The sequence below is a fragment of the Monodon monoceros genome, unplaced genomic scaffold (genome assembly GCF_005190385.1).
Source record: "Monodon monoceros isolate NGI ecotype Baffin Bay Population unplaced genomic scaffold, NGI_Narwhal_1 Super_Scaffold_19, whole genome shotgun sequence".
Lineage (NCBI taxonomy): Eukaryota > Metazoa > Chordata > Mammalia > Artiodactyla > Monodontidae > Monodon > Monodon monoceros.
In genome coordinates, this window is record NW_021703775.1 from 65,762,816 (window position 1) to 65,889,013 (window position 126,198).

At 44.8% G+C, this 126,198-nt stretch overlaps 2 protein-coding genes and 3 non-coding genes across 5 annotated transcripts; all 5 read right to left on the minus strand.

Moving 5' to 3' along the window:
* Positions 1–11,292: 11,292 nt before the first annotated feature.
* TOGARAM2 (TOG array regulator of axonemal microtubules 2) lies at positions 11,293–54,608 on the minus strand. Its single transcript, XM_029231625.1, is given in 24 exon segments — positions 11,293–11,630; positions 15,595–15,681; positions 23,046–23,262; positions 24,317–24,466; positions 24,468–24,516; positions 26,407–26,443; positions 26,446–26,500; positions 26,881–26,998; positions 31,614–31,772; positions 33,757–33,992; positions 34,774–34,879; positions 35,546–35,696; positions 37,850–37,885; positions 37,888–38,013; positions 38,240–38,417; positions 40,872–41,038; positions 44,022–44,068; positions 47,187–47,377; positions 48,104–48,315; positions 48,933–49,214; positions 49,644–49,752; positions 50,200–50,313; positions 50,630–50,769; positions 54,581–54,608. Coding segments are annotated over 24 exon segments (3,333 nt in total).
* Positions 54,609–65,922: 11,314 nt separating this feature from the next.
* Positions 65,923–114,022, minus strand: WDR43 (WD repeat domain 43). The gene is made up of 18 exons (XM_029231943.1): positions 113,772–114,022; positions 106,847–106,984; positions 102,773–102,894; positions 92,570–92,690; positions 91,666–91,805; positions 87,604–87,706; positions 87,022–87,086; positions 84,940–85,111; positions 83,339–83,425; positions 81,990–82,121; positions 80,552–80,683; positions 74,276–74,362; positions 73,642–73,673; positions 72,602–72,665; positions 70,443–70,556; positions 69,866–69,935; positions 67,629–67,678; positions 65,923–67,527 (listed from the first exon to the last, which is right to left on the minus strand). Exons 1-18 carry the CDS (start codon positions 113,994–113,996, stop codon positions 67,345–67,347), a joined length of 2,037 nt encoding a protein of 678 aa, XP_029087776.1. The 5' UTR covers positions 113,997–114,022; the 3' UTR covers positions 65,923–67,344.
* LOC114901202 lies at positions 81,718–81,793 on the minus strand. Its single transcript, XR_003795079.1, has one exon. It is a non-coding gene; the product is annotated as a small nucleolar RNA SNORD53/SNORD92 (small nucleolar RNA).
* On the minus strand, positions 82,749–82,826 carry LOC114901201. Its single transcript, XR_003795078.1, has one exon. It is a non-coding gene; the product is annotated as a small nucleolar RNA SNORD53/SNORD92 (small nucleolar RNA).
* Positions 92,092–92,176, minus strand: LOC114901203. Its single transcript, XR_003795080.1, has one exon. It is a non-coding gene; the product is annotated as a small nucleolar RNA SNORD53/SNORD92 (small nucleolar RNA).
* Positions 114,023–126,198: the final 12,176 nt, after the last annotated feature.

The following is a 126,198-nucleotide window of genomic DNA, read 5'->3' on the forward strand; positions in this document are numbered from 1 at the left end:
TCAAAGCTGAATTTTTAAGTTTGGAAAAATTATAGACCTCAAGCCCTTTCTTGTTGAAGTAGATCATGACTCAAGAACATGTTAAACTGGGTCCTGAGGACTAAGCTCCCTCCCCCAGGGATAGGCTGTGGCTCCATGACTTGTCCAGTTATTCAGACAGGGGTGACAGGGACAATCTCTTCCAAGGCACTCAAGGAACAGTTGATTAAACTACCAAGAGGGACCACAACCCACCGCTCTATTGGGAAATGTCTGTACACACCCAGTGAGCGTAACCTCAGAGCAGAGCTCAGGCCACGGGGGGGGGGGGGGGGGGGCAGAGCCACACCCAGGGGCTGGAGGCTGGGCCCTGGGAACTGCCTGGGCTGCAGGACACAGGAGGAAGTTCAGCCACCCAGGCCCAGGTGAGTGTGTGAGAACAGCCAGCTTCAGGAAACTTGCTTGAGAGAGAGCTGGACTGTCCCCCTGCATGGTTAGGCCGGCAGCGTGGGTAACGAGGGCTGGGCCCCGTAGGCTGGCTTTCAGGAAGCAAGCAGTGTGGAGCAATCCAGCTCAGAGGTAAGAGAATTGGTCAGAAAGGGGACCTGCCCCGTGCTAGGGTTTCGAGGCCGGCTTCCTGGAGGTCTGAAGAAACAAAGCAGAACCCCAGCTGCCGGGAGACCGGACAGGGACCCAGGTGATGAAACCGGGATGCAACGTGGGGATGTAACCCCAGGGATGATCAAAAGTCGAAGTGACTGGATAAGAAGTGGGGGCCAGATCCACGAGAACGGGAAGTTCTGGGTCTCCAGCACAGGTCCCCCCCTTACAGGGTCTTAGAGGTTTGGGGCTGGTTTGAGTGTGTGGGTGTGGCTGAGGGTACCCAGCTGTGGTGACATGAGGTAGAAGTGGGCAGCTGGGAGCCAGACAGCATATTACGTCACGGAGGGGGTCGGCATCAGAGCAAATGCCCTGGAAGGATCTGGAATGAACCACTGCTGCCTTCATGAGGGTGCCTGGCAGGAGGTTCTCTGAGAGGAGAGGCTCCCCCGACCACCAGCCCAAGGTAGGCTGGTAAAGAGAAGCCAGCACCCACCCCTCCTGTCCTGCAGGCAGCCGCGGAGGGATCCAGGGTGCACCGGATTCCTGTCACTGAGCACCTACTTGTGCCAGGACAGGGCCAGGCTGCTGCCATATATCCTCATATGTGATGTAATGAGAGACCCAGAACCTCTAGGCCCAGGCAGCAGGGACGATGAGCTGCTGTAGCCATCGCGATGCCCAAGGACCCAGAGGCTTCAAGAATCCCAAGTCATCTTCCCAGAGGGGAAAGGGGAGGGGTTGCTAAGGCCAAGGGGCTGGAAGGCAGCAAAGGTCTAAGACGAAGCAGTGCCAAGCTGACCCTGGAACAGATGAGTCAAAGATATGTTTTTGGGGCTACAATCCCAACTGCCACACTCAGCCCATATTACATGTGAATTAGACTTTGTATAAAATAAATTAAATCCACCCCAATAGACCACTTGTGTGGCATCCACGGTCTCACCCCTCCTGAGATCAGGCCTTTCCTCAAATCTGTGTCTTTGTCTCTGCCTGGGAGAGCACACTCCCGGTGGCCATGAGGGGCAAGCCCCACTCCACAGCTTCTCAGATGGGTCACTCTTACCCACCCTCCCCCTCCACCCAAGAACCTCGTGCTTGCCGGGCCCAATCCACTTCCACTTCCGGTGCTCAAGGGAGAAGGGAGAGCAGGGTGTTTTTGTTTTGTTTTGTCTTGTTTAATTAAGCCAATGGCCCCAACCCATTAAAGACTCATGTGTCTGTTCTTTTTCTTCACAGTTAGAAACCAAGAAGGAATGTTGGGTATAAAGACAAAAGGGAGTTCACACAGGAGATTCATTTAAGAAGTCCATATGATACCCATATTCTTATCGGGGCCGACTCCTTTCTGGGGGTTTACAGCCATCCTCCATGCACACGGGGACCCCAGAGCCGTGGAGAGGGAGGTGTCCAGCCCCCTCTTTATCCAACACATTAGTGACATAGCAAAGAGTGCTGCCCCAGGGGAAAAACACAATTTTCTAGTTCCATCAAAAGGATTCATGGAGTAAAAAAGCAAATATAATATTCTAGTGGAACAGTGATAGCTTTTTGCAAATATAAATATAATCTTCAAGATGAAATATATCTTCCTTCCGCAGCTTGGTTTTGTGCGGTCGTTTACTCTAAGCAGTATCTATTTTCCTTCCTCACGTCATATACCCAGTTCAGAACCTAAAATAATCCACGTTGATGGAAAATGAAGGGCAGACAAACCAGAGAGACTTTTCCTTCATTGTGAAGTGCTTACGTTTGGCAAGACTTGCCTCATAAACCCTGCAACATGAATGAAAGGGATTTTGAGAAATATATTCTATTTTTCTGAAATAAACCAGTGTTTTGCATGTATCAGAGGAGCTGGTGCCATGAATTATTGTGTCAACATGTTTGTCAATTGATCGTCTGGTTGACTGCGTACAGGCTGCCAACACCCACTCTATCTGCCAAAGCAAAGCTTTTCAAAGGTAATATATTTTTAAGTAGCCCCACATCAAAGTCTGTTGAACTGCCATAAAGTAAATGTGTTCTGAGCCTATATTAACAGAGCATGTTATACTGCACTATGGTTTCCTCCCTGTACCTCCCTGAAGTTTAAATAAAGTTCCATCAATCCATCCAGGTGGTTTTATGAAATGTAATTAAAGATGCATTGCACAAGCAGGGGAGCAAACGGTTAATTCACTCAGGACTCTAATTCAGTTTTACGGAGGACCCTGGATGCTGCTGGCTTGATTACACTCACGGACTTCAGAAAGTAACTTTATGATAGTCTGAAGGCCCTGCATCAGGTGACTATAGAATTCAGCCGACCTGGTAGCCTGGGTTCCGAATGCTGTAATTTCAGACACCCTTGAAGTCAAGCACCCAAGGCAACAATCTGGCTGGAATGGTGGCACTGAGGACTGAGCTAATGCCCCTAGGCAAACCTGATAGGCCTGAACTGAAGGAAGAATGAAACAGAAGCAGAAGGAGGAAGAAGGAATGGTGTGGTACATGTGATCGTCACGCTGCGAGCCAGACTTTCTCCCACTCCTGATGGCTGGGCCGGAGGCCTGACACTTCCATCAACCCGCCCTGTGACCTGGCTTATATGGGCTTGTTTCTTCATCTACCCGGCAGTGACAGCAATGCCAATCTACTTATCCTACCCTCTGTAAGACATGAGCAAACCTGCCTTTTCTAAACCATCTTATGGAGCCATTTGGGGGGACTGAATTCATAATCCCTCTGCCATCTTTGCTTTTAATGTTCATCTCTGCCATCTCTGCACGCTAAGTTTCTGATTAAGGAAAGAACTCAGGACCATTTCCCCCTTCTTCTAGATCTGAGCTTTGATCCTTGGAGAAAGTTAAAAACAGCTGTCAAACTCCGCTAGAATTGACTTCCTTCTTTGAAGGATTCCATGTCTTTCGAAGTGAAAAGACTAAAACATTTAGCTGGCAATCACAACTACATATGCCAACCATACCAAACCGGAAAAAAAGCAGATTAAGTTTCTGAATCTCCTAGTTATTCCCACGTTGAGTCGTAAGTGATCTGTCAGTCAGCTGGTAGGAATGACTGGCATGCCTTCAGAATAGCAGGTTTTACTGGGATAAGACTGGAGTTAATCGTAATTATATTTTTTCTCTGTGTTTAACACTCTTACTTTTTCAAAATAGAATTATCTACATTGTTTCATTAGATCTTTGGGGGAAAAAATCCTAGGAGATGAGGAAAGCAAGTATTTTTTCAGTGCCTTTTACAGATGAAAAAAAAAAGGGAGGCTGAGAGATGTCAGATGCTTTCCTCCAAAGACACATTGCCAGCTAGTGGCAGAACAAGTCGCCTAGCCCCTGGCCAGCCTTGGTTCTAACACCTACTGCAACAATATTTAGATTATTCCAGGGGGAAGCCTAGAAAAAGATACAACAAACTTCTCTGGAAGACATTCTCAGTTTTCTCCCGTTTTTACAAAAAGGAAATTTTTCATATCCAGCCAAAGTCTAGCTATAGTTTTAGCCATTCCTCTTAAACTAGCTTGGATGGAAGCTCAAAATTTCCAAAAGAATTAAAAAAAATAATAATCCCCTCAACGCACCTTAACCACTCCTCATCCACCGCCCCCCACACACACACAGATAAAACTGCCCCTGGCATTAAGAAAAAGTCTTGTCAAAAAACTATTTGTCCCTCATTGCCATGACCCCCCCGAAGTGGGCTTCCAGGTGAAACCTTCTGGCAGGAGCAGACAAAGCCTCATTCTGGAGACACCTCTTAGGCTTTATTGTCAGTGTCCCAAAGTGGTAAAAACCAGTGGATGAGACAGAAAGGAAATACAGACCCTGGGAAACAGATTGCCTTCGTGAAAATTACTTATCTAGCTTTTCTTTCTCCTTTGGAAGGGGACAGGATTGGCTGTGTTTACAAAACCTGGTGACATTCTAAAGCTTTTGTTTAGATAACAGCTTCTGACATCAGCCACAGAGGTGCTGGATCACTTTCTGGATGTAAAAATTCTCAAGGAGAACCCAAAGTGATGCTAATTAACAGCTGTCAACCCACAGAGAGGTAATTATAAAGCTGTGATTAAAACAAAACAAAACCTTCAAATGTTAGAGCCTTCTTCACTGAAACACCAGGTAGTAGGATACAGAGACGCCATAATGCCTCCCTGAGTAAGCCCCAGTAAGTTTTGTCCAGATAGGGACAAAACTGGACCCCCTGAATGGTCCCTGACTCAGAAACACCCACTTGGTGAGCAACCTGTACGCACAGTGACGCTGCCCTGCCTGCCTGCCCAGGCGACTCCTGAAGCCCAGCTGGGAACAGGCAGTTAGGACACTGCTTCTGCAACCGGCCTGATCTCCAGCAGATCAGATTCCCAGGCCCCAAGGACCCCCTTGCCTGTCTCCCTCCCTCCTCCAGTCTCCATCCCTCCTCCCCAAGCAAATGTTTCCATCAAACACGTTTGGGAAATACCGGCTTAGGGATGCTGACTCTCAAGTGTGGGCTAGCCTGGAACCCTAACAGCCACTAAGAGCACTGGGACGATGCCCCAGGCTCTTGACCTTGAGGGTGTATAAGGATGGCTGAGGGTTCTCATTCAGTAGGTCTGGAGTACCACCTAGGGGTCTGCACTTTAACAAGCACCACAGGTGCTGCTGTTGCCAGCAGGCCACGCTCCACACTGCGCCTACACCTTTCTCCAGGCCAACAGCTCCACTAATCATGGCATACCTGAAACCTCCCCCTTTTTCTGTTCCTCTACCTGCCCTTGAGTCTCTGCCAGAGCACGAGTGATTGTGGCTGACTCCCTGGCTATAGCAAGCTCTATAAAGAATAGAGAGTCTTTGCATTTCTCATTTGGTTGGTCTTCATTTATTTGCACAAATCCTATCCCACCAAAGGCCACGGTTGGATGGCCAGGTGTCTGCAGCAAGCCCTGGTGATAAGAGCAGATGCAGCAGACCCTCTCTGCCCCGAAGGTTTTAGGGCAGAACTCTGGGGCCAGACTAACTCCAAGAGACCATGGGATTTTAACTGGTCTTCTCAAGGGGCTCAGACTGACCCAAGGGGAGGTCAGTATCTGGGAGCCATAGAGTACCCTGGAGCATGCCAGGCGCTTTGGAGTCAAACAGCCCTGAGTGCAGACCCATGCTCAGCCACTCCTTAGCTGTGTCCCAAGGCCTGGCCCCCAAATTGTGGTCCCTGCCAGACCAGTGGCATGGACATCCCCTGGGGGCTTATTGGAAACAAAGGATCTTGGGCCCCACCCAGACCATCTGAATCAGAGTCTGCACTTGAACAAGAGTCCCAGAGATTCCCAGGCGTTGCTGAGGTAGCTTATTAAGCATCTCTGAGGCTCAGTTTCCTCACCAGGAAATGGGAGAAATAATATCTTTCTTACGAGATGTTGAGAAGAATGACGGACCAGGAACACGGCAGACACTCCGTTGAGAGGCTGACCCCTCCTCCGGTCTTCCCTCCTCGGGGTGCCTTTTCCTCCCTCTATTACCAGGAGAAGGAAGACGATCCCCCTTTCCATCAGTATTTCTCCTTTCTTTTCCTATTGGCAGGATCAAATTATAATATAAGGAAAATGCTTTCAACAAGAAAGTGCTGGGAGATCCTCCCAGCCATTCTGCCCCCAGCTGAGAGCCAGAAGAGGCTTGGAGGGGAGGGAACAAGCCTGCAGGGAGAAGAGCTTCTAGATTTCTCCTGGGGTAGGGGGTGGGGATGCTGAGGGTAGCTGTGAGGGACGTGTCAAGTAAGGAGAAGGGGGAAGGCAACTGGAGAGGTGACAGGCTCCAGTGGCAAGAGCAGCCCTAGCTTCCCAGCAGAGAGGGCAGACCATGCTCCATCCTCTGAAGCAAGCCCAGCACAAGTTAACGGTGGGTCTCAGCCTCCGCAGATCTCCAAGGTAACATCCACTCCTCCAACTCCAAGGGCTGCAGAGCCCGCAAGACCCTGGTCCTAGCGGATCCTAGACCCGGATCCTAAAGCAATGTCTCCAGAAACATAATGGCCAATATTCGTCAAGCGTTTCCTGTGCTCATGGCCTCATGTTAAGTATTTACAAGAATTATCTCATTAATCATCACAATAGCCCAGTTAAGGTGGGCAATATTGTCATCCTCCTCCCACCCACTTACCACATATACAACACACACACACACACACACACACACACACACTGGATCGATAAGGGAAGATCAGAGAGGTTGACAAGTGTCTCCAAGGCCACACACCAGCAGCAACAGTGCCTGGACTCGAGTCCAGCCTCTCTGACTCCAGTGCCTGGCCTCAGTCAGCCTCTGTCCCCAACCCAGGACACCCCAGGGCTGCCAGCTGGGAAGAGCTGGCAGGCCAGTCACCCACAGGGCCAAAGCCACTGCCACTTTCTACACCTTTGATTTACTGTGGTATCAGAATTTGGCCACCCATTAGAATCACTTGTAGAGAAAAGAAAAAAGAGAAGAGAGAAAAGAAATGGATCAAGAAGATGTGAGATACACACACACACACACACATACCCCAGAATACTATTTAGTCATAAGAAAGAAGGAAACCCTGCCACTTGTAACAACTTGGATGAAACGAGGTCATTTTGCAAAGTGAAATAAGTCAGACAGAGAGAGACAAATACTGTATGATTTCACTTATATGTGGAATCTAAAAAAGCTGAATTCGGAGAAACAGACAGCAGAGTGGTGGTTACCAGGGGTTGGGGAGGTGGGGGCCAGGGGTGGGGACTATGGGGGGACATGGATCAAAGCGTACAAACTTCCAGTCAAAAGGCTGATAAATTCTGGGAATCTACTGTACAGCAGGGTGATTATAGCTAACAGTTTTGTATTATACACGTGAATGTGGCCAAGAGAGTAAATCTGAGATATTCTCAACACAGAAAAGAAATCGCAATTACGTGACCGGATGGAGGCTTGAGCTAAGGCTGTGGTGGCCATCGTTTTGCAATATGTAAGTGTATCAAACAATAGATTGTGAAGCCGAGGCTAGTCATCAGTTAGATCCATTAAACGATAACTTGCGTAATAAATAATAACTATAAAGCTGCCTACACTGATCAAGCTTTAATTGTTTTCACAAAAACTTGCACGTCCTCCCAGCATTACGTAGCCTAAACAATAACATGTTTGCCCAAATTGTTTTCCAGGAGCCTGGAGTCAGCTGTTGCCCAGCTCAAGCCAGTTAAGACTGGTTGGGACAACTGACCCTCCAACTGTGCATGCGTTAAGTGTCATGACCTTTTGAAGTCAGAGGGCCAAAAACTTCACCCTCAGAACATGCTAAGGCCACCATTTTCTGAACATGTGTCCCACGAAGAAGCATGTAGCTTAGTTGCACCTGCACAGAACGCAACCTTTTTCTTACCTCACCTTTTTTCTTATCTCCAATCACCTTTCCCCACACTCCCCACGCCTCAGAACGCCCCTGCTTCTTTTTTTTTTTTTTTTTTTTCCCCCTGCTTCTTTATCCTACAAATATCCCAGCCCCTCACCTTCTGGGGAAGCAGATCTGAAACGTTCTTCCAGCTCCTCGCTTGGCTGCCTTATAAACCCTTTCACTGCTGCAGACCTCAGCATCTCAGCGTTTAGCTTGCTGTGCGTCAAGCAAATGAATCTGGTTTGGTAACAACTGCACACCTTAAACTTACACAGTGTTATATGTCACTTATACCTCAATAAAGCCTGAAGGAAAAAAAGAAAAGGAAAGGAAAGAAAGAAAAGAGAAGAAGAAAAGAAAGAAAAGAAAAGAAGAAAAGACAGCCGTCTGGGCCCTACCCCATACCCATGGAACAAAAATCCCCGGGGATGGGCCCAGGTGTCAGCATTTTTTTAAATCTCATTGGACGATTCCGAAGTACAATGAGAATGGAGAGACATTTCTCCACTCAGGAGGCAAGAAATGAAGCAGGGAAGAGAGAATAAGATAAGAAGTGGGGCCTGTAAAACAATTTGCCTAAAATCTCAAAAATTCCCAAGCAAGGAATTCCTGAGCAGTTACATGTTCTCAGACAAGACTTTGGTTCTTGATTCTCACAATGGAGAGAGAGAAAGAGAGAGAGAGAGAGAAAAAAGCTCTTCCACAGCTCGATGCTATATTCTCACCCCAAGAGCACCTTGAGTAAGTAGAGCTCCTGGCTACACGCACAGCCAGCCAAGCGAAGAATGAGGTGGGCTTTGCTCAAACCCGCCGCGGCTCTCAGGACAATCTTCGTTTCCCATCAGGTCTCAGTCCTGCATGCACTCCCAACAGGCCCAGGTTACTAATAAGCTGTCTTCCCTTTGTTTTAAAAGTAATGATGTGGGAAACTTTTGAGACAAAATTTCCACCCAGCCTCCCCACTGAGATTGTGCCAGGGGTGTCACCCTCAGAGTGCCAGCTGCCCAGAGACTAGATTAAAACCTGAAATAGTGAAGGGAAAAGAACCATGCAAAGATTTATTCTTTGCTTTTCAGCTGTTTTCAGTTATTTTAAACACCCACCTGTGAGGATGGGTACAGAGCACAGGAGATGGGAAGCTTCCGGTTTGAAGACAGAAGGCAGGACCCGAATGCAGGAAGACAGGGCAACGTCTTTGAGCTTAATTTCTGCCTTCAAAATCCTTGGGATCCTACAGTTCTAAAAAATCCTGAAATATTCTGATAGGCTCTAGGATCTTGACCAGCAGAAAATGTCGGTCTCAAACTGAAGAAGTCTGCTCAGACTCCAAGCAAACTCAATTAATTAAATTGTGTAAAAGTTTAAATTCAGCCTCTTGGGCATCTTTGACGTTTGCCCGGTCAGTCAGAATCAACAAAGGGCATGGTGGTGCTGGGGAAGTCCCTGCTAAGGTCACAAAGAGGTGAGAAGCCGCTAAGGCTGTGGCTGAAATTACCCAGCACACTTAAGCTGCCTATTAAAAGCCCAAGTCCCAGGATGACTGTGCCAGGCCCAGGCTCACCCCAGGGCATTCGTGGCAAGGGGGGCGAGGGGGGGCAGCCTAGTTACACCTGGCAACATTGCATGAGCTGATCAGAAGATTCCCAGCCTGCTCTGCCCCACACTCTCAGGAGGGGCTCAGAACAGAGAAGTGGACTGATGTTGTACCTCGGGGTGGGTGACAGTGGAGAGGGGTCCACTGGTGGGCCTGGCAGAAAACTTGCTGGCATGAAGCTGGGCCTCAGGGCCTGGCCATCTGGATCTGCCCCAGACTGCTGCTGTGGGTCTGGATCCTGAGTTGGGACTGGGATGCTGCCCCTTCAGCCTTCACCTTACCCATGTGTTTGAGGTCACGATCTGAGCTCTAGTTCTTTCTGGTCACACTGTTGTCAGCCGGCCACTGCCCCCAGGCAAGGCAGAGACACTCCTACTGTGTCTAGAGCCCCAGCCCTTGGCATCCATCCCCCTCTCACTGCCAGGACCCCATTTCCCATTCCTCTCGTTGCTCCATCAGTGGCTCCACCTTCTTCGTGTTCTGGTCCAGCCTGCGTCCAACACACCTCTCCAGGTCCACGATCGCATCCGGCCCAGCTGGAGTAACCTGTGTGGTTTCAGAGTTCCCACATGAAATCTGCACACCATGGTGCTTTGTGCTTCACCCAGTCCTTTTGTTTACGGTATTTCAAATGTGAATCATCATCCAGTCCTCTTCAGAACTAGCCAGGAAGCCACCTTCCAGAGAAGGCTGTCCGTAATGCCAATGTCAAACTCTCCTTGCCTTTAGATCCTGTTAGAATGTTCCCATAGGACATAGGACATAGGATGCTGCACTGAAGATTTTGTAAAGCAGAAGCAGGGTGTCCCCCAGAGATGCTTATGTTCACCCCAAATCAGGCTTATGACAAATGGGCTGGATTTGAAAGGCCAACTCAGGGTCTCTGGGTTCAGGAGGGCTTTTCCAGCTGCGCACAGATAGGAGCTATGCCCCAAAATGGTCTGCAACATGGGGATCTGTGCTATACTTTTCTCCCTCATTCTTCGTCTCAGTAGCATCAGCAGCTGGTTTTGCTGTTGTCGTGTTTTGTTTTCTTTTTTAATTTTTTTTATGTGTACAATATTATATTTTGACTTCTGTATACATTGCAGTGAGCTTACCACCAAAGGTTTAGTTTCTATTCATCACCATACAGTTAATTCCCTTTACCCTATTTGCTTTCCCCCCACCATGCCCCTTCCTCTATGGTAGCTGCTACTCTGTTCTCTGTATTTGTTTGCATCTGTTTGGTTTGTTCTTTTTCTTTGTTTTTTGCTTTTGTTCTTTTATATTCCACATATGAGTGAAATCTTATGGTATTTGTCTTTCTCCATTTGATTTATTTCACTTAGCATAATACCCTCAAGTTTCATCCGTGTTGTCACAAGATTTCATCTTTTTTATGGCTTATCGTATTCCTGTGTGTGTGTGTGTGTGTGTGTGTGTGTGTGTGCGTGCACGCGCATGCATGCGTGCACTGCATCATCTTTATCCATTCATCCAAAAATGGGCACATAGGTTGTTGTTTCCATATCATGTTTTGTTTTCTTTGTCGCAAACCTAGCTACTAGAAAATTCTGTGGGCTTAAAAAAGTACAAGATAATAAAACCTTAGAAAAATAAGTAATTATTTTATTTCTACCTCAAAATATACTATGTACATCTGGAACTCTATGGGAAAGTAGACCAGGAGATTATTCCATCATAAAAATAAAATAAGATAAAAATAACGATTGCTCATTCTAGATCTGTCTTTAATCCAGATGAAAGGGGCGTGAGCTGCCAGTTGTCTTGCTGTCAGGTGCCCTCCGCCCGTCAGTGACCTTGGGGCTGTCTCACAGGGATTCCGGGTCTAAGAGCTCCTGGAGCGTTTTGAGGACTTGCTTTGTCTGGCTGGCGACCAAGTCCTGCAGCCGGGAGCCCATCTGCCCCTGGAGGCTCCTGCACAGCCGGCAGACGGCCGTGCGGATGTTCCCGCCGCGCCCGGGCAGGATGCCGTTCCCGATCATGTTGTTCAGGAAGTACCAGAGGACCGGAAGTACGTGGCACTCCACGGCCTGGGGCTTTCGGGGGTAAACTGAGGCCACCAACACTGTCAGGCAGAAAAGAGGGAGAGTTACTTGAGTCAAGCACTCTCTCTCTCTCCCACTGCCTTCTCTGGGGACACCAACTCTGTCCCCCAAAAGGCAGGCAACCCAGCAGGGCCCACTAATCCATTAGACGCACTACCTAGGGCTCATAACACACTTAGGGGCCCATGGAAATGTTTTAAATTCTTTCAAAATCAGAAGAAAAAAGTCTGAAGCTCTCCAGCCTGATTTCTATTTGTGTTCCTACCAACCAGTCATAAAGTACACTTTTAAACATTTTTTTTACAGAGGAAGGGGTATGCGAAGGTGAGAGGGCTCAGGGCATATGACAGTATAACTGGTCCCTGAGGCCCAGGGCGAAGGAAAGAGGCAGACGCATCTGGATTGCTATCCTGCCTCTGTTATTTACTAGCTGTGTGAGCTAGAGAAAGCCACCTAACCTTTCTGAGCCTGTTGCCTGATCTGTAAAGTAAGGGTAATAATTCTGAACCAAACTCTTAAGACTGTTAGAGGTTAGATAATACATGTAGGCGAAGTGCCTATGCAAGTAGGCATGTGACAAAGAGTAGCTTGGTCCTAGTAGCACTTTAATCTGCATTACCACCTAGGAGAGTTCACACAGCGAAAACTTGTACTAGGAAGAAAGGTCGAGACTCTCAAATGAAGCATTCTGGAAGATAGAATAGCCAGTGGGAGATAAAACCAGCACGGCCTCCCCAGTTTCGATGCCACACCTCACGATAAGCCCAGCAGTGATGCAGGAGGCATGAACGTGCTTTGGAAACCATCAGGCTCTGCACAGACCCTTCATTCCAGTGAAGAACGCCCCAAATCTGGTTACCCCAGGCCCCCTGCCTTCTCTAGACCCCAGAAAACCCAGAGACAGGCTAAAACCTGCCAGCAGGCTCTCCATCACACAGTAATTGCAGGGCTCCCTCCAACGTCAAGGCCTCATCAAGGGGTACCCCAAGCCGCTTCGGAGGGGCTGCTCTGGCCCGCAGCCTTGGCCGCGTCACCCTACGTGCATTCGTGCAAATACTTGCTCGACAATCAGCACACTGCCTGTCATCCTGCCAAAGGATAAGTCCTGGTGAAGGCAAACAACGCTTAGAGAAGCACTTGATTTATTTACGGAACAAAGAAATTGGAAAGTTCCCTGAGCTGAGACACACCCGGGAAACTAACACTGCTGGAGCCTGAGTCCAGGGCTCAGAGCTATGCATCTGTGACGCCATTTCACTCTCACCCAAGAGGCAGGACACTCGTCTGTTTCACAGCGGAGGAAACCAACACTCAGGGGTCGAGGAGCTGGCCCCAGATCCCACAGCTAACAAGAGCAGAGGACAGAGGCCAAGCCTTCCTTGACTCTAAAGCCCACGCTCTTCCCACCTCTTGCTACCCCAAACCTCTTGGAGTTCCACGTTTTAGAGGCTGGTCTGGAGTTTTGTTTTATTTTTAGAGAAACCCCCAATTTGTTCTTCCTTCATCAACTTGACTTCATCCAACCCGCCAGGATATTTTGCAGCGGGAGCTCTGTAGGGTCCCTCTGATTTCAGACCCAGCCTGGGACAGTGGAGAACCGGAGAGGATGGCCCGGGACCCCCTCAGCTCAGCCTGACTCTCTCACTGTGCCATCTCCCATGAAATGTGTACCTTGACTCTCTGGCCATACCCTCAAGATTCCTGTACCCCACACTGGGGGCCTCCCCGGGGGCTCCCGGTGACACAGAGCCCTCCAAAGTCAAGGTGGTCCTCATTCCTGGGAAGACGGGACTGCACCCAGTGAGCCACGCCAGCTGCGCCAACTTCATAAAATGGGGCCAAGAGGTGAGAGTTATGTTACCTGTGCTGGAAAAAGGCTAAGAAAGGAGGGCCCAGTTAACCCTAAAGCCACCTGGTCAGCCCCAAGGGTGGTGGGAGGGTGGGAGGGGCAAGGGGACAAGGGGAGGTGGAAGGGGGGCAGCCAGAGGGAACAGAAAGAAAACGAATCATCCGATTAGCCACCTGTACCGAACAACTCTGAATCAAAGGTTTCCTAAACCTCCACTGAATCTCTGCTGCAACTGGAGGTGAAAACTATCGCAGGAGCCAGGCCCAGGCAGGGCTCCCCTGACCCCACCAAATGGTGAGGGGTCCACCTGCCCCTAACCTGCCACACCTCCCCCACTCCTCCTTCCTGGCGCCTCACCCCTGGACTCTCTCCTCCTGCAGTGAGGCATCTACACCTCGGCCCCAGGAAGCTCACGTCCACCCTTAGACCACATTCACCTGCCTGCGGGGAGCGGGTGGCCCAGGACCTGGTAGGGGGGCATCACGAGGAAAAACCCATTAAAATCGAGCTTAAAAGGCAGCTGAAGTAATTAGCAAAAGATTTACTCCTGCGTTAAGCTGTGCTATTATGAGTCCATGCCTTGCGTCAATTGAAGTTTTCTTCCCTGCTCCTGGCTGACACAGAGTTAATAGAACTATGCAGAAACTCTTGTTTTTGAGGTCTCTTGGAAATAGAAGGGTAATATTTAGAATAAATGGATACCCACTCGCCTCTGGGGCCCATAAATTACCTGTACGAGGACAGGTAATCAAAGAATGCTGATTTTGAGTCACAGAAAAGAGTTCCTTGTCTGCTACCCACGGTGGTCTCAGTTACGTGACCCCGTTCTCACCCCAAGGCACCCACAGCCTGGCACTGCAGCTGCATCGTAGCCCCCATCCTGGCCTCACTCGCGCCATCTGCTTGGAGCAGATCTGGCACCTGGACCGGAAGTAAGGGGCCACTCCAGGGACACGGGGAGGACTGAACCAGGGCGCAGAGGCAAGGCCAGGAGCAAGAGATGGGGCGGCGGAGGAGCGGGAATGACGCCCTTGGGTAGGCGACACGCACCGAGCACCCCCAGAGAGCTCAATGCTGGGAGGCCCTGACTGGGCCAGCGACTGAGGCTGGCACGCGAAACTCAGGCCGGAGGGCCAGGGAGAAGGGAGACAGAGGAGGCGATGCCAGACCAAGTGGGCACCGCCCCGGTGGAGGAAGGAGAGTGAGAAGGGCTTTGCCCGTGGGCAGGCAACGGGGAGAGGATGGGAGGTCTGCCCCTGCAACGTGCTGATGCCCAGGAGGCCAAGGCAGGGGCCACCCAAGGAACAGCAGCACTGTACAGAGGTTGAGGGCTTGGCTCTGCAGCCCAGATCCCGGAGACAAATCCTGGATTACTAGTCAAGGGACCTTAGGCACTTAACCTTCCTTAGCTCCGTGTTTCTTATTTCTACAAAAGGGACAACCATGGAACCCACACCCTCCTTGTGGGGTTGTTATGAGGAGTAAATGACCCAGTGCCTATCATCGGGGGTGAATAAAAGGGGCAGAGCCTAGAAGGCCAGGCAGTGACCTGTGGGCCACTCCGGGGACCCTGGACACCATCCTGGAGACTGCTTGGGAGCCATGCAAGGATGTAAGCTGGGGGTGGCATGATCCATGTGGATCTTAGGGGGGCCCTTGGGAGTCTAGAGAACAGATTGGGTCCTCCTGCCTCCTTCCTAGGTGGGACCCTCCTAGTATGGGGGAGGAGGCTTTTGGTAAGTTCAGTAACCTGTTAAGTAACCTGCCCAAGGTCAGGGCGACAGAGCTGCTGCTGACCCAGCCAGGCACCCATGAGGTGGTGTTGACCCAGGGAGGTGGATTTTTCTGATTCACACAAAGGTACCCTGTGGGGCTAGTGGAAGCCCCATCTGCAAAGAGGAAGAAACGCATAATAGTTTCTTTAAAACTATTTTGGCTATGTACAGACCTGCCTCATTTTGACCAAAAACAAAGATTGTCTCTGGCAATGTGGGAATTATTTTTTAAAGCAGATTATCAAAAGTTTTAAATGGTCTGTGGGGATCATTTGATGACTTTTGGTCTAAGATAAGTAGGTGGTTCAACTACATGCCAGGAGAGAAGAACAGAGATGGGCTGGGAGGCTGGATGCTCACCGGACAGGCGTTCTGTGACATCAAGCACTGTGCGGCCACTCAGGAAGCGCACCCGCCCAGCAAACGCTTGTACGAGGCCAAGGTTGTCTGGAAGAGACGGAGAATGTCAGTGGCCATGATGCTGTGGCCCGAGCGAAGGCACCAACTGTTCAGGGCTAGGTACACGCAGCACCTACATAGGGAAGAGCCGCTTTGGGAAGCTGAATTAATTTTTCCAGGTTATAATGGGGCCACTTTAAAAAGTGAATGTACATGGGGTGTTTGGGGATATAGTTACACTATCACAGGCCCCATTTACTCCCATAGATCCATAGATATTGTCTGTGCTTCCTCAAAACTGCTGTGAGCTTTGGGGCAAAGGAGGTAGGTAGATCGATAGACCGATCAATAGGTAGAGATAGATGATTGATGACAGGTGCACGATTGATAGATGAGATAGAAATAGCTAAATAATCGAGAGGTAGGTAGACAGACAAGTAGGTGATAGATATAGATAATAGGTAGATGATAGACGAGGCATTATATACGAAAGCTGTAGATGACAGATAACAGGTGAATGATATATAGAGATAGATGGATGAATAGATGTAGATGTGGATATAGAGATACAGTTTTAGGGGAAACTGAGGCACTGAGACACGATTATACCAAAGGTCAGTAAAGGGCTAGGATCAGAATTCAGAAATCACGGCTCTCCTCAAAGCCCGAACTTGGGCTCTAACCAATAGAATGTACCCACTACCAGATGGTCGGTTATTTCCACGTTGAACATTTACTGATACCCTCTAAATAATAAGCATGGAGCTGAGAACTAAATAAGGCCTGGTCTTTCTGCTCCTCGTCCCCCTCAAGAGACTCCTTGGCGGAGGAGACAGACACTTGAATGTGAACTCTAACACGGTGGGAGGCTCCATGCTCATGTAAGCAAGGGCCTGGGGTTCTGACGCTAGGGTGACCAACATATCTCAGTCTGCCCAGGACCTTCCCCATTTTAGCACCGAAAGCCCCACAACCCTGGTAAACCCGGATGGCTGGTCACCCTGTCAGGAGCAGAAGTCCCTGGCTGGCTCTGGTAGGGTCAGAGGAGGGAATGTGCAGGTTAGGGGTGGGGGGAGCGCATATGATCTCTCAATAGTTTATTTATAACCTCCCAGCACCCCTACAGCGAGCACTCCAGCCACACTGCCCCAGGAGCCCAGCTCTCCTGCTACCCAGCCACACCCATGGGTGAAGGCTGTGGCCCCGAGCTCTTCTCCACTGGGATCTTAAAGGAGTGTTTATTAGAGATGAACCACTAATGGTGAAACCCCAGCAAATGGGCTGGGGGGTGTGTGGGGATAAAGAGGCTCTCTGACGTTCTTTGATTGTTATTTCTAAAGTCAACTCCAGCCGGATCCCATAGCTACCGAATTTAGAAGCTGCTCCTTCTTCCCCATTCCAGCTGACGTCTCCTGGTTTCCCAAACTATTAAGCTTGAAGTCCTGCATCCCTCACAAAAGATGGACGAGCAAGGTGAGGAAAGTGACTCTTCACCTAAGAAAGGGATGCTAACCTAGAAAATCAACAAGGCAGGACCCATCTCCTTTTACTCCTGGATTTCCTCTCCATGACCCCTGGAGGCACCCAGCATCCCCAGCTCCCAACACCTGCAACCACAGCAGGCGCAGCAGCATTCCATGGGAGGTGGGCAAACAGCAAAATGCATTCCTCAGGGATGCGGCTGTGGGCCTTCCTGCGCCTGTCTGGGAGGCGAGGCGCGTTACCACAGCAGCCCCAGCAAGTGTGTCCTGGACTTCCAGCCGCTGACCATCTCAAGGCCAGATTTCTCTTTGCAGCGGACAGAGATTAGCAACCTGCCTAAGGAAGTCTTTCCAGGCAGGTTCCACCTTCTCTGAGCTCCTTCCATACCTCAGCACAGAGCCCTAGCATCCCCAGAGATGTACAAGCAAAGCTTTGTTTTTCCCATCAGGAAACCATTCTAGTTAAGAGCTAACTCCTACTTCCCTTGCTCTCCTGCTGAGACCCGTCAGAAGTATAGAGCAGAAAATGTACACATGTACATCTCTGCAGCTTGCAAAAGCTCCATCCATAAGTCCAGAGTCTTTAAAATAATTTGTTCTGGGAGATAAAAGAGAGGCCAGACTCTAGAATATTTCAGTTAGCGAGAAGTGGTCTCAGGGTGTCCTGGTAAACCTGTAAATGCGTAAGAAGAGATTTCTATATCAGCATCACCTGCATTATTGTTTCCCGGTGCTTCTGATTGTCCCACCCCCATCATCAGCCATGAGCTCACCTCTGAGAACAAGGACTTCTCCCTCCTTGCTCTCCCCCATCAACACTCAGTCCAGGACACTCTCTGGGCGCCGCTAGACCTCCCCTCTCCTGGCCACTGGCATGGCCTCCCAGAGCCTGAGAGAAGTGAAGAACCTGGGGGATACTTGAAAATGCACATCCAGCAGACATCTGTGCCAGCCCATGCTCCCAGGCACACAACAGGTGCCCAATAAATGCTTATGGCGAACAAGGCAATGTTGAAGCAGAGACACTAAGTTGGCCCAAACTGATCTATAAACCCCAGACACCACCCCGAGGAGCTGCCTCTCTGCCTCTGACTACTTCCATAGTGATGGCTCACCTTTCAGGTCACACCCACGTTTAATGAGACAGCAGCTAAGGGGGTGGACTCTGGGTCCAGATCGCCTGGATCTTCCGTGTTTTACTGTGTGACGTTGGACAAGTCACTTACCCTCTCTAAACCACAGTCTACCCGTCTGTAAAACGGGGATAATACTAGTACCTTCCTCATAGAACTGCTTAGGATAGCGCCTTGAGCAGACAATTACTATGCAAGTATCAGTTATTGTGGCTACTGTTACTATTATTACCTAAAATACTCTGAAAGCCCAGCAACCTTCACGGTAGGGCGTCCAATTAAGAGGCTGGAATCTAACTTTCAAAGACTTAAAAATCCTGCTCTGTTAGCCTAGCCCAGGGTTTTCATAGGCTTCTCTTCCACACCACAAGGAAGCCACACTGGCTTTGGTGCTGCCCACGCAAAGGGGCAAGCAAAGCCCTTCAATATAGAGAAAATAGCCACGGGCTGGCAAGCCAGACACCTTGGCCTCCCTGGACCTAGCCTCCCCTCCCCACAGTGGGGCTGAGGTCTAGCGGGCCTCTCACCTGTCCTATTCAGCCAAACCCCAAGGTCACTGAGCCACGTCATCCCCAGGCTACCGGGAAGCCAGAGAAGAGCTTTTAAGAAAACATAAGAAGCATGCTACACGGACAGTGGCAGCAAAGACACTGCAGTCAAACCGGGCCCCCAACAATAAGCACAAGACTCAGTGAGTTATAATATGTCACACAGCCACATTCTCCGTGGCCAGGAAAACTAGGTCTGTTCGTTGCAGGAAAACTGGGAAAGATCCACTGAAACAGAAAAATACAGGCTATGCCATAGCACATGATGGAACTGTTAAAAGTGACTCAAGTGTGTAATTATATATAATGCTCACACCCTGCTTTTTCTAAAGAAGGATGCAAATTTAAATGTGTAATATTATCATGACACTATACACAAAGATGCACAGAAAAAAATACCTAACATAAAAAAATGCTAAATGTTAATAATGGTTTCTTTGAGGAGTTGGGACTGTAAGTTTTTTTCCTTCCGAAGGCTTCCTATTTTTCACTTTCTCAATAATTAATAAGTACGACTTTTACAGTGGAGGAAAATAAAGTTTATATTAATATATTTAAGTTAACTAGAAAGACTACGTAACAGCATGGGAAACTGGGTGGTATTAAATGAAAGGAGCAAAGTCAAAATTGTATTGACAGGGGCTTCCCTGGTGGCGCAGTGGTTAAGAATCCACCTGCCAATGCAGGGGACACGGGTTCGAGCCCTGGTCCAGGAAGATCCCACATGCTGCAGAGCAACTAAGCCCGTGCGCCGCAACTACTGAGCCTGCGCTCTAGAGCCCATGAGCCACAACTACTGAGCCCACATGCCACAACTACTGAAGCCCACACACCTAGAGCCCATGCTCCGCAACAAGAGAAGCCACCGCAATGAGAAACCCGCTCACCGCAACGAAGGGTAGCCCCCTCCTCACAGCAACTAGAGGAAGCCCACGCGCAGCAACAAAGACCCAACGCAGCCAAAAATAAATAAATAAGTAAATTTATTTTTAAAAAATAATAATAATAAACTAAATAAAGTCAGAGCAAAAGAGCAGAAGTATTGTAGATCTGAAGCTGCCCATTTCTGAGTTTATCTGCTCCCTCCAGCACCAGCCAGGGGCTGCACCCCATTGAGAGAACTCTTTCCAGCGTTCAGTCTAACCAGGAGTGCGGTGAGCTGTCAGCAGCCTGATGCTTTAATTAGTGAAGTTTCTTCTGTAACTAACCAGGTAACAGAGCCCAAAGACAGAACCAGCCAATCTGCTGAGGAACTGCCTTGACCCCTGGAACAACTCCCCTGAAATCAGAGGGTCTCGGTGAGGAGTAGAAAGGGTGCCACTCCAGACTCAGCCCCAGAGAGGCCTTAAGGCAGGCAGTGACAGAGGGCAGAGGTCAGGGAACAAGGCTCCCAACGTCTCCTTTTTTACTGTCCCCCAAAAGGGGACATGGGCAGAAATCCCACCTGTTCTGTCAACCAGCACATCACCGCCCCACTCACCCTAGGGAAAAGGAAGGGACTGGGAGAGATGTGGTGGCTGATGCGTGGATTTTGTCACCCAATTCCAGAATCAAGAGGTCACCTAAGAAGACCAACCTCCCAGTTTGGCTGTGCGATCTGGACTTTGTGCCAGAAAACGGCCTGCCTCACCTGTGTTCTTGACCTCCTTGGCCCCCGTTGAGCAGGAAACAAACAGTAACAAGCTGTGACTTTCCACACATTTATTTCACAGCACTTCACAGCTCCTCTCCAGCCTGGAGCCCAGAATCCCTCCTGGGGCACGAAGAATCCGGCTTAGGAGAAAGCTCCCGCTGCTCGAAGGGCTCCACGCCACTTCCAGGAGGGGCCTCTGGGTGCTAAATGTTGACTAGAGCTGCCCGGGCTCAGCCTGGGTGATATGGGAAGGAAGATGTACACCCTTCTCTCCTGTCACACCCGCCCCAGCCTCTGTGTCCACCACCTAGTCCCCTGGGACAGTGGGAAATTTCATTACTTGCATCCGTTTTTCCCTCTGCAGGCCAGGCCTAGACCATTCCAGGCAGAAGAGAACCATTTCCTGGGAGAGCCTGATTCCACCCCTGGTACTCCCTGACAGTGATGAATTCTCATTGGCAACCTAATCCCTCAGTTCTGACCTTCACGGATTTAGAAGCTGGCTCATTACGTCACAGTTAAGAACACTTCCAAAAGCAACGTTGCTGATTGGGTTGAGAGAGTATGGCTCACAGCCAAGCCCTTGACCACGCCTGCTCAAATTACTTGGAGCCAACACCCTGGACGTGACACTCTGGAGCCTTGTGCCAGGGGGTTAGTGGGCTCCATCCATCCCTTTGACCCCATTCCATTCCAGCCTAGCACTGACCTAAGGATTAGAGAGAAGGGCAGTGCCCCTCTCACTTGCCTCCATTCTCCCCGCACCAAATCCTCCAGCTGATGGGCCAGAAGGAGCATCGTCAGCCATCCCCAAGGAGACCCTGTCCCAGGAGGAAAGGAGAGGTATAGGCATCTTCCTGGTTGCTGCAACCTGCCTCGAGGTGTGGCCAAATCACAGAAGCAGGCCATCCCCAGGCCCCCTTTCCAGGGTGTCCAGCCCAAACGGAAACAGCAGGGCCCCACGTAGAGGGGATCCGAGTCTTGCGACAGTGTGAGAAACCAGATTCTGCAGCCCAAAGTTCCAAGGCTCCAGCGTGCAGAAGGAGGCCGACTCAAAGGCAAAAAGGGGAAACTAAAACACCTGGAGGGGGAAGAGTTAAAAGCTCCTCTCGCCAGACAAGGGTGCTTAGCTTCTTCAAATAGCTAAAGCCTATATTGTTTGATGCAGGTTTTCCCAATAAATATAGGGCCCGCGGTGATTTACCAAGAGCCTTGGTTGTTGGCAACAGCAATCTCACTTACCCAGAGCAGCGCCAAGAACAAGCCGTAATTTAGAGCTGGATTTATTTTGTTTGTCCTACAGCAACACACTCAGCAAATCATAAATTCCCTCTGAGATGAAGAGAGGAAATTGACAATATTTATGATCTCGAGAGGCGAGAAGGGCCTGACCAGACCTTTGATTTGTAACTGAAACGTCTCCTGGAGGCTCCAGCCAAGGACACAGCTGCTGGCCCAGCCCCAGGGAGCTGCACTCAGGCCAGGGTGCAGTATGGGGAGGAGGGGTGGGTGCGCCAGGCAGTGTTTCCAGCCGCACCACGGGGATGCTCGGTGCGTCCTAGAGGCAGGACATTGCTCTGTGTTCATCGGGACATATGGCAACAAGGCCAACAGCGGTTCTCAGATCATACATTTCCTCACAGCAAGGCAAGATTAGGTTGTGAAAACTCGTGGTTCTACTGGTCTGGACATACGTCTATCATGTACTACATTCTCACACACTGGAGGTTTCAAACTTGCACTTCAGTCTGTGTACTAGATACACCAAATATTACCATCTAATCATCTACGAAAGGAATGGATAACAGAAGTATCAATAGATGCACCAAGATTTCCACCTAACGTTCAAGAACCAAGATGTGCTACTGCAAAGCACATAAGGAACAGAGGAGCTCCTGCCTTTCCTGATGTCTCTCCCATAGCTCCCGCCTTTTTGTTCTTTTCATTCCTCCCCCAAGCCTCCACTCCACCCTCACTCTCCACCCCTCACCCCAAATCCCTCCCACCCCAAGCCCTGGCCCCAGTCTTCCTAAAAGGCAACCCTCATTCATTCCATGCTCAAAAAGCCAATGGGTCCCAGCTTGACTCCCATGTCAGACAACCAGGGTGGCCACCTTTGTCCTCTCCAACAGGCTTACTCTACTGTCTCACCAGCATCCTGCCTGGTCCCCATACAAGCCACATCCCCTGCTACCATCTCTACAACTGAAAAAATTTGACAACTCCTCCTAGCTCCTTCTTGGCAATCGTGATCTGTTTTCCCATAAGTGCCCTGTTGGCTCACTCACTGTGGTGCTGTGTGACCTGGGGTGAGTCATTTCCATCACCTGTACAACGAGGAGGCAAGACTAGATATTCTCCACATCTCCTCCACTTCTAACAGGTGGACGTCCCATGGAAAAGCCTGCCAATCAAGAACCTGGGAGGCCCTGGGCTGCCCACCCCTGCCCTAAACAACCTCTGGGGAAATATTTGGCCTGAGAGCCAATCAATGCCTTTCACTGCTCTGCTGATTCCCAAGCAGGGAAGGTGGGAATGTCCAACCCTAACCCTACGGAGGGACAAGGGAGGGAGCCAGCTGCCTACCAGAGCCAAGCAGGGGCTGTGGGCAGCTCACCCAGACTCTCAATCATTCCATCCAGCGCCGTCGCCGCAGCAGTGTAAATTCCTGCGTTCTTGGAGTTGAGGTTGTCTGCTACAGCAATGATGATGGAGAGCAGCACGGGCTGTAAGCTCTCTCTCAGGAGGGGCATCATCCTGGAGAGGGACTCCAGCACCCACTGGTTCACTTTCTTGTTGGAATCCTGAAGCCTTGGGGTGAAAGCATCAAAGACCTGTTGAGGGAACAGAAACCAAGAGCCCATGGGAACCCAGTCTGGGCAGGAGTCCCACAGCCCAACTAACTGCCCTTGGAGGGTACTCCTCCTGCATCCCTGACAGGGGCCATCCAGCCTGTGCCAGAACATTCCCAGTGACGAAGAAGAGCTCACCTCTGAAAGGGGAGGAGGACAAGAGGGGAAATGACTGTACACTGAGTACTCAAGTGCAAAGGGTGTAGGGTGTAGAGCATCTTGTAAGGTACTCTGCACTCGCTCATGGAGTGATCTTAACGACCCATGAGGCACGTGTTCTTGTCCTCAGTTTACCATTTAAAAAAAAACGGGTTTCCCTGGTGACTCAGTGGTTGGGAGTCCGCCTGCCGATGCAGGGGACACGGGTTCATGCCCCGGTCCGGGAGGATCCCACATGCCACGGAGCGGCTGGGCCTGTGAGCCATGGCCGTTGGGCCTGCGCGTCCGGAGCCTGTGCTCTGCAACGGGAGAGGCCGCAACAGTGAGAGGCCCGCGTACCGCAAAAAAAAAACCCACCAAAACAAAAACTGAGTCTGACAAAGGTTAAATGACTTGCCCAGATCACACAGCTAGTAAGAAACTTGAAGCCTGTGTCTTAACTACTCTTCTATGTAGAGTCAGCAGCCTCACTTCCGGAAGTAGCAGGCATCTGCCCTCATTTCCAGCCTGTGAAAGCCTGTGCTTACTCCGAGCCACATGTTCTGCCCCCAAAACCTCACGTGCGTAGCTGGATCAGGAGTCGCCCTTAGCTGCAGCATCCTGCACCTCTGCCCTCCTCCCTGTAAAACTGCTGGGAAGATGAAAGACACCCAGGACATCTCTGAGTGGTCCCAGCGCACCCAGCAGGAGGCGATGCCCTTGCCCAATTGGCCACTTCCAGATAGTCTTATGGCATTACCGTGGCAATTGGATAGCAAGTGCTTGTCAGGCTCCCTTTACCCTGAAGCGATGTCTGGCGCAATGTCCAACCCTGTCCCGAGTTTTCCAAAGTTGCACCCACCAGGGAAAGACAGGGCAGAGACGGGGCAGCACTCACCCGGACCAGGTTGGCGGTGATGAGCTCTGGCTTGGCCTTGCAGTGCTCAAGGAGCCGCCCCACGCCTTCCATCCGAGACTGGTACTCCTCGGCCTCCAGCAGCCGTGTCAGCTCCCGCGGCTGCTCCGCCATCTCCAAGCCACCCCGCGTGGGTGGAGGGCAGGCACAGCCCTGCCAGCCGCGGGCCACTGGAGCTGAGCCTACGTGGAAGGAGCGTCTGATCTGGGCAGCCCCAGGGGATGGACACATCTCCTGTCCCATGAACAAGCCCCAAAGACAGGTGGGGCTGAAACAAGAGTTTCACTTGCAACGTAGTCCACCCCAGCTTCCCCTCTACCTGCCGCTTGGGGACTCTGGAAATGCTTTCTCCTCAGGGGGCAACAGTTCGGTTGCCTAGAGCTCTATCCCCTTATCAGGCGGCAGGGCTCTCTCTTCCTGCCTTTTTTTCCTCTTTTCAGAAGCTATGTTAAGAATGGGGTGAGGGGGACTTCCCTGGTGGCACAGTGGTTAAGAATCCACCTGCCAATGCAGAGGACACGGGTTCGAGCCCTGGTCCGGGAAGATCCCACATGCCGTGGAGCAACCAAGCCCGTGCACCACAACTACTGAGCCTGCGCTCTAGAGCCCGTGAGCCACAACTACTGAAGCCTGTGCGCCTAGAGCCTATGCTCTGAAACAAGAGGAGCCACCACAATGAGAAGCCTGCGCCCCGCAATGAAGAGTAGCCCCCGCTCACTGCAACTAGAGAAAGCCCGCGTGCAGCAGCGAAGACCCAATGCAGCAAAAATTAAATAAATGAATAAATAAATAAATTTTTTAAAAAAAGAAAAAAAGAATGGGGTGAGGGAGCTTGGACTGAGGGGGTGGAAGTCCATGGAAGGATGACTGGCACAATTTAACCTAAGAGTGGGGGAAGGTCTTACCAGGAGCCTGTATCCTGAGCCCTGGCTGCCTAGGCTCTGCTTACACTCCTCCAGAACTAGGGAAATGTTAAGAAGCTCTGTTGTCTTACATTGGGATCACATGCCCATCATTTCCCCTGGCCTGTTTCAGCCAGCATGGGAGCTGCTTCCCACAGAACTCCAACCGCCCACTGCCAACTCAGACCTGGGTCTCTGAGCTCATGCCCTACACCCGGGTCCCACCCAATAGAGCCCCACATCATTCTGACATTCATCCCTACATTCCACACTCTTTGCCTACTGAGTTCCAAGAGAAGTGCCAGACACTGAGAATAATGAGATGAGAGATGTGGACTTTGCCCTCAGGAGCTCACAGACCAATGGGAGACAGAGGACTGAAGGAGGGGGGCAACCGGCCCAACCGGAGGACATGAGGGCAGAGAGTCAGAGAGAGCTTCTGGGAGAAGGTGACAGGTGAGCCACATCTCGTAGGATAAATAGCCATGTTCCGGTACAGATGGCACAGCATAGGGAAAGGCACAGGTGTGAGAGAGAACGCAGGGAACATGAGCTGAGAGAGCATGCGTGGGAGAGAGAGCAGGAAGCTACCCTAGAAGAGGTGGGCAGGGGGCTTCCCTGGGGGCCCAGCTTAGGAGTCTCTACACATGTTCCTCCTGGGACATCGCAGAAGGGTCTTAAGTTTTGGGCACAGGAGTGACTGTCAGATTCCTGTTGGATTTCTAACCCCTCCTAATGCCCGCCCTCTAGCCCCTTGGCCCATTCCTTCTCATCTGCCTTGATTCTACCTCTGCCTCTAAATTAGTCCCAGGCCGGCCACTCTGATGGGGAAAGGCCCTGCTGCTCTAAGTGAATGGAGAAACTCTGAGCTCACACAAAAAGGCTGACCAACAATCCATCCCACTTAAACTGCACCTACACGGCCAAGACTGCAGGAGCCCATCTCTACCAGCAGATGCTCCTGAGCCCAGCATTTGCTCTCCCCAAGATCTGGGTGAGGGAACCCTTCCCATAAATTTACCCATGAGTCCTGCTGACCCAACTAGGTCTCAGTCACAGCCCAGATGCACACCCCTCCCCCCAGGGCCACCACGGCGGGCCCGGGCCAAGCAGAACATCTCCATCAGCAGTCTTGGATGGGGAGCCCCAGGGAGACAAGAGCTACTGTACCCATACTCGCCGGGCAGCCCATTCTCACACACCACAGACTCCTCGACACCTTGCGGCCTTTGGCAGATGGAAGTTCATCACCATCTTCTATTCCCTTGAAAAATACACACAGAACATGAACCAAAAGGGGTGGCCCTATGGGGAACGGCCAGACACTCCAGTCTAGACCGAAACAAGAGGAATAACCTGTTCCACCTGGGAGGGCACAGGGGAGTCTTCCAGAGCACTGGTAATCGGGTCATGGATCAAGATCCCCACTTAAAAGATGGAGGCAAAGAGGCCCAGGGAGGCTCAAGAGACACAGGCAGTGAGAGGCAGAAGCAGGTCTGAGCACCAGGAAGGAAATTCCACCCGTCAGGAGTCGTGGATGAAATCAAAGCCTCTGGAGCTGACCAGCGTGAGGGCTGCGAGCTGCCGGGCTCAGCTCTGATTCCCACCCCAGACCAGCTCACACCTCGCTGACTGCTGACTCACCCACTGTTTAATAGCTGTCATGACCTTCTGCAAGTCGTGGGATGGGAGGGACTGCTTCAGAAATGCATCAAACCTTGTGTTTGACATTAAGATATTCACCATCTTCCGGCCATAAAACCTGCCGTTGGAGAAAGAGCAGGATGGAAAACAACCACAGAAATGCAATATAAATTTGCTTTACATAATTCCCTAATTGCAGTAAGAGAATTTTTAATACTTTTTCTCATTATGACAGTAATCCCCACCCAGTTAAGAACTAGATTCATGAAAGAATAAACAACCATAATCTCATTACCAAGAGAAAACCACTTAAATTTGTACATATTTTCTTATAGTCTTTTTTCCAAGCATATATACAGTTTCATTGATATCAGAATATATAAGCAATATTTACCCAGCTTTTTTCACTTTACCATTAATCACCTTCCCATGTCATCCTCTTCAATGGCTAAACAATATTCTGTGAGATGACTATACCAAAGTGAATTAACATTTTTCTAGCATGAGACATTTAGAAGTCTGAGGAAGTGTGCAGTGGGGCAGTATGGGGGGGAGTGGTCAACTCTATCTGATAAACAGTGGTGGGCAAGGGGGGGGCATCAAGGAGGGCTTCACTGAAGAGGTGACCTTGGGTTGGGACTCAAAAGATGAGTAGGAGTTCACAAGTGGGATGGGATTAAGGAGTAAGTGGAGGAGGGAGACATCCCAGCGTCCAAAAGACAGTCTGATAGGTCTACAGGTGTGTGGTTGGAGAACAGTCGGCAGGGACTGGTCTCAGGGAGAGAATAGGCTAGAGAAGAAGATAGGACTCAATTTAGGGAGATGTGAAGGAGTTGGGCTTTAGGCTGCAGGCAATGGGAAGCTGAGAAATGATCAGATTTGCACTGAAGTCAAAATGTCTCAGGCAGCACTGTGGAGGATGGATCTTTGGGGACAAGGGTCGGGGCCGGGAGACCCGTTAGGAGGCCATTATAATAGTCCAGGCAAACGATGATGAAGGCCTGACATAGGCAGGAGGGTGGGGGTAAGTAGGGACGATCAGATTCAAGAGCTGCTAAAGAAGATGAAATTGTAGGACTTGGTAGGTGATTGGAGGGGAAGCCCAAAGCATCTAGAATTATCATACTTCACTCAACCTAAAACTCCACTGATTGTAAAATGCACCATTAATTTATTTTCCACTAAGGAAAAACAGAAAAAGAAGACACTGGTGATTTCCACTGCCTTCAGTGACACAGCCCCGTGTGTGAAGGCCATCCTTTTACATGCTATCTCAGAAACAGAAGTGACACTTTTGTGGGAAGTGTCCTTCCTTCCTTAGGTTGGATAAAGTACTTGTTGGTTGCTTTGTAAGAAACTGTGGAATTTGGGTCATTCTTTCAGTGATGAATATTTGTGTTAATATCGAATGTATGCCCCATCGCTCTATTTCCATGCCTTTTCTCATATACGATAACGCTTCATTTCAATGCCAAATAATAATGTAATATTTCTAAGACATTTTAAACGCGATTAAACCCAACAATTCTCCACAGTGACTCCTTAAATAAATATAAAAGGCTAAGCAGCAAAGAAAGGCTCATAATGTAGTTCCTACAATGCAAACTGTAATTCAAACATTTATACAATGAGCGACAACGATCAAGTTTGCAACTGTATAGATAGTAAAGCCCAAGTCATAACTGCTGCCTGGCCACCAGCAGCTGTGAGATGCCTCGGATTCTAAGATATTAAAATGTGGAGGGGGAAAATGAAGTATGAAATTCCCCATTCTGCATCTAGATGACTTGGTAAATAATAGTGACTTTCATAAGAGAGGGAACATAGCCAGAGAAGCAGGCTTCAAGAGAAGGCAATGAGCGCATTTAGGGACAGTTTGCACTGACGATGACAGTGGGACATCCCGGTGATGGGTCCTGTGGGGGCATCAGAGAAATGGGACAGATGCTCAGAGAAGGGCTGGCCTGGAGGGAGACACGGGGAAGCATCAGAATTTGCTGTGGCTGGAGCCACTGGAAGTGATGGCACCACTCAGAGAAGGCTGCAAGAGGGGGGCGAGGATGAAGACACTCCTGCAGCCACGGGCATCAGGGTGCGGGCAGGCGGAGGAGAAAGGCGCAGAGGAACCAGGAAAACCAGGGAATGTGGTACCATGCAAGCCGGAAGCATAGGGTTCCAAGAAGGAAAATGAAGTGCCGTCAACGCCATCCAGTGTGAGAGAGAGGGTCGGAACGGAGAGGGGTTTAGATCTGGAGAGATGTTGGAGCTTAACGCCCATCCCCCCACCAACAATGAAGAACCAGCCAACCAAAACCTTCTACTTCCCTGACAATAGTCTTCCTGTCAGTAAATGGCACTATCATTCACCCAGTTGTTCAGTTTAAAAACCAAAGCATCATCTTTGATTCCTCTTTGAAATCCTCAGCACCCAACTGCTCTCAGCTATGCCTTCAAAATATACCCCACTCCACCCCTCCTCCCCCTGCTGCAGCCTCCAGCACCTCTTGCCGGGACTCCGGGGTAGCCATCTGCCTGGCATCCCTTCTCCATCCTGGCCCCCTCCCCCACCGTCAATCCTCCAGTAAGTAGTCAGAGATGTTTTTTGTTTGTTGTTTTTTTTATAAATAATTTTTGTTTATGAGGTAACCAAAGGGAATATTTTCTAAAAAATGAGAAAGGTGCCGAAATTGTTAATCGCTCTTTCCCAGATCAGATCACCCATCAGCTTGAAAACCAGGAGGAAAGCTTGGGGATCATTAAATCTGGTGCGTAGGGCAATATTTTCATGATTAGTCTCCCCTGAAATGTCCAATTTTTTTTTTTAACTTTAGTCATCCAGCCCCTTCACTGGTCAGTGAGTCAAGGAAGGGATTTAACAATAGATACTAGGGTTGAGGGGTTGTCTCTTCCTGACCTGGTTTTCAAAAGCCTGGATCCTTAATGATATAGGAAGGGTTTGAGGCATATACAAATTATTTTGGAGAATACTGTGGTAAGACCAAAATTGTCTTGCTGCCCCCTCTAAGAAAGAGGACAGATAGAGGATAGTTCAACAGTAGTGGGTCCGATAAAGAGAATCTCTGTGCTATCTTCATGGGCTGATTCCTGGAGAGGTAGAATGGAGAGGCAGAAAATCCCCAAACAGGGTCCTACAGAGACAGCAAGTTCCAAGTATAAAAAAGTTCTGTTTTGTCTAGGCCTTCTTCCTCTCCATCGAATTTCCCAAAGCCTAACATTATGTTGTAGGAGGAACAGAATAAAGAGATGTTTTTTTGAATCAAAAGGCTAGCAAACATATAAAGAAGCACTCAAACTTGTTAGTAATCAGGGAGGGGAAAAAAAGTATTCGGAAACAGCCATGAGCTAGAACTTTTCCCCATCAGATGGATAAAAATGTGAAATCCAGAAACTGCAACGTTGTAAGGATGTATTCGCCTCGGCACTCAGGAGGGAGGCGGAGGGGCCCCGCGTGCGTGAGGGCTCCCGGCGATGCCTGGGCGGCCTGAGTGAACACGGCCCTGACCTCACTCGCGCTCTGGGCAAATTCCCAAAGAGATCCTCCTGGGCTCTGTCAGGGGCCACTTACAAGGACTGAGGTACAGCACCGTGGGAGTGCACTGGGCAGGGTGGGAGGCATCCCGTGCATCGCATCCCTCCAGGGCTGCACTGCACGGACACACCACACGAAGGCACTGCCTCAGACACAACACAGAACGCAGTGTGGACGTGCCCTCTGGAGCTGTACCGAGCGTGCTGGGGGCCCTAGACATGGTGATAACACGCCATGAACCGGGGAGTGTGATTAACTGCACCCCAACACCAGGTTTTAAAGACAGTTAATCAGATCCTATCACTCTCCTGCTTAAAACCATCTAACACTGCCTCACACTCCTACTGAAAACATCCTCCAGTGCTTCCGGTCACACCCAAACCGGAATCCCAGCTCCTGACCAGGGCCTGTGAGGCCCCCACCCCGGGCCTGGCCTTGCCGTCTCCGTCTCATCGCCTGCCGCTCCCCTCACTCACGGTGCTCCACAAAGGCTCGCCTTTCTCTTCATTAAACAGCAAGCTTATCCCACCCAGGAGCCTCTGTACTATCTTCCTTGGCTGTGACTCTTGTACCCCAGACCCTCAAAGAGCTGGGTCCTACTAGCCAATCAGTTCTCCACTCAAATGTCACTCCTTAGAAAGATTTCCCCTGACTCTCAATCTAAAGTAGCCCTGACCCAGTTCTCTACTACATCTTGTTCTACCCCTTATCTGTGTCTAAAATTGTCGTAATTATTTACTTGCTTATTACCCAACTAGGAGGTAATCTCCAAGACAGCAGGGGCCTAATTTTTCTTATTCACAGTCATATTCATAATAATGAAAAGAATGCTTATCAAATAGCTCTCGGAAAATTGAATGAATGGATGGCCTCATAGAGAATGGAGCTGGGCTGGGACAGGAACTAGAGCAAGATTGCAATGGCTAGAGAGGGAGTGGAAGGTGAGAAAGGGGAGCCAGGGGCGGGGGGTAGTGGCCATTCCCTGAGCGGGCCCGGCTGTGGCGGTGTGGAGAGGTGGGACGACAGCTGCAGGGAGAGGACACAGCTTCGTCCACCGACTGTCCTTCTGAGTGGCCCCGGGGAAGCTGAGCTACTTGGGCCTGAGCCCTCGAGGCTGGCTGGTTGCCTTCTCTGCCCTGGGCTGGCCAGGTCAGCCATCCCCAGGACCCTGGCCCTGCATTACCTGGTGTCCTGGTTGGAGTCCTGGGCCAGCCTCACCAGGTTGTGCACCAGCATGTCTGTGCTCTCTCTGGTGCCTGAGAGAAGCCTCTCGGCGCCTATCTGCTCCAGGACAACCGAGAGGTGCTCGGCAGTGCACTTCCAGACTAAGGGGTTTCGGTGGCTGAAAGGGAACACAATCACGGACAAGGGCTCAGCCAAGGAATGCGGTGTGTGGGTCCCCAGCCTGGCACACATGGACCTACAGGTGTGCATCCATGTTTCATGCCTCAGTGGGCTCCAAATTTGGTCCCGAGCAGACTAAAGGGAATCTTCAAGGAAAGAGCAGACCTTCCTGACACTGGAACTAAGGACGATGACAGGGTGGACTGAGCACGTGAAGACACGTGACGTCACCAGACGCACTGTGTGCCTGGCATCCCCGTTCCTCCCTGAGCTCCTGTCCTGCCTTTGCCTAAATGATGCACTTCCCCACATTTTCTCCACTTAGAATAACCTACTTCTGTCTTCTGAGGCCTCCAGGCAGAAGTAGTGCTCCCTGGGGGTGGCAGTGTCCTTGTTCCCTGGGAAGTACAGGGGTACCCGCATGGCTTCCAGGGGGCACCAAGTCTTCCTCTCAGTCGAATCCCCCATGCCCCACTGGTGCCAGGCACATGCCGACCCTTCAGCACTTCGTGGGAGCTTCCTGCACATTCACTGAGCTGAATTGAGACGGGGCCGGGGGGGATAGGAGATTGATGGATGATTTCAGGGAGAACCTGAAATCTTACAGGAGGAGCCCATCAGGATGTCACCTCTTTATTTCTCACCCTATTCAATGTGGATTCAATGTGCCCACAGTCCATGAGGTGACACTGGCCCTGGGGTCCGTACCAGTGGAACACAAAGGGAGGCTTCTGGGCTCTTCCTACTCAGTCTGGTCCAGGGACCAGCACCGTTAGCACCTGAATCAGAATCAGCAGTTTAGCCAGACCCCCGGGAATTCAAACGCACAGCCCTGTACCGGGCTCCCCTGGTCCTTGCGGACAACCGTCAACTGTCTCAGTTTGCTGCGAGCACAGCCTCCCTGCCAGGCACCATACTGAGCACCTTCAAACCAGCGTCACCTCAACTCTGTAAGCTACTCCTGTCATCATCTTGCAGGGGAGGAAGCGGCGGCATGGGGAGGAATCCAGAGATAAGTACAATTCATTTCTCCTGAGTTAACAGTAGCCACGGAGGGCATTCAATAAATGTGAGGTGGAGGCAGCCGCTGCTCTAAGTGCTCTTTCCTGAATCAATTCCTTTACTCCTCACAACAGTATTAGCAGTGGGTTGGCCAAAAAGTTCGTTCGGGTTTCGTCTACGATGTTACAGCAACACCCGAACGAACTTTTTGGCCAACCCAATATTATCCCCCTTTTACAGATGAGGAAACCAAGGCATGGGGAAGTTTAGTAACAATCCAGGATGTGAACCCAGGCAACATGGCTCGGGGGCCTGTAGGCAAAGGCCTCTTGGCTGCTCCAACACGCCCTGGGTTCTACCCGATAGGCCACCCTGCGTAAGGGTCGGTGTCGTAACTGGCTTGCTGGGGTTGAGAGCTGTTTCACCCTGTGGGAGAAAGGGCTTGGGAAATGCTTCTGGTTTTGCTGCTGTGTTTGGTTTTTACATAAAGAGAAAGCAGATCTGGCTGGTGAAAGGCTCCAATGGCTGCCAGCCCCCTCCTCCACCCCAGAAGGCCAAGTGGCACCAGCTGGAGGAGGTCTTGTGCCTTGTTCTCCTCGTGGCCCAGATTTCATCAGAAGGAAGCACTCCTCCCCTGAGACAGTGGCAGGGGCTCCTCAGGCACAGGCCAAAGGCTGTCTCTGCCACCCCGTCTCTGGGGACATTACCACAGCCACTATGGGCTCCCCAGTGTTGAGCAGAAAATAGCACCTGTCCCTTCCCAGCTGGGACCCGGGGCTGCACTGAGCTCCCCTCGTTACCCACAGGCTGGTCCAGGAGAGGTGGGAGAGAAGCCCACTAAGGAACAGGGGTCTTCCTCACCCAGGAAAATACATGAGGTGCCTGTGCCATCTCCCTGCTCCTCCCCCACCCCAGCGCCTCTCCCCTTTGCGTCACCTTCCCAGGCCACCGCCCCCCCCAGACAACAGGCCCCCGCATACTAGATGCCCGCCAAGGTGAGGGCCACCAGGGAGCGGGTGGGGGTCACGTGCTGCACCATGGCCCCCAGGGACCGGCTGGCCGCCCTCTGGATGAACTTGCTGGTGTTCCCCATCTTCTGGAGCAGGCAGCGGGCAATCTCTTCAGCCTCCTGGTCCATATTCTTCTTCAAGGCCCGGAAGAGTTCTCCCAGGGTGCTGATGGCCAGGTGGGACACCTTGGAGCGGAGGTTGGTGAGCTTGGAGAGAGATGGGAGGGGGACCCTGCCAGGTTGCTGGGCCCTGCCAAGGGCTCCAGCACATAAGAAGAAGGAACCCTGCACCACCCTCCCGCAGACTTCACCCTCACCCCGGCCTAGACCTCACCAGGCTAGAAATGGAAACCCTGCAGCTGTTCTGGGCAAAACAGTCCCGTTTTAAAGAAACACTGTTACTGTTGCTATCATCACAATTATCAATTCTATTATTATCATTACCATCTGAAATTTGTGCAACACTTAGTCTTGAAAACACAATTATTTAATTGGAACTTCACAGGCCCCCCACTGGAACAGTCTATTCCCAAGGGCATGGGTCATGGCCTCCACTTGTGATACGATACATCTTACTGCCCCTCTGAGCCCAGCCTAGGCCAAGCTCTAGCCCCACAGGAGAAAGAATTTGGGAAATGTTACAACTGCCCAGAAGTTAGAGATCTGGCCCAGAACACTCCATCCCTCCTGAGGCATCCTAACTACAGAGGACAACGCGGGGCTGTGACAAACGGGCACATAAGATTCTGACTGTTCCAATGCCCAGAGATTAGAAATAAGGGAACCCCAGGCCTCAGCTTTCCAATCTGAGAAATGGGTGGCTAGCTCCTGCTTCAGTGGCTGAGGGCTGAGAAATAGGCAGGGACGCCCATGTTGCAGGGAGCCGTGGGCCCCTCCGTGGCTGCTGTGTGACCCACACTGAGCAACACCACCAGGGAAGGGGGACTGGCTGGGAGTCAAGCGGAGGACAGGACACAGGAGGCCTCACCTCTCCAGTCACGGCCAAGGACACGTCGTGCAGCCTCCCAGCGAGGACCTCCGAGTGACAGGCCGCCAGGCGCTGGATGCTCACTAGGCCCTTCTCCTTCATCTGCCTAAGAAGCAAGTCCAGGCCCTGTCACAGGCAGTGGGCATGGGAGGAGCCCCCTCCCTCTGCAGACCAGGGCATGCCCATCACCAGCACCTCCACCGCAGCGCGGAGGGATTCAATGGCCTCGGCGGCAGGGTGTCCTGGTGTAACACCCAGGCTGAAATCCTAACCGTCCCGTGCAAGCCATTCTACGGGGCCTGTGGCCCATCCCCACCCAGGATGGAAGCCCACCCCAGAGCCCGGGCCTACGCCAGACACAAAGCCAGCACCTTCAAGAGAAGGCACTTGCACGTGAGGACTGAAGACGAGGAGGCCTTCCTGCAAAGGTTCTGGACCCCAAGTCATCGCTCTGCTCGCAACTAAGACTGTGTGTGGGAGGAACACGGGAGCAGAATGAACTTGACTTAGAAAAATGAAGGGCTGTGACCTTCCTCAGGCCCCCACGAAAGCGCCACGGAGTCAGATCGTACTTTCTAGGGCTGGCTCTGGTGAGCCATAGAGCAGTGCACGGGGCAGGCGCAGGCGGCCAGACCCACAGGCACTCCCCCTCACGCCTCCTCCTGGGGACAATGCTTCCTTCTGATGAAATCTGGCCACGAGGAGAGCCACGAGGGCCTGCAGTGGGGGAGGCGGGGGGGCGGCGGCCGGAGCACAGGGAGTGTTTCCTCACCAGTCGCTGCATTCCGGGCACTGCAGGGCATCCACCAGCCCCAGCTCCGTGTTCGAGAAAGGCCTTAGCTCCTTAAAAGCCCGAAGGTCCGTCTCCTCCTCTTCTTCCCACGCAGGAGACCCCAAAGTAAGCACCGCAGGTAAGGAGTGAGCTGCACACACAGAGAAGGAAAGGAGCAGGCGGGTGTTACCCAGAGGACCCGCGACCCGCACAGCGCCAAGCCCACCTTAGGGGGGCACGCAGGGTGAAGGGAGCCGCAAGGGTGAGAAGCCAGGGCCTGGGCTGCACTCCCTGGGGAGCCACAGAGACCACCGAACTCCTACCCCTGGTTGACAGTTTCTACCCCTACCATCGCCCATCTGATTATTATAAACAAGCTGGCCTGTGATAGGCTCTTGATGTCATGTGACCAAGCCCACCGCGCTGGTGACGCACCCAGAATCCCGCCCTGTCTGTGGCTCGAGGTGAGGCCAGCAAGTCTGTCAAGGAATGACTCCCCTGCTCTCACCTCATCCCCACCCAGGAGCCCATGTTACGGCTTCTCCTCCTCCTTCCCTCCGACTCTCCATCCTTTTGTGAAGCCACCCAAGACAGGGAAGCGGCCCAAAGGCAGCCAGCGGGAGGAAGCAGGAGACAGTGAAGGCACTGACGAGACGATTAACTGACACTTGAGTGGTCAAGATGTGGCCACACTTGCAGGGACTGACAATAAGCAGGGATGTTGTTTAAAAATCAGATCACGTTTTCTAGGCTGTCCTTCCTTGGGGACAGGTGCCAGAATCATAAAATTCTAGAACAGGAAGGACGTTTGGAGGTTTCCGTCTGGTCCAATGCTCCAATCACAGAGCTGAGGCACCAGAAGCCCACAGAGGCTAGGGATGCCCACAGTGCCTCAGTTCCTCCATCAACAGAGCCTGAACTGGAATCCAGAGCTCTTACTTCCTGCCTAGTTTTCTTCAGAGGTTCATCTTTACATGACTTTCACTATGGCCTATCTAGGAGGTCCTGGGTAAATCTGAATTGGGGCAGTCCTTTATTTAAAACCAAGAAAAAAAAGAACTCATTCCTGGATTCTCCTCTCAGCTTTGCCATTGGATCAAGATTCATTAGCCAAAGATTCATTAGCCATAGTCCCTATGGGCCACCATCACCTTGAGAGACCTTGGGTAACCTTGAGTCTCTGTTGTCTATAAAATGAGTGGCTTAGGTTAGATAGCTCAATATTTCCCAAGTGTCAACCATTCAGTTACCAGTTTCATGATTTTTTTTGCTATATCTCTAAATTACTTTTACTTTATTTATATGGTACTTTTCTTCAAATCAACCCACTTTTCAAATCCTAAATAAGTTTATTTTAAAGGGAAATTTATGTCACTACCATAATTGGTAAATGATTAGTTGTCATGGTATACGATAAATAGGTACAGTAAAAGAACATTATAAACTCAAGCTATAAAAGGACAGTCAGCTTCTAATGTCTCAAGCTGGGAGAAGGATCTCTTTGTTTAAAAAGGAGATTCACAAGTCTTAGAGAGGTGCTAAAAACTAGCACCAGATTAAGACTTTCTACTTGATGGAATCAAAAGGATAGAAAGAGAATAGAAAAGGGAGGTCAGTCAATATTATTTCTAGCACAAAACTGATGCTCTATTCTACCAACAATGTCCACATTTAAAGAAACTCTGAACCAGGTTGGTTGTTTTCAAATGTTCTTTACTAGCAAAATCTTTTCAAATGAAATCCCACGTGGAGCCCCAGTATTCAAAAAGGGGAGACAAAATAGACACTCCTCTGGTAGAATGGGGACAGGGCCTCCCCTTGTCCCTTGGCACCTTCCTGAGTGTCCCATAGAACCTTCAGGTCCTCAGATCCCAGTCTGTCACCAGCCCTGTCCAGCCCTGACATTTTATGAGGCAACAAGCAAGAACCCAGGGTCTTCCCAGAACCCTTTTTTCCTCTTCCTGGCGTTTCCAGCTACTCCCATGGAGGCTGCTTCCAGCATCTGTGGTCCTGGTGCACTGGTGAGTCCTCTAGGACATGTCACGCAGGCTGGGCACACCTGTCCAGCCATCCACAATTCCCGTTACAATGCCCTGGGTCCCCAGCCTGGCCCCCAGGTACTTCTGACTTCCAGACACTGTTCCTGTCTCTGGCAAGGTGACCACCCCAGGTTGCCCCCTCCTCCGACATGGGCAACTGGCAGAAGCAGAGCAGCAGAAGTCACCCTTGCCACACCCCAAAGCACCCCAAGACAGCATAGCGAGGGGGACACGTGCCCCCACAGCCAGTTGGTCTAGGTCCCACCTGAAGCACGGCGGGCAAAGCTGAGTTCCTGCTTCTGACAGGGATGCTGGGCCGTGAGGCCCTGTCGGCCCGCTTCTTCAGGATGACGTCAGTGTTGTTTCTGCAGGGGCTGCTCAGCTCAGTGGGCACAGAGAGGGTCCCACTGCCCCGGAGGGTAAGGAGGCCTGTGGAGGCAGAGAAAGCCCGAGGACAGAGCTGGTCCTGCCTGTCTCCCGGCCCCAGAGTTCCCCTTTGGAAATGCGCCCGTCAGTGAGCTACAAGACAGCAGACGTGGCTCCCTGTCCAGTCTCAGGACGGAGAGGGTGGGAGGCGTGGACAGCCTCTCTTTTGGCCCAGGTGTTGGCCAAGAAGTCTCCCCAACCTGAGGAGGCCTTCCCAAGCACCCAGTACCTTCCTTCATCAAGGTCCTCCAGGAGCCCAGGCTCTGGGAAGCGAGCTCCCTCCCCCTCTCCCTCTCCGGCTCCTTCACTCTCCGGACCAACTCCATCTCCTTAATCTGCTTCAGCCACATCTTCTCCTGGGCAGACCTGGCTACGGTGACCTGGATCCGGTACAAGATCAAGGCAAACTCCATCACCTTGGGGACCCAAGTGTGCTTTCTATACCTTCTTCATTCCATCATCAAGAATGTGAGTGGCTCCTGTGTGCTGATTGCTGTTCCGAGAATGAACAAAAGGTCAAAGGCCTTGCTCCCCATGAGCCACATGGAGTGGGGAGATGACGGCAAACAGACAGCCTCTAGTATCAGGCAACATGCACCGGAAGGCAAGTAAGGGACACAGGGTGACGGGGCTTCTGTTTCGGGTAGGGAGACCCAGGGGGACTCCCAGAGGCGGTGAAATTGAAGCAGAGACATAAATGAAATGAAGCGGGGAGCAGGCCCTGAGGCTGAGGTGTGCTGGGCGTGGCTGGGAGTCCTGAGGAGGACACAGGCAGGAGCACCCTGAGTCAGAGGAGAGGCAGGACACAGGTCGCAGGTGGCAGGGATGGGGCCAGAGCCACAGCGCACTGAGCCCTGTGGTCCATGGTGGGGGCTTGGGCTTTTCCTCCGGAGGACACAGCAAGCCACTGGAGGTTTTGAGCAGAAGAGTGACGTGATCTGATTCTTTTTTTTTCTTTTTTTTTTGACTGGATGGGGGATATTCTCTAAGTGTTGTTTTTAATAACTTTTTATTTTGAAATAATTTAAGACTCACGAGAAGTTGCAAAAATAGAACAAGGGGTTCCCATGAGGTGGGACTTGGACTAGGATAGCAGGAATGAAGATGGTAGAATGGCTAGACTCTGGACATGTTTCAAAAGCAGAGCCCACAGCTTTGGCTGATATATGAGGTGTGGGATGAGAGAGAAAGACAGGAGGCAGGGATGGGCCCGAGATTTGGGGCCGGTGCAGCTGGAAGGCTGGAGTTGCCTTTTACTGCCATTCATGGAAAGGGGACGTGGGGAAAAGGAGGTTTTGTGGGGGTAAGAGTTCAACAGTTAAGCCTTGGATGAGGTAAGTTTGAGATATAATTAGAGACCTAAATGGAGACGTTGAGTATCAGTTCTATATAAACATAGTCATATAAATTAACAGCTACTGGAGATTGGGGAAAGTCTGGGCTGGAGAGGGAGATTTGGGAGTCCTCAGCATAGAGGTGGTACCTAATGCCGTGGGCTGGATCGAATCACAGGGGTCTGTATAAATAGATAAGACGCTAGAGGTCTGAGCCCTGGGGGCTCCAGTACGTAGAGGTCAGGAAGACAAGAAGGCACCACCAAAGAAGGACCAGGAAGGAGCTAATTTTGATGTAGTCAGACAAGCAAGAAAGAAGTCATCCCTCGTCTCTGTCCCTCAGTGGGGAATTCAAGAAGGATGAGCCACAAAAGCTGGCGATGGGTCAAGCTGGAAGAGCACTGAGATGTGTTGCACGTGGGAAGGTGGCCTCACTGATATCTCAATGGGGGCAGTTTCAACGGGGCTGGCGGGGACTAAGCCCCACTGGCCTGCACTCAGAAGAGGACGAGTAGAGACACAAGGCAATATTTTTCTTTGGTTTGGTTTGGTTTTAAGATGAGAGAGGAAACAGAGAGCTATGATGCTGGTGGGAATGATCCCGTTTCAAGGAGAACATTGTTGATGCAGGAGAAGGACAAGTGCTAGAGCTGGAATATTAGATGGATTGAGCTAGAACAGTAGGAGAAGGTGGTGAGTGAATGGGGTGTTTGAGGTTGAGAAGTGACGGTGGTGACGTTGTTTGCAGTGCCAACGTCTACAGTATGACCATGGGAGTGAGTGGCTAAGGTGTGGTGGAGGATGAGATCATTTCATGGCCCTGAATTTTTCTTCCTTTGTCTCATGGTCCGTCACCCTCGCTGGAGTGGGAGGATGTGGTGCCTGGACCTTATTAGCATCACTGGATCCCATAGTATATGCATATAGCAGGCTTTGAAGATATGTTTATTGCACTCTTATATCTCTGTTTCAAATAATGACCATAACAGTGACTCTCCACGTTTCACTAAATTCATCCAGACGAGAATCTGGATGAATCATCTGGATCAAGGTCACCTTAGAAGTCCAAGGTATTTGTCAGCCTGTCAGGCACAGGCCTTTGGCTGATCTGCCTCTGAGTCAGCTGCGTCTGGGTTGCTATCTTGGGTGTTGGCGTCAAATTACTAGGCTTGGTTCACCTAAGCCCCTCTGCACTCTCCCCCACATCCTACTTGCTTCTGAACCATGTGTGACCTCCTTCTGCCCTCCCTTCTTCCCTCATCCCCACCCCTCAGTTCCTCACTGTACTCTTCCCTTCACCTAGTCTCCCTCACCCCCATCCTTCTCCTCTCTTCTTTCTCTTCTTTTCTCCAGCCTTCACCCCAAACCCATCTATAGGTTCTGGCCTCAAGTACTAGGGGCAGCTGCCTCGGGGCTCTTCCTTGCTTTCCTCAAGCTGGTTCCACACTTACATATTTCAGAAACGTGTGTGTTCAGCCAGTGGTCCACTCTGACCCCAGCTTCCTCTTTCCCTCGCTTTCCAGGTACCTTGGTGCCACTCTCCTTCTGGTCCTCTTCTTCTAGCAAGGGCTGGGTTTCTTTGGCGTGGCTGAAGGAGAAGGCTGTCAGAATAGGAGCAGACTGAGAGGAAGGCAGGGCAGGTTTCTCAGGGGCAGCAGACCTGTCTCTGACGGGCAGGACCAAAGGTTTTGGCTCTGAGGAGTAGAGAACAAGAATGGAGCTGAGGACGCCCAGCACCCAGGAGCAGCAGCCATCCCTTTGGGGCTGAGGCTCTATGACCCTGTGGTTGGTGTGACATTTTCCTGCCTAAGCCCCTCACCCTCAGTTCTTCTGCCCAATGCTTCCTTGCTGGAGAAAGACACAGGTTAAATTTACTCTACAGGGCGGCACTGGCACGTATAGAACAGGCTGCCCAAGGACCAACACCCTCCTCCTTTCATCCCTCTATCCATTCATTCAACTAGTATTGCACACCTTATTCTAAGACTGGGGGTGGGGGGATGCGGAGAGGGAGGAGGGAGGAGGCTGGGCAGGAAATAGGGGCAGATCGGTTATCTAAGAGTTTTAAGATATTTCCTGAGAATGTAAGTCTGTTTTAACTGGGAGGTGTGTACTTCAGAAAAAGGAAAAATAAAATGAGCCCACTGACTGTTATAACCACCATGCTCCTATGTGAGACTATGACACAGCATGAAGGGCCCAGAGAACTAATGCCAGCCCAGGGCTCTCATTTTACAGACAGGAAAGATGAGACCCAGTAACCTTCAGGTGCTCTTACGATTGATAAAATACAAATTCATTTCCAAAGGACATCAAATCCATAGTATCTCTTTGTCATTCTATATTTTCCCAATTAATGGCTTCAAAGGGCACATTTCTGGTAATAGAGGCAGTGTGCGGGTAGGTTCATTCGTTTTCTCTTTTTTTTTTTAAAATTAATTAATTAATTTATTTATTTTTGGCTGTGTTGGGTCTTCGTTTCTGTGCGAGGGCTTTCTCCAGTTGCGGCGGGCAAGCGGGGGCCACGCTTCATCGCGGTGCGCAGGCCTCTCACTGTCGCGGCCTCTCCCACTGTGGAGCACAGGCTCCAGACACGCAGGGTCAGTAGTTGTGGCTCACGGGCTCTAGAGCACAGGCTCAGTAGTCATGGCACACGGGCTTAGTTGCTCCGCGGCATGTGGTATCTTCCCGGCCCAGGACTTGAACCCGTGTCCCCTGCACTGGCAGGTGGACTCTCAACCACTGTGCCACCAGGGAAGCCCCCATTCGTTTTCTTTTAATGAAAGAAATGTTAACCAGGTTCTCCTGCTCACAAAGTTTGGAGTTCACTGTCCTTGAGTGAACTTGCAAATCAGGGGTCCTCTGGAATGGGGGTCACCATCTGGGGCTGCCTGAGGCTGAAAAGGGTATGTTTTGTTTTGTTTTTATCTTTTCTTTTTTTAATATTTATTTATTTATTTGGCCCCATCTGGTCTTAGTTGCGGCAGGCAGGATCTTCCTTGTGGCACGCAGGCTTCTCTCTAGTTGTGGTGCGCGGGCTCAGTAGTTGCGACACAAGGGCTCTCTAGTTGTGGCACGTGGGCTCCAGAGCACATGGGCTCAGTAGTTGTGGCACGTGGGCTTAGTTGCCCCGTGACATGTGGGATCTTAGTTCCCTGACCAGGGATCAAGCCCGTGTCCCCTGCATTGGAAGGCGGATTCTTAACCACTGGACCACCAGGGAAGTCCCAGAAAGGGTGTGTTGAGTCTGGGGGTCCGGCAGGGCTCCTGGGTCACCCCAGATCTCTGCCCGGCCCACACCTTCTGCCAAAGATCCCTCCTGGGAGAAGGATCCAGGGCCGAGGGGGAGGAGGGGCGAAGCCTCCATCTGCCCAGAAGTAAGGTAGGACCGAGGGTCCAGGTGTCCAGGTGCCAGCTGACCAGGGCAGGGACTGCGAAAAAGCCACAAGATTGGGGGAAGCCCTCAGCTTCAGACAATACCACGTGAGCCCCTACTACGTGCCAGACGTGGTCCCCAAATCGGGCAATGTTGTTCCCAGCCGACAGCTGGAGGGTCAGAGAGCCCCTTAAGGACTTTGCCACTTTGTAGCCCCTTCTCACCTATGCCTCCAAGAGGCACCCTAGAAAGCCTTGTCCAAGCAGCCTGGCCCCTGCCCCCAGGGGACCTGGTTCTCAAGCAGCAAGCTGGTGAGGCAGACAAGGGAGAAGCTACAGGCTCGTGTCCCCTGGCCCAAAGCCCCATTCCAGTGCTCTCAGGGTAGCTCTTAAGGGACACTGGGTGCCAGTGTGCGCCACACCAGACTGCCCCAGCTACCCCGCAGCAGCCCAGCCAGGGAGAGGGGGAGATGCAGCCACCACAGAGGTTTCTGTGCCAGGCCTGCCTCTCGGGCCCAGCTGAGCATCTTAACCCTGGGGCCTCTTGGGCAGCAGCCTCCCCCTGGGCAACTGACCCACCTGCTGAGCTGATTACAGAGTAAGCTGCTGGGAAGCTACATAAGAGTCCACTCCCTCCTGCCTGTCAGCAGAGCAGCCGCCTCTAGCCCCCCATCGCCTGCGGCCCAGGCTCAGGGTGCTCCGCCCAGGTCCCCTCCCCCAACCTTCCATCCTCTCCACAAACTAGGTCATCAAGCTGGAGAGCATCCCTGGGCCTCGGCCACCTGCCTCACTGCCAGCCCGGGTTCGCTCTATTCCCCTGATGCTGAAACCTTCCGGGATGGGCTGACTAAGGCATTGTGGGATGTGGTTTAATTTCTCACTCTGTCTGGAGAGGAATCCTCTATTCACTTAGAACCGCGCAGGGGCAGCAGACACACGATGGGTCAGAAGCGCCAGCTTTGGAGCCGTGAGGACCTGCGTGCAAATGCATCAAGGCTGCTTTCTGTGTCCTGAGGCCAGGGAGAAGGTCCAGCTTCAGTTCAACCCCTTCCTCTGTCAAATGGGGACAGCGCCGTCTCTCTCAGCTGGGTGTTCATGAAGCGACTTGCGCTGGTGGAGGGCGGCACAGAGCAGGGGCCACCGTCCGTGGCACCAGGGTGGCTTCTGCTTTCCCGTCTGTGAAATGAGGGGCTTGAGTCTGACAGCACCCCGGTCTCCTCTGGCCCTAATTCTGATCCCATGATCCAGCCCAGGAACCAGAGAGTCAAAAAACACATGGGGGTGTGCACGGCGAGTACATACCCAGTGATCTGGGGGTCTTCTCCCAAGGCCCACTCTCCCGAACCAATCTTAAAAGAATGGGGGAGAAAAAAACACCCATGAGAGATGGCAAGCAAGAGCTCCTGCTGTGAGGAACCCAGGCTAGCTCCAGGAGGGGGCAAGGGCCGAGGGAGCCATGGGTGGCCCTGTAAAGAGGCTCCTGGCCAGGGCTTCAAAGCCGCAGGTGATGCAGTCCCTTCTGCAAACTTGAGGGCAGGCTGACCGGCAGCCCAGGCCAGGCCAGCCTCAGTGTCCAGACACAGCTCTGAGCCCTATTTTCCAGAGGCACAGCCCATCCATTCCCCAGGAAGCCAGCCTCGACATAAAACTGCTCAGTCCAAAAGGGAGCCCCGTGCCCTGCTCTGTCCACAGGAGAGCGGCTGCCGCAGTTGAGGATAAATCTCCTTCCAGCTCAGAGCAGACTGAGTTCAAGTCCTCCAAACAGCCTCCACTCCATGGGAGCTCGGTGATCCCCCCACCCTTGCCCCTCAGGGTCTCGAGGGATTGACCCCCTTTGCTGCTGATGGGAAATCACCACTGTTTTGTAACAGAGGTTCAGTCCCAAACTAAGCACAGGAAAGGAAGATGGGGCATTCCCGGCACTGGTTTTAGCGGGAATACAGCATCACTAAGACAGATGGCAATCCCTGCCTTCATGGGGCTTACATTCCCGTGAAGACCAGCTATACATCATCCAACATGGATTTGTCTCTTCTCACGGGGAAATGCATAGACAGCAGAACCCCCTGGGGGGCTGACAGGGTCACAAGCCACAACGCAAGGACTGGAACACAACATCCTGTGCTCTGGCCTCAGAGGATTCACTCAGCGGAATGACCCAGGCCGGGGTGGCTAGAAGACAGGCAGTAGGAGAGCCCATTTCAGTACCTGCCCAGATCCAGGGGCCCCTATCCGAGGGGTCTGTGGAGGTCAGGGGACCCGAGGTCTACAGGAGGGGCAGAGCTTCAGGGTGGGCCTGGGCCAGTCAAGACTCAGAGTTGCGCCCTGGAACTCGCACAGCCTCTTGGGTCAGGACCTACATGGAGGGGTTGTGTGTTTTGCAGCCAGTAGGCAAACACCCCAGGGCACCCAGCCTAGGGAGCCCCTCCGCTGCATCTTCACCACGGAACCCACCACTGCCCAGGAGCACTAATAGGTTTGGGGGGCACAGGTGGAGCTGGGAAATCCCCGTCGTTGCCCCTGGCTGTCTTGTTGGGCTTTGCTTTCACCTGGCACAATGCCTGACAAAGAGTGGTGCTCCACAGCTTTTAAGTGAGTACATGGATGCATGAATGCATGGCTGGATGGGAGGATGGATGAAATGGAAATGGAGGCTCCCTCCCAGCCATTTGTTAGCCTCACAGAGGCAATGGAGAGAAATCCATGTCACAACCAGACAGCAAATGGGCAGATACTTATTATGTGACTCATCCATGGCCAGGACCAAGCTTGACACCATGGGAGCCACAGAGATTTCTAGATATGGCCCCTGCCTTGTAGTGCTCCAAGTTAAAGAATAGAAATGAGGTTTAAATAAACGTGGAGCAAATCAGTGGGCGAGAGGTAGTCAGGCAGTGCACAGGCTGGATGCCTGTGGACAGTGCTGAGAAGGCACTCCCCTGAGGAGGCCAGGGAAGACCTGAGAGCGGGGGCAGATGTGGAGCTGGGGCTTGAAAAACGTAGGGACTGATCGGCGGGCCAAGGGGGAAAGGCTCATGTTGGGGCTGTAGAGAGGTGCCATCCAGGGCTCAGCACAGGCATTGGGAAAGGTGGGTCAGAGCCTGTAGAGCAGCACAGGAGCAAGTGTGGAGTGGTGGGCTGGGACACGCTGAATGTCTGGCCAGGGAGACTCATCTTTAAGCTGCTGGCACCAGGAAGTCCATAAAGGTGAGATGCATGGAAGAGGTGTATTCAGGGGGTGGATGAAAACACGAGATTAGGATGGAGAGCCCAGGGCTGCAAGGAGACCGGGGGGGAGCTATGGGGGGGAGGTCAAAAGGGAGCCAGTAAGTGCAAACTGAGAGGAAAGGCAGGGGCAAGACGGGGGTGGTAGCTTTTGTATTTTCTCTTACTGTTCAAGAAAGATCTAATGGGATGTGGAAATCTGTTGGGAACAGGAGGCAATAGGAGCAAAAGTCAAAGATGATGCTGAAATTGGAAGATCAAAGGGAACACCTGCACCTTGGTGGAAATCGGGAGGTTGTAGGAGGGAGGCAGTTTGGGGAAACATGAGGTGCTCTGTGCGTGATGCCATGACGGTGGCACATCCTCCCTCGCTGCCTCTGATGCTGGATCTGCATCAGCCACGAGGACCCTGAGGGTGCTCAGCAGGAGGATGGAAGCACAGAGCCTGACTCTGGGGAGACCTCAGGGTAAGAGCAGGGGACACGGAAGTCACCCATCCCCCATGATCTTGGAAGCCACTGCACAGATAAGATCCCAGGGGAGAACAAGGAGGTGGGGGGCAAAGGGCTCTGGAACAAATTTAAGAAATGATGAAAGAAGGCGCACAGGAGGCTGCCTGGAAGGCGCACGCTCTCGCCCCCTCTCTCTCTCTCACATACACACACAGTCACTCCAGCAGTCTGGCCTGACCACAGGGATGTTTTTGGCCATGTGGAGAGCACCCTCTGTCCCACTTACCAGCCATAAGTCCAGATTCATTACAACACAGAGATCCTCTACCCGCTGATTCCCGGCCTTTTGGGGGTATGAAGACCCCTTTTTACAACCAAAAGTTTTGTGGACTCCCCCCCATATACACAGACACGATAATATTTGTATTTTTAGTGTCCATTAATTAAGAAAATATCAATACGTTGTCACAAAGAGCTACCATGAATTCAATAGAGCGTTAAAATAATTTGTATTTTATTCATCACTGCAGCAACCACACACATCAGCACACTGGCAGAAGACAGAGGCCGAGACATTGTTAATTAAGCCCATACACCCCTCCTGCTGGAGTCAAGGGTCAGAGCTGTGACCACCCCAGGTCTGAGGCTCACAGTGGAGGACCTTGCCCCTCACACGCCCAGCCCCTAGAGTTCTGCCCTGGCGTGGAGGCTTAGCCATAGGGAGCCCAAGCGGATCTTGGGGGGTAGAGGAGAGAGGACTGCAAGGTACTTTTGACTTAGCACTGCTTACCGTGTGGTGGCAGGCCTCAGGCCCATGAGGATGTCCTGGCCTGGAGGCAAGAGGCTGGGAAGGGAGCCAGGCGTGCAGGAGGAGGTCCCGGCGGGCACCCTGTCCTTTGGGATGGGCAGGATCACAATGCCCCCCAGGGACTTGTGCATCTTCTCGTCACTGCGGTGCAGGTACTGCTGGGACACCTGCGCCTGGGAGCGGAGGTGGAGGAGGGGTCTGGTCCATGAAACATTCCACTCTGGATGCTCACCTCGCAGGCACCTCACACAAAGCGGTCCCTTCTAACAGCAGCCACCTGGGCAGAAGTGCTGGCAACTATCCTCTGTTTCTCTTTCCAGCCACACAACCCTGGGACCCCCAGGTTCATTGTTTCCTTACCATTTTAGGCAAGAAGGGAACCCCCTCATTCCTACTCCAACCCCTTTTGTTATTATTATTATTTGTTTTTCTGTTCTCATTTCAGAAAATCCTAGAACGTCAGGGCTGAAAGGGATCCTCAAAAACATCTGGTCCAATTCCCTCTTTTTAGTGCAAACTGGGGCCCAGGGAGGGGAGTGACTTGCCCAAGGTCACACAACCAGTGAGGGGCAGAGTGAAAACCAGAACCTAGATCCCCGGAGTCCCAGCCCAGCATTCTTTCCCCTCTGCCACATTTCCTTACCAAAAATGGGGAGGGCCAGAAGCATGAGGAATTCTGGAATATTTAGATCAGAGATGGCTTGGGAACCACCAAGTGTAAGACAGGTGCTCACACAGCCTCTGCTCAGGAGGACTGGGCTCAGTACCTCTGGGGCAACTCCCAAGCCAGAGAAGACACCTCCAGAGAAGCTCAGGGCTTGGGAACAGGGGTTGGTAAAGGATAGAAAGAAAAACAGAAGGGCAGGGAAGCAAGACTCAGAGCAGTCCAACCGCCTTACCTCCTGGGCACCAGGTCTCAGTTCCTGGGGTCCCTGATGGCTCCTGGGTGGGTCCAGGCCTTTGTCCTTGGTTCCGCTGGCCTCCCGGGTGGTGGGGAGGCTCTGGATGGGAGGCATCGGCCTGGGCACCCTCAGCAGCCTCTGAGAGGCAGCCCGGGGGATGGCGGTCCTCAGGGGAACTCCTTTGGGGGCTCCCCCAGGATCCAGAGAGGCTGTATGGGGTGGGCACGGGGAGTAGGTTAGTCCCAGGAGTGCGGGGAATGGGGTTAATTGAGATGCTGGCAACAGGGCTTTATGTCCTGGGGCAGCTGAGACGGAGAGATGAGGGCGCAGATCCGCCCCCAGCTCTACCCGCACCACTAGACTCTGCTGAGTGTCCTTTCCCACGCCTGTAAAATTTGGTAGAAAGTGTCAATCAAAGTTACCTATTTAAAATTCAGAGGCAGGTTGGGTAGAAAGGGAAACAAAATCAGTACTGAATTAGGAGTGAGGACAACAGGTTCTAGTCCTTGCGTCCATCTGAAAACCACCGGGTGGTGTTAAGCATAGCCGATGGGAGTGGGAAGAAGAATATAGTCAGATTTGTGTTCAAAAAGAATTCCTCTGTAGCAAAGGCTAGAAGACTAGAATTCCTCTGCAGCGAGGGTGAGAATGGGGAGGCAGGTTGGGAGCTACTGCAGAGGCCTCGGTGGGAGACGGCGTTCCAGGGAGGAGGTGGAGGGTGTAGAGAGAGGGTGCTTGGCGGGTGCCCCCTGACTAGCCCGGCTGCCAGCTGGACACCTGCTGGTCCTCACAGCCCAGGTGGCAGGTGGACAGGCCCAGGGCTCACCTCGGGGAGATGCTGTCAAGTCCTCCAAGAGTCTCCTTGTCTTGAGCTTGTCCTTAATCTGAGTGGTGTCCCGGGCCACACAGTTGGCCTCCAACTCCAGCGAAGGAAGTGGCACCAGGGGCTGGGGGCCCAGCAACAGGGCCCCGAGCTTCCTGGGATGGCCATTCCTGTCCTGCCAGCCCTTCAGGGAAGCATCCAGCTTGAGGCTGTCAGGGTCCCCACATCCACTCAAGAGCTGCGATGGCTTCTCTAACAGGACGCTCAGCACTGGCCAGAGGGAGGCTGAGGGAAGCAGAGACCAGAGCTGCGGTGCTAGAGGAGCCCAGGTCCTGAAGCCAGGGACCACAGCCCTGCCTTCCCGGGGTTCCTAGAAGAGCCCCACTTCCCTGTTCCTGCGGGTCCCCTCCGTACAACTCCATCCCCCGAGGCACAGGATTGAAAGGACCCACCTAAAACCAAAGGGCATTTTCAGTAGGGACCAAAGTAAAAATAATACCTGCCGGGAGCTTGAGGACACAGCCAGGCATCTAAACACACCCATCTCCTCCCTCCAGGACGAGGCCTAAGCCCTGCTCCGTGGTCACTGGCCCTGACTGGGCAGCTGTCAGGTGGAATCCCCCATCTCTGCCCAAAGGCCCCAGAGAGGCTGCCCTGGGCACTCGAAGGCCGTTTGATGTGACCAAGTCACTAGGCCCAGTCCCCCAGTCTCACCTTTTCCAAAAGTCTTTGGGCTGGAGTCACTGCTTCCCCCCAGAAGTGTACGGGGCCCAGCACTGGTCCAAGGGATGCTCCCACAGTACACGGCCACCGGAGCCAGAACCTTGCCGGGGGACAGAATCACAGGGAGAGCGGCATCTTAGAGTCCACTGAGGCCAGGACTGAGGACAGACTGCCCCGGGCTCTCTGCAGCCCGTCCCCCAAAGCAGAGCCTGGCCCTCAGGTGGGGGCTTGCAATCCCAATTCCAGCCAGCCAGGGCACCATGATCCCCACCAGAGCCCAGTCTTCCCTGCCCTCTCGGCCTGACTTCTACCCCCAGCTTGGCTCCAAACCCCTCCCCCAATTACACCTTCTCAGCCTCCTTCACGGGCTCCCCAGGTGCTCTGCCCTGAGCACCACGGCCTGTTTCCTGAACTGCTCAGGCATTCCCGATTCTCCACACTCCTCCCAAGGGGTCGCCAGGCCCCTGCTCCAAGCCCTCCAGGGAGAAGTGGCCCTCCACCTCACAAGCACCCATTCTCTCCAGGGCAGGACCTCTGATCCCCTCACTCTGCAGAGGAGACTGAGGCCCACACAGCTGGCTCCCAGTGGCAGCGCCAGGCCTGGGACCCAGTCTCCCGCCACAGAGCTGGCCACGCTGTTCCCACTCTCCTGCCCTATCAGCTGAGGAAACGGGGCCAGCCGGTGCTCCTGGAGGCCCCACTCCTGTATCCTCTGCCCATCTCCATCTTCCCACCACAGAAGACCACGCTCAGCCCCTCGGCCAGCCCCCCAGCTCGAGAGTGGAGGCAAAGCTCAGGCTGAGGCGGCCATAGTCAGGCCAGGGAGCCCCCTGACGGACGGCTGAGCAGGGAGGGCCCACAGACAGCCTGGCCCGGATGGAAAAGCCCGGCAGCCCAGCTACATCCCCCAGGCGGAGCCCCTGGGAGTACCCGAGGAAGATCCCCACCCCCTCATGACTTCCCTAGGTGCCCCTTACCTGGGGGGACAGCGTCACGGGTGCCCGTGCCCTGGGTGGAGAAGGCACCTGGGAGGTGGTCTGCAGGGAGCAGCTACTTTCTGGGCCGTGAGTACGATCCTCAGGTATCCAGAGGGCCCCAACCTGTAGCATCCAGGGACCTATGATGGGGAGAGGCAGAAAGGAGTCAGTACAAACTACAAACGCTTTCTATACCACTTTGCGGGAAGCCCGCCAGGAGTTAAAGCATTCTTACAGTGAAGAAATCTGCCACTAAACCAAAGGACGCTTCTTTTTTAGCATTTGGACTCTCTTGGATGCTTCAAAATTACCAAGTCCCCAGGCTGCATGACTGTAGGCCGAGTTCGTCGTGAAGAGTGTCCGTGAAACCCATGAACCCGCCTTTGCTCGTGGACAACTCAGGGTCTTGGGGAAGGTGGAGTTTCTCAAGGGGGAGTCTGACACTTTGTTTCCCCATCAGTTGCTACTTTCCTCATCACTCTGCCAGCTGCCCTGGAAGCTCACGCGGAGCGTCAAGCTTTGTGAGCCCTCTTATCACGCAGGTACGCGGCAGGGCCTCCCCGGAGGCCAGCTCTCCAGTTTTCTCTCAGGCGCGCCAGTCTCCATCTGTACCAAGCTCCTGGCCCTTGTTCTCGCTTTGCTGACCAAGCCAACCTCAGAGCCTCTCAGCCATTTCAGTGTCCTGTGCCAGCCGCTTGAGCACGCCAAGCCCTTCCCAGCCTCCCTTAACCCTCTGGGGTCAGTCATCTGCTCCCGCCCTTGACCTGAGTTCATTCTTTTTCCACGTGATAAGGGTCTCCCCACAGATGCTGTGACTTCACACAATTTTCTGAATTCTCTGCTGAGATAACAGTGACCCATTTTCACCCTGACAGGCAGGGAGGTGAACGGCCAGAGCTGATCAGTGATAAAATCAAAGGCAAAGGCCACATCTCCCAAATCTCCCAATTTCTACTCGAGAGTAGGTCCCTCGAGATATCATCTGGGGACAGGGCAGGATGCAGTGCCAACTTCCTTTTGCTGAGCAACAAATCCCAACCCAGGGACTGAGAAAACCTGCCTTCCGTCTGGAAGCCAGCCCGCCGCGTCCCCACCCAGGCCTCAGAAGGCCGAGCGGCTCCTAGCAACCCTCCTGGCCAAACAGTGGCTCCAGCCCAGCCCAGCCAGCATGGCCCCAGCCCAGCCTTTGCCTGGTCTCTTTGATTACAGCCTCAAGCCACTCGGGTTCTCTGTCTGAGGAGAATTTTCCTCACGATCAGAGGAGAAGGCAACCCCCTGTCTGCTGACAGCTGGGATAGGGCTTTGGCCACATGGTAGTGACAAGCTGCCAGGAATAGCCGAGGGACATGGCACTTCTCTCGAGCAACGTGGAGGGAGATTCTGCTCCACGGCTCCCAACACCCCACTCCTCGCCCCACTGAGCGAGAGACTCAAGACACTGGCAAGGTGGCTGCTTTGGGCAAAGCCCAGAAGGAACATTCCTGGGGGGACAGACCTTCCACAGCTGAATTAAAGCAAACGAGCTAGAGTCCAGGCTTTGGGGGCAGTGAGGGTTGCAGGCCACACAGACACCTGCTACCCATTCCTAACCAGAGCGCAGACTTTCTGCGTGGATTCCATGTGGAAAAGCGATATCGAGCTACAGCCCTTGTTCTCAACCTCAGCCGCAGATCAGAGTCTCCTGGAACTGATTAAAATGACAGATTCCAAGGCCTCACCCCAGGCCCCAAGTGAGGTAGAGTTTTCTAGGGAGCAGCCACAGGGATCTGTTAGGGGTTTTTTGTTTTGTGTTTTTCTTAACTTCTGAGTGACTCTGATGTTCAAACAGGATTGAGAACCACTGGGCTATAGTTCAGATTCCCTTTATATTAAGAGACCAGCCCTGTTTCTGACCTTAGGCTGCCAAAGTGGATATGGCTACTCAGTCTGCCCAGAGCATCACATCTAGGAGGCTAAAGAGAAGATCTGAAGCTGCCTTAGAGTACAGATACGTGAGGTCCAGCGGCACCTTCTGAGCAAGGCTGTCCTCCACCCGACTCGCCACAAACTCCCTGGCGGACAAAGACAGCCCAGGTTCCCCCGTTCCCTGCGGGACACCTGGGCCCACTCCATAGCTTGCCCAGGCAACCCAGTAGGCAGAGTCCCTTTTCGGCCTGCCCACCGCTTGCATCCACACCTTTGAGCCCTCGGGCCCTCAGGGTCTACATGCAGGGCCTCCTCAGTGCCTGCCCACGGGGAGGTGCCCACAGCTGTGGACTGACAACCATGTCTTATGTGAGAGCAGTGGGTGCCACCTCCCCAGGACCTGGTGGGAACTTAAAGATCTATGTCCAAACTATAAAAACCAGGATCAGAAATTCCATTCCAAATGTGGACAAAGCTTTCGGGTTTGGCATGGACAGTACTTAGTGCTGACCCCTGAGGCACAATTCACTGAACCCCCATTTGACCTGGCACTGTCCTGGGCACCAAGGAGTGTGTCCCCTGTTGGAAGAGCCAACCCCTGACCTAAAGGGCTAACAGCCAGGGGGTTCTGGGGACCAGGGCTCCGTCCTCACCCCTGAAGTTCTGGATCGCCCAAGATGGCTGGCTCTTCCACCCTCGGCCTCGGTGTCCGCACTCAGGGAGAGGGGTGGCCCGAGGTAACTGACATTGTCTACTCCTTCCACTAAAGCAATGGCTAAAGAGGTTCCATGGCGACCAACACCACAGGAATGAAGAAAGGCGACAGAAGGGACTCAGGTTTCAGGTGGAAAGGAAACAAACATGGAGTCTCCCAGGAAAGAATGTCGGCCCCAAAGACAAAATCCCAACCACCCTGTGCCTTGCACAGCCCACAGGGAGCCAGTGCCCCACTCCGGGTCCACCTTGCTCCCAAGGGAGCTGGGCAGAGTCTGGTCCTCACATGAACAGCCCTCGGCAGGAGGGCCAGCATCTGAGTAGGGAGGAGAGACCAGAGCAGGGGGACTGGGGAGGGGGTCGGCTCCCAATCCTGGAATGTGGGTTCCATTAAGTCAGAGAGCTCATCTGCTCAGATGTGTTTGGTGGGAACAATAGTGCCGTGTCCAGGCGAGGAGAGAGAGAGAGGAAGGCAAAATGGCCGAGTTACCACACTTAGTGTTTGAACCCAAAATATGTGCCCCCCTTAAATACTCTCTGAAGAGGGGCCCCGGGTGTAGGCAGCCCTCCCACCCCACAGCCTTGCCCCAGCCTGCCCCTGAACGCCCACTCGGGACACCTGGAACTCTGCTTTGAGGTTGACACAGCTAGGTTGGAACCCTGCCCTGCCCCTCTTTTTTTTTTTTTTTTTTTAATAGTTATTTATTTATTTATCTGGTGGTACTGGGTCTTAGTTGCGGCAGGCGGGCTCCTTAGTTGTGGCATGTGAACTCTTAGTTGCGGCATGCAGGTGGGATCTAGTTCCCTGCATTGGGAGCACGGAGTCTTAATGACTGCACCACCAGGGTAGTCCCCTGCCCTGCCCCTCTTGAATTAACTTGGGAAGTTTATTTAATTCCTCTGAGCTTTGGTTTCTTAATCTGAAAAAGCGTCCTAACAAAGGGCTTTGTTAGGATTAAATGAAGTCATGTACAAAAATAATTCAGTACCATTGCTGGTAGATAATCAATCATGAATGTCAGGTCTGAGTTCTTCCCCCTCCTCCCCCACCCTACATGAACACACACGCGCACACATTCACACACATGTACAAACGTGCAAACCCACACTACCTTTAAAGTTACCAGGGGCCAGCCCTCCAGTCCTACAAGACAGACCCAGGTGACGCAGGCACCCCTCACGAGGAGGAGACAGATGTGTCTATAGAGTTAAGAGGCTCAGGCTAGATGGGTCTCCAGCTGTCCTCATGGCAATTCTATGCCATGCAGGGAATGCTCGCTGCAATGCGCAGAGAACACGGTCTGTGTTCTGCAGCGCTGTCTCACTAGGTACCTGGAGACCCTCCGTGGAAAAGCTGCATCCTCGCGGGGCCGGGGAGGAAACAGGATCAAGATGGGCAAGGAAGGGCTTCCCTGGTGGCGCAGTGGTTGAGAGTCCGCCTGCCGATGCGGGGGACACGGGTTCGTGTCCCGGTCCGGGAAGATCCCACATGCCGCGGAGCGGCTGGGCCCGTGAGCCATGGCCGCTGAGCCTGCGCGTCCGGAGCCTGTGCTCCGCGGCGGGAGAGACCACAACAGTGAGAGGCCCACGTACCACAAAAAAAAAAATGATGGGCAAGGAAGGGGGAAAGGCATGCTCTGAGCAAAGGCACAGAGGATCGAATGGGCCTGCGAGTTTAGGATTTGGCAGGAGGGCCCAAGTCTAGGCAGGCGGACCAGGGCCAGTACCTGCAGTGCTCTGTCAGGTCTGGGCTTGTTCTGCAGGCGAGGGGAGCTCTAACGATTTCGAGCAGAGGAATGACATCATCTGACCTGCGTTTTCGTGCAGACCCCTCAAGAGGGACCCGGGACAGACTTTCCTAGAGAAGGAAGTTTTTGACAAAATTTTAGGACCGAAACAGAGACACTAGCCCAGCCTCTGGACCAAGCACAGAAAATATATGTGAATTAACCAAGATTTGCCACTAGTTATTGCCAGAGTTTAGACTGGGCAGAACACCCCTTCCTGTACCCCAGGTGTCTCCTTGAAAATAGTCACCCATCCACACCTCCATTCCTCACACACACCTGTTCCACTCCCCACACAGGAGGTAGCCCACCCCATAGACCTCCAGGGAAAACTCTGGGTGTTCTCAGGTGAACCTATTGGATTTGACCTCCTGGGTTCAGTCTATCACTGAAAGTCTGAGATCCACTCACTCATTCAGTCATATGTGAGGAACTAAGATACAAAGGTAAATGAGACTAAATTCTGACACCGGAGAGCTGTGTGACCACAGACATGTTACCAAACTTCTCTGAGCCCCAGTTTCTTTAATTGCAAAAATGGAGATATTGCCTACCCTACTTCAATAATATATTCAATAAAATACAAAAATCACTCAGTACTGAGTCTGGCCCCTAGCAAGCAATCAATACCCCATGGCGTTAGTGTTACTGCAATGAACGAGGCTCACAGCAGCTGCAGGTGGAGAACATGTTTGGGTGGACAGGGCAGGAGGTTGTGAAACTAATCCTGGAGAGAGAGGAGAAGAGTGTGATATACACTACCAAACATAAGGCAGATAGCTAGTGGGAAGCAGCCGCATAGCACAGGGAGATGAGCTCGGTGCTTTCTGACCACCTGGAGGGGTGGGATAGGGAGGGTGGGAGGGAGGGAGACGCAAGAGGGAAGAGATATGGGAACATATGTATATGTATAACTGATTCACTTTGTTATAAAGCAGAAACTAACACACCATTGTAAAGCAATTATACCCCAATAAAGATGTTAAAAATATATATATATATAATATATATAAGTTAATGAATGAAAATTAAATAAAATGTAAAATTCAGTTACTCAGACACACTGGCTACATTTCAAGTGCTCAGTGACCACATGTGGCTAATGACTACCATACTGGACATTACAGTCCATCATCACAGAAAGTTCTATTGGATAATACTGAGATTTAACATCCAGATTATAGAAAATACAGGGAGAAAGAAATGAGTTAAACCCACAATAGGGAAACAATCAGATCCAACATGTGGCTCATTCTACAAGACAACTAGCCTGGTCTCTTCAATGTCAATGCCATAGAAAAAACTAAGGGTGGGGGAGGGGAAGAGGGGGTCTTAGAGCAAGAATAACTAAAGAAGACTCAACAACAAAATCCAATGGGTGCACCTTGACTGTATCCTGGTTTGAGAAAAGCCAACTATAAAATACATTTGGGGAGAGACTTCTCTGGTGGCGCAGTGGTTAAGAATCCGCCTGCCAATGCAGGGGACACAGGTTCAATACCTGGTCCGGGAAGATCTCACATGCTGTGGAGCAACTAAGCCCGTGCACCACAACTACTGAGCCTGCGCTCTAGAGCCTGTGAGCCACAACTACTGAGCCCGCATGCCACAACTACTGAAGCCCATGCACCTAGAGCTCGTGCTCCGCAACAAGAGAAGCCACCGCAATGAGAAGCCCGTGCACCGCAGTGAAGAGTAGCCCCTGTTCACCGCAAGTAGAGAAAGCCCACGAGCAGCAACGAAGACCCAATGCAGCCCAAAATTAATTAATTTTTAAAATAAGATATTTGGGGAAAATTGAATATGAACTAGATATTAGATGATATTAGGGAATTACTGTTTGAATTTTTTGGTGTAATATGGTATTGTGATTGTGTTAGAGGTCATAATTTTTAGAAAATTCACACTGAAGTATTTAGAAGTAAAGTTGTCATGACATCTCCAATTTACTCTCTAAAGGATCAGCAAAAAAAAGATGCACACAAAAGTAGATGAAGCAAAATATTAACAACGGCTTAACCTAAGTGGTATGCATAGAGAGAATCATACTACTTTTAACTTCTGTGTATATTGGAAATCTTCATAAGGTGGGAAAAGAAGTGAAAAAAAAATTCTGCCTCCACACAGTCATTGACATAATGTAAAACCATGGTTTTCAGGGACAAACTCTACTGGGAAAATTAATGTAGTTGGTGAACAGTATTGTGATTTTTCTCTGATTCTGGCCTTATTGTTATTTACTTCACTTTTGAAATGCAGGGAAATGTGGGTTCTAGCTTCCTATGCTCAGGGACTCTTAAGAGACTAAGAGCTGCTGCTGCTTCCCTGTCGGCCAGGCATTTGGTCAGACTGGTGTTTGTAGTCCACTGCAGGGTGTGGTGGGTCCAGGAGGGATGGAGGTAGACCAGTTGCCTGCTCCATGGGTACTGCCCAAACCAGTGTATCTGGAGGTGCCAGCCCACAGCCTAGAGACCTGATCTCCTCTAAACTGGGATTCATTTTCAGTCCCTCTCATGATGCATGTTGCTGGGCTAGAGACATTCAAGGTTCTCTTTTGGGACCTGGTCACCAGAAAAGAAAGAGAGCTGGAAGCATCTCAAGGTTTCTCTGGGCCGAGCCCAGGGGTGGGGTTCAGAAAACAAACTCCCCCACCCATCATGGGAGTTTACACAGGAAGAGGTCACAACTAGCAGCTTTTCCTCAAAACGCCTCGTCAGCGATAAGAAAAAATTTGCACAAAGCAAGGCTGACATCTAATGGTCGTTTTTTACATTGACGTCGTCCTTCTAACCTGAGAAAGTAACCAAGGCAATCTGGTGAGGATAGCAGAAAAATGTGATGACAGTGACCAGGTGTTAAGTGCACTCGCTAAACTCAGCAAATTCAAGCAAGAACAAGAAGCAACACACATGTGCTCTGAACTCCAGACACAGCATGTCTAGTGAGAGAGAAAGGGCCATCTGGGGACACCTGAGAAAAACTTGCCACTTAACTGAATCAAGGACCTCCCCTGTAAGTGTTTGAGTTACAGGTTTTTAGAACACGCCTGTTAAGCATCTATTTGCCACTCACTGTAATCGTTCTTGCTTCCTAGAAGGCCCTCCCTCAAGGCTTGGGTCACTGTACTCAAGTCCTCAATTCTGATCCCTGGCTAGGAGTAGATCAATCTCTCCTTTCTCCTGGCTTCCACGGCACTTCACCTTCGAAAGTAAATGACACTTACTTCATTCTACCTTGTATTCTAATTAGTTGCTTAACTGTATCCTCCTACTCATCCCCATTCCTGCATTATACTTGTCACAGCCCTAATCCCAGGGACATTCCAATGCTGTGTGTCAAATGCAATCAACTGTATGTGAAACACTGAGAATCCAGGTGTGGGAGAAGAGAGGCAAAAAAATTCCTTCCCCATGAAAAGATTCCCACCTATACAGACCCCAGTGCTTCCCCTATCCTGCTGAATTAACACACAAAACCATTCATTCATGAGGTAACAGCCTGGTAAATATGATGTATAAGAATCTTATGTACTTTGCCGAGGATGGGATGCTCACAGACTCTTAGAGGAGCAACTAGATCATTACTCCCAATGTAATTATCCCAACCTAAGGAGGTCGAAGCAGGAGGCACCATTTCCCAATTCTTAAAAAATAATAATCATATTATATGCCTATCCAATGAGAAAAGTAAATTTTTTACTTTTCAAATGAGAAAAGCAAATTTTAACGTTATAGTACTCCATGATGAAACCAATTCTCTTAATCTGTTGGTTTATCTCAAGCCCAGTCAAAATTCCCATCAGATTTATTTGTAACTTGGGAGAAAATTATTTGAAAGTTCATCTGTAACCTGCTATAGCCCACTGATAGGCAATTTGACAGTAATTACTAAAATTTAAAGTACACATACCCTGTGACCTAGAATTCCCCTTCTCAATATCCACCCTAGGAAGATCCCGGTACACGTGCACCAGTACAGACAAGGTCACTGCCACCTTCTTTATTTTTCTGAGAAATTGGAAACAACCTCAGTGTCTTATTAGGGGATGGCTCAACAGCCTAAAACCGCTGCAGCGGTTCTCAAATGGGAGCAGGTTCACAGAACAGCAGCATCAATGCCACCTGGGAATCAGTGAGAAATGCACATTCCCTGCCCCTCCCCACCCCACTGACTTAAAAACTCCAGGGTGGGACCCAGCAATCTGCTTTCACCAGCCCGCCAGCTGATCCTGATGCAGTTTAAAAGAATGAAATAGCTCTTACTAACTTGGAAAGCCCTCCAAGATATATTGAGTAATAAAAAGCAAAATTCAAGTTGCAGAATGCTACATACAGTATGATACCATTTATGTGGGAAGAAAGAAACTACTTATTTCCTAAGAGCACATCTGTAGGTATGTAAATGCATAGAGAAAGGTTTGGAGAGATCCAGAATCTAAAATAACAGTGGTTACCTCTGCATACAAACCATTGCAAGTGGGGAGAGAAGGGGTTCAGAGGTGGTGGGCAAAGGGCTCACCCGGGGGAATGAATACTCAGACCTCCTCTCCTCCCACCCTCCCATTACTTGCCAGTACCACCCACTTGGCTGACCCTCCCAGAAGCCAGGAAAGGGAGCTGGGCTGATGCAGTTTGTAAAACTCAACCACCGAGGGCGAAGAGCAGACGGAGAAAGGTGGAGAGGGGATCTGGAGAGGCAGAGAATATCCAGCTCTCCTGAGAATCAGCAAGTGGCTGGATTATAACATCGTAGACTTGGACTGTAAGGCAGACAGAGAGAACTTTGAGGCAATAGAGGGCAGCAGAGGGCAGCAAATAAGGGACCCCACAAAGGCCCTAGGGTTCTTCCCCAGCTGTTTCCGCTTGTGTACACGGATTCTCTGAAACTGTAATACTACGTTTGTTTTGCTTAAGCTGCATCTAGTAAGTTTTTGTTTCTTACAACCAAAGAATCTTTACTATTTTAATAATATGGAAGAATGAAAAGGCAAAAATATTTAGGAAAATATTTCAAAGAGGTATAAAAAGGTACCAACAACAAAAAAATGACTTACAAAGCACAAGAAGAGAGATCAATAGAATAGAATGGACAGCACTGAAACAGACCTACCATATGATAAAGAAAGCACAAGTCTATGGGATAGGAAAGGAGGGTCTTAGTCTGTTCAGGCTGCTATAACAAACTACCATGGGCTGGGTGGCTTAGACAACAAACGTTCATTTCTCAGTTCTGAAGGCTGAGAAGTCCAAGACCAAGGTGCCGGCAGATCTGGTACCTGGTGAGAACCTGCTTCCTGTTTGCGGATGGCAGTCTTCTCACCATATCCTCATACGGCAGAAAGGAAGCAAGCTCTCTTGTTCCTCTTCTTATGAGGGCACCAATCCCATCATGACGGCTCCCCTCTCATGACTTAATTACTTCCCGAAAGCGCCATCTCCAATAACATCACATTGGGGATTAGGGTTTCAACATACGAATTTTAGGGAGACACAAATTCAGTCCACAGTAAACAGTATTCAACAGTGTGGAAAATACTGGTGTGTGCAGGGGAATCCTAGGTTAGAGCCTCATCTCACAGCTATACCAAAAATAATTCCATACGGATGAGAGCAGCAGCTTTCAAATGTCTTACCCACAGAAACACATGTTACGTTGCAACCTCTAAAACAGTTACCTTAACTACATGCAATGCACCCATCTTTTCTATAATTACCTTTTCTACTTTGAAAAATGGTGGTTGCAACCTACTTTATTTCACAATGCACTGATACATCACAACCAGTTACTACAGAGGTAAATATAAGAAAAATAACAACATAAAACGACTAGGACAAAATATTATACAAGAATTATCTTCCTAGGGGGAAATTTTTTAAGCTTAAAAATAAGAAAACTATAAAGGAAAATAGTATGATAAAAGGCAAATTGGGGAAAAGTATTGGTGCCATCTGTTTGGCAAGAGGTATCTTTAATATATAAAAAGCCCTTACAGGTAAATAAGACAATCCCTTTAAGCATGGACAAGAACCTGAACCCACAATACTCTTAGGAAATACAAGTGGCAACAAAACTGCAGGTGACCTGAGGTTCATGATGAGGTGGAAACACACTATTTTGTGGGGTTGAAAATCAACACAACCTTTCTGGAAAAGGGTTTTGGCAAATTTCTTTAGTCTGAAGAGAATATTCATGTATTTAATTAAGTAACACTACTCATGGGAATATCTCATAAGGATACATTTAAAGAAAAATACAAAAGGTAAGAACTTCACCGTAGCACTACTTATAACAAATTATAATAGGAGAGTAAGTTCAAGTTTAACAAGGTATAATACTAAGAACCACAAGCATCCTTATTTCAAGGGATAATTAACAGTATTTTGTGACAAAGAATAATATTAATATGTGATTCCAATTTCATAAGAAAAATGTGTATGCACTCATGCAAAGAAAAAAATATTAAAAGGAGATACACCATAACGTTACAAATGGTTAACCTCTCTTAACATTTTATTTTGCTTCTTTATGCTTTTTGATATGTTCCAAAATATACTCAATGAATGTCATTGCTTGTAAAACAACAGATTTTTTAAATGCATCACAGAAAAAAGACTTAAGTTCACTTTTTCACCTGTGGAAAAGGGGGACTGTGCTTACCCATAAGGCTCTGTCTGAATTTCCAAAAAAATGTCAGAGACAGAAAGGAGTTTCCCTTAAAACTTGCGCCCCTCCCCCTCTCCCATACTGGAAAATGCCTAACACGGACTGAGCTTTCGTGTTCAGTGTCCCAGACACTGCTCCATTCGGTTCTCACAGCATCCTTGTCACAAACAGCATTGTCGTTACTCTCCTGTCACAGACCGAAAAAAGAAATTAAGCAGATTTATCACTGCCATGTTGTAGTTCGGACCCAGAATTGGAGCTGTCGGCCCTAACTCTGGGGTCTCCACAACAGACTCATTGTATTCATATTTGCTCTTTCATTTCCTGAACCTGATCCTTCCACCAAAATCACCAATTAAGAGATTTTGCCAGTTGAACCACCATGGAAATGTACTTAATGCCACAGAACTACACACTTAAAAATGGTTAAAGTGATATGTATATTTTACCATAATAATAAAAAAAAATTGGGGGGGGTGGGGGAGTGCAGACTTTGCCAGGTTGGGGATAATTAACGAAGTCAAAGTTTGGCAGAAAATAGCAAGTTTGTTTCTTAGGTGTAACCATATTTGGTGCTACTCATGGTCCCTGAATCATTAGAATGCACCCTAACAGGCAGTCCTAAGTGGGTGCCTGAGGAGACCCAAACACCGACATTCCACCCACAGTTAACGGTCCTGTTAAAAGAAGGGTCAGGGGACTTCCTTGGTGGTCCAGTGGGTAAGACTCCGCGCTCCCAATGCAGGGGGCCCGGGTTCTATCCCTGGTCAGGGAACTAGATCCCACATGTGTGCCGCAACTAAAAGATTCCACACGTGCCGCAAAAAATGAATATAAATAAATAAAAATAAATTAAAAGGAGAAGGGTCAGAGCAACACGCAAGGAAGCCAAGAATTCCACCCCCTTTAGTACCGACTACACACTGTCCACTAACCATCCAATTCATATCTCTATTCCAATTCCCCACTCTGGTGCAAAGATAATCTTCCAGTTATAAAACTGGTTTTTACTGTGTGACTTTCCTCTGCAAAAGAAGACATATCACCACCCAACATGAACACTGCTCCACTGGAGAGGTGTAGTGTATTTCTATTAATAAATACACCATTTAAATACCAATTTCTCTTGGAAGCCTGGCTGATGTTCTGACTGTATGAAACTATTGATACATCAAGTCTAGGGACAAGGACAAAATTACGTTTCTGAACCTGTGGAAGTAGTGGCCCAGTTCTGGACCATCATGCCCGCACAGGGTCAGCTGAGGCAGCCAAGTTGTCTCGGACTTCAGCGGCTGCACTGCCAGACAACCACATCCCTTCCCCTCTTTCAAACTAGAACAAAAGAAAGTACAAGGCCAAAGGCAAGGCTGTAACAACATGTTTTCCTACATACTTATTTCCATTAGGAAATCCTTTTTAAACTTTAGCGTCCAAAAAGAATAATATTCCCTTGGCCTTTAAGCCACTATTACCCGGAAAGAATATGCCAGATAGGTAATTTTTTAAGTGGTAACTTTCAACTTTTGGATTTTCCATTTGACATCCGTCACCTGCTAAAGTGCGATTTATAATCACCCTGTCCTCAGAACTATTTTCATATTTTAAAAATTACCCACACATATATGAATATCCATTATAGTGCTGACAAGTACAATTCCATTTTCTCACACCAAGTCAGCCCGCACTGTACAAAAGAGAGAGCGCCACCTACCCTATGCTTTCTCCTTACTGTGTTCCTGTTCGAATGATGCCTGCTAGTCCGTTTACACCGCTGCGGTCTCTCGTTGCGCAGGTTTTGTGATCCAGTGTACAGCTTGGACACGTGACGAGGGACAGTGCCTAGGTGCCACAAAGGCACCACAACACTACTGCATTAGGAGAACAAATTTTATGCCCGAGTAGCCTTCCAAGAAAGGATCAACAAGCAGTCACATGAAGGGCATCACAAAAGCCATTGCGGCCGGGAAGGATCCACCGGCAATATCAATTACAGCTCAAAGAAACTACAGCTGAAGGATGTCGAGAATTAAAAGAAAATGGTAGAGTAAGTAAACCTCAATTTCCCCTACCTCACCTTCCCCCTTTGTGTCCCTCGCGGTTTCTCCTCTCCTCCGACGCTGGGTGCTCTTCCTATGCACATTCACTCCCTGGAGAAGCAAACCCAGTCTTGTGGCTTTACTGACCCTCCAACCAAACTCACCCCTCAAATCAACTGGGTATGGACTTGCATTCCTAACAGATACCTGTAACTTAGTATGTCCGCAGTCCAATTCCTGATCTCCCTCCCCAAAGCTGCTCCACCCACAGCTTCATCCTGGTGCTGCAGCAAGCCATACCCGACTCCCCCCCCTTTTCCTCACACCTCTCGGAAACCCAGCTTGCTCTAAACTAGAAACAATCCCTGAAACTAACCAACTATCACCAAGTCCATTACTACTACCCTGGCCTAAGTCCCCATCACCTCTCACTCCGTTGCAGTCACACTGGTCTCCTCTCGTGGTTTCAACACATCACACATGTGCTGGCCTCTGCTCATGCCATTTCCTCCACCTAGAACACTCTTCCACAGATACCCACTTAGCTAACTTCCTCACCTCCGCCTAGTCTATGTTCAAATCTCTTCTCAATAAGCCCTACCCTGATCACATATTTAATTCTGCAACTGCACTCCCTAATCCCAACACCCTTACTCTTTTCCTCCCGAAGTCACCATCTTCTAACATACTACATAGAATTCATTTACTCCTATACCTTGTACAGTTAGTTTATTGCATACTTCTGATAGAATGTCAGCTCCTTATTAGTTATTCACTGTCATTCACTGTTACTCAGTGATGTATATGTACCAAGCAACGGACTAATCCGAGAGTAGGCAATCAATAAATATGTTACATGAATGAATGTACATTGTTGAGAATTTACCTCCACAATAATTGTAACAGCCTTACATATATAGCATCAATGTACCCAAATTATCTCACTACCTAGATCCCTTTTTTTTTCATTTCTTTTTATTTTTTATTTATTTATTTTGGCTGCATGGGGTCTTGGTTGCAGCATGCGGGATCTTCGTTGAGGCATGCAGGCTCTTCATCGCTGTGTGCAGGTTTTCTCTTTTCTAGTTGTGGCGCACAGGCTCCAGGGTGCGTGGGCTCTGTAGTTTGCAGCATGCGGGCTCTCTAGTTGAGGCGCACAAGCTCAGTAGTTGTGGCACATGGGCTCAGCGGCCCCACAGCATATGGGAACCTAGTTCCCCGACCAGGGATCAAACTTGCGTCCTCTGCATTGGAAGGTGGATTCTTTACCACTGTACCACCAGGGAAGTCCCTAGATCCCATTTCTGACCCTCAAACATCCCTCTGCACTAAGGCTTCAAAAATCCCAACCCTGAAGCCTCAACATCTACTTACATCAAAACATACTAATATACTCATCTATGCCCAAAAAGAATTTACTTTTACAAATTATTAACCTCAAGTATCGCCACCTATTTAATATTCTTGCCAAAAAACATTTAAATGAGAATCTAATCATAAGGAAGCAATCCGACAAACCTGGACTGTAGGACATTCTGTAACAGCTTAATTTATGTGGACTTACTTAAACATCAAAATCATGAAACACACACAAGGGGGAATGGGGAATATTCTGGATTAACAAAGCAATGACAGCCAAATATAATATGTGATCCTTGATTTGATCATGAAGAGAGGGTTAATTATTAAAAATAAAAAAGTTAGGAAGAAAAATTAACCTCAAAAAAGACAACATCACATACTCAAAACTTTGTTGTCTGGATTAGGAGTGGAATACCCTGAAACTAGAAAAGTCTTTGCAAGAAGTTTGTAATTTAACTCTGGATTTGTCTAAAACAAGAAACAGTAAGCAATTGCTACCGTTCTCTAGGTAGAGCCAGGTGCGGGGGAAATCTGACCCAGGCCACAGGACACGGCCTGAGCCATGGGCACGTGCACCCTTGTGACTGCCACCGCAACCTCGGGTGGTGGGAGCGCGGCCCTGCCAGGTGGGGCAAGAAACAACCACTAGCTCCTAACAAAGTTCTTGGTTCCTTCACTTTGTTACAAATGCTAGATTATCCAAAAAGCCTTGAAAGCATTTACCTATTAATGCTAGTGGAGTAAGATGATTTTTTTAAAACCTTCACACCACAAGCACAAACCTGTGGCTATGTTCCCCTACATATACCACAAGACAAGCACTGGGTAAAGATGAATATTTATTCACTTTACAAAGAGAATGGTATTAAATTGCCATAAACAGCTCCATTTATAGACAAATATAACTATACATTACACCAGTAGCTGACTCTAACTTTCCCAAGATGCTCTATATGGCTCCAGCTCTATTAGTTGAGCACAGAAATCTGTCTGCCACCGATATCAGAAGTCCCTCAGATAATGGTTTTATGTTTTACATATTCACACATGGGAAAAATAAACCCATCTCCCCAGCCCTTTCTTAGAGTTGAGCTTCCATCTGCATGTTCCCTAGAGAGCACTAAGCAAATACTGGCTCATTCTTTTAAAAAAACAAACAAAAAAAAAAATTACTGATAATTTGAGAAGGCTTTTGTAGCACACCAAAATATTTCTTTATACATACATAAAAAATCTTGAGTCGGATTTATTTTAAGGTAAACATACCCTAACACTGCCAAGAGTGGGTAATGAAAAGGAACACATTAAATTATGGAATTATAAAAATATTTTCTTTGGAAAAAAATTCCAACAAGGTTATCATTAATATCTAAAACCAAAGAGAAAAAATAAACAACTGTTCTTTGATCCATTAGTAATTTAAATAAAAATGAAAACCTCTTCAAAAGCAGCTGTAACTGAATCTTTTAAAAAGTTGCAGGTAACGAGCACTTCTAAATCTATACACTGATGATTCTTTACAGGCAACTTGCAGTCAAGAAAAATCCTCAATATGGCTAATTCTTTAGTTTTTAAATTATCATAATTTTTCTGTGTTTTAAAAAAATACTTCACATGACAGCTTAAAAAATAAGTGGTTGTTTTGGGGAAGCACTCCAAATATTCAATCTGACTCAAATCAGATTACCAGTCAATAGAGAAGCTAGGGATACTGGTGATTTTATTTTTTTTAGTCACAATCATTTTTACTCCAGTCTTTAGTTTATCCCTTCATATTTTATGAAAATGTACCAAATTAAAATTTTTTCACTAGTGCTGCTTCATACCAGGATGTGATGAAAGATACCAACCTGAGATAAGAGCTGACTCCTTCACAAAAGTCCAGTTCTTGACCCTTACATGGGAAATGTCTTTATCTTCGCTTACATCAATTCTTGGCATAACCAATCATACCGGGATATTACATTATAAAAATATACCATATATTGGACACTCATGTCAGTACACTGCAGAAAATGTATCTATTTGCTGTGTAAAGTTTATTAACATTTGAATGAAACTCTCTTATTTACACAGTTAAGTCTGGGGTGCTCAAGACAGCAAAGTGGCATGGGAGCCACCATTAGGAATTTGGAAATGTGCAGCGGTCCTTGGCATCTGTCACAGAGACAACCCTCCATAGGAGAACTCGGCAGCAGTGGGTAAGGTGAGCCAGTTTCCATAGTTCATTTGACTTGTTCCTCTCTGTTCATTCTTCTTCACTTTCATTTTCAGGATCTAAATCAGAATCTCCATTTAATTCCTTTTCACTTGCCACGTCTCTGTCCTCACCATTTTCTTCATCTTTTTCTTCAGCATCCTCTTCTTCCTCTTCACCAACATCCTCATCTTTTTCACCTCCTTTCTCTTCCTCATCTTCATCCCAATTATCCTGGTAGAGATATTAAGCAAGGAAAGCATGATTGAAGGCCTCGCTCTTACAGGCTACGAAGCTATGCGGCAGGTTCATGTACCAGGAGACTAATTACTCACATCAGAATCCTTATCTGCTATTTCACCATCAGACTCCTCTTCAGAAGATTCTGCGAGAAGGGGAGACAAGCTTTAACTCTGTGATCAAAGCAGAGGACAGCCCAGGAAGCCAAAAAGAATCAGATTCCTGAATTTATTTTTAGAAATATATTCAGCTATCATCCAAGAAGGAACACTGTTTATATTCTTATCTGCATAAAAGTACATGTATTATACTATTCCATCAAGATCTCATTGATCAGGACAAAGTATCAAAACCCTAACAAAATCCCATCTAAAACACTAAGTCATTGTACATTAACTATACTTCAATTAAAAAAATAATTTAAAAAAAAAAAAACAAAAAAACTAAGCCGAGGATGTGGAGAAAAGGAATCCCTGTGCGCTGCTGATGGGAATGTAAACTGGTTCAGCCACCATGGAAAACAGTATGAAGACTCCCCAAGCAATTAAAAATAGAATTACCATATGATCTACCAAGTCCACTTCTAAATATATACCAAAGGAAACGAAATCAGGATCTCAGATATAACTGCACTCCCATGTTCGCTGCAGCATTATTTACAATAGTCAAGACAGGAAAACAACCCAAATGTCCATTGATGGAAGAATGGATAAAGAAAATGTGATACACACACACACACACACACACACACACACACACACACACACACACACAATAGATTATTATTCAGCCATGCAATAATAGGAACTCCTGCCCTTTGCAACAACATGGATGGACCTTGAGGGCTTTGTGCTAAGTGAAATAAGTCAGATAGAAAAAGGTAAATACTGTATGATCTCACTCACATATAGAATCTACAAAAATGAGATTCAATGATACAGGGAACAGATTGGTGGTTGCCAGAGGTGTCAGATAGGGGTGGAGCAAATGGGTGAAGGTCAAAAGACACAAACTTCCAATTATAAGATAAGTCAGTCCTGGGTAGATAACGTACACCACGGTGACCACAGTTAGCAATACTGTAACGTTTATTTGAGAGCTGCTAAGACAGTCAACCTTAAAAGCTCTCATCACAGGAACAAAAGATTTATAACCGTGTGGTGATGGATGTTAACTAAACATTGTGATGATCATTTCACAATATATACATATAGGATCATTATGTTGTACCCCCCTAAAATGAGCACAGTGTTATATATGTCAATTATATCTCAATAAAACCAGGGGGGAAAAAAAAAATCACAAAAAGTATAATTAATTAATTCAGGTATGCTTTTATGTCCTTCAGTTATATTTTCTAGTTTTCTCTATAAAGGTTTTGTTTCATTTTTTTAGAGGTATTTCTAGGTACTTCATAGTTTTGGTTGCTGCTGTGAATAAGATCTTTTTTCCTAAGACATTTCTAACCGGGACATTATGGACATACAATACATTATTGGGACATAATAATGCTACTGATTCCTTTTTGCTAGATCTTGGTAACCAGTAAACTTGCTTATCTGAATATTTGAATGGTGTGACTAGATTATCAAATAATGAGATGTACAAAGACGGAATTTCATTGAATTACTTTTCTATATCTATTAAAATAATAGACAGTGCTCATGATAACCTGTTAACATGGTAATAACTACATTAACAGATTTCTTGGTGCTAAATCATCTTACAATCTTTAAATAAACTCTACCTGGTAATGACATATTACTTTACTTAAGCACTTCTGTAAACAACCTGCTACTCAGGATATTTGAGGATGGCCTGAGATGTTATTTTCTTGACTATACTTGTCCGATTATGACTCGTAAAATGTCTAAATTGTTTGTACGTGACAAAAATGACTTGTTCCTTAAAGACTGGTAAAAGTCACTTATAAAACCTGTGTCTGGTACCCTACGGGGAAAGGTTTTGACTAAATCAATTTAAAGCTATTAGCTTGTTCTAGGTTTCTATTTCTTTTTATTTTTAAGTCAATTTTGGTCATTAAAGTTTCCCAAGAAATTACCTACACCATCTAGGTTTTTTGTATTGACATAGTTTGTTCATAGTGTTCTTCAAATCTCTTCCATACCTAATGCCCTTTTTTGTTTCTGTATTATATTTGTGCCTTCGCTTTTTTTTATTTGATCACATTTTTGCCAGTTTTGCCACAAGCTTGCCCGTTTTATTAGGGAAGGTGTGTGTCAAAGCACGATCTCACACTGATGTTTTTACAAAGTCACAGAACTGAGTCAATGTGAAAAGTTAAATGTTCAGCCTATGCCCCAAGCTTTACCTTCTTCATACACCAACTTTGCCTTCTGTGCAGGACAAGTCGGTCCCTTCGTTTTCTCTGACGCTGTAACCTGAAAGATAATCAAGTGCTATTGTGAAGTAGAGTGGAAGTTTATCTCAAGTATCACAACGTTCCCCAACAGTAAACTCATCCTCAACCACTGTAACAGATGACCTTAATACGATGTAGATCAAATACAGGGCAAAAGGCATATTCGTCAAATACAAGAAAGAATTACTCCGTAAAGGCTGAAAATACTTTTAAGGTAATCCAATTTCTTTCTGCGACAAAAAGCTGTAGAAATACCCTGTGACTCGTTGTTCATAGCACCACAACCACTCTAACTGTATTAACAACTGAAATATGACGGTGAGAACCTCCGAGTTAAAGCTGACACAGGCAGAACTAAGTTAACTTACTGTCAAATATATAACATTTCCTAGTCAAAAACTAGGTCCTGATTTACCAATTTTTTGCTGAAACAGGGTGCTTTCAACATTCAGGTAAACAATCCTTATTCCTCGCTCCATTCCCATCACATTCAAAAGTTTAGCACAAAACAATCTGATTTACTCACTTGTGTGATTAGAAGGATGAGCTTTCCATGAAGGTGGGAGAGTTTCTGAAAAGTTTTTACTCTGCTTTCCATTAACTGGTACAGTGTCCCCAGCTGGGGTACCAGGTCAGGCAACTAAGGAACAACAGCAACAAAAAAATGATACTTTGATACTATTATAATAAAACATGGATAACAAATATATAAATCATGCTCAGATATGCCTGAGTATTCAGCTCCCAGCAAATGCTTGCGCTTCCAGTGGCAGTGGCTGCTTGTCACACAGCCTAGCAACGTCTCAAATTTTCAGAGGTCTTTACTGTCCTAACAGCAAAAAAATAATGCATTAAAAAAATAATGATGCAAGGTCCGAAGGAGAAACTGCAAGAAGAGACAAACTGCAGGGTGGGACTTCTTTGTGTTGATCATACTATTTCAGAGAAGACCAATATAAAGGAGACACTAACTAAAGAGTAACCCCAAGCACATACCTCTGGGCTAAAAAGGGCTTCACTCTGAAACTTCCTCTCTGATGATATCACACTATCTACCTCCATTAGGTCCCAGCAGCTAGAGGAAGCTTTCACAGCTTCCAGAGACCAGCAGGACAAAGTGACAGAATACAAAGCTGACCTTATGGTATTTCAAACATACTTCCTGTTAATTAACCCTCTGAGTTATACTTCAGAAATTAAAGCAGGAAATTATTTTCTTTGTCCCTCCAGAGCTTCAGAAAAAGGGACCCCATTCTTTGCCCTTTAATTAGCCTTTACTTGCCCTCCTATCTCTGACACGAGAGTAAATAAGAGTGTTTCATTCAAATGTTAAACTTTAAACAGTAAAAATGAGTGTCTGTACATTACTAAAGCCCCCATGCCTAGCACAGTCCCTGACTTAGAGAAGGTACTTAAAGATATCTGATAAGGAAGGAAGAAATGAAGGAAAGGTGGGGGAAGAGCACTGTTTTCTGAGGAGAGAAAACTGTTTTGGGCTGGAGTCCATCCTGTACCATACTTCCATGGTCTATTTTGCCCTGACCTAGAATGTTATACGACTACTACTCCAGTAGTTATAACTTAGGGGTTGATTCCAGAAGGGATTTCACTACAAGTCCACCTAGGGCTCTTTTTGCTTCTAAGCAATTCAATGAAGTCACAAAATGAGTGTCGTCCTATGCTTGTGGTAATCTTTCCATGCCCATCACCACGCCACTCAGACACTGCCCCCAATCCAACTCCCAAGATTTCTGTAAGCAGGGAAACCCAATATGCATTCTTACTGTTTCCTATCTCTTCCCCGCATTTTAACATCCTGACAGAGATCTCCACAGACATACAAAGAACGAACTGCCGAACTCAAAACAGGTTAACCGATGGTTTTTCCTATCTCAGACTACTGAAGGAAAAGGATCCTGAGACAGAGAACAAGGGACAGTGATCAGGCAAGAATCGGGTGAAACTGTTAAGAAGGGAAGAGCTACAGTTTAAGGAGTAATTAAAAATTTTCAACTATCCACTAAAATCTTTCAAGAAAACCTATTGTAAGGTTCTAGATAGCCAAATAAAAGAAGAATGAGTCAACTGCATAATTTTATTTCTAGCTTAAACTATAATTAAATTGATGATGTGGCAATAACCCAGCTCATATTGTGACATATAAAACTGGTTTTTTTTTTGGTGCTGCTTTATGATTTTATGCTCCCTCCCTTCCATCTGTATAGGTAATCAAGAGCTGACAGTAGCCCCAGCAAAACGTCAGGTATTAAGATATTCATTTCATTTTTATCACAAGGTAATATAGATATGTTAGCATAGATATAAACTTTAAAAAGCTACTAAGCTTTTAGAAGAGGATGGGAGAGATACATACAATGTAAAGATAATTTTGCTAAACAGGTATGTATATAGAAAAACACCTGAAGACTAGTATGTAACTTTTCTCCTTTCTGTATTTTTCAAGCTTCTCTACAGAATATATATTACTTTTAAAATCTGGGCCAAAAAAGGGCCAGTTTAGAGAAGGTAACAATGATGGCAACATGGCACTGCACCTGGGAACAAATCCTGTAAAAGCAGCAGCTGATGGTTAAAGGGTAGGTGGAGAGAAGATGGCTTTAAGCCATCAGCTGATAATCCTTATCAAAGCCAAACTGTTCAGCAACTCCAGGTGAAAAGACTTACGGTGGATAAGTAGGATGCATGGATCGTTAACACGCATTTTAGCCACTGAACCATTATAACAGCACTGAAAAAAAAAAACACAAATCAACTAATATTCACAAATTCAAAATTAAATACAATGGAGTTATAAAGATCTAGAAGATGACTAATAAATAAACCACTGGAATATGACAGTCGTTCATTCTTTCACTGGGTCTATTTGAGGTCTGTGTAATATACTCATCTTTTGAGGAAGGGAGGGACTAGATAACAGGACAAAAATCCCTTCCTCTAAAATAATTCAATTCCAGATATAAAACCTATGCTTTACTTTGTGATTAGCTGATACCAAGGCAGTAAACTGAGCTCAGCTGACTCTGCATTTTATGCTCCTATCTGAGCCCATCATCCACGCATCATCAGGTACAAACAGCCAAAGATTTCCACACCAACATTAAAAGACAAATATAGACCAAAAATGTGAGCCGGGCCTAATTAATGAAATCTTTAGATTTCCTCTGTGAGCTCCAAAGGCTAATGGAGCCTATCACGAAACAAAATTTAGAAAAGAAAAACTGTATTATAGACTCTGATAATACTATAGTACAAGCTGAGAGCTTTGAGATATCAACACCTTATATAAATATTTAATCATCAAATTAGCAAAAAAGACCCACAAAATTGAGTTATATAAAATCTTTCCTTGTAGTGTCTTAAGCAACTACCAGCGGCTGAGCAAGTTCTACAAATGTCCAGTTTTACACATCGTGATTAGTCCTGAATTATTAAATAAGACTAATCCATTAAATGACCTGATATAATAAAGCTGAAAAACCTCAAATTTTCTGAAGGAAGGGAAAAACTATAATACAATCTGAGAAATAAGAATCATTCAATTTAAAGTAAGTGCAGAGAGCAATATCTGACACTTTGAGTTTTATTAGTTAGAATTTGAGGCTACCTACTATGTAATCTCATGCAGCCAGACACTGCTGTTTTTAAACAATCACATTGAAAATATTTATAAAATCAAAGCAATTTAAGTCGCCTAAACATCTTACCTATTAGGATGTCCTTGTAATCTCTTTGTAAGCTGAGGAGGAGAAAAACAGTATTAGCAACAGTACTTCAGAGGCAGCCAATCTCTATGAATTCCCATGATAACACATCCATAAGAACAAAGGAAAAGAATGACTGACTGTATTAGGAAATCATTATTCTTAAATTTCCTAACTCCTAAATGTTCAACCAATTTAACATAATCTAGGAATACATTCCCAAAATAAAAATAATTATCTGATAAAAATCTAGGCTAGGATTTATATGAATGAATGTCCAGAACACACACAAAGACAGAAAATAGATGAGTGGTTGCCAGAAACTGGGGGTAAGGACAAATGGGGAGTGATTAGTGGGTACAGGATTTCTTTTTGATGTGGCAATTGCACAATCTGTAATATATTATAAAACACTGAACTGCACACCTTAAAGGTATGTAAATTATATCTCAATTTTTAAAATACATAGAAAAAAATCTAGGTTAGGCAAATTTTGTCTGAGTAGATCTAGTGATCATCTATCATCAACTCTAAATACCCTGCTTGCTTACATACTGCAAATCCATTTCTCTGAATACTGGATTTTGTCTTTGAGTCATAGCATTAGGACCTTAAAATGAGAAGCGTACTCAGTTACCTCTTGCAACAACGGAATGACAGCATGCAGGGGCATCCTTAGTACAGTTCTCTTTATTAGGTTTAAGTTCCTAGTTTGAAGTACTTTCTGTGAGAAAAAAAAAAAATGTAAATAAGCATACTCAGAAACTAAGGACACTACAGGGAATACTGTCACTAAAAATTATCTTAAAAACCAAGCAATACTCAACTGTAGCAAATAAAGATTAGGAATAAATGGAGAATGTTGTATTATGTCTTATGGCTATCAGACAAGTACAGGCTTCAAGTATCAGGACATTTACTCCATTAAACAAGTTTCTGCTCCACAAATTCTAAATTCTTATAAGCGAATTTTTGATATAGAACAGAAGAGAACACCTCTCGACATTTAAATACAGGTATATACACCACTTTAGAGAAGTTCTCAAACCTTTGTTTTATGAAACATATCTTGTCATATCAACACAAGAGTGAGCAAAACACACTAAAATCACATTACAAGGAAACAAACATACCTTTTAAATGTTTTTGATAAAATTTTAAGCCAATCAAAAGATCATATAATGAGTGCTTGAGTCAAAAACTTTAAGGGTGAAACGCAGTCTCCACCCCACGTTGTATGGATAGAAAAGGAGATAGAGCAGATTAGTCCAAATTCTGGCAGGCCTTTCTATTTCTCCAAACCCCACCCAGATGCTTCATCTAGAGGAGAGGGTGGGAAATGAGTCCTTTCAGGTTTCAAAATCCAGATACCCCCTTCCTCTTTAATACTTTCAAATGTTTATCTTTCAAAAGGGTTTACAACTAGAGGAACTTCCCTAATGGTTGGTGCATGCTATGTTTTGGCTGTTGTTGCTATAAAGATCATGTTCAGGATATGAACAGTAGAGGTATTACAGGGCAAAAACATGGAAAGTTCATTTTCAACCTACTTTAATGGTCTTAACATACCCTTTCAAAATTCCCTATGGATTTTATTTGCTTGCAAAAATATCTTCACATCAAACCCTTCTTAAATCTATTAAGTACTATTTAAAAACTATCACTGACATAATTACAAAGTTTATTATGCAAAAGAAAGATTATGTATTTTTATACATAATCACTGGGGAACTGACGGATGGACTGTCCTAATATTGTCATTTTCAAATAATGAGAACACAAGGTTCAAAGCAAAGTATGCTGAGAAGTTAAACAATAATTCACAAGGTGTCTGATGATACTAAACATCCCTCAAATCAAGTCTTTGTTATAGATCAGTTATCACAAAGTTCCAATGATGTACAAGTTACAGGGAATATTGTCTGAACTAGTCTACAAATACTTTTTTTTAAATGAAGTACAGTTGCTTTACAGTGTTGTGTTAGTTTCTGCTGTACAAGGAAGTGAATCAGCTATATGTATACATATATCCCCTCCGTCTCTGACCTCCCTCCCACCCATCTAGGTCATCACAGAGCACTGAGCTGAGCTCCCTGTGCTATACAGCAGGTTCCCACTATCAATTTTATACATGGTAGTGGGTATATGTCAATCCTAATCTCCCAATTCATCCCACTCCCCCTTCCCTCCGTGCCCACACGTCCGTTTTCTATGTCTGCATCTCTTTTTGTTAAGGTACTCAATTTTCACAGCATGTTCACCAAACTACCAGGCTTCACTGTCTTAAATGGCCAAGTAGAATAGTAGCACTTTAGGTCAAGGAATACAATCTTGAACTTGCTGCTGCATATTATTTATACCAAAAGCTTGGTTAAGAAACATAATGTAGGGCTGAAGGTTTGAAAAATACGTGGTTTGTGAAATCCTCTAGTGCTCTAAATGTTAAGTGATCAGATAATTTGTTGTCCAAACTGGGACACTTCTGTGAATGAAAGGAGTCACTATTAGTAATTACACCAAGTTAAGAGGTGTAAACTAAAACTGTCACAGGCAAATAATGGTATGTAAGGCCTAGCTGTTTAGAAGTTATTCCAAACTGCAGGACAGAAAAATGTAACAAGCTCTCAGATAATCCTTAGGCTCACTAAAGACAGAGGTTCTATGATAACAATTTTCAAATTAAAAACACACACACAAAAAAAGTTATCCCAAACCAAGCAAAATGATAATGAATAGAGGAGTTAGCATTATTAACTTCTGCCAAGACTATAAACCACAGCTACAAGTAGCAAGGAGATGATACTGAAGATGGGATTTTTTTTAAAACTTTACTGTATTATAACTGAAACATAACAGTGCACATTTAAAGTGTACTATTTGATCAGTTTGACATACATATTTACCCATGAAACAAACACTGTAATAAACATTCTATCACCCTCAAGTCTCCTTGCACCCTTTACATTCTATCCTTCCCTTCCACCCCACCGTCCTCAGGCAACCGCTGAACTACATGTTGGTTTGCATTTTCTAGAATTGTTCTATAAATGAAATCAAACTGTATGTACTTTTTTGTCTGGCTTCTTTCTCACAGCATAAGTTTGAGATTCATTCATGCTGTTGATGAAGCAATATACATTCTTTACATTGCTAGATAACAATTTATCCCTTCATGTGTTCAGGATTCTTTCCAGTTTGGGGCTATTAAAAATAAGGCTGCCATGACCATTCGTGCACAAGCCTTTGTATGAACATTTGTTTTCAATTCTCTTGGTAAACACCTAAGAGTAGAACGGCAGGATCTTATGGTAGATGTGTCCTTCACTTTTAAGAAATGGCCCAACTGTTCTCCAAAGTAGGCATACCATTTTACATTCCCCCCAGCAAGATATGAGAGTTCCAGGTACTACACATCCTCCCCAATAGATGGTACTGGTCTTTTACATTTTAATCAGTCTATAATGGGTATGTAGTGTTATCTCACTGTGGTTTTAATTTGCATTTGTGATGATTAATGATGTATAATACCTTTACATGCACTCACTGGCCACTGGAATTCTTTTATGAAATATGTGTTCACGCATTTACCAATTGTTTTTTATTTGAGTTGAGTCTCACTACTGAGTTAAGAGTTCTTCATCAATTCTGGATATAAATCCTTTGATATATAAGTTGGGTTTTTTTCCCCAGCCTGTGGCCTGCCTTTTCATTCTCCTAACAGTGTCATTTCAAGAGAAAAGTTTTTAATTTTTATTAAATCCAAATGACCAATTTTTCCTTAAGTGTTTCATGTTTTTTGTGATGAACCTAAGAAGGCTTTTTCCATGCAAATCTGCATAACATTTTCTCCTATTTTCTTCTAGAAGTTTTGAGGGTTGGTTTATACATTTATGTCTGTGACCTATTTTTGTGTAGACTTTTGTGCAAGATGTGAGGAAAGAGCTGAGATGCATTTTTTTCCATATGGATATTCAATTGATTCAACTGCAACTGTTGAAAAGACTTCGCTTTCCCAACTGACTCAACTTAGAAGCACCTTTACTGAAAACCAATTGCAATGTGGTCTATTTCTGGACTATTATGGTTCCTTAATCTATATTTATGTTTTCACTAATACCAAACTATCTTGATTACGACAGCTTTTTCTTGAAATCAGGTAGGGTAAGCTCCCCAGTTTTGCTCTTCATTTTATAATTACTTTGGTTACTTCATGTCCTTTGAATTTCTAAAAGGTAGCTGTGCTGGAATTTAATTGGGAATGTATTGGATACATAGAATAATTTGGGGGGAATTGCTCATCTTAACAACATTGAATCTTCCAACCATGAACATAGGCCTTGGTTAATTTCTCCCAATTTTTGTAATTTTCAATGTAGAGGTAGAAACACCTTTTGTAGATTTATCCTAGGCATTTTTTGGTACTACTGTAAATGGGAACTTCTAAGAAATACTTAATTTAAATAAAATTTTTTAAATATTTTAAAATATATAACTCCTATGGGTGCCATGAATTATATAAATGACTAAGCATATCTTTTTTGCATAAGCTATAGACTATTTCTTTAGGTCAAATTGCCACTTTCCTAAAAAGCCATAAACTTTAATGTCAAGTGTTCTACAGCAGGGATTTTTAACCTCACCTTTGGTCCTATGTTGCATACCTGACACTGCTCACTTTCTTCTTTCTTTTTTTTTTTTTAATATTTATTTTGGCTGCGCTGGGTCTTAGTTGCGGGATCTTTTAGTTGTGGCATCTTTTAGTTGTGGCATGTGGACTCCTTAGTTGTAGCATGCACGTGGGATCTAGTTCCCTGACCAAGGATCGAATCCGGGTCCCCTGTATTGGGAGTGCGGAGTCTTACCCACTGGACCACCAGGGTAGTCCCCTTTCATTCCTATTTTTAATGACCTCCTATTATATTTCACATATCCTCAGAAGGTTATCTTTGGAAATGAGGAACACACTTTCCAGGGGAAAAAATATTTGATTTTTTTTTTTACTTGCCTCTTTCTCTTTAGAATGCATGATATCCCAGGTAATACAGTATGGGAATACTCCTATATTCTGGTTTTTCTTTCTTTTTTTTTAAGGTTATTGACTTCTACTTAAACAATACGACGTATCACCTCAAAATCCTTAATAATGAAAAGATCTTACACGTACAATTCTTTACAATTTAAGAAGTGCTTTCACAATCGTCATTTCCTTTACTCTCCCAACAACTCTGACACCTGACAAAAGTACACACTGTCACATCCGAAGTGCCAGATGATTCTAAGCTGAATCTCTTCAAGCTTCTAGATCCAACTACCACTGTACAGGAATATGATGGACAAGAATTATATTAAATGATACTTGTTGGGTTAAATGACCCAGTAAAATGGATTTGCAGGAGGCAAAATCCAGAATGTGAAATCTCCTTAGAGCAAATAACCTAGCTTCCCCAAATTGCAAAAGACAGAAAAGGCAAATCCACCAAATAGTGTGGACTTCGTTGGGATCCAGTTTTGAAGAAAGCAAAGAAAAAAAACTTTACAAGACAATCAGCGAAAGATAAATACTAACTGGATATTTGATGATTTTAAGGAATCACTGTTCACCTTTTTAGGTGTGATAATGAATTGTGGTTATGTCTTTTAAAGGAATTTCTATTGTTACAGTTGAACAGGGATATATTTGTGGATGAAATAAATAATAGATCTGAAATTTGCTTCACTGTAACCTGGGTAGGGGGTGAGCAAACAGATAAAACAATAATAGACAGACTGGCTACTGCTAATAATTTTTGAAACTGAGTGATGGGTTCATGGTGGCCCACTGTAGTGTTAAATGTTTTGAAATGTTTCTTAGAAACAAAACAATAACTGATTCACTTGTACTACTGAAGAAGTTTTCAAAGCACAGTTAAGTAAGCAATGATGGCAGATAAGTTATATTTTAAAAACACTGTCAATTGTTTTCTATAGCTTATTTCTCACCAAATCCTCACCTAGGTTTGCATGCCATGTTAAACTAAAATTGACCTCCCAAAATACATACACTCACAAACTATTTTAAAGGTAAGTTTAGGTTTTTAGATATGCCTGGCTTCCCCCCTCCTGTTTTGCAAAATCCCCTTAAACACAAATATAAGATATTCCCATTTAGATCAAAAATACAAGTCAGAGAGACCTTATTCATAGGCTGCATATTAAAGTCACATCTATACTAAGTGGCACCATAATATCACTACGCGTCACTAGGAATAAATGCACTTAGCAAATATAAACTGCTTTAATCTGATCAGGCAGTGCTTAAGTCCAATTTTTTACACTTAAATTTTCTCTACAGACCACTTTCAAATTCTGGAATTTAAGAGGACTAAATTAAGCAACATCATACAAGCAGTCACCAACTTACAAACACAGAAATCATAAGTGCCTCCCTTTTATATACCCCCAACCCTCTTGAATTTTTCCCCCAAACCTCCTATCCATTGCCAAGGTTCCACCTCACCGCCCCCTCTCACGGCCAGGGGGAATTAAGTTTCTGGAATCCAGAGTAAAAACTCAGGAACGCATTTTCCTACAGAAAAAAATATAAATTGTGATCTAGAATGCTGAGTATTATAATTCAGCTACACAATGTTTATAAAGGCTTTTGTGAACTAAAGCCTAAGAGCCTAGTAACAATTCACAACAATATTTCTATGAGAAAATGCATTCCAGGTTCAAAATAATTTAATACAATCCCTTTGTAGGTTGGTGACTGTCCGTATAGTGCCACCAAGTGATATATATTTGACTAAACTCACAAAACATTAAATTCAAGACAGCTACATAACATGACTATTCACTCTGTAAATGTGCTGTCAATCACTTTCTAAGAAAAATTAACCATCTTAATTCATTTAAAAACTGCTATAATACTTACATTTAGCATTTCAAAATCATTACTTTCTAAACCCTGTGTGAGGAGAACTGGAAAACTGTTTGTCTGTGGAAGGGTGTCCTTTTCTTTTTTCGCATCTATATCCAGTGCTCCCAGGCGTTCTTCAATGCTAACCTACAGAACAGAAATGACCAGTTAATGTTATATGAGACAACACCTAAAGCAGTTTGGTCAAACTACTTTGTGCTTATGTCTCAGAAGACAAAAACCACTGACTGATTCACACCTCAACACTGAAAAACACAAATACGCTCTTCCTCGTTCCAACAGAATCGCATCACCAAAAGGCCAATGTCGTAGACAAGGGTAATATCTGCAGTCCAAGTTTCCAGACTCCAGTGAAAAAAAACTGAAAACCATGATTTGAAAATGTAATTCATAAAATCCCCCCTATATGAAGATTCAAAAAAGACAAGGATCAGGCAACTGATGACTAAAGCACAAGAAAAGACCTATAATCACAAAAGCTTCCCCTTCTGTAATTATCCCTTGCCATCAACCTCGGATCTTTTGCTAACAAATATTATCAAAAGAGCATAAAGACAGTTATGTTCCCCCCAAAATTTATAAGATGTCTTCCTATTTTTCTCTTTGTTTGCTATACAAAAACTCACTTGTACATAACTAATCCCTTATGAAAGCAAATCTAACAACTGCGTTCTGCCAGCCCCTCGGAAGCTCAATCAAAATACGAACGTTCTATTACTACCAAAGCAAACAGAGAGGCGTTGGTAAAGCCTCCTGTTTGGGTTATGTTTTATGAAAAACACTAAAAAGGTAGGAAAAAATTAAAGGGTAGGATCTAGGCCAAACTAGAGGAAGTTGACACCGTATTTTTAAATCAGATATCATGTTATTGAGAAACAATTTTTAAGAACAGCAATGTTATTCCCCAACCCCCCACCCCCAATAAAGCAAGACATTTAAAATCAGGTAAAGAAACACTCTTTCTCTAATGATTAAACAGTTAAAATTCTAGATTACTTAGACAAGAGTGACAAGTGAATGGAAGACAAAAAAGAGGATTTTTCACAGACAAGTAATCACAAGAGGTTTTAAGAGTTGAGAAAAAATGAAATTTATAAGCACTTTAAGAGGTTATAATGACGATCACTTTTAAAGGCTAACTAGCATTAAACCAGCCAGGAATGCTCAGACAGCCAAGAGACAAGGCATCACTGGAACTCAGCAACATGCGAAACCCAATGAAAATCATCACAGCAAGTCCTGGCTTAATCTACAATTACCTTATCCAGCTAACAATGACCAAATGGCCAGAAGAGCACCCTCTTTAGTTAATAAGAGTTTTGTCCTCTCCATTTTCTGAAGTTTCAGCTTTGGCTCCATCCAATATAATTCTTAGAATCTCCCAAGTAATCTTAAATTTCAAACTCAAAAATGGTCAGAATGAGTGTATTACCTCCTTTTCCCCTAATTTCCTCTTGCTCTCTATTTCCTCAGTCTGTGGAGGAGCAGGCTTGATAGCTGCATGATGACCAGGTATCCCAGGCACCAGAACTTTTGCTTCAGAATTCATCACTGGTGTTCTCACCTGTTAAACAGGAATAGTAGGGGTGTGACAAAGGAAACTGTCTTACTCTTTGCAAGATTTATCCCCAACGAGAAAACTAACAGCTTTTAAAAGGTTTTCCTACTGAAAAACTTAATGTAACTAACTCAATAGGATATGAATTAAAGATATATTTTAATTGAATACTGGCATTTAAGTATAATCTGAACATTCACTGTTTTAAAGCCTGCAACATGTAAGAGTAAGAACCAAGAAAAACAAAATCTACAGATCACACAATGACACACTGACTTAAAAATTCAGGGGACAGGGGTTCGATCCCTGGTCCGGGAAGATCCCACATGCTGCAGAGAAACTAAGCCCATGTGCCACAACTACTGAGCCTGAGCTCTAGAGCCCACAAGCCACAACTACTGAGCCCACGTGCCACAACTACTGAAGCCCGTGCTCCGCAGCAAGGGAAGCCACCACAATGAGAAGCCCGCGCACTGCAACGAAGAGTAGCCCCCGCTCGACGCAACTAGAGAAAGCCCACGCACAGCAACAAAAACCCAAAGCAACCAAAAATAAATAAATAATTTTAAAAAAACGTTAAAGAGTGAAGCTGTACATTTTATGACTACCTCCAATAATTGATCTTTGCCAGAAATGCTCAGACAGCCAAGAGAAAGGTGTCATCTCTGAAACTCAGCCAGAAGCGAAACCATTTGAATGTCATCATAGCATGTCTTGGCTTTCCTTTTTTTCATTAGACTGCCAAACACATGATGTCTCCATGTAGATGCCACATTATATTCAAAATAAAGCATGACAATAATGTTCTTATATCTGGTATTTAATTCCAGCCCCATCATGGATTTAGGTTTTATTCCACCCTGAAATACAGCATTCCTCTCAACAAAGTTTTGCCCCTTTAAGTATATAAATTGATGAAATAATTCGATAAATTTGATACTGATATTTACTCAGTGATCCTGCACTGGGGGTGGGGTGGAGGAGGAAGAACTAAATAAATCCAAGGTCTTCAACTTCTAGTCACCTATTCACTCATTCGTTCAACAAATCAAGAGCACAGAAATGAGAAAAGTTTTACAGTCTTAATATCTAAAACCTAATCCCACAAAATTTGTTAAGACAAGATCATAAAGAGGATATTAAGAGTTTAAACATAGTATTACATAACAATTCAATTCACTCAAATATCTTTTTTCTTAACTTCTAATATGAAATGCACTCACCTTTGTTATAGCTGTTTCTACTTTTGGGGCCCAGCAGATTGAAATATCTCTTACTAAACACATATGAGGTTCTTTGGAATTTAAAGCCTGGGAATAGAATTTTAAAGAGGGAAAGGGGGTGGAAGGTAAAAAAAAAAAAAAAAAGTGTCAAACAAAGTAATTGGGAGTAAGAATAAAGTGAAAAAGAAATGCATTTTTATAAAAATACAAAGAAGTATAGAAGGCTTCCACAGAAAACTCCTGGTCACTCAGACTGATCGCCATTCAGATTGATGCCACATGAGGAAAATGGGTAAACTCTGAAGATACCAGGCATAATGTTTACTTTCTTCAGTTATGTACTGCTCAAATCTTTCACATACGCAGTTTTAAAAGACTGACATTTAAAACGTAACAGATTTTAAAGAAAACATTATTAGCTCATCACCTTATAATCTATCTTAGAAAAGACTGATCCTACCCTAAATTTCCTACTGCTATCCTTCCACAAGCTAGTCAAAGACAAGCAGTGCTGATTAATCAAATGGTCTAGGGTGAATCTCTATGTCCTGATATGGTATTAAACAGGAGGGGAAGTGAGATGCAGCAAAGTACATATGTACCTATAAGGCTTTAAAGTTACAGGTAATTCTCTATACCCACCTAATCAATATCTGGAAAGACACAAAGCACACAGGAAACAGGCTGTATCTGGAGAGTGAGGTTATGAGATCCACGTATGGCAAGGAGACGTATGTTTACAGTTTAACACTTCTCTCCCTTTTTTGTCACACCATAACCATGTATTACATTTTTTTAAAGTAAGAAGTATTTTTAAATAGACTCAACAAGAGGTTGCTTAAGCAAGAGATATTCCTCTCACAGTCTCTCACCTATTGGACATGCTCATAGTAACTCACCAAAAGTCTCCAAAGAAACTTCTGTAATCAAAAAACCTAAACCACTGCCCCACCCATTACAGTTCCACTTAGAATACTCAATGTGTGCTATTACTACGGGATCTCTTATTAAGATTTACCTGTGGCTACTAAGCACCTGAAATGTGGCTAGTCCAAACTGAGATGGGCTTGTAAGTGAAAAATATACACCAGATTTTAAAGACTTAATACCAAATAAAGGAAGAAGGGGGGCAGAATATCTCAAATAATGTTTTATACTAAACATTAAAACGATATTTTGGATATACTGGGTTAAGTAAAATTACATAGTTGACCCTTGAACAATGCAGGGGTTAGGGGCGCCGACCCTCTGTGCAGTCAAAAATCCACTTACAACTTGTTCATAGTCATAACGTATCCATAGTTCCGCATCTGTGGATTCAACAACCTTGGATGGTGAAGTACTGTAGTATTTACTACTGGAAAAAATCCATGCATAAGTGGACCCACACAGTTCAAAACTGTGTTGTTCAAGGACCAACTATATACAGAGTTCTCACAAGTTAAAATAAACCATCCACTGAAAAGTCCTTCAGTTAAGGGGAAACATATGACATCTTCTTAAGTATTCCAATAAACAGACCAACATATCATTCTAAAATCATTCTCTTCCACAGACATGTTGATGTTGCACTGCTTTACTCCAGAGGAGCAGCTACGTACCACTCGCTCAATGGTGGGCTGAAACCAATTGCCATATACAAGCAACAATGACATTTTGTCGGAGCAAAAACCAGCTGCTAGAATAGGGACGGGTTTTGGTGTTGATTTCTTGCCTTTCCCAGGCGTTGCTATCTGAATTGTGCAGTTTGAAGTCAAAGGCTTTTTGCAGTATCTGGGAATGGAAAAAAATGAGATTAGAAAATGTGAAATAGCATCTCACACTAATTCTTTGAAGTTGGTGTCATGAAATGTGACCCTCCCCCGGCCTCCACATCATCAGGAGTGACCAGTGTCCCAGAGCACTAGTGTTCCTGTCAAGACTTCATCTATCCCCACCCTGCCAACATTCAAGACCTCACCACCAAAACCTGCCTTGAGGCACACCTGCTCTTCTATCCCACTCTGTCAACCCTTACAAAAGGCCCCAAGCTCCCAAGTGCTCTCTCACCACCCTGAGCTTCAGCCCCAAATGGCTCTGTTCTTGCCCTACTCTAATCAGCCCCATCTCTAATTGCTTCCAACCCCTGAATCCTCACCATGACCTCTGCATCAGAGTTCCAGGAGCAAGATGATCAGCAAAATATAAACAAAATTAGATCCTCAACTTCTCTAAGAGCTCTCCTCACCTTGCTTGCCTCGGCAGCCTCCCCCACACCCTTAGTGCCAAGACCCTTGGCAATGATTCAAGTACGCTTCTTGTTCTTCACTAACACTTCAAGACAAGTAGTCTCTCCCTCCACCACCTCCAAAACCTTTGAAATTGCCGTCACCAGCTACCAGCTACATTCCCCTCCTGCCGTCATCCAATGGCCTCTGGGTCACTCAGCATTTCTTAAAGATGTGAGTGGCTGTCACTCTGTCCAACAATTCCGCTGAGAAGTCCCTTTCTTAGTGATTTCCATATACAGCATGCAGTGTGACGATCCTTCTGACACCCTGCCCTCTCAGTTCCTTTAGCCTTCTACCTCTAGCAACCTTGTCCTTCCCTGTACCTTAGCCACACGCTCCTCACACCACAGACATCTTATCACCACTAAGTACACACCCTCCATAACCCCAACTGTAAGCACCCCGCTATCTTTCCAACTCACTCTTCCTAGTTTCCCAACTCCACATCCATCTCTATCCAGGATTTTTGGCCTCTGCTTTGGGCTTTACCCTTCTGTGGTCTATTCTCTTCACATCAGATAGAACGACTTAAAACTTAATGTCTTAAAACTTAGGTCAAACCTCATCAATCCTCAGTTTAAAATCCTTCAACAGCTTACTACTGCCCAAAGAGAAATGCCCAAGCCCTTACCATGGCCCGCCACTTCTGGGCCCTCAACTATACATTCCATGCATACATACGACTATATAAATAAAGGCCTCAAGTGCTACACATCAAAATGTTAAGTTACCTCTAGGGAGTGGGACTCAATGGAGGGAGACTTGAGTTTTATAATCAATTGTCTATGTGTCCTGAATGTTTTAAAATAAGTGTATATTACTTTCATAATCCCTATATAGAATTGTAAAAGGAAGGGCACCAACTGACAATAAAAAGTTGAAACCATTTTAAAGTTTAACATAATTCTGCACATGACTGAGTCTCAGACCATGTTTATAGCACATGCAAGAGTTGGCAAACCTTTCTATAAAGGGCCAGATAGTAAATATTTTTGTTTGGGGGGCGGGGTGGGGCACATGTGGCCTCTACTGGATGTGGCCTGCAGGCCATAATTTACTGACCCCTGGTCTATGACTACTACACATCATATCAGCAACTCCCCTGTGTCCAACAAAACACAAGCATTCACTGATCCACAAATGTGTGACACATGTGTGACACTATCAAAGTTAGAAATTAAGGCTTCACCAAAGTTCACAAGCAAAGCTTTCCTACTGAACCAATTTCTTTTAAAATAAAACTTGAGTTCTCACTGGGAATGTATGTAGTCATACGGACAAAGAATTAAGAAGGCTTTCAGAACAATCTAAATGAAAAGTAACATAAAGCAAAGAATACTGAGGTGGGAGTATAAATAAGTAGCAAGTCAGGGAAGGAAAATAAATTTCTGACTTGAGAAACTTCTTACTTACCCATTTAATATGTGTTCAAAAAGATGAACTTGACCATCTCTGCAAACAACAGCTAACTTGACAGGCTAAAAGAAAAATGTAACATTAATAGGTAATATACTTCGGTCTACTCTAATAATTACTTATGAAAATCCAACTACCCTCTCCACCCTTCAAATAACAAGAGATAAATCAAAACAGTAAGGATGTTCAACTCTTGAATTTAAAAATAATCACTGCCACCAAAATAACAATGCAAGTAGTTGTTGTCAAGCCTATAAATAAAAGTTTAGGCTAAGAAGACCGCACAGTCCATGAGAACGCAGCATGGAAGTTAGAGGAGCTAAGTCAACAACCAAGCGCACTGGCTGACAACAGGGAACCAACCGCAGGCCCACATGTCAGGATTACTGAAAACGCCACTGCGCCCTGTCCTCTCCCCTCATGAGCACTCAATACAGAATCCAATGATAACTTCGAATAGTCTAAGATTTTTATTTTGTTCTCTCTCTTTCCTGAATCATCAAATCATCAAAACCCTGATTTTAAAAAATAGTATTTGTGAAGTCCAAAGACAAATTCTCTAAGAAACAAGCCATTTACCTCTTCTTTATTTTCTGACAAAGTCAAGTCAATATAGACAGGTTCGTCTGTAACTGTAAAAGACATCACTGCACTCTTCTCTTTGTTTTCTGAACGGACCTGCCTGGATAACAAAACCGATGATTAGATAATGAGACATTTAAAAAAAAAGAAAAAAAATTAAAGATCAAAATAAGGGAAGCATTTGTGTCACTACCATGTGACATGGTTATATGGGAAAAGAGAAAGCATTAATGCATTTGTGGCAGACTTAAACAATGAGCAACGTTCTTTTCCATTAACCTATTTGTCTATCTTGATGGCAATGCCAACTGTCTGGATCACTGCAGCTTTGCAAGTTTTGAAGTGAGTTTTCCAACTTCTTTTTCAAAGTCATTTGGCTATTCTATGTGCTTTGCGTTTCCACTTGAATTTTAAAATCAGATTGCTGGGATTTTGACTGGATTCACTTTGAATCTATAGATTAATTTGAGGAGGATTATCACAGCAATACTGAGAAAACAGAGTCCAGAAATAGATAGATAGATAAATGATCCTCACTATTGGTTGATTCTTTGAGAATCTGCCTACTTGTTAAAATTGATTTGTAGACCCCGAAATCACTATTTGTGGTGATTTCATGGTCTTTAACAGGTATACATAGAGCAGTGAGGCACATGAGCAGCCCAATGCTCATGAGGTTTAACAAGGCTATGCTCTGCCTTTTTACTTCAGCTTTCATACTAAGTATTCTTTTTCCAGCCTATTTAGCGCCACACTTTTTGCTTTTATGCTTTTGGTTGGTGATTTCACTATTTAAAATGGCCCCCAAGTATAACGCTGAAGTGCGGTCTAGTGTCCCTAAGAGTAAAAAGGCTGTGATATGCTTATGGAGAAAATGTTTAAGTTCGATAAACTCTGTTCTGACGTAAGTTAATCAGCTATGTGTGTGTGTGTATGTATATAAATAAACTAAGGTATCTTTAAACAGAAATACACATAAAACAAGGTTATGTATTAATTAGATGACAAAAATGTTGTAACCAGAGGCTTGCAGAAACCAAACCCTGGTGTTTCCTCAAGGAGTAAGAGTTCAGTATCACTGAATCAGTGCTCTTGAGGACTTCATACAACATGACTACTCCAAGTAGCAGGCAACTGACTCAACGTGTATATACGCAGCACCAATTCACTGGAGATAGTACTGGGAGTACTGGGACCACTGGATATCCAAAAAACAAAAAAACAAAAACAAACCCATGAACCCCAATCCGTTCCTTGAACCATATACACGAATTAACTCAAAACAGATCACAGAACCAAATAAACAGTAGACCTAAAACTAAAAAACTTCCAGGAGAACACTTTTGTGACCTTGGGTTAAACAAAGACTTCAAAACATGATCTGTACTTCATCAAAATTAAAAACTGCTCCGTTTCAAAAAAAAACACAAGCCACAGACTAGAAAATATTTGTAAAGCATATACCTAATAATTTATTTATATTCAGAATATACACAGAACTCTCAAAACTCAGTGAGAATACAAACAACCCAGCAGAAAATAGGCCAAATATTTGAACACACACTTTGTCAAGGAACATATCCAGATAGCAAATAAGTACTTAAAAGATTCTCAACATCAATAGTAATTAGGAAAATGCAACTTAAAACCACACTGAGATACCACTACACACTTATCAGAATGGCTGAAATTAAATGACCATATAAAGTGCTGGTGAAGATGTGAAGGAATTAGCACTCTTACGCACAGCTGGTGGGAATGTAAAATGGTACAAACACTCTGGAAAAAATTCGGCAGTTTTTTAAAAAGTTAAATATACACCTATCGTAAGATGCAGCCATTATACTCCTAGGTAGTTGCCCAAGAAAAATGAATCATATGTCTGTAAAAAGACTTGTACACAAGTGTCCTTAACAACTTTATCTGTAATATGCCAAACATGTCAACAAGCCTGTAGACTGAGGTGGGGAGGGGGATTACAAAGGGATACAAGGAAACTCTTGGGAGCAATGCAGGTGGCCACTGTCTTGATTGTGGTAATAATCTCACATTTGTATACGTATGTAAAAACTTAATTATGCTTTTGCTTTAAGTACATACAATTTATTATGTCAATTATACCTCAGTGAAGCTGTTTTAAAAATCTGGGCACAAATTTTAAAAATTAAAATAAAGACTGAGTAACAGAGTAACAAGCGTGGCTTACAAACATGATTCAAGATCAGTTTCTTTTTATTAACTACTGAGACTTTATACATTTACCAGTAAACAGTCTTTGAGTATTTTTGTGTCTAGAAGAAAATTAAGAGTTGATTTGATAAATTCTAAATATTTCATGCATAACAACTTCGTAATAAAACAAGGTTCATTCTAAAATGAAGTTACTCATACTATATGCATGCTCAAAATCACTGCTATCACACGACTATGCACAGCAGAAGCTGCTATTTTAGCACATCAATAGGAGACAGTACTTCCTCCTTGCAGTAATATGAAAGGGTTTTTCATTTGTTTTTTTTTTTAATTTTAATCTTCATTCAGTGGCAAGAAGCCTTCAAATGTTATTTTCTTTCAGAAATGTGTCTTTCAAAGGTAATTATAAGGGAACCCTCAGCTTGCTCTACCTAATAAAACATAAAGTTTTCATGAATGGCCTTTGGGGGCAGCCTTTCAATATGCATTTTAATCTGTTTGTTTTTTATGGTTTACTCCTCTGTTACTAGGAAGGCCCAGGTATACACAAACTATCTTCAGGATCTTAAGACAGCAGAAATCAACTTTTCTGCTATACAAAAAATTTTGGAGCTGGAGACCCCTAGTCTCAGGAGCCAAAGAGGTGAGGCATTAAAGACTGAAGCACCTCAGTAATGTCAGGAGATTGGGGTGGCCGATTTTAACTTTTTTGGCATTACTAATTTCTTATGTTAGGGATAAACCCTCTAGAACCAAAATAAGATATTCCAATAGGCGCTCCTCAAAAATGAAACACAGGACAGAAAACCAACACAATTTGATTATAAGAGGCAAAATTAGGAACTAAGCTGATGGTCTGGAGGTGAACAGAGGTCCACCTCCAGACTGACATGAAGCTTTCCCCACACTACTACTTTAAGAAATACATATTTGATGAGTATCATTTCTGAGTATTATTTGGTATAAATTTACAGTAACTTTATATGGTCAAGAGCATGCTCAACTAACTGATCATTAGGATAAGAAACTACTTCTATTTTTAAAATCTCTACATATTCTGTCCATGAACATCAGGTAAAAGAAAAGAAGTTAATTTCACCATTAGATGATGTTATAAAATCCAAGAAATTTCTTATTATTTCTTAAATTTAAAAACTTTTTGATGGCTCTTCAATACCAAATTGATTTTTACTTTCAAAAGTAGCTTCAGGGCTTCCCTGGTGGCGCAGTGGTTGAGAGTCCGCCTGCTGATGCAGGGGACGCAGGTTCGTGCCCCGGTCCGGGAAGATCCCACATGCCACAGAGCGGCTGGGCCCGTGAGCCATGGCCGCTGAGCCTGCGTGTCCGGAGCCTGTGCTCCGCGGCGGGAGAGGCCACAACGGTGAGAGGCCCGCGTACCGCAAAAAACAAACAAACAGTAGCTTCAAAGGGAATTAGTGACAGCAACCACTGCAAGGAAAGGCTACTGGGAATTCTCAGACACAACCAAGGAATTTAATGTCCTCAGTAAACCATCAAATAGGCATTACTGCACTAACCCTGACAGTCATCTCTGTCAACAAAATCAGAGATTTTCCTAAAAAAATTTTTTAAAAAGGTTTTTAAATTGCCCAGTCACAAAAATATTCAGCCCACTCTATCTCTAAACAAGCATGGAGGAAGTTCTATTATGTAATGCTCTTAAATTTTTCTCATAAAGATCTGATTTTTAGGCAGGCTCAATTCCTCATTACAAGTCAATATAAAATAAATCTAACATTAAATACAATAAAGCAAATCTCATATTCATCATTTACATTAACCATATAAGCTATGACCGATTCTTTCAAGGCAATGTTACCTCCCAAAATCCAAAAGACTACATACCAGACATTAAGTAACCGGTCATGTACTGCTCCAGATAAGAAATAAAGACCTGTAATTCCATCAAAGGGTTGGCTCTCATTAGGAGGTCTGATAGTTGTGAACATAAGTGATGAAACCGGCGTTGCGTGTCCCGTGAAGTGCTAGAGAAAGTTAAATCTCATTTAGGAGAGGGTGTAAAGCAGTAACAAAAATTAGGAGTTCATATGTATCATAAACAATATACATGATACACATCTGAAATCAGAGCTCCAGACTACTAAGGTTATTTGTGCTATATTCCTCTCACTTTAAAAAACTCCATCCAAAAAAATCTCAACATTAAAGCCGTCCCTTCCAACTCCCCTGAGCCTACCCCACAATCTTTACTTCTTCCATATTTGTGTTAAAGATTCACTTCATTCTATCCATTTTAAAAGGGGTGCCTGGGTGCTCAGACACAGCCAAGGAATTGTAGGTCTTCATGTTACTCTCAGTGAGTTGAAACCACAATTTTGAGGCATCATCACAGCACCAAAAGTTCAGTAACCCCTGAGCACACTCAAAATGTAATTCTAAATCTCCGCAGCTAAATACAGTAATATACCAGCTGGATGCAAGCTAGAAATAAAAAATTACTATCATTATTATATAATTATATTATTATTGAAGAGAGTAAGATACTTAATTCAAATTCCACTCATTTCATTTTCCATTTACATTCATTCTTCCAATGCATGCAAAAAGGACATGTCTCATCTATTTAACAGATTTGGAGGACTACTTTTGTCTATTAATGGTACTATTTCATATGCTTGAAAATAACACATCCATATTCTTAAAACAATATTCTTTGGCTCAGACTTCTGCCTTTCTCCATACTTACTCTAGACAACTGTTATGCTTACAACTAATTTGATTCACTCACTCTGTAGACTTCTTTGGTCTCCAAAACCCATAGTTTGATTGTTCGACCAGCTGAAAGCAACATCTTTCCATCTGGGCTGATACACAGGGAACTGACACTGCTATTATCACCTTTCCATTTGCTGTATTGTGAAGAGAAATAAAAACATCTCAATGAATGGGGAGGAAACTTTACTCAAAGCAAAAAGAAAACAAAAGGCAAACTAGGCATTAAAAATACCACTCAAGGGGCTTCCCTGGCGGCGCAGTGGTTAAGAATCCGCCTGCCAATGCGGGGGACACGGGTTCGAGCCCTGGTCCAGGAAGATCCACATGCCATGGGGCAACTAAGCCCGTGCGCCACAATTACTGAAGCCCGCGCGCCTAGAGCCCATGCTCCGCAACAAGAGAAGCCACCGCAATGAGAAGCCCATGCACCACAACAAAGAGTAGCCCCAGCTTTCCGCAACTAGAGAGAAAAAAAAAAATACCACTCAAGGTTCTATGCCAAACTGCATTCCCTAAAATCCTGACTCAGGTAACCAACCTTGGACATATCACCAAGGTAATGCTTCCCCAACAGGACAGAGAATCAATCTTAAGAGGCACCAGGAAATGGGTTAATAAAAGTTATAAGAATGTAAAATGGGTAGCTGTGTCTCCTGTGATCCATGGTGATCCTGTTAATGCCCAGGAAACTACCATGCTGGCTGGACCTCTACGTAGAACCCATCCTATCCCCTCCATAGTTCCTGCATTCTCTGGAAGGTTGAGAACTTAATTTACTTAGTAACACAAATGACCTCTCAACCTACAGTACAAAAAGATTATTTCTACCCCAAATCCACAAATATATGCCCCTAGCTGATAAAATAAAATAAATTAGGTAAAATGATCCCTTTCTAATACCACAAATATGATTAACAGCAAGAGTCTTTGTAGACGGTTGCATACGTTAATGCTATTTATAAGCAACAAGGAGCCTGGCTTGGCTATTCACTTATAAAATCAAGAAGTAACAGTAGCACGGCTTCCCTGGTGGCACAGTGGTTAAGAATCCGCCTACCAATGCAGGGGACACGGGTTCAAGCCCTGGTCCAGGAAGATCCCACGTGGCATGGAGCAACTAAGCCTGTGCACCACAACTACTGAGACTGCACTCTAGAGTCTGTGAGCCACAACTACTGAAGCACATGTGCCTAGAGCCCATGCTACACAACGAGAAGCCACCGCAGTGAGAAGCCACACACTGCAACGAAGACTAGCCCCTGCTCGCTGCAACTAGAGAAAGCCCATGTGCAGCAACAAAGAACCATGTGCAGCAACAAAATTCAAAGAAAAAATATCAAAAACACTAAGGGAAAAACAAAAAATAACATACAAAGGAATCCCCATAAAGTTATCAGCTGATTTTTCAGTGGAAACGCTGCAGGCCACAAGGGAGTGGCAGGATATACTTAAAGTGATGAAAGAGAAAATCCTACAGCTAAGATTACTCTACCCAGCAAGGATCTCATTCAGATTCGATGGAGAAGTCAAGAGCTTTTCAGACAAGCAAAAGGTAAAAGAATTCAGCACCACCAAAGGAGCTTTACAACAAACGCTAGAAACTTCTCTAAGGGGGAAACACAGGAGAAGACGACCCACAAAAACAAACCCAAAACAATTAAGAAAATGGTAATAGGAACATACATGTCAATAATAACCTTGAATGTAAACGGATTAAATGCCCCAACCAAAAGACACAGACTGGCTGAATGGATACAAAACAAGACCCATATATATGCTGTCTACAAGAGACCCACTTCAGATCTAGGGACACATACAGACTGAAAGTGAAGGGATGGAAAAAGATATTCCACACAAATGGAAATCAAAAGAAAGGTGGAGTAGCAATACTCATATCAGATAAAATAGACTCTAAAATAAAGACTGTTAAAAAGAAGGGACACTACTTAATGATCAAAGGATCAATCCAAAAAGAAGATATAACAATTATAAATGTTTATGCACCCAACATATAGGAGCACCTCAATATATAAGGCAAATGCTAACAACCATGAAAGGAGAAACTGACAGTAACAAACAACAGGAGGGGACGTTAACACCCCACTTACACCAATGGACAGATCATCCAAACAGAAAAGATATAAGGAAACACAAGCTTTAAATGACACAATACACCAGATAGATCTAACTGATATTTATAGAACATTCCACCCAAAAGTGGCAGATTACACTTTCTTCTCATGTGCACATGGAACATTCTCCAGGACAGATCACATCTTGGGTCACAAATAAAGCCTCAGAAAATTTAAGAAAACTGAAATCGTATACAGTATCTTTTCTGACCACAATGCTATGAGACTAGAAATCAATTACAGGAAAATAACTGTAAAAAACACAAATACATGGAGGCTAAACAGTGGGCTACTAAACAACCAAGAGATCACTGAAGAAATCAAAGAAGATATATATAAAAAAAAAATGGAAACAGGGCTTCCCTGGTGGCGCAGTGGTTGAGAGTCTGCCTGCCAATGCAGGGGACATGGGTTCGTGCCCCAGTCTGGGAAGATCTCACATGCCGCGGAGCAGCTGGGCCCGTAAGCCATGGCCGCTGAGCCTGCACGTCCAGAGCCTGTGCTCCGCAACAGGAGAGGCCACAACAGTGAGAGGCCCGCGTACCGCAAAAAAAAAAAAACAAGAAAAAAACCATGGAAACAAATGACAATAAAAACACGATGACCCAAAACCTATGGGGCGCAGCAAAAGCAGTTCTAAGAGGCAAGGTTATAGCAATACAATCTCACCTCAAGAAACAAGAAAAATCTCAAACAATCTAACCCCACACTTAAAACAACTAGAGAAAGAAGAACAAAGAAAACCCAAAGTCAGTAGAAGGAAAGAAATCATAAAGATCAGAGCAGATAGAATCAAAGAAAACAATAGCAAAGATCAATAAAAACTAAAACCTGGTTCTTTGAGAAGATAAACAAAATTGATAAACCCTTAGCCAGACTCATCAAGAAAAAAAGGGAGAGGACGCAAATCAATAAAATTAGAAATGAAAAAGGAGAAATCACAACTGATACTGCAGAAATACAAAGGATTATAAGAGACTACTACAAACAACTATATGCCAATAAAACGGACAACCACGAAGAAATGGACAAATTCTTGGAAAGGTACAATTTTCCAAGACTGAACCAGGAAGAATTAGAAAATCTACAGACTTACCACAAGTAATGAAATTGAAAGCGTAATTAAAAATCTTCCAACAAACAAAAGTCCAGGACCAGATGGCTTCACAGGTGAATTCTATCAAACATTTACAGAAGAGCTAACACACATCCTTCCCAAACTCTTCCAAAAAACTGCAGAGGAAGGAACACTCCCAAACTCATTCTATGAGGCCACCAACACCCTGATACCAAAACCAGACAAAGATACTACAAAAAAAGAAAACTATAGACCAATATCACTGATGAACATAGATGCAAAAATCCTGAAGAAACTACTAGCAAAGAGAATCCAACAGCACATTAAAAAAGGATCATACACCACAATCAAGTGGGATTTATCCCAGGGATGAAAGGATTCGTCAATACACGCAAATCAATCAATGTGATACACCACATTAACAAATTAAGGAATAAAAACCATATGATCATCTCAATAGATGCAGAAAAAGCTTTTGACAAAATTCAACACTGATTTATGATAAACTCTCCAGAAAATGGGCATAGAGGAACCTACCTCAATATAATAAAGGCCACACAAGACAAACCCACAGAAAGCATCAGTCAATGGTGAAAAACTGAAAGCGACCACTAAGATCAGGAACAAGACAAGGATGTCCACTCTTGCTGCTCTTATTCAACATAGTTTTGGAAGTCCTAGCCACAGAAATCAGAGAAGAAAAAGAAATAAAAGGAATATAAATTGGAAAAGAAGTAAAACTGTCACTGTTTGCCGATGACATGATACTATACATAGAAAATCCTAAAGATGGCACCAGAAAACTACTAGAACTAATCAATGAATTTGGTAAGGCTGCAGGATACAAAATAAATGCAGAAATCTCTTGCATTCCTAAAAACCAACAACGAAATACCAGAAAGAGAAAGTAAGGAAACACTCCCATTTACCACTGCAACAAAAAGAATAAAATACCTAGGAATAAACCTGCCTAAGGAGGCGAAAAACTTGTACTCCGAAAACTATAAAACACTGACGAAAGAAATCAAAGATGACATAAACAGATGGAGAAATATACTGTGTCCTTGGACTGGAAGAATCAATATTGTGAAAATGACTATACTACCCAAAGCAATCTACATATTCAGTGCAATCCCTATCAAACTACCAATGGCATTCTTCACAGAATTAGAACAAAAAATTTTACAATTTGTATGGAAACACAAAAGACCCTGAATAGCCAAAGCAATCTTGAGAAAGAAAAATGGAGTTGGAGGAATGAGCCTCCCCAACTTCAAACTACACCACAAAGCTACAGTAATCAAAACAGTATGGTACTGGCACAAAAACAGAAATATAGATCAATGGTACAAGACAGAATGCCTAGAGATAAAACCATGCACATATGGGCACCTAATTTACAACAAAGGAGGTAAGAACACACAATGGAGAAAAGACAGCCTCTTCAATAAGCGGTGCTGGGAAAACTAGACAGCTACATGTAAAAGAATGAAATCAGAACACTACCTAACACAATACACAAAAAGAAACTCCAAATGGATTAAAGACTTAAATGTAAGACCAGACACTATAAAACTCTTAGAGGAAAACATAGGAAAAACACTCTGACGTGAACCACAGCAAGTTCTTTTTTGACCAACCTCCTAGAGTAATGGAAATAAAAACAAAAATAAACAAATGGGACTTAATTAAACCTAAAAGCTTTTGCACAGCAACAGAAACCATGAACAAGACAAAAAGACAACCCTCAGAATGGAGAAAATATATGCAAATGAAACAATGGACAAGGGATTAATATCCAATATATACAAACAGCTCATGGAGCTCAATATCAAAAACACAAACAATCCAGTTAAAAAATGGGCAGAAGACCTAAATAGACATTTCACCAAGGAAGACATACAGATGGCCAAGAGGCGCATGAAAAGATTCTCAACATCACTAATTATTAGAGAAATGCAAATCAAAACTACAATGAGGTATCACCTCGTGCTGGCCAGAATGGCCATTATCAAAAAATCTAGAAACAATAAATGCTGGAAAGGGTGTGGTGAAAATGGAACCCTCCTGCACTGTTGGTGGGGATGTAAACTGATACAACCACTATGGAAAACACTATGGAGGTTTCTTAAAAAACTAAAAATATAACTACCATATGATCCAGCAATCCCACTACTAGGCATATACCCTGAGAAAACCATAATTCAAAAAGAGACGTGTACCACAATGTTCACTGCAGCACTATTTACCATAGCTAGGACATAGAACCAACCTAAATGTCCATCGACAGATGAATGGGTAAAGACTCAGCCATAAAAAGAAACGAAATTGAGTTATTTGTAGTGAGGTGGATAGACCTAGAGTCTCTCATACAGAGTGAAGTAAGTCAGAAAGAAAAAAACAAATACCGTGTGCTAACACATATATATGGAATCTAAAAAAAAGTTGTACTGATGAACCTAGTTGCAGGGAAGGAATAAAGAGATAAGACATAGAAAATGGACTTCAGGACATGGGGTAGGAGGGTGAAGCTGGGGCGAAGTGAGAGTAGCATCGACATACATACACTACCGAATGTAAAATAGTTGGCTGGTGGGAAGCAGCAGCATAGCACAGGGAGATCGGCTTGGTGCTTTGTGACCACCTAGAGGGGTGGGATAGGGAGGATGGGAGGGAGGCTCAAGAGGGAGGGGATATGGGGACATGTGTATGTATATGGCTGATTCGCTTTGTTGTGCAACAGAAACTAACACAGTATTGTGAAGTAATTATACTCCAGTAAAGACCTATTAAAAAAGAGAAAAAAATATATAGGCAAAGAATACTCAGAATACATAAATAGCTCTTTGTATTCAAGAAAAAACTCCTTGAGTTTAAAAAAAAACTCAAAATAAAAATAGACAAAGGATATATAAACAAGCAATTCATAGAAGAAACACAACTGTCAATAAACATGAAAACACCCAACCTCACCAATAATCAAGGAAATGCAATAATGTATGAAAACTTTTCCTTTACCCTCATTGGTTCCTAACATTCTTGAGAATTTCTCACCAATTCCCAGAGCTTCAACACTCACCTGTATTCCTTATTCAACATCTACTCACTGAATTGACACACTTTTAAAAAAAAGACATGATCACCATCCTGACAAGCTTCCTGAATCTATTTCGCCACTGAGCACTGAAAAGGCCAGCACAGAGCCAACACCACCACATCCCTGTCCCCTGTTACTTGTGCAACCCTCCTCCATCAGCAGAAACTGGGAACTTGTTAGAATTCCCAAGCCCCAACCTAGACCTACTAAATCAGATCTGTAAACACACATAACATACGTGAACATTAAAGCTTGAAAAGCACTAGATCAGAAGATTCCTCTCTGGGAAATGTGACAGGTTCCAGAGGAATGACCTACACATCCTGATACTGAAGGCCTCCCAATCACTCTACAAATGAAGCCCAGCAACTGAGCCACACACCCACAATGGCTTTCCAATCAGCTTTTCAATGTTTCATTTTCGAAAACCAACAGGCAGCCGAGGATCTCCAGTCACTGGAAGAATGCCTTTAACATGAAAGAAACCAAAATCAAACAAAAATCAAAACACATTCTCAAGAGGGAGATGACGAAAAGTAAAAAAGTTTAAATCCTATAATATCTTCAGAGAGTTAGAAAATATTATACACATGACAGAAACATGACACAACAAAAAAGAAATACTCAAAGAACAAAAGACAGCTCCCAGAAGTTAAAAATTTAGAGAAACTTAAAAATTCAATACAAGATTTAGAAGGTGAAATTGAAGCAATTTCCCAGGTAACAGAAGAAAAAGACAAAAGAGAAAATGAAAATAAGGTAAGAGACCAAAAGGATTAGTCCAGGAGATATAACACCTAAATAACAGTATGTAGTATAAGAGAAAGATCAAAGAAAAGAGAAGGAATGAAATTATCAAATACACAGTATGAGAAGAACGCAGGACATGAATTCCCAGGCTAAAAGGTCCCTCAAGTGCCAACATAATTCACTGACTGAAGAAAAAAAAGCACAGGATATTTTAAAATATAAAAATAATGAACAGTGAAAGCCAAAAAACCAACGAACCAATGCTTCAAAATCCTGAGGGGAGGGCTTCCCTGGTGGCGCAGTGATTAAGAATCCACCTGCCGATGCAGGGGACACGGGTTCGAGCTCTGGTCTGGGAAGATCACACATGCAGAGGACAACTAAGCCCATGCACCACAACTACTGAGCCTGCGCTCTAGAGCCCGCGACGAGCCACAACTACTGAAGCCCAAGCGCCTAGAGCCCATGCTCCACAACAAGAGAAGGCACTGCAATGAGAAGCCTGCGCACCGCAACGAAGAGTAACCACCTGCTCGCCGCCAACTAGAGAAAGCCCGCGCGCAGCAACGAAGACCCAACGCAGCCAGAAATAAATAAATAAATAAATAAATAAATAAATAAATAAATAAATAAAAAAAAAATCCTGAGGGGAATTAGTTCCAACCCAAAAGTCTGTATCTTCAAATTATCAATCAGCTGTGAGGATAGAATAAAGACACTGGTAGACATGGATGGCAAATTATTGAGATTTTGCTTGTCTTCCAGGAAGCTACCAATTTGTGTGTGTCACCAAAAAGAAGGAATAAACCAACAAAGAGAAAAATGGGATCCAGGAAACAGAGGCTCCATCTGGCAAGAGAATTTTCAAGATGATGAAAGGCAATCTCAGGATAATCACTGGAAGAAGGCAGAGAAGTCCTCCAAGAAATAAATGAAACTGGAGGGAAGCCTCCAAAGATTAAATAACTGATTGATTAACTGATGTGTCTGAAAATAAATGAGATTTACACTGTTGCAGGAATGAGACTGAACTAATGACAGGTATATACAAAACTAAGCAAATGAACAATAAAGCAATTATAAACCCCAAGAAAAGCAAAATTTTGTGCCAGAATATAAACAGTACAGTCCAAGTCTCATCTGTAACAATATTTAATTAGGCATAATGTGAACAATGAATACTGCTTAATCAAAGTGTGACATTACAATATCGGGAAAATAGGGACAGAAAAAGGTAGAGGCTAAGAACTAAATCCTCATCGTCTATAGTAGGAAATCAACAGATAATACCTAAAATGGAAAATAAACTCAGTTACCTATAGCGTAAGAATGCCAAGAATGAAATTGGAAACAAAATATTGTATCAGACAGCACAGTTTGGATGAAAGCTCAGGCTGTGATTCAACCTATTTCTTAACTGTAAAACAGGGATGGAGACCACCTCGCAGTGTTACAAATACAATACTGTGTATAATATGTTGAACGGTGCCTTGAACATTATTAGTCCCTATGTGAAGAATGTGACTTGGTGAACTCTCATCCAGACAGCATTTAAAAAGTACAGCTGCGGGCTTCCCTGGTGGCACAGTGGTTGAGAGTCCGCCTGCCGATGCAGGGGACAGGGGTTTGTGCCCCAGTCCGGGAGGATCCCACATGCCGCGGAGCGGCTGGGCCCGTGAGCCATGGCCGCTGAGCCTGCGCGTCCGGAGCCTGTGCTCCGCAACAGGAGAGGCCACAACAGTGAGAGGCCTGCGTACTGCAAAAAAAAAAAAAAAAAAGTACAGCTGCATGGGCCCCACCCCTGACCTAGTGGATGAGAATCTCCACAGGCGTCTCTTTACAACTATGAGTATGGAAACTACCACCGCAGGTAAATGGAATGAACTTACTGAACCTCTAGGCAAATGATTATTCTCTGCCCCTCCAGCCCCAAACCCTCCTTAAAATTCTAAGCCTCTATCACCACCCCTTCTGCTGGGTCTTGCCTTTCATGTATTACTTCAAATTCAATTTGCTTAAAAACTAAAACCACTTCCCTCTTCCGAGTTTCTATTAACTGCACCACTAGACACCTAATAAGTTCAGAAAGCTGTAAACTTAGTTACATTTTATTTAACTCCTTTCTTCACTCAATAGCACCCCCTCCCCCAATCCTACCCAAGATTCTTCTTGGTTGGTACCTTTTCCATTCTTTCTTCCCACTCTTACCATCCTACACCCGGACTATTACAACCACCACCCAGGATCTAGCTTCTCTGCCTGTGCACTAGCTCCTTCCCATATATTTTACACAGTGCTAGCAAATTTTCTTCCTAGAGCATTATTTTGGTTACTCTGTTCCCAAGACATTGACCTTCAGTGTCTCATGCTTGCCAAACAGAATCTAAAACTCCACAAAAGAAGTTTGACTACAGTACAAAAACACTGTGCCAGAATTCAAGACAGCAAGATTAGAACTCCCCTGCCACTTATTAGCTGTAAGACCATGGGCAACATTATCCTCCTTAGGGTCCTCATCCACATAAGTTCAACCGCATTCAACTGTCCACATTCATTGAGCATCTACTATGCAGTCAATCACAGGATTAGGTGCTTGAACTAGAAGAGCTGTCTGAGATTTTTATCTATGACACTTAAGGCCAGACTCTCTTATAAGCTACTTTGGCTCATATCCTCCACCAACCATTATTCCCTAATATGGGCCTCCTCTAAATGCCTCTACTGGGTTCCAAGTAAATCTTTAACTTCCCTTTCGCCTAGCCTTTGTTCCTGCCACATCCCCACCCTCAAAAGGATCCTCCCACCCTCTTCTTTCCAAATCTTACCTCTCCTAGAAGACCCAGTTGAAAACCCTTCTCTTCCACCAGGCCTTCCCAACACTATCCTAATCACTTGACCAGTAATTACTTGCGACCTTATGGCATCTCTTGTGCAGTTATTTTACCCTTGTACCATTATTTAACTTTTCTGTTAAAATCTTCCATGTCCAATTTGATTAAATGTTCCTTGAGAACAGTCTGTAACCTTACTAGTGTCTACATTCCCCACTGTGTCCAATATCAAACTTTACTTACATCAAGAATATAGTCTTGATTTGTCAAACTCTAATGCATTCCCAAACAGTAACCAAGTTACCCCAGAACCATCAATGTTACTCACCACTTTACTTTGCACGTCTGTGTGTTCCATTCCACAATATGTTTGTCATCTGAACAACTATACAAACAGCCATTGTCTTGATGCCACTGTATGCAATTGACTTTGTTGTCATGTCCACCACTCTGCAGATTTTTTAAAAAATTAAAAGAAAAAAAAATAAAGCTCATCTGTTACGACAATATGCACCCTAGAATCATTGCTAAACACTTAACTAAAATGTTAGGCCTTAACCTAACTAAAAAAGCCTACCCATTAACCTAACTAAAATGCATCTATCCATTTCCAATATCAAAAATGAGATAAATCTTCTATAACTTTATCAAATGTTAACTTTCCCTTCTCCTCTGCTGGAAAAACATACTTCTACATCATAAGTCAAAGGACACTAGTCCTAAATGCCACCTGCTTTTGACAGGAATGCCAGCACTAAGCATGATAAAATGCTTCATGTACAGTGGCAGAAAGTTTGGGACACTTGAGTGAACTAATAAAGTCAAATCTTAAAGGGTTTAAAAGCATGTCTAGTTAAAACTATCCTTGAAAATCCCTTTATACCAAAACTATCTCTCAACTTTAGAAATCAATGTTCCTTCAGGGAAACACTAAATGTTTCCTTGTGTTGCAGCTCATACCATATGAAACTTTAAACACACTCAGCACAGCAACATGCTGGCTCACTCAGAGGCACACAGGAATGGAGAAATCAACTGGGAAAGAGCAAATTCAAGTCTCCCGTCTCACACACATTCCAGGACAAGCTCATTCAGCAGAATTAAGGTGCTAAATCACCTACACTGTGAGCAATTATTGTTTTCATTCTTTCCATCTGAATTCACATTAAATATACATACAATGAGTCACCACTGTGTACACATCTAAGCATAAAAGTTAAAACTCAAAATCACTACTTCCATCATACAGATTGGTCCCATCTCAAAAGAAAAATATTTTTCAAAAATATTTATTTTTTGGCTGCGTTGGGTCTTTGTTGCTGTGCGTGGGCTTTCTCTAGTTGTGGTGAGCAGGGTCTACTCTCCGTTGCGGCACGCGGACTTCTCATTGCAGCAGCTTCTCTTGTTGAGGAGCATGGGCTCTAGGAGCGTAGGCTTTCAGTAGTTGTGGTGCACGGCTCAGTAGTTGTGGCTCGCAGGCTCTAGAACACAGGTTCCGTAGTTGTGGCACACGGGCTTAGCTGCTCCGTGGCATGTGGGATCTTCCCGGACTAGCGCTCGAACCCGTGTCCCCTGCATTGGCAGGTGGATTCTTAACCACTGCACCACCAGGGAAATCCAAAAGAAAAGTATTTTTAAATGCTAGGTTCAGTTACTTCCCTTCCTTCCTACGAGCTGTCTACTCAAAGAACTAAGTCCTACATTATAGCCACACACACAAAGAACAGAACAAAGGATATGAAGAGATAAATTCCATAGAAAGAATTCAGTAAGAAAATTTTTAATAGTAATTCAAGAGATACAAAGCAAAACAAAGTGACATTTTTAGTCTGTTCATCTACCAATTTGTTTAGCATTATAATATCCACCCTGGTAAGATTACAGGGCACTATCATACGTTGCTAGGGGCTAGCGTACCTTTTTGGAAAGCAATCTAGCAAGTGTCCACTCATTCATTAGTTACTCATTCAACAAACATTTACTCAATACCAATTACATGCCAGGCACTACACTAGGCACTTTCAATATATAATTATGTCTAAATCTCAAAGTCATGCAACGTAGGTTATATAATACTGAAGAGATGAGAAGTTATATTACTTATCCTTGATCATATAACTAGCAGGATTCAACCTCAGGATAGACTAGTCCAAAGCCTGGGCCCTTTCTACCTCACCATGTCATCCCAACACTCCTTGCCCTGACCCTCTTGGTTCCTTTCTAATAAACTCATTTCCTGTTAAAGATTTATATATAATCCTGGGAGGTATCAAATTGATCTAAAAAGGAGTTCTATGCTCCATCAGCATCATGTCTGCAGCCACAGTAACTGAGTAAAGCAGCTATCACAGTGCACCAGATACTAGGTACCTGCTGACCACAGAAAACTGACCAAATCAAAGGATGGGACCCAAACTACAGTGGGGTAAAAGCCCACGAGGACTACATTCAACTTGGAGGAAGGAGGAATAAAGGGAGATTTCCTTTACATATACCTCTGAATACTTTAAATTTTTTTCAGTTGTATATTATTTTTATAATCTTTAATATAAAAGCAAGTGATATATTTTTATTTTTTAAATAAATTTATTTTTTTTTTTTGGCTGCGTTAGGTCTTCATTGCTGCGCGCAGGCTTTCTCTAGTTCCGGCGAGCAGGGGCTACTCTTCGTTGCTGTGCGCGGGCTTCTCACTGGGGTGGCTTCTCTTGTTGCAGAGCATGGGCTCTAGGCACGTGGGCTTCAGTAGTTGTGGCATGCGGGCTCAGTAGTTGTGGCTCACGGGCTCCAGAGGGCAGGCTCAGTAGTTGTGGTGCACAGGCTTAGTTGCTCCGCGGCATGTGGGATCTTCCCGGACCAGGGCTCGAAGCCGCGTCCCCTGCATTGGCAGGCGGATTCTTAACCACTGCACCACCAGGTAAGTCCCAACAAGTGATATATTTTTAAATGCAGATATAAAATCAGATAAAAATTTTCACCTATCAAATTAGCTGGGTTTTTTTTGTTAGCCTTACTGCTGTTTTAATGGAATAATCAACGATGGCAAAAACACTACTGAAATACACGTACCGTCCTTCCACTGCTGATACAGTACAAATTAGAAAAGCTTTCAGAAAATTGTTATACTATGTATAAAAAGGCTTAACACTCACACCTTTGACTCATTAATTACAGGTTAGTAATTCTTGGAACCCGTATAAGAAGAAAAGAGTTTTATAACAAAAAAATCGGAAACTACCTAAATGGTCAGTAAGAGTTAAACCACCAATGGACCACCCCATTTACAGGATTTTATGCAGTCACTGAAAATGTTTATAACTAGTTCTCGACAAATATGAAAATTACTCATGTTGTAATTTAAAGGAAAATATCAGAATACAAAATAGATAAACAGACAGAACCCAACTGTATTTTTTAAACATATGCATAAAGCAAAGAAATATGCAATCTATCAAAAGAGGTTCTCTCGGTGATAAACTTAGGTATAACTGTTTTCCCTTTTCAACTTCAGGTAGTTCCAAATTGTCTATGGATAGATGTTACTTAAAAGAGAAAACATTCTTTTATTCATATATACAGAAAGCATTCCTATATACAGGCAGGAGTTAAGTGAACACCAAAAACATACTGTAGTAGACACTGTCTGAAATACATTATGCCAGTTAAGTTACTGTCTTGCAGCACCAAGCCCTCACTTCTCTGCTCTGGACGCTGGGGCTGGGACTCTGCAAACCCCATTTCTGCTTTGCCAGCTGGATCGTTAGTAGGCTCCCCCAATAAGGGTGCAGGAGGGAGACAAGGCTGGAGGAGGAACAACGGAGGTGTTCCTTCCTGTCTCCCAGTTTGCATCACCCCAACATTTCTTCACCCCAGCAGGGGCAATCCTTTTGGCAGCAGCTGAACCCAATATGCAGTTTTTTCAACACCTGGAGAACCAGAGACACCAGCAGTCAGCTAAAACCCCCTCCTCAGAGGTCTGGACCTTAAGTCTATGGCGCCACTCTCCCTCAAGAGACATCAGCACAGAGAGCAATACCTGCTTCTCAAAGGTCTGAGTTTCAGCAATAATTCCACCACCTCCCTCGTTCCCTAGCCCTGGAGGCGGTGTGCTCCTTCTGCAGCTGCTGTCTGTGATGCTCAGAATTCTTTCTACCCTTTCTTATTTTAAGCCTAGTCAATAGTTCTTCACACTCTTCATATCCTGACCTATAATAATGACTAAGTTACCTATCACAGCTTTAACAAATATTACTGTTCAAAATTTTAAATATGGAAAGGGCAGAAAAATGCCCCCATACTGCAGATCCTATAGCATATCCTGAGCTGCTTTGTTTTTAGTAAGTCTCTAATAATCAGTTTCCTGTCATCGCTCTTTTATATAATACACACACACACACATACTTACTATCAATTTACTGTGTAATTCTCCTTTTACTGTACTGTATAATAAAATACTACCAACTGCTGTACCAAGAGCCAACAAGTCAACCTGGTTACTTGTCCCTATAGCTTCTGATTTCCTTTTTTTCCTCTGTGGACCTTCCTGGAAAAAAAAGAAAAAACAATTTTTTACTTTATTATTTCAAACACTGAAACATCATTAATGCATAAATGCAAATGCCCACTAGCCCACAAATGAATGTGACTGCTTCTAAGAAAAATTTTTTTTAAAGTGGAGATGTGATTTGCTCTCAGATGATTTCTTTCTCACTACTTAGAAAATAATTACTCCAATGGAAAGAACTCATAATACTCTGTCCCCATCTCCTACCTCTCTGAAAGGAAGGCAAATAGGATAACTGAGTTATGCTCTTGGTAGTATTCTACTCTTAACAAGTCCGAACAGCCTCAATGCTGCTTCCACTTCTCGGAAACCAACCATTCCCAACAGGAAGTGAAGCCTCCACTCCGAAGCAAAGAGATTACAGATCCATACACAAGCAGCCAATGCTTTCCCCCTCCCCACCTCCCCCAAAATCTTTCCTTGCATTGTGGCTTCATTTTCAGGAAAAGGGACTCAAATGTTTTTATATTTATAAACATACAATTACCTCACTTAAGAGTCAAAAAATGGTTGTAACTCGTACAGCAGTGCAAAGCACACACTAAAGAAGTTGTTCCAGTGACTCTTTAAGGGTCAGTATGAAAGTTCCATGTTGTCTCTGTGATTCTAATGACTTAAGAGGCACAAGTTTCAATCTAGTGTCAAACAGCCCAAGACTTCTTTGATTTAATTCAAAAAATGAAACGAACAGCTCATCTATCCATCAGAAAGACAACCAATTGATCACAACTTTAGAGTACTACTTTAGAGTTTATAATGCTGAATAATAATTTTGAATTTTGAATTTTTTCTTCCATATGTTTATAATTTTTTAAAATTAAAGCTTGTTAGCCTATGTTTTAGCATAAAGAAGTTCTGAGAAATCCATTTAGTGTAAAAGAGACCAATATTACAGAAAAGAGAACATTTTCTCCATAGTGGAAGATCTTTGCTCCACAGCACAAAAAAGCAGCCCAGGATACATAAAATCTGCCCAACCCAGAAAACCACCAATGAAAACTACAATGTTACCAGTGCATAAAGAAAATCAAGGAGCAAATTTATAAGGCATTTTCCATTTTTTTCTCTTAGTTATCCTCTAGAGATGTTACATTTGAAGAATTTGATTCATTGGACGCTCTAAGTCAACAAAAAGTTAAAAGATTTAATAAAAAATAAGATAACTTTAAATACAGAAAAAATAATGAACATTTTGCAAGTCCTGAGAAATGTATCCACATTAATAAACTCAAAACGGAAGTCACAATTAATAGCCAAAGTATAAAAACGTCAGTAACATTCTTAGTCAGGAAATGTCCTAGGCCCCACCTTCAGTTACATGAATTTCTAAAGCCGCCTCTGAATGAATCCAGAGGGCAAATGTGGTTTCTGCATAAGGTTACGGACATAAACACCTATTTCAGGCAAGGACAATAGAGGAAATTATACCAACCTACTACTACCTCATCAGAAACCTCTCCTCTGAAAGATTCTAGAAAGTATTTCTTCTATTCTTGGTTTTCCCCAAATCAAATTAAAATTATCTACAATGAGGTTTCTAACGTATGAAACATAGGCTGGTCCAAATATGTATATGTTTTTCTGCAGATGTGAATTTGCATTAAAAAGCACAAAGAAATTTTAGAAATTAAACGTTAACATATTCAAAGCCCTGATTTCCCTATCAGCAAAATCTCTATTTTTAGGAGAAGCAGAGGCTAGTGGTAGGAGTTATCACAGAATCTATGCCCAATTTTGAGGATCACTGGTCTAAACCTAAATAATAATCCAATTAATTAACCTCAAAGAACTAATGACTCATGTATGTTTTCTCCGAGTTGGATGATCTTTTTAAAAATAACTTCCCATTCAGCAGGATGTGCATGTCCAAAAAAGTAAGACATCAACCAGATAAGAAGTTTATATAACCAATGTGCATTTTAGTGAAATCTACTATTTTAACTATTACCCCATTACTAAATATTTCTGAAACCAAGAGTTTAGTGGTACTGATGATTATAGATTATGACAGACTTTTGTTGGCATTTTCTATCAGAACCTGTTATTTCTGTGATCAAAAATTTCAGTGACTCCCCAGAGAAGAGTAAATCAAAAAAACTGTTTGGTAGGGCTTCCCTGGTGGTGCAGTGGTTGAGAGTCCACTTGCCGATGCAGGGGACGCAGGTTCGTGCCCCGGTCCGGGAGGATCCCACATTCTGCGGAGCGGCTGGGCCCGTGAGCCATGGCCACTGAGCCTGCGTGTCTGGAGCCTGTGCTCCGCCACGGGAGAGGCCACAGCAGTGGAAGGCCCGCGTACCCCAAAAAAAACAAAAACAAAAACTGTTTGGCATTCAAAAGCATCCACAATTTGCCTCCAAACCACCTTTTCCAGTCTTATTTCCAATTCCATCCTTACATTGCACTCCCTAATCACAAATACACTTTCCCATTTGCTTTTTCCTCTTTTGGGAGGGGCCTTTTTCTTTCCGTCTCAATTATCAATTTGGTTAAAAATCGATCCTTGCTTCAAGGTCCACCTCAAATATGATCTCTCCACAAAAACCTCTCCTTTCAGACACAGTATATCTGAATTGCCTGTATTTCTTCCTTAATGTCTTAGTCATACTGCTTTGTTTCATGTCATGTGCACATTAATTACATGTGTAAATATATAAAGTGAATGGATAGGGTAGGCTAAAAATTTAGTTCATATATCTGTAATCAGAAAATCTGAGTTCCAGGGAATTCCCTGGAGGTCAAGTGGTTAGGACTCTGGCGCTTTCACTGCAGGGGCCCAGGTTCGATCCCTGGTCAGGGAACAAAGACCCCACAAGCCTCGTGGCGTGACCGAAAAAAAGAACAAAAACAAACAAACAAAAAAGAAAATCTGAGTTCCAGAAAGTACCAGGAACGAAGACCAAAAGGATTCGGTCTATTACTTAGACTAAATAGTCTTTTCCAATGTGAAGGGCTGACCGAGCTAAGCAATAAATGCCAACAGCAGTCTCAAGAAAGCAGTATTTGATCTAGAAAGCAATCAGAAGGCTGAGTGAGTCTAAATGTGCATGATTTATAAAAGCAAGGCATAGTACAAATGAAGTGAAGATAGAGGGGAAAGCACATCCAGGTGATGAGAAGTCTGATTTTGATCAATTAAGCCCTGACTTTTCAGACTAAGATCCCAGAGTAAGAAAAGAGTTTACATGGAAAGCCAATACACACACTCATAAAAATGTGTATATAGCTGAAACAAGTTTCACCAAAAAACTTATCCTTTACCATGCAAAATACACTCTAATATTGTCTACTTCATCATTGTAATGCTGTCACAACCCACTAAATCTATTTCACAATCCCCTAATGGTTCAAAACCTATTTTTGAAAAATACTGACCTCTAGTCACTGAAAATTATGGCAAAGTTTCAAGTTTCACTCTGCAATTAGTCTCCTATGCCATTTCTTGGCCTATCTTAACTGTCACTTACTCTGGCAAATGTCTAAGTTTCACAGGTAACAATGAACAAAATGTGTGCATTTTACATGTAATTACATACAGTATGTACATCAAAAACAAATTCTAATACACAGGAACTTCTATTTCTGCCAATAAGATTTATTAGGCAAACCATAGCCTTTTGAAGTTTAAACACTGGAGAGACCTTAAGACAGAGCATTATACAGGAACACAACTGGATTGTGCTGCGTCCCTAAGGGTTAGGACTGGGGATGCTCAGATTTTTCCTAGAAACATCCTTAATGCTGCTGTGCTTGCCCTGTCCAATGCCTGAAATGCCATGTGCCTCCTTTAATAAGCACTAAGCCATATGGGGTCATTTTAACTACAGTGACAGCAATGTAACATAAATGCATTTATTGTGGTAGCCAGTCTGTTTCTTCAGGGCTCTACAGCGGTTAGAGAAGGAAAAATTGAAAAGTTTGGATCTTAAAGGAACAATGAAATAGCAGGGTCAGTTCCTGGGTAGCTCAGCCACTTACTGTGTGCCTCTGGCATATCATTTACCATCTCAGCCTCAGTTTACACACATAAACCTGAGGAACTCTTAGAACAGCATCCATGCATAGTCCATCAATCCATCCTTGCACTTTTCTCATCATCATCTGAGGTCCTCTGCCCCCCAGGCTCCATCACCCAAATAAAATGCTCAGCTATATGATATACACAAAAATCTTCTAAAAACTACTGTGACATAAATGCAAAGAATTATAATCATTTTGTGACCAAGAAGCAATCTAATTTTTATAAAAATTTATGAACCACTGCTTTAGCTCCTGTTACCCAAGAAACCCAGCACCAACTCATTTTTCTCCACTGATAAGAGTAATGTCACCAAACTCTGTCCTTGGGTGGCAAACTGCCAGTTACTGAACCAGATGCAGAATACTCCTACAAACTGATTTACATGTAAAATAAGGGCTTAAGAGAGCATCTTAAAACTTAAGTGGCAAGGATCATAACCCAGGGACCTGGGAGCAAAGGTAGAAAATGAAGAGTGATTTGTAGCAACCGCTATCTTTAAAAATCACATCCTCCCAACTCTCAATTCTGTGACTCAAGATCTAAGGTTACAGTAAGAGCACTGGACCAGGAGTCAAAGTACTTTGACTCTAGTGGCTACAGCTACTTCACTAGTTAATAAGGCTTTAGAGAAGTCATTTAAACTTTCTTAGTTCTGATTCTCAGTTTTTAAAAATGTAACAATTACAGGGCATTTCACAGAGTCAGGTGACTAAAGTGAGAGCATACAAGTAAAAGGACACTGAAACCTGTTAGAACTTTTTTTTAATGTAGTCCAGCTCTTTTTCAAGGAGGCCTCCAAAAGTAAAGTGACTTGCTCAAGGTGACAAAACAAGTTTGAGTCCTGGGTATGAAACCAAATCTAGGTATTTTTCTATTGTATCAGACTGCTATAAATAATCCAAAACTGACTTTTAACAGGAAATTTAAGACCAGGCAAAAGTTTTACTCCTGACACATACAATATGATTGAAAGTCAAGAGAATATCAAGTGGGTGACAAATATGTGCCAGCCTAATATGAATGATTTGTTCCAGATAATAGAGAGTTGGGCTCTAAATACCTGCATTCTAGTCCTGGTTCCATTTTTGGTTTTTCGCAAGTTGCTTAATTTTCCAAAGCCTCAGTTTCTTCTTCGCGAACAAAGCAAAAAGTTAGTCTTTATCTACCTTGCAGGACTAACCATGCAAATAAGAGGTAATAACAATTAACACTTGCAGCACTTACATACCAAGAACTACTCTCAATGCTTTATGCATCATTAAGTATGTTCACCTTCACAACCACTCTATGAGGTGAGTACTATTATTCCCATTTAGAGGCACAATTCCTACGATGAAGCCAAGCCTGGGTTCAAAGCGAGGAAGTATAGTTTGGGTCCATGCATCTAACCACTGCTCCACATTTCCTCTCACCATTAGAATTATTAACACTTTACGAGACCGTTAAAATACAAACACAGGAATTTGAAAAGGAGAAATATGCAGAGTGCTGTCATCTTAATGACAACTGAATTTTTTAAAGTCCTAGTTTTGTGCTTGACTTAAGGGCCCTGATAAGGTCTCTTTAATGATCAACAGGAGTCACTTCATCCAGAAACTATGAAAATCAAGCTTAAGATCTGAAAAACACCTAAACATACTCATCCAAAGTATAACAAGTTAGATGTATCCCTACTTTCAACCTAAAAAGTTAGCAGAAAGTTTCCTAGGATAGTCAGGTGGAGTTAAGATCTATACTAAACACTGTTTTTTTTCTTTTTTTGTGTGTATGTGTTTAAATACTAACTTTTTAAGGTTTACACACAGTGTCAGCTAAATACCACACAACTCAATACCTGATGCTTCCAAATCACACTGCACTGATTCGGGTTGGCTACCTTATACACGCAGTTCCCACGTGCGTGTGAAATAGTGCTGATGTAGCCAAGTGACTCCACAGTGAATGACATCTTTCATTGAATCCCTAAGAGTGAGAAACCTTCCCTAACTCAGCAGTGCCCCGTGTAAGAGAAACTCCACCTGGACTCACGTTCATTAAGTTAAACTACAACTTCACTTTACCTCCATATCCTAATGCAGACTTCAGACTTGGGGAAAAGGGGATGTATAAAGGGGGAGCCGAGCAGATGTTAAAACTTTAAAAGCAAGAAGGTTCAGATGGCTTACAATGGAAACGAGTCTGGGAAAAGTCAACACTTTCAAATAGTCACATCCTGGACGTGGAAGAGAACACGTGGTGAGCCGGCCCCCAAGAGTGGGGGGTGGAGGGGGGTGTCCGGAAGCAAGGAAATAGACTTGTTCATTCTAACTGCCCAGCGCAAGGCCGATGAGCCGGGTAGGGGTCGGAGAACAATACAGCCCCGACGTGGGGCTCTGTCAAAAGCCAGAGCTCTGAAAAGCGCAAGCAGGAGAGCCAGGCCTGGTAGCAGGAAGCCGCTCCTGGGGGACCCGGGGCCTCGGAGAACATGGCGGCCCCCGCGACGGCTGGGCCCAGACCACATGGAACCCGCCAGGAGGGCTCCGGTCCACTGCCCGTCGGATCTGGCCGCGCCCTCTCTCGTTGCCCTCAGGACAGGCCACGCACGGGGCTGACGGTGTGGGCCCAGCGCGCGCCTCCACCGCGCTCTGTGCCTCCTCGCCTCGGGCCTCGGAGGGCCACGCGCGATGCCGGATCGCGCGCCGCCGGGCCGCGAAGCGCTGAGGCTGAGCCTGAGCGGCCACCCGCCCCGCGCCATCCAGCTCGCTTTACCTTGGCCTGCAGCCGCGCTGGCGCCCAGGCCAGGCAGGTGCAGGTACCGCTGAGGTGCGCGGAAGGCACGTACTCCTGTTGCAGCCGGTTGCTGGCTGTCTCCCACACTCTCAGGTGACCGTCTGTAGACGCTAAAGCGAAATAGGCCTGGCTTTGCGGGGAGAAGGCGCAGGGGATCCCCGCGGGGGAGAAGGGGTCCGCAAGACCTCCGCCACCCGCCGCCATTGCTGCTCTGGCTCCGCGGCAGCCACGTGTTCGCCCGTGCGCAGGCGCACCGGTACGGGGCGGGGCCTGGAGGGGAAGTGGGGCGGAGGGAGTGCAAGGAGCAGAGGGAGTGGCTCTTCGCGACGCAAGCGAGCGTTGGACGGCCTACCTGTGGACGGTGGCCCAGTGGGCTCAATACTAACTTGTTCTGGGGACGTGTGGAGGGGCTTGACAAGACTCCTTCCTTTAAAAAAGAAAGAAAGAAAGTTTTGGGTTTTTTTTTTTTAATTTAAATAACATGATTGAACGCAATGTTTGAAAGAAATGTTCACTTATAATTCCGTGATTGTGACAACTGTTTCCATTTTTCCTTATCCACTTACAGGCTGTAATCATGTGTTCACATAACAACAATTTATTCAATCATACCAGTGTGAAAGTAACGGTGGGAGAGACAGTTTTTTTAAGGTCTCCGTAACATTTCACCAAATCTATGCATTCTGATTCAAGAAATGGCAGGTACTGTTCAGCCCACACACAGCTTACTGACCAGCAGGAAAGCCATAAAACACTACCCTCAGGGCCATGGGAGACTCTTGAGTCTTTCACAAGTAGGGAAAGCCATGGTAAAATTTGCAGTTTATGTTATTTGGAAAGACATAAACTGATCTACATTTTAAAAGGCCTCCTGGATGCCGGATGGAGACTGTAGAGGGGCAAGAATGAAAGCAAAGAGACAAGAGAGAGGGAGGATGGTGGGTTGGACTCGAATGACGTGGCAGAGGTGGTGAGAAGTGGTCCAAATCCAGATTTAATCTGAAGTTGGAGCCAACAGGACGTGCTAAATGGATTGATTGTGAAGGAGGAGGAAAAGACATGAGTGAAGGATGACGCTAAGGCCTTGAGGGAATAAGTGAATGGTGATACCATTAGCTGAATTGAGGAAACGGGTCTGGGTGGAGTAGAAATCAACTGTTTCTGTTTTGGACAGTTAAGTTTGAGATGTTCAGTAGACATCCAAATAGAGTGGTTCAGTAGGAAGTCAGATATATGAGTAGATCACATTAGCATACAGATGCTATTTGAAACTGTATGGTTAGATCATCTTGGGTGTAAGTATAAATAGAGAAAAAAACTTAGCCCCAAAAATGTGCCAATTTATCAGGAATAGGAAGAGGACCCGGCAAAGGAGATTAAGAAGGGATAACAGTGATGAAAGCCCAGGAGAATGAGATGCCCTGGAAAGCCAAAATTTTTATAAGGATTTCAGAAGCAAGACATAATCAAAGCCATGTCAAATGCTGTAAGATGAAGACTGAGAATTAATCAGTGAACTTGGCAAGATCAAGACCATTGGCGACTTTTCAAAAGCATTTTTAGAAGAGAGGTAGGGGGAAAAAACTTATTTTAGAGAGTAGAGGGGAAAATGGGAGGTGAGAAAGGGCAGAAAAGTATAGACAACTATTTCTAGGGTTTTTGTTATAAAAGAACATGCATGAGGGACTTCCCTGACGGTCCAGCAGTTAAGAATCCACCTTTCAACGCAGGGGACGTGAGTTCGATCCCTGGTCAGGGAACTAAGACCCCGTGTGCCGCAGGGTAACTAAGCCTGCGTGCCGCAAACACAGAGTCTCAACAAAGATCCAATACAGCCAAAAGTAAATAAACAAATAAATATTAAAAAAAAAAAACCACGCATGAGTCTGTGTGAAGATAGGTCTGACCTAGAGTTATGGATTTGTTAGTCATAAATATACAAATAAAAATAAAAGCTTATTTTGCACTTACTATATGTCAGGCACCGTTCTAGGTGCTTTATGTGTATTAATTCATTTAGTCCTCACAACAGCCCTAGGATGTAGAAACTATCAACATCTACATCTTTCCGATAAGAAAACTGACATATAGAGCCGGGCAATGGAGGAAGAACTTGATTTCTAACCCAAGTCATCTCTGAGCACGGCAACCTGATCCAATGAGAGTATGTAGTGTTTATATAGATGACCCTCCGATACCCAAGCATATCAATTCCTTGACCTCCTCCCTTTCAGTAATCTCTATGCTACACCAGCCACTCACTCCCATGGTCATGTAGCAGACCTTGCCATCCAAATAACTGCACCTCTTCCATAATCTCAATTTCTACACACTACTCTGTAACCACCAACTCCTATCTTTCCAGCTCACTCCCTCTAGCTCTCAGCATCCAGCCAGTCCTTCTACCCTACCGGACCATCAATTCATTTGATCCTACAGTCTTTTCACCAGCCCTCATCCCTACTCCCCGATGGCTGCACTTCCCCCTTAATTTATCCTAACCTCTGTCATTACAACCCTCAACTCCCTTGCCTCTTTCCCACAAAATAGTCTTGGTAAAAACCACAAGCTTGGGGAATTCCCTGGTGGTCCAGTGGTTAGGGCTCCGAGCTTCCACTGCAGGGGGCCCAGGTTTGATCCCTGGTCAGGGAACTAAGATCCTGCAAGCCACGCAGCGCTGCCAAAAAAAAACAAAACAAAACACAAGCCCGGTAAAATCTAACTCTCCACCTACAAGCAGCTGAACATGATTAGAGAAAGCCACAGCCACTTTATTAGGACTCTCATCCACTTCGAATTCGTGATCACAAACTTCACATGGCAAGTCGATGCTAACAGATTATCGAACAGTTGTTCCCTCATCCATTCACTCTTCCACTGTCCTAGACATTAGGACAGACTGTCCTATTACCCCAAACCTCCTCCTCCTCCATCCTCACTCTCAGTGGATGATTTTGCTTACGATTTCATGAGGAAATAGAAGCAATCACAAGAGCACTTTCACAAGCTCCCAATACCACAGAATCTACCCACCTGTGCTCCATCTCTCCTGGTACTATGGATGAACTTTCCGTGATCTCAGCAAAGGCCACCCTTCCACATAAGTTCTAGATCCCAGCTTCTCTTGCCCATTCAAGGATATTATTCCAAAAAGTCTTTCCTCTATCAGTGTCAACTTTTACTTCTCAACTTAATCCTTCTCAAGGATATTATTCCAGAAAGTCTGTCAATTTTTACTTCTCAACTTAATCCTTCTCATCAACATATAAACATACTGTTATTTTTCTCTTCTTTAAAAACAGAATTCCCTTGACCCCTCTTCCCCCTCCATTACTGTCCCAATCTTTTCTTTCCTTTAAAACAAAACTAAAAGAAAAAAGAATAGTCTAATTTTCTCAATTTCTCTCCTGCAATGGGACGTTCAGCCCCACCCACCACTACACCAAAACTCTTCTCAAGGCCACCAGCAAGCACCACATTGCTACCATATGTGTCCATTCTAAGTCTACATCTTACTTGACTTGTCATTAGCATGCTTGTCTTCCATGACGTCACACCCTCCTGGCTTTCTCTTACTTCTCTGGCTGCTCTTCTTATTCATTTCTCATGGATCTTCCTCACGTCCCACTCTCTAACATCAGGGTTCCTTACAGCACTACTTCTTTATCTGTGCATATGTCTTTCCAGAATAAAGACTGCATTCTCCAGCCTTCTTTGCAACAATGGTAGGCCATATGACTATGGGCCAGAACAAAATATCCTTAAAGTGAGAGGGTATGCTATTCTCCATTGCTTTTTTCTTCTTAAACCCTGGAACTGAAATGTAATGGCCAAAGTTGAAGCATCCGTGTTGGACTTTGAGGAGAAAATAACATGCTAAGAATGGTAGAGCAGAAAGATAGCAGAACTTAGGGACCCTGAAGCATTATATATGTCCTGGACCAAATCCTCAGGACTTCTTTTATACAACAGAAAACAAACTTCCCTCTTGTTTAAACTACTACATCTTGGGTTATGGCACATGCAGCTGAATCTAATTGTGCTGATTCTTTTCTGTCCTTTGCCTCAGTTGGTGATACCACCAGCCACCGAGTTAGCCACTGTAAAAAGCAAGGAATCAACCCTGATTACTACCCAACCCCACATCTTACTTCCACCCAAACCATACCCACATCTGATCAATCAGCAGTCTTTTTTATCTCTGAAGTAATTCCACATTCAATTTCCTCATTTCCATCCAATTCTACCACCTCTGTTCTTGTTTGAGCCTTCTATCTCTTACCCGAACTGCCACCACTACTTTATTTGGACTCCCTTTCTCCAGGCTGCTACATTTTTATGATCTTTGCAAATCATAAATGTGACCATTCTACCTCTCTACTTAAAACCCTTCAGGGACTTCCCTGGTGGCACAGTGGTTAAGACTCCATGCTCCCACTGCAGGGGGCCCAGGTTCGATCCCTGGTCAGGGAACTAGATCTCACATGCATGCCACAACTAAGGAGCTGGCAAGCTGCAACTAAGGAGCCCGCCTGCCACAACTAAGACCTGGCGCAACCAAATAAATAAAAATAAATATTAAAAAAAACTTGATTACTTTACAAAACAAAAACAAAAATCTTCACAAGCTTGCTGACAATTATGGAAGAAATTCTATGCTGCTCAATATATATGGACTACAGAACACGCTATAACCTGGTCTCTGTCAATCTCCCCAGCATCATCACTCATTCACTGTAGACTGCCTCAAACATCACACCCCAGGCTCTGATCTGATCCTGGTTTCCTGCCCTACCACCTTTGTTCTGGCTTCTGCTCTCTTACTCATGCCCATAATTTACGCTCTTCCAATCCTCTCTCAGGCCCCAATGCCAACCCTTCATCCAACCTACTAACTAACAATTTAACTTAACTAATTCCTATTAGTCCTAAAGATAATAGGAATTATTAAAGATCCTATCTATCCTTAACAAAAGATTAGCAAATCAACTCCAGTAATATATAAAAAAGATTATATACCATGATCACATGGGATTTATCCCCGGAATACTAGGTTTAACATTCAAAAATCTAATATGCCATATTAATAGAATGAAGGATTAAAAACACATGATAATCTCAAAAGATACAGAAAAAGAATTTAACAAAATCCAACACCCACTCATGATTTAAAAAAAAAAATTAACAAACTAGGCGTAGAAAGGAACATCCTCAACTTCATACAGGAAAACTACAAAAAAACCCCACAACTCACTTCCTACTTAATAATGAAAGACTGAATGCTTTTCTCCTGAGATTGAGAACAAATCAATACTGTCCATTCTCATCAATTCTACTCAATATTTTACTGGAGGTTCTAGCTAGTGCAATAAAGATGTTAATAATAATAATAATGGCATGCAAATTGGAAAGAAAGGAGTAAAAGTATCTATTCACAAATGACATAGAGAAAATCTCAAGGGATTCACAAAAAATTCTAAAACCAATAACTGAATGTAGCAAGGTCATAAGATACTAAATCAATATACAAAAAAATCAATTGTATTTCTACATACTATCAATGGACAATCTGAAAATTAAATTAAGAAAACGATTCCATTTGAAATAGCACAAGAATAAAATACTTGGGAATAAATTTAGCAAAAGAAGTTCAAGACTGGTACTCTGAAAAGTAAAAACATTGTTGATAGAAATTAAGGGAAACCTAAGTAAATGGAAAGACGTTCCATGTTCATGAATTGGTAAACTCAGTATTGTCAAGATGGCAATTCTCTTCAATTCACCCTATACATTCATGCAATCCCTATCAAAATATTATCAGGATTTTTTTGTAGAAATTGATAAGCTGATCCTAAAATATATGTGGAAATGCAAAGGACCTAAAATAGTGAAAACAATTTTTTAAAAGAAGAACAAAGTGATGCAGCCACAGTACCTGATTTCAAAACTAACTATAGTGACAGTAATCAAGACAGAGTGATAACGCAAGTATGGACACATGGAGCAATGGAACAAAATCAAGAGTACAGACATAAATGTTTACTTCTAAAGTCAACTGATATATATACAAGGTGCCAAGATATTTAATGAACAAAGAATAGTTTTTTTCATAAATAGTACTGGGCCAATTGGATATCCACATGCAAAAATATACATAAATAAATAAGATGACAAACTACCAATTAAAAAATCTGCAAAAGACTTGAATAGACATTTCACCAAAGAAGATACATGAATGGCTAAAAAGCACATGAAAAGATGCTCAACATCATTACCTGTTAAGGAAATGCAAATCAAAACAACAATGAGATACCACTTCATGTCTACTAGGATGGTTATAATAAAAAAGACAGACAATAACAAGTGCTGGTGAGGATGTGGAGAAACCAGATCCCTTATCTATTTCTTGTGAAAGTGTAATAAAGGCACAGCTTCTTTGCAAAAGAATTTGGCAGTTTCTTAAAAGAATTAGACATGAACTTCCTTTGCAACCTAGCAATTGCACTCCTAGATACATACCCATAGAAATGAAAACATATGTCCATGCATACATTTCATAGCAGTATTATTATTCATATGGCCCCAAACTGTGAACAATCCAAATGTCTATCAAGTAGTGAATGGAGAAACAAAATGTGGTATATCCAAACAATGGAGTATTATTTAGCAATACAAATGAAGTACTATTGTTATATGCTACAACATGGATGAGCCTCAAAAGCATGCTAAGTAATGCTAGTTTTGTTTTCAAGCCTTTAACTTCTGCAGATCTGTCAATAACTTTAGCAAAATTGATCTCCGCATATTTATGTTCAATAGTTAGTGCTGCTAGATTTGTCAATCTATATTTGCTCCCAATCGCTAGACAACATTTTGTAGTAATTTAAATTTTAAACGGTTTATTTTACATGAAACAGCATACACACAGATAGTTAAGAAAAGGCTGAAACATAAGGTTGAGTTTGACGTAAGGTTGAGTTTTTTCATAAAAATCATGTTTCATAAGGGATTTCAAATATCGTAATACTGTTCATGCCTTTGTTTCTTTGAGTAGTTAAGTAGTTTTCGGATGTCTCTACAGCTGAAACATTTTAAACACAAACAAAAATTCCAAGTAGTCTTGGAATGACCAATTGAAGTTCTGCTTCTTGAATTTCCAATTGAAGTTCTGCATCTTCATCTTTATAACTGTTGTGCAGTCATTGTTTATTTTAAATATCCTGTTTTAACACAGGAATATGTGGTACCACAGGGGCTGGAGATGTGAATTATTCTTGAATGATTCTGAAACTTTAGGAACTTAAAAAGAACTCTTATAAGTGAGTCCACATGTGTCAGGGCCAACTATATAATTAGGAGTTCTTGGAATTAACTTTCTTATACACTATAATGTTTATCAGAGCACAAGAAATAAAAATGTGCTAATTTGAAGCATACGTACATACATACACACATACATACATATGTAATTAAAACTCAGTGGTAGCCACAACCCTTGTTTAGAACTTGAGCCAATCAAATATTTGGGGGGAGGGAAGTATCTTACTACTGACATTGTTCAGAACAGATGACACCTGGTGATAAGAGGAAGCCGACTGGCTTTCAGTTGATTTTGGTATTGTTTTTGAATTCCTCAGACAGTACACCTCTTTAGCGCCTGGATGCTGGGCAGAGAGCTCCCATCACTCTGACCTTGGAAAGCCACTGTGTTTCCACTAATGCACTGTGAATTCTCTGAGGGCTAGAACTACTCCCATCCCCCTCTTCAATCTCTGTACCCTCAGCCTAGCACAACGCACGGCACACAGTGGATACCCAACACATGTTTATCGAATAACTGAATGAAACAGTGTAGGATAGGAATAGGGAGGCTTCAGATGCAGGTAGTCAGATTTGGTGGTGGCTAAAGGAAATGGAGAGGAAATCCACGGGACCTGACCAGCGATCAGAGGTTGTGAATGTACGTCTGTGAGTGTTGGAAGAGAGTGCTGCAGAGAGAAGAATCACAGATGACCTGGAATTTTCTAGCCTGGAAGTAACAGAAAATCATGTGATTTTTAAACTCATATAGGGAATATAGGAGGTCCAGTGTTCCAGGGGATGGGACAAAAGGTGGAAATGATGACTTAGTTCAGTTTGGGCCATGCTGTTGAGGTACCAGCAGGTCAACCAGAGATGGTGTCTAGTAGACAGCTGAAAACACAGATTTTATATTTAATTTTTTGTTTAAATGATACAAGTGGCTTGTTAATAGTTTTCCATTGTCTTTTTCAATAGTGAACACTGCTTCAGCTACTTTATCCCTAAATAGGCTTTTGAGCAGAGCTGGGAACATAACTGTTACTTATACAAGATTGCAAACATCCTATTGACAAATTTTAGGAACACATTTTTTTTTAAATGGGGATTGCCTAAACTAGCTAGCATGCACCTGGGAAAGAAAATGCTAGTTGCCTTCTAATCCATTTCCCCCTTCTTCAATATTAATAGAATTTCAGACTTTTGGTTAGGCTGATATTCAGCTGTAATAAAGACTAAATTTCTCAGCTTCCCTTGCTACTAGATCTGGCCATGTGATTAAGTCCTGGTGAATGAAATGTAAGCAAAAGTGATATGTGTGTTTTTAGGGAAGTGTGTTTAAGGAAAGAGGGCATGACCTTCTTCTCTCTTCTCTCTTCTTACTGACTGAAATTGGGATGTAATGGCTGGAGCTTGAGCAGCCATAAGGTAAGCTTTGGAATGGAGACCACGCCCAGGAGTACCTGACACTTCAGAGGACCATCTTAGCTCTGAATTTCCTACCTTCACTTATAGCCAAACAGTATCCTAGTATACAGCCTTACAAAATAGTGTGAATTTACAGAGCACAGACAAGAGTCAATTAGGCAGGATTTCCTATAGTATGAAAGCTCACAACAGTGACACTTGTACATGGTCTTGGTAAGGTTTTACTATTGCTTATGCTCATTCATAATCTTTGATACAAAGAGCTAATGTGAGAAAAAGATTAAAGTATGACTACAATTTTACAAAAACTAAATAAAAAGCAATACATAGAAGAAAGATTAGGGACTTCCCTGGTGGCACAGTGGTTAAGAATCCACCTGCCAATGCAGGGGACACAGGTTCGAGCCCTAGTCCGGGAAGATCCCACATGCCACAGAACAGGTAAGCCTGTGCACCACAACTACTGAGCCTGCGTGCCACAACTCCTGAAGCCCACACACCTAGAGCCTCTTCTTTGCAACAAGAGAAGCCACCGCAATGAGAAGCTCGCACACTGCCATGAAGAGTAGCCCCGGCTCGCCACAACTAGAGAAAGCCTGTGCACAGCAACAAAGACCCAATGCAGCCAAAAATAAATAAATATTTATAAATAAATTTATAAAAAAAAAAGAAGAAGAAGAAAGATTATAACAGTATTTGTCTTGGGTGTTCAGGGGAGTCCCCTCGAGGTGAGATAAGCATGATTACAAGTCAATTATGCAAAGTAAATAAATGAAGGAATTGCAGGTGAATAGATGGATGGATATGCCCAAGGTTTTAAGTTTTAAAAAGGTTTTAAATTTTGAAGAGTTTATGAGCATTCATAAACAAAGAGAGTGAACATAAACACAAAGCTTAAATGCTACACAATTTAGAAATCAGAAGATTGCTTATTGAGTTTTGCAGTGTGAGTTGATGACAACTGAGAAAGAGATGGAGGGTAGAAGGGAGGGGTGCAGTGTAGAGGTTCTCTGAGGCCCAGACTAGCACTGGACCCTGACCAGCAGTAGGGCTGGTGGGATGGAGGTGACAGTCAGGCCATCCTCCAAAAGAAGGACCCTGAGGAGAAGGAAGGAGGATCTAGGATCCTCTCCAGGAGTTCAATCCCAAGGAGGACTGATCAGTTCTCAACATTCTAAAACGATGGCTCACAAGGTGCTAACAAACTGGTTCTGAATCATGCTGTATACTGCCCTTTACTTTAGGAACCAAAAAAGGTGTTTAGTGAGTGGTGGTGGGTGATGATAAGTAAGAAGCTTCTCCAAGTCTAAATATCATGCAATTTTTCTTTAAAACTGTACACATATTTAAGAAAATTTTAAAATTCTCTAGATTTAAATTTGCAATTTCTAGTAATACAACAGTAAATCATAGAGGAGTTCTACAGGGTCCAGATTCAAGTTAGCAGCAACTCAGGAAAAAAATGAAACGGCAAGAGAAAGGAAATTATATTCTTAGACTTAGATACTTTCTATTTCACTAAAAGTCAGTAAGAAAAACTTCAACAGTTCTAAAAAAGCTAAGTACATGTGTAGATACAGAACAAAATATGTAACTATTAAATGTAATTGGGTCATATTTACATGTTGAATCATTTAGTATAGGGACTTAGGTATCAGGGCTGCTATTTTTTCTCATTTCCTACTTTCTTCATTCATTGAACAAATATTTATTGAGGGCATATTGTGTGCCAGGTACTATGACAGGATTAAAATGATACAGCTATGAAATATGATGATATTATATACACATCATATATACCATATAATATGATACAATGATATAACAGGATTATAGTGATATAACTATGACAGAATTATAATGATGAACAAGACACAGCTCTCTGAACAATTTTATCTTTTAACCAGGGAAATGGTAAGTAAACAACAACTTCCACACAGTATGACACACACCATGATAGGTCTAAAGATAGGACATACCAACAGTACAGAGGAGAGGCACTTCTCCCAGTCTTTTGGAGTTATATAGAGGAAAGAAGCATATGCAAAGAGCTAGAGGGGAACGTTTGAGGAACTAGACATAGAGATATAGTTTGACTGGAGATTTTAAAATGTCAGCCATCAGTAATAGCATTTCTTGACATCTATTTGGATTTTAAAGTGGTTGCTTGACTAAATGCCACTAGACGATAGTATGTTTCTGGTCTTATACCCTAAAGTAAAAATGATGAGTTGGTGATGCCTCATATTTTCAGAGAATAGTTTCAGAGTCCAAGTTGGCAGCTTCATAGGAAAGATAGGAAAGGAAAAGTATAGCCAGAAATAGAAAAGCACACAGAGTGACTTCTTTCTGAGAGCTTAAATGCTCTGAAAGGTCATGAATAAATAAGGAATAATTATATTTTTCAGCGTATGTTAATGCATTTCATTAGATGTGTGTAGGACAAACTATATCACTGTCTGTTATTCAAATAATAGAAAGGAATGCCATTAACTGTTCACAATTTATCTCAGAAATCAAAGATATGTAAATTTACTTCCTATATTTTGTCAATATACCATCTTTCTAATTCTTACTCCTTCTGAAATAACAGCCAAATATCATTTAATAACGAGACAATAAATTAGGAATGATAAATTTAAAAACAATTGTAGAGCTTAGGATCCAGAAGGTTCCAACGCAGACCCATATTTGGCAATGATAACATAAATGTTAGTCAAAAGAACTTTTCTTAAAACAAATCAAAACCAAAAGTGAGACATGCAGTTGGGATAGGGGGAGAGCCGGGCTGTTTTGTTTTGTTTTTTCATTTTTAGGATTAAAAGAGAGAAGTCCTGATGATGGAGTTTACGATGGTTGATGTTTTAGAAAGCACAGATTAGAAAGAATTTATGTCTTTGAAAGTAATAACAAGACTTCTTTTCTCAAATTTAAACTGAATTTGTAGCTCTGTGAATGTATTCTGGTGTTAACTCTGAATTCAAATGTACTGTTGACTAGCCTTTGAGAAGGGGTGTTAGAGTACAAAGAGCATGGACTGCTGAACCAAACTGACCTAGATAGGAAACCCTGTCATGTCACTTGTCAGCTATGGGCTGTTGCCCCAATCATTTAATCTCCTTGGGTCAGTTTTCTTACACGTAAAACTGGAATACTTATTTCTGACTCAGGGTTGTTGTAAACTTAAATGAAATAAATAGCTAATGCGCCTCATTAGACCAGGCACATTAGATATTGCCAGACCCTTAATAAACTTCTGCCAATTGAATTAATATTAAGCAAACAGGTTAGTGATATTCAATGTTAAATGAGATTTTGGACTCCATAGATAACTTTTTCCCAGTTTTTAATTTTCTTTTGTTTGATTTTTAGGATTAACTAAATTCATTTTTATTTAAAAATTTGGGGGGGGGTGCCAAAACCTGGGAATAAAAATTTTTAAAGAGAGAGAATTAGAAAATACACTCAATGCTCTTTTTTTTGGCTTAAACAACAGGATTAATTTTCTCACAGTTCTGGCAGCTAGAAGTCCAACATCAAGGTGTTAGCAGGTTTGGTTTCTTCTGAGGCGTCTCTCCTTGGCTTGTAGATGGCCATGGTCTTCCCTCTGTGTCCTAATCTCTTCTTACAAGGACAGCAGTCATATTGGATTAGGGCCCATTCTGGTGACATTTTAATT

What these genes read in the sequence shown, in the direction of transcription:
- WDR43 (XM_029231943.1), bottom strand. Translation starts at nt 113,996, where the DNA reads ATGGCGGCGGGTGGCGGAGGTCTTGCGGACCCCTTCTCCCCCGCGGGG. An exon ending in CAGACGTGCAAAGTAAAGTG is followed by an intron (nt 92,691 to 102,772) that starts GTGAGTAACATT and finishes TTCACAATACAG; the next exon opens with CAAATGGAAAGGTGATAATA. An exon ending in ATGCATCCTACTTATCCACC is followed by an intron (nt 70,557 to 72,601) that starts GTAAGTCTTTTC and finishes GTTGTTCCTTAG; the next exon opens with TTGCCTGACCTGGTACCCCA.